This window comes from Elgaria multicarinata, chromosome 7 (genome assembly GCF_023053635.1).
Source record: "Elgaria multicarinata webbii isolate HBS135686 ecotype San Diego chromosome 7, rElgMul1.1.pri, whole genome shotgun sequence".
NCBI lineage: Eukaryota > Metazoa > Chordata > Lepidosauria > Squamata > Anguidae > Elgaria > Elgaria multicarinata.
In genome coordinates this window covers 115,142,124-115,264,325 of record NC_086177.1, presented here as the reverse complement: position 1 = coordinate 115,264,325, position 122,202 = coordinate 115,142,124, and the positions used below count along the sequence as shown (strand labels likewise).

General features: G+C 50.1%; 1 protein-coding gene across 2 annotated transcripts; it reads right to left on the bottom strand.

The window, feature by feature from the left end:
• Positions 1-17,804: 17,804 nt before the first annotated feature.
• PPP1R16A (protein phosphatase 1 regulatory subunit 16A) lies at positions 17,805-71,138 on the bottom strand. Of its 2 annotated transcripts, none has more exons than XM_063129951.1 (10): positions 69,651-71,138; positions 41,211-41,281; positions 37,881-38,026; positions 30,768-30,871; positions 26,544-26,668; positions 24,631-24,756; positions 23,507-23,582; positions 21,780-21,909; positions 20,842-21,004; positions 17,805-18,231 (listed from the first exon to the last, which is right to left on the bottom strand). In XM_063129951.1, exons 1-10 carry the CDS (start codon positions 69,898-69,900, stop codon positions 17,821-17,823), a joined length of 1,602 nt encoding a protein of 533 aa, XP_062986021.1. In that variant the 5' UTR covers positions 69,901-71,138; the 3' UTR covers positions 17,805-17,820. The 2 variants fall into 2 exon arrangements, with proteins under 2 accessions (XP_062986021.1, XP_062986022.1); XM_063129952.1 differs by having other exon boundaries at positions 17,805-18,228.
• Between the last annotated feature and the right edge of the window lie 51,064 nt (positions 71,139-122,202).

Sequence of the window (122,202 nt, the reverse complement as noted above, 5' to 3'; positions counted from 1 at the left end):
GGGACGTGCGCACGGTTATGGAACAATGTGCCCCTGGAGATTCGACAGGCTCCCACTTCCAATTGCTTCAAGCGCCTTTGTAAGGCTTTTTTATTTTCATGAGAGCCTGGGGAGGGGGTGGTTTAAATTGGGGTTGAGGGCTTTTAATGGTTTGAGGGTGAGGGTTTTAATGGAATTGTCTTAATGTAGGTTGAGGGTTTTAATGGAATTGTTTTATATGCTATTGTAAAGCGCCTCGATGCCAGAAATGGTGAGGCGGCGCTATAAAAATGCTTTAAATAAAATATTTTTTTTTGAAAAGTTATTATTATTTATTTATATAACACCGTCCAGGTACATGATGCTGTGCAGAGGAAAACAATAAAATAGCAAGACCCTGCATTGAGCGGGGGTTGGACTTGATGGCCTTGTAGGCCCCTTCCAACGCTGCTATTCTCTGATTCTCTGATTCTATGACCCTGCCGCATAGGCTTACATTCCAATAAAGTCGTAATAAAACAATAAGAAAGGGAAGGGAACGCACCAAACAGGCACAGGGGAGAGTAAAACTAACAGTGTAGAAGTAAGAACAAAGTCAAGTTCTAAAAGCTTTAGAAAAAAGAAAAGTTCAGGCAGGTCTCAGCCTCATTTATCACGTGCGTTATTTACATGCTGCATCAACAAAAAAAAATCTCTCCGAGTGGCTCACAGGATAAAAATAACACGTTAAAGATATAACAGTGGAATACAATAAGAACACCAAAAAAATAATAAAACACAGGGTTAAAACAGCACTCGATAAGATAAAAGAAAAATTAAAGAACACAAAGTGAAGAGCATGGTAGCCCTCGGAGTGGGCACCCAGGGGAGGACCTCAAAGGCCTGGCTCAGAGGGGGTCTTTCCTTAGAGCCAGGCGTTGTGGGAGGGGGTCCCCCTGGAGTCACCCTCAGGAGCCCTCAGAGGAACCTCACGGACAAAAGAGCCACCAGCCTCCATTGGCCCGTACTGCTGTGATGCTTCCTTTCCATCCATTGGACCTGCAGGAACCACAGCTGGTGCAACGGGGAATTGATGCTTCCTAAAAGCAATCCCAGAAATGAGCAGAAATGCTCATTTCCAGATTGGAACAGGTCAATGAAGGTCCCTTCTGTGATTTGTACTGACCTGCAATGTTCTTTCCCATCTGCCCCAAGGGTTTGGGGTGTGTTTTTCTGTCAGTTTGTATATCATAGAATCATAGAATAGCAGAGTTGGAAGGGGCCTATAAGGCCATCAAGTCCAACCCCCTGCTCAATGCAGGAATCCACCCTAAAGCATCCCTGACAGAGGGTTGTCCAGCTGCCTCTTGAAGGCCTCGAGTGTGGGAGAGCCCACAACCTCCCTAGGTCACTGATTCCATTGTCGTACTGCTCTAACAGTCAGGACGTTTTTCCTGATGTCCAGCTGGAATCTGGCTTCCTTTAACTTGAGCCCGTTATTCTGTATCCTGCACTCTGGGAGGATCGAGAAGAGATCCTGGCCCTCCTCTGTGTGACAACCTTTGAAGTATTTGAAGAATGCTATCCTGTCTCCCCTCAATCTTCTCTTCTCCAGGCTAAACATGGCCAGTTCTTTCAGTCTCTCTGAAACACACAGTAGAACTCTCTGTGTGATCAGAAGCCAGGCATTTGGGACCTGCAGAGCAGCATGGACGCTTTTTACAGCAGACAGCTCTTCAGAGAGCAACAGAAAAGACCAGGGGATAGGAGATGGGTGGGGTGAAGACACAGTGCAGGGGGGGGAGTGTGCATGTGTGTTCCCCATGTCAAGCGGCAGGAGAGCCAGCACCAGCCCTCTACTGCCCTGACAACAATCACTTTCCAATGCACCATTTATTGAATGGGCACTGATGTGGTGAAGTTTCCCCCAAATATCTCTCTCTCTCTCTCTCTCTCTCTCTCTCTCTCTCTCTCTCACACACACACACACACACACACACACACACACACACACACACCAATGGACAGTGACACTGGCCACACAGGTCAGTGTTGTGTTGCCTGTTTTACAAGATGAACTGTTTTTGTTCCAGCTGTTAAGAGGAATTTTGCATCGACAGTCCATGACTCACCTCCACCCCCAAGCAGTTGCCTGGGTCACCTGCCCCAAAGTCAAGCCCCAACTCCAGCCTCTGTCACTCCAGCTACACAGAGACCAGGGCCAGATCTACGGTCCCACTATGTCCCTCTTATACATTTACACCTTGTGGGACACAGAAGGGACTGAAAGAACTGGGCATGTTTAGCCTGGAGAAGAGAAGATGGAGGGGAGACATGAGAGCACTCTTCAAATACTTGAAAGGTTGTCACACAGAGGAGGGCCAGGATCTCTTCTCGATCCTCCCAGAGTGCAGGACACGGAATAATGGGCTCAAGTTACAGGAAGCCAGATTCCAGCTGGACATCAGGAAAAACTTCCTGACTGTTAGAGCAGTACGACAATGGAATCAGTTGCCTAGGGAGGTTGTGGGCTCTCCCACACTAGAGGCCTTCAAGAGGCAGCTGGACACCCATCTGTCAGGGATGCTTTAGGGTGGATTCCTGCATTGAGCAGGGGGTTGGACTCGATGGCCTTGTAGGCCCCTTCCAACTCTTTACTATGATTCTATGATACAATGACATTAGTTGCGGTCTTTTGGATAATGTGAAATAAAAATGAGGAAGTAACGCTACGAAGCCATATATGGCATGTATAATGTGCTCCAACTGTTATCAGTGTACTTCAATACGACTATAAAGCAGGAGTGTAGATCTAGCTCTGGTTGTCTGCAAGAATGTGTCACATTTATAGAGCGTTTTATTTGAGTGTGCATTATTTTGGCACTCTTCACAACACCCCTGCAAGGCATGCCAGAATTATTATCCTCCTATTGCGGATGGCAGTGGCAGGGAGGGACAGAGACGTGAGGGGTCTGCCTGTTCCTTCATTCTTGACCTTCTAGAAGCAGGAAAAGACCTTACTGTTTGGGTAGGCTTGGGTGGTCTGTGATTTTAATTTGCGGATTTTAATTTGTGTCTGCTCTTTGGATATTTTGAATATTTGCTGATGTACTGTAAATTTCTGCTGGCGTTTTTGTGTTTTAATGTTTGTAAAAGTGAGAGGTTTTCAGTTTGTAAACTGAGAGGTGTAAATAAAATATTGGGCTGGGGGATGATTCTCTGAACCCTCCCACCCCTCTGATCATGATTCATAACTTCCCATAAACTAGGGTGACCCTATGGAAAGGAGGACCGGGCTCTTGTATCTTTAACAGTTGCATAGAAAAGGGGATTTCAGCAGGTGTCATTTGTATATATGGAGAACCTGGTGAAATTCCCTCTTCATCCCACCAGTTAAAGCTGCAGGTGCCCTGTCCTCTTTTAAATCTGGTCACTCTAGTATAGCTACTGCAGCTTTAACTGTGGTAATGAAGAGGGAATTTCACCAGGTTCTCCATATATACAAATGACACCTGCTGAAATTCCCTTTTCTATGCAACTGTTAAAGATACAGGAGCCCTGTCCTCCTTTTCATATGGTCACCCTGCGTAAACATCTGCACTCTTTCAGATGACAAGGCCATCAATGGCTACTAGCCGTGGTGGCTATAGATTGCCTTCGGCATCAGAGGATGTGTGCTTCCAAATACCAGTTCCCAGAGAATTTGAGTCTAAGGTTGCTGTTCCCATGGGGGCATCTGGTTGGCTACTGTGGGAACAGAGTTCAGGACAAGGAGATAAACAACAGGATGAAATTTAATAGGGATAAATGCCAAGTTCTACATTTAGGAAATAGAAACCAAAGGCACAGTTACAAGAGGGGGGATATTTGGCTCAGCAATACTACAAACGAAAAGGATCTTGGAATTGTTGTAGATCACAAGCTGAATAGGAGCCAACAGTGCGATATGGTTGCAAGAAAGGCAAATGCTATTTTGGGCTGCATTAATAGAAGTATAGCTTCCAAATCACGTGAGGTACTGGTTCCTCTCTATTCGGCCCTGGTTAGGCCTCATCTAGAGTATTGTGTCCAGTTCTGGGCTCCACAATTCAAGAAGGACGCAGACAAGCTGGAGCGTGTTCAGAGGAGGGCAACCAGGATGATCAGAGGTCTAGAAACAAAGCCCTATGAAGAGAGACTGAAAGAACTGGGCATGTTTAGCTTGGAGAAGAGAAGATTGAGGGGAGACATGAGAGCACTCTTCAAATACTTAAAAGGTTGTCCCATGTAGGAGGGCCAGGATCTCTTCTCGATCCTCCCAGAGTGCAGGACACGGAATAACGGGCTCACGTTAAAGGAAGCCAGATTCCAGCTGGACATCAGGAAAAACTTCCTGACTGTTAGAGCAGTACGTCAATGGAACCCCTTACCTTGGGAGGTGGTGGGCTCTCCCACACTAGAGGCCTTCAAGAGCCAGCTGGACAGCCATCTGTCAGGGATGCTTTAGGGTGGATTCCTGCCTTGAGCAGGGGGTTGGACTCGATGGCCTTGGAGGCCCCTTCCAACTCTGCTATTCTATGATTCTATGAAATCTTTGGCCCCATCCAGCAGGGCTCTTTGATGTTGTTAATGGTGGGTGACAACTTGGCCAGTGAGGGCCTTCCAGTTGTCTCCTGACACACTGTCTCTGGCAATGTGGGCCGCCATTGTAGGGCTTGCCAGGCAGACGGGATCCTTGCTATTCTCCCCTCCCAGGATCATCTGCAGGTCACAAGCAGGAGGGGGGGGAGATCTGGATGAGACACACACGGGACCGTCAGCCGCTGGTGTGAAGGAGAAAATGTCCTTCAAGACAGCTCAGATGTCAGCAGCTGGTCAAGACATTCCTCCCGTATGGCAAAAGCTTCTTTTCAGTCTTCCAAGAAGAACCGGAGAGAGGAGCAGTTGCTCCCCTCCCTCAAAATGTAAGTTCCTTCGTGAACAAAGGTCTGGCCAGTCAGACCCATCACCTTGGGGTCTGACCTTCTCACATTTAAATCATAAGCATACTGGATAGGTTTGGAAGGAAGGAAGGAAGGAAGGAAGGAAGGAAGGAAGGAAGGAAGGAAGGAAGGAAGGAAGGCAGGCAGGCAGGCAGGCAGGCAGGCAGGCAGGCAGGCAGGCAGGCAGGCAGGCAGGCGGGCAGGCAGCTGTTTTCATCTGCACTTGTGTTCTTAAATGCAGGACCAGGGTGCAGAAGGTATTTGGAATGAACTAAGGCAGGATTCAATGGTGTGTGAACATGTGTTGGTGATGCTACTGCTGATGGCACAGGGGAGGTTTCCACTGAAAGCCAATGGGGGGAAGTGGGTGGGCTAAACCAGAGCAGATGACCTCTCTGCTTTGATCACAGCGGGACTCCTGGTCAAGGGGCCGCACCAGTCCAGATGACCTCTGAGGACTTTCAATTCTGAGCTGCCGTCGCAGTTGATCTTGAACTCCCGTGCAGAGAGCTTTTCCAGCACTGTTCATACTGAAGTCATCACGCTAGAGAGAACAGCAGTTGTGTGTGTCAGTGTGTTTGTTTAGAAATGTATACACTGCTCTTTTATAAAATAAATTCAAGGCAGCTTATTAAAAAAGGACATAAAATATATAAACCACAGTAAAAACAATCCAAAGAATGATGTTCTTATGACTATACACTGCGATTCTGGTTGATATACACTGGGATTTTAGTAATTTGAGGGGGGGTGTTTCTTCTTATGTTCTTATGGTGGGTGCCTGTTTGGGCAGACTGAGCATTGTGTGGGAATGCGGCTGTGCGAATGTCAGCAGGGCTGTGCCACCCATAACATCATCTAAGCGATAATGATGCCATGACCCCACACTCCACCCCTGTTTCTTTTCCAGCTAAGAGAGTTCAGTTCAGTGAAGGCTAGTGGCTAAAGCTGCAGGAGCTATACTAGAGTGACCAGATACAAAAGAGGGCAGGGCTCCTGCAGCTTTTACTGTGGTGATGAAGAGGGGATTTCACCAGGTGCTGCATGCATAACAATGACACCTGCTGAAATTCCCTTTTCTATGCAACTGTTAAAGATACAGGAGCCCGGTCCTCCTTTCCATAGGGTCACCCTAGTTCTTGTTAGTGGAGGAACTGGGGGGACATGGGGGAGGGGAGGAAAAATTACTTGTGCACGGTGATATCAAATCATCAACCTGGATGGATATTTGACTGCAGTTCGAGGAGCCATTTCTAGGCTCTGCGTCCTCCATGCAGCAACGACCCAACGGCTGAACCTGGGGAGCCAAGAGGTGTGATGCAGGATCACAGAGGAAGACGCTGCTGCTGCCGCCCATCTTCTCCAGTCACCTTTTCCCAATAGTAGCCAATTCGAATTCCACAGGAAGACCACAAGCAGGGCCTGAACCTGAAAGCTCCATAGAGCCATAAGAGCCCTTGACAGACTCGTTCACCCACCCACCTGCCCCGGAATGGGTCTACAGGCCTTGGAAGGAGGATTGGTTGACCCACATGCTGCTTGGTTGACCACCCACCTGGGTTGTGAATGCAACTGGGCCGGTCCCGTCTCCCTGGGCTCATTCCACACCCTGTCAATGATGTCTGGCCCTCCTCGGCACCCAGGTCTTTACACCAATCAGACCCCCCACTTCCCAGCCGATGAGAATGAGCTGATCCGCATGAGTCCTTTCTGGAATCCAAAAGCCTGCAAGCCCTCCGCTTCCTCCTCCTCCCAGTGTGAACTCACTTATCACCGGACCAGGATGTCGCAAACTCGCACAACTGGCCCCTTGTCCAGCAGGCAGGTTGAACAGCCTGGGGAACCAAGTGCAGCAATCCGCCTGTTTGTTTGGCCAGGTCAGCAGGGATTGCCCAAGCAAAGGTCTCCGGGGCCAAGGCCGGCCGTGTTTTGCTCCAGCATGGCTTGTCCTGATTTCCTCTCTGATCTCCACCATCAAGAGAGATCGCTGGAGATGGGGAAAGGAGCAGCGTGAAGGGTGGGCCCGCCTTCCTCAAAGCCCCCCCCCATGTCCTTCCTCAAAGCATGGGTGCCATCCACAGCCCCCCTCTGAGAGACCAGACTGCTCTTTCCTGACACCCATTTGCATGTGGGTGTCAGGAAAGAGAGAGACTGAAAAAACTGGGCATGTTTAGCCTGGAGAAGAGAAGATTGAGGGGAGACATGAGAGCACTCTTCAAACACTTGAAAGGTTGTCCCACAGAGGAGGGCCAGGATCTCTTCTCGATCCTCCCAGAGTGCAGGACACGGAATAACGGGCTCAAGTTAAAGGAAGCCAGATTCCAGCTGGACATCAGGAAAAACTTCCTGACTGTTAGAGCAGTACGACAGAACCAGTTCCCTAGGGAGGTTGTGGGCTCTCCCACACTAGAGGCCTTCAGGAGGCAGCTGGACAGCCATCTTGTCAGGTATGCTTTAAGGTAGATTCCTGCAATGAGCAGGAGGTTGGGCTCGATAGCCTTATGGGCCCCTTCCAACTCTGCTATTCTATGATTCTATGATTCTATGTTACTATTTATCCAATTGCTTTTCTGTTGGCATCCAACCCCTCTCCTGGAGTGCTGGCGATGCCCACCCAACAGAAACAAAAACAAGGGTGATCCTCCTTCATCTGCAAGCATCCAGTGCTGGCATGGCTCCAGCAGTTCCTGAATGAAATTGATTATCTGGATCATTTTCAGTCTGGTTCTTGGGACTGAGACTGCCTTGGTCACCCTCATGCAGGGATGAAGAACATCAGAGGTTCCACATCCGGCCCACGTAGCCTCCTTGGATTCCTCCAGGGGGCGGGGCGTTGCCTCCAAGCCCCACTCCTAGAAGAATCCACCGTGGAGGAATCCGTAATCTCTGGTGAGCAATGTCCCTTTCTCCTTGTCTCTCTCAGCACAGAGGGAGAGACGAAATGGGCAGGTGCGGGGTGGTGCCAATGGGTGTGGCCACACCCCAGATATCATCTGGCCCATGGAGAACAATTGGGCCTCTCGCCATGCAACTGTTTCACACTCCTGCCCTAGTGGACGACTTTCACTGGGAGATGGACAAGGGATCCAGTGGGTTCTCCTGAACCTCTCAGCACCATTCAGCACCATCAACCACAGTGTCCTCCACTGGGATGGGTGTAGGCTGGTCTGTGTTGAGCTGGTGGTGCTCTTCCTTGGGAGGCCAGACCCAGAAGATGATGGTGGGGACGACTGCTCTCCCCCTCGGCTGGTGGTCTATGGGGTTCCATGGGGCTTGCTCTTGTCCTCCATGCTATTCAGTGTCTGCGTCAAACCACTAGGTGAATTCATCTGGAGTTCAGGGTTGTGGAGTCATCCATAGGCAGGTGACACCCAGCACTATTTCTTATTTACACCTGAACCTAGAGAAGTGGTCGAAATCTTCAGTCAGCAGGAAAGGGTTAGATGGGGCAGAAGAAGCTGAAGTTTACTGCAGGCAAGACGGAGGTACTGCTGGTGGGTGGACTATCTGACCAGGGCTAGGCCCACAGCCGGTCTCGGATGGAGTGGCACTTCCCCGCAAAGATCAGGCTTGTGGCTTGAGGGCCCTCCCGTTACGTGTGCAGGTGGCATCAATGCCAGGGCACCTTTTTCCAGCCTTGGATGATACGGCTGCTACAACCTCTCCTGATGGAATTGGATCTTGCTATGCTCATTCCTGCCTGGCAACCTCCAGATTAGACTACTGTAGCATGCTTTATGTGGGGCTGCCCTTAAAAAGCGTGTGGAAACTTCTGCTGGCGCAAAATGCCACCAGGTTCATGAAGGGGCCGGGCATCAAGAAGACGTCACACCTCTTTTCTTTTAGTTACACAGGTTACCGGTTTGTTTCCAGGCTCAAGTCAAGTGCTGGTTTTGACCGTTCAAGCTCTGAATGGCTTAAAGGCCAGCTTCTTCCATATATTCCTCCCCAGACACTTGTCACAGCACCTGAGACTTTGCTCTGCATTCCTTGGTCATATGAGGTGCCACCCTTGGGAGCAGGGCAGCAGGGCTTTTTCTGTGGTGGCTTCCACTTCGTGGAATCTTCTCCCCGGTGAGATCAATCAGGCGTCAACACTGTGCCCCTTTAAGCATTTGGTTTAAACTTGGCTGTTCAAGAAAGCATTTGGCTTCCTTTATGGCTGCATTTCATGGGCTGTTTATATTTGATGATTTTTATATAAGGCTTTTTTGTAGTTCTGCAGACTGTTTGTTATCAGTTTTGTAGGCTGCCTTAAGTTCACCTTGTGCAAACAACAGTGTGTGTGTGTGTGTGTGTGTGTGTGTGTGTGTGTGTATTTATAGAGAGAGACCATCACAAGCCTTGAGGCCACCCAGACTGGTCCCAGAATCTCACACAGGGAAGGGAAGGTCCTTTATTGGGACTTCACTAGACAAACTGCATCCACTACTTTGGAGTCACCCAGCTGGCATTTCCAAACTCTGGCCATGATCCAATCAAAGCGAAGACCTTTGACTTCCCATTGATTTCTGTGGCAGGGTTACACACATGTCCAAGCTCTCCTTGAAACGGTCAGGACTTCAGCGTGCTTCTCCTCGGCTGGATCAGGCCCCTGCATCCCCAGGCTCAAGGTCACTGCACACAGACTGGTTTCCAGGTCAACCTTTGCCTGCTCTCTCTGTTGAAAAGCAAGTGGACCCTTCCTACCACTCCTGGGCAGCTTCAAACATTTCTTGGAGAAACTCTACCAGCTGCAGCTTGAAACGCCCCCGCATGCCCTCCTCCAGCTGGTAGAGAAAGCTTCTTACACTTGAAGAGAAATGTGGACCCTCTCACGGACAGCCTGCACATGAAGTCCTTCAACTCTTATAAGAAGCGTCTGGATGCAGACAGGACCACGGGGGTGGGGGTGGGGGTGGCAACATCTCAGTGTCTGCTTCATGCAATTTGAATCCCAATTCGTAAAGGAGATTCTAGGGCCTGGTGCTGGTGGCGAACAAGCTCATTTAATTCATCCACAGCCAAAGGGCACCGCTTTGCATGCCCAGACTTTCCTTGGAGATCTGCACATTTCACAGACACGATCTTAGCCATTTTTATCACACACACCCCTTGTAGGTTTCACCCAGGTCATTATGTCCACATTGCAAATGCGGATTCAGGCATCTGCTTCCAGGCGAAGTGCAAAGAGAAGGTGACAATGAAAGGTGATTCTTCCCAGCTAGGGGTACTGAAGAAATCCGCAAGGGAATCAAAGGAGTTCAGATTTTTATGAATTCAACCTGCAGATTCTGCAGGGATGCAGAGGCCTGAACCCAGAGGCCCGCCCTTGCTCTCTGCAGGCTCCTCTGGAGACATTGAATCATAGAATCATAGAATCGCAGAATTGGAAGGGGCCTAAAAGGCCATTGAGTCCAACCCCCTGCTCAATGCAGGAATCCACCCTAAAGTAGGGTGACCAACTGTCAGGATTTCCCTGGATTTGTCCTGTTTTTTGTTCTTTCCATGGTGTCAGGGGGGATTTTCTATAATTTTCAATAATGTCCTGGAATGATACACCTTCCCCTTTAAGGCTGCCATTAGCATGGCAGGAGGGAGTGACATGCTTTCTTGAGGCACATCATTCCCCCACCCCGAGCTCCAATTGAGGTCTTAAAGGGGAAAGTGGGTCATTCGTGGACATTATTGAAAAGGCCCCAATTGGAGTGGATGGTGGTGGTGCAGAATGAAATCCTTTCCCCTCCTCCACTCCAATCGGGTTCTTTAAGGTGGCAGGGAAATAACGTACTTTCTGCAGGACTCAGAAAGCTGCTTGCCCACACACACACTAGGTGTCCTCTTTTTTGGTTTCCCAAATATGGTCACCCTACCCTAAAGCATCCCTGACAGATGGCTGTCCAGCTGCCTCTTGAATGCCTCTAGTGTGGGAGAGCCCACAACCTCCCTAGGTAACTGGTTCCATTGGCCTTTGGCTGCTGGAGAACAGGGGCCCTGAAGGGCAGGGAGGAGATATGGCAGGAGAAATTGAGGCAGGGGGCTGTAAAGGCTTTCCCGGATCATGGTGTTCCAAAGGACCATTAAGGGAATCAGGAAGTCACCCCTTTAGCAATGACTGTAGGTGAATGACAGTGAAAGACACCACTGAGGAGAGTTGGGTGGAGGCTCGCAGTCTGGGAAAAGCAAAAGAAATGTGTGGTGTGAGAACCCTTGGGGCAAATAACTTTGTAAAGAAATATATTTATTTACCAAGTTCCCTAGGGAGGTTGTGGGCTCTCCCACACTAGAGGCTTTCAAGAGGCAGCTGGACAACCCTCTGTCAGGGATGCTTTAGGGTGGATTACTGCACTGAGCAGGGGTGTGTGTGTGGACTCGATGGCCTTGTAGGCCCCTTCCAACTCTGCTATTCTATGATTCTATGATATATAAATGACAACAAAAAATGCCAAACCCTTGGAGGATGGAAGACTTGTAGCGCTTGGTCCTCGGTGACGTTCTGGTGGCCCACCCACGCAGACATTCGCACAACCACATTCCCACACAACGCTCAGCCTTCCCCCGAACCGGTGCCCTCCAGATGTGTTGGACTGCAATTCCCATCATTCCTAGGAAGCCCTTGGGTGGAGAGAGGAGATCACAGCCACCAAAGCTTCATACCTTCTGTGTCCTACAATAATAACTGAGAGGCCCCATAGGAGTACATTGCTTCAGCCAGCAGAGCCTGTAACTTGCAGCCCATCTCTAGAAAGCACAGCGTGGCCAACTGGCACCCAGGGAGAGCTCGCCACAGGCCCTCATCACCCTCCATGGCCACCTCCTGCCTCCTTAGCACGCCAAGAACGAGCTAGGGTGGAGCGGGTTCTTCTGTTGGGTATTAAACTCACGGCCTTGTGTCTCCTCTACAGTTGGATATACCCTTTAGAAAGAGAAAAACCCATCCAAGTATTTCTGTACCCAACCACCACAGGTATTGCTCAGTGTGTCATTTGGGGAGAATGCCCAGGGGAGAAAACCAAACCTGGAGATAGAGGACTTAGAATCATAGAATCATAGAATAACAGAGTTGGAAGGGGCCCACAAGGCCATCGAGTCCAACCCCCTCATTTCCTTACCTAGGCCAGGTAAGGAAATGAGCCTCCCCCAGGGCCGTTCCCCCCCCCCCTCGCTGGTCTCCTCCTTCAGCAACAGGAGTGACCCAAGCAACATGGCCAATGGCCCCCCTTCCCAGGTGCTGCTAAAGATCAGAGCCCAGTATTTCACAGGCTGAGGATCTGGGCAGCTGGGTCTTCCTCAGTAAGTCAAGGAAAGGGTCACCAACTACTGAGATCAAACTTTCCAACAGGTGGGCAGGGCCTCAGGGTTCAGCTAGAACTAGGATCATAGAATCACAGAATAGCAGAGTTGGAAGGGGTCTACAAGGCCATCGAGTCCAACCCCCTGCTCAATGCAGGAATCCACCCTAAAGCATCCCTAACAGATGGTTATCCAGCTGCCTCTTGAAGGCCTCTAGTGCGGGAGAGCCCACAACCTCCCTAGGGAACTAATTCCATTGTCGTACTGCTCTAACAGACAAGAAGTTTTTCCTGATGTCCAGCTGGAATCTGGCTTCCTTTAACTTGAGCCCGTTATTCCGTGTCCTGCACTCTGGGAAGATCGAGAAGAGATCCTGGCCCTCCTCTGGGTGACAACCAGAGGAGACAGAGCCCAGCAGATTCCAGTGGATCTAGGGCAGGGATGTAGAGTCTGCATGTGCTCTCATGTATCCCCCCGCCCCCAGCCACCACCAAATCCCCTCTCCTGGCCAATTTCCCTGCTGGCTGTACTCTCCACTCCTTCCCCCAGAGATCCTGAGACAGAATGCTCTTTCCGCAACACTGCTAGCAGCAAGGAAAGAATGTATTGGGCTCACTGGATGTGTGTGTGTGTGTGTGTTCTGTGCATGCAGGCACGGCTTCCAGTCCCTTGGGGCTCAAAAGATTGTGCACCTCTGGTCTACTGGCAGAAACCAGAGTAAAACTGATCTATTCACCTAAGACTGTATCACTTTCAAAAAGGACGGCATGCAAGGGAAAACTGGGTGGGTGTTTGGCAAACATGCTTCAGTTCCCCCTTTAAGGAGCAGCTCCTCTCCTTGACTTAGAATCATAGAATCGCAGAGTTGGAAGGGACCTACAAGGCCATCAAGTCCAACCCCCTGCTCAATGCAGGAATCCACCCTAAAGCATCCCTGACAGATGCTTGTCCAGCTGCCTCTTGAAGGCCTCCGGTGTGGGAGAGCCCACCACCTCCCTGGGTAACTGGTTCCAAGCAGACTTATACTGTCTGCTACTTAAAGACCCTCCATCCGGACCCTTACCCATATATATCATACTCAATGGCTGGACCCTTAATCATATGTGCAATACTTGAGTGCACGTTTAATGGCTGGACCCTTACCCCCTGCACAATACTTGCATTTTTCTACAACTCCTACTACAGTATAAAGGTACTCTAGGCTTTGTGACCGTGGAAAAATAGGTGGCAAAACTCAAATTGTGTTGGGTTTTTCTTGCTGGCACACCACGCCTGTCAAGACCCACAAGGCCACAGCACAGTGGCACAAAGAGCTTCTTTAAATGAGCCATTTATTGCACGCTTATCATCGGCCACTCAGGGAAGTTTGCAAGTTCGTTACATGGCATCATACGGCATCCAGGCTCCCTCCTGCGCTATCCCCTGGAAAGCGGGGGTTCAGAAACCCCAGAGATAATGTGGGAATGTCCAGGAAATGGCTACGATTACACCATTAGGTGGCGCTGTCTCATTGAAGTGAATTGGGCACATGGAGCAAGCAGACAGGAAGTATTCATTTTCAAACACGTGGCTGTCCACATAAAGGCACCGATCACATCCCAGAAGCAAAGCGGATGCAGAAAGCCATGGTAAGGCAGCCCGGGGTTTTCTTCAAATGTAGAGAAGCTCAAAAACTCATCTCCCCCACCCAGATCTCACTGAGCAGAACAAGTAGCACAGGGTGAGAAGGATGAAGAAAGAAGACTGGGGATGAATCATAGAGTTGGAAGGGGCCCACAAGGCCATCGAGTCCACCCCCGCTGCTCAATGCTCAATTCAGCACCAGAGAAGACTTCCATAAACACAACCACACATCTTTTTTCCTTTTTTACAAGAAACACTTTTAATGGTAGAAAAGAGTCAATCAAAAGCTACCCTAACACCCCCTAGTAGCCACCCTGGAAGGAGAAAGCCCCCATACTGGGGAAGGCGGGGTGGAGGGTTCTGTAGTCAGCCAATCACAGGACCGGCCCAAGGCAGACAAGATCCAAAAGATCCCCCTCTCGCCAAGGATTACGCGCTGCAACCCAGCAGGATGTTCCGCCGTGCAAAACCTCCGCCCAAGGAACAGGAGAGACGCAAAAGCGTAACTGGTGCGATTCCCATTCATTTCGCGGAAGCCTGAAATTCCTGGGGAATTGTGTCCCATCGTGTAGTCAGTCTTCCCACCAGCCAAAACCTACTGCTGAAGGTGGGCTGACTCAGCTGGAGGCCTCTGCTTAAGAAAACCGTAAAAAAAAAAAAAGGGGGGGGGGGAGGGTCTGTCAACCCTGTTTGCTACCGGAGAGCAAAGCTCCTCCACAGCCACTGGGTTCCTGTCACCAGCTGGGCACGTGCTCACTGCTCCACCCTAAGGAAGAAGCAGCCCCTTGTGTGCACAAGACCCTGCAAGGGAAAATTTGCGGGAGAGGGGAAGTGAGTGCAAGAATTTGTAGGGTTTACCTGATTCTGGAGGCAAAAACGGGCACACACTTTGCTCCAGAAAAAGAGCAAGAGAAGAACGCTGCAATACGAAATCGAGGGAGGCGGGCAGGGAGGGAGAGGGCGGGTGGGCGGACATGCAAACAATGCAGGCCGGTGGCCCTTCTGCCAAATGTTTCCCCTCTCTGCCAAATGTTCAGAATTTATTCTAGAGCAGCCTTCCTCAACCTGGGGCGCTCCAGATGTGTTGGACTGCATCTCCCAGAATGCCCCAGCTGGGGCATTCTGGGAGTTGCAGTCCAACACATCTGGAGCGCCCCAGGTTGAGGAAGGCTGTTCTAGAGAGTCTTCTTCAGCAGACTCTCCACAGCGTGGGTCACTACACTTCCCCTCAAAGCAGCATTAGACCCAGCCATGCAAAGTGTCACAGTCACAGAAAAGCCACGCTTCCGGCCAAGTAGCAAACTCTGGAATGGTTGCACGGCATGTAGTGGGACCTTAAAAGACCGGCAGGCGTCTTGCGGCCATGTGCCTGAAAAACCAGCCACTGCCCAGCAATGACATTGGGGGGGGGGAGGGAGAAGGGGTGTGTGCACATGTGGCGGAAGGGGTGGGGGTGGCGCACCACAGCCCTCTACTAGAGGGAGGGAAAGGGCGAGTGGCCACAGCTCACTTGCTGCGCATGCAGGAGGACCCCCGGTTTGATGCATCTCCAGTGGAAAGGGCCTCTCTCTGACCAGGGCTCTGGCGAGCCACTACCAGTCACAGCGGACAGCGCTGGGCGAGGCCCACCCCTGGCCTGACCCTGGAAGGAGGGCGTTCCATCTGCTGGAACTTGGGGATGGAGGTTGTGTGAGTGGGGCACGTGTCAAGCAGCAGGTCTTCAGGACACAGAGCCTGCCCAGGCCTCGGAAGGCTCAGCTGCCTCCTGAACCAAAGGGGCCAAGTTTAAACCTTCCCCCATTAGCAGAAAGGGCAGCCAGCGAGGGAGCAGCTCCAGGTTGGGGCGGGGTGCACAGGTGTCTCCGTGGGCTCCCGCCCGGGCCAGTCGCACCAAGGGCACCAAGGGCCCTCCTACTTGAAAAGGGTTAGGGTACGACAGGCAGGTGGAGGGAGGGAGGGAGGCCTGCAGGGGCGCCGAGATGTCCTCCACCCTTTGGCTTGGAGTGATCAACCCGAGAGATGCTTCCCCCAACTCCAAGGACTCGCGGCAACAGCACAGGCTGCCCAGCCCCACTTCCAGTGCAAAGGGGAGGCTAGAAAAAGAGCGGCAGTGGCAGGACCTCCGCTTGTGGGGAGGAGGGAGGGAGGGAAGGAGGGAGGGAAGGTCTTGCCTTTGGCCCGGCTTTCTCAGCCCATGTGCAGTGCCCTTCTTTGCCTCCTCCGGGGGCCGTGGGGAGCTGGACACCAGGGGCTGAGGAAGCAGGGCCGGCCTTCGCCCCACAGACCCTGGGCTGGAGAGAGGGAGATGGTGCAAAGGACCCTCTTGCGTTCGGAGGAATGTGCAAAGAGAAAAAGATGGGGGAGGCGCACGAAAGCAGACCCCAGAGGGATTCTTTTGCCTTCTTGGAAGGTGCATTGGGGAGGGGGGGGGAGAGAGGCAGAGGACACTTAATGTGGTCCTTGGTGGGTGGGGTGTATTCCTGGCACCCACCCCTGCTGGGGGCCTCCCTGACGGGTTCGACGAGGATGCTCAGAGGGCCACGGATTTATTGCTTTATCAATGAGAAGAAAAACATCAGGATTAAAAATAAAAAGTAGTAGTTGGGGGGCGGGGGAAACACTGTCAAATTTTTAAGAAAAGGAATTATGCAAAAGAGAATAGAAAACTCAGGGCCTGCAAAGCCACTGGAGAAAACAAGGGGGGGGGGGGGGAATCATTGATTGTGTTAGGAAAGCCACGGCGACACGGCTGCCTTTCAAAGACAGCCGGACATGATCAAAACCGGAGTGCTTTATATATAAAAAAGTGTCCGCTCCCACGGTGGCCACTTCCACGGAGGCAGTCCTGCCAATTCACCCGTAAGGGAACCAACGAGCAGCTCCAGAGCCAAATCCTCCCAGGAGCCCCGAAGGACGCCACGCTCTGTTTTCAACATCCACAGATGAGCCACGTCCGTGGAAGTCAGGATCGATGGCAGCTCAGCCAGGAATGGCTCCTCTCCCTGTCGCTGGGGCCTCTGGCACTGCAGGCAGCCTGGAACGTTTCTCACACTGTCCTTTTGCCCGGGGGGCGGTGGTGGTGGTGGGGAGTTCCGACTGCTGCATCACGGCCAGTGGCAGGAACAGATGCCCATCGCTCCCACTCCCTGAAAGCCACCCCAGAAACCGCCGGGTTGTTCCATCGCTGAGCCCCGTGGAAGCTCCCCTCTCCCTGGCTCAGCTTTCCAGCAGGCCCTTCTCTGATCAGCCTGTCGGCTCGGGGAAGACGCGCCCTATTTTGCAAGAACTCCAAGCAGTCGGCCATTTCAGGCTTGGAGAGGAGCCACCTCTGCGCCACGTCCGCGGCCTCCAGCTCTGCCCCGAACCATTCCGATGGCAGGCTGTGCTCCCCTACCTGGTTCTGCAGACCCAGAACGCCCCATGGAAAGCACTCAGGGTGAATGATCCCCCGCAGCGCACTGGGAGGCACACATGCCCCTCCCCCGTGTCCCTGTCCCCACGTCTGGACAGCATCAATGACCGGCGACTCCCCTTTGCAAAGGCACAGCGGCCACCGTCAACACCTTGTGGACTAGGACCTTGGCTGCACCAGCGCCCTCCAGAGCCCCTGGTGCTGCCTTGTCCTTCCCTGAGATCTTTGGAGCTCGCAAGGGGAGCAGAACGGCGACAGGGAACCCCCACCCCCTCGGGACCAACAGCCTGGTCTCCTAACACATGGGAATGACCTCTCAAGACTACAGTTCCCAGAATGCACTGCAGAGTTACAGGAAACGGCACGCAGGGAATTGTAATTTGGCAGGCCACGTACTCGGAAGGAGCACGGCGGTGGTGAGCTCATGGTGTGCATCGTCCACTTGCTGCCTCCCCGCCGGACGAGGCCCTGAAGAGGAGGAGGAGGAGGAGGAGGCCGGGGGGCCCAACCTCAGGAGGCGCGTGGCCCGGGCTCTCGCGGGACGTGGCCCCGCTTCAGTGGGCCCCAAGGGGGGCGGGCGAGGTCTCCCTGCGCTCACATCATCTTGCAGCAGCGCTGCTTCTCCGCCGGCGTCTCTTCCGCCGGAGCAGTCAACTTGAGGAGGGGGGGCTCCCCGCTGGCTGCCGTGAAATACACAGAGTTGTGTTCCGCGTCCGGGAGCGGGGCCTCGCCGGGGCCGAGGGGGAAGTCCTCCGGGTGGGGCCTCTGCAGCTTGGCTGCTGCTCGCTGGCGCTTCAGGTCCGCGAGCGTGTGGCGGGCCTTCTCCTTGCTGAGGTGGGTGGAGAGTTCGTCCTGTGTGGCCAGCTGGTAGGAGACGCTGCGGTCCAGCCGCTTGGAGTACAAGTGCTTGGCGTGGGCCATGCCGTTGCGCTCGGACAGCTGCTCCCCTGGCCCCGGCCCCGGCCCCGGCCCTGCCGTCACCGCCTCTGCCGCCTCGGGATCCTGCTGGAAGACAGAGAGGAGGGATGAAGGCAGGCGCAGAAGCGCAGAACTGCCGCCTCCGCCTCCCAGCCAAGCCCCGTGCCCCAGCCACCCACTCACCCCTGCCTGCCTCACGTCAGCCCTGGCCAGGCCAACCGGGGGGTGGGGGAGGGGGCTGTGGCGTTACACCCCACAAGTCAGTTCCCAAATGTATGTCTGCAGTTTGTAAGTCTGTGGTGAGTTTAGAATGTTGGCCTGAGTGGGGGGAGATTGAATATCTTAGGAGTGGGGAGGAGGGATATATAAGGGGAGGACGGAGGGGATTGTGGGGGACTTTTGGGGTACTCTTAGAGTCTTTAGTGCTCTCCGTGTTTAGAGTGCTTAAGTTCTGGGAAATTGGAGGTTCAGGGTAGAGAGTGGTGTCTTTGGAGTGTGGTGTGCACGTAGTGGACGTATATTAATCAATACAGATAATAAAGAAAGCTCAAGAGTGATTGTGTGGGAGGAAGGAAAGCGTGTATGTGAATGAGTGAAAGGATTAGATGAAAGGTTTCTGAAAGGTTTCAAAAAGGTTTTATTTGAAACAAAGCCTGTGAACTTTTAAAAATAAATTTAAATTATTTTGTTTTTAACTACCACAAAAATCCCACGTGTCTGGCATTTATCATCTGAGGTTTACACATTTAGCACCCGCTCTGACAATAATTCACCTCAGCACATATAATTCACAGCGCTTTATTATTGAAATCCTTCTCCAATTTTAACCCCTTTCTCCACATAGTTTGGAGGAAGGTGGTTTTTATCCCTTGCCTCAGGCGTTTCGAGCGGTGGTGCTGGGCTTGAGCAGGGAGCAGCCGTGGCCGGGCCTGGTGTTCAGAGCCGGTGTCGTGGCAGGGCCCTCCCCATGAATCCGGCTCTGCATAAGCTCAGACAGCCACGGGCAAAGAGAAAGAGCGTGGGAGCAGGCAAGCGGCCAGGGGGCTGATGACAGGACCGGGAAGAGCCCTCCTGCCCATCTTTACTTATTTATATAAAGGAAACATCCCCCCACAGTGCTCAAGGCGGCTTTCAGAGTGGATCCATTTGGGCTGCTTTCTCACTTCTCCAGAATGAGATTCTGAGCATTCTGCCCTTTTTACTTTGATCTTAAAGATAAAAAAAATGGAGGCTCAAACCTACCTGCCTCTCCTCAGCTGCAGGTGAACCCCAACGTTTTTGGCCCCGAGGTCTGCACACACACATCCATGCGCACCTACGGGCTCTCTTGCTGGTGCTAGCAAGGGAATGCCTTCCTTACCTCCCCCTCTCTGTTGAGGAACGGATTCCCTTGCTAGCACTAGCAAGTAAAACTCCAGCCGAGGCTGCTGCTGTGGCAGATGGAAGTGTGTGTGTGTGGGGGGGTGTCTGGCAGGCCACCAGAAAAGGCTTGGTGAGCCGCACTTTTGCACACCTGTGCTAGAGCCGTATTTGAATGTCTGCAGGACTTTCCTCTCCCATTCTGCCTCAATATGCAGACTCCATGACTTCAACATTGTTGGGTTATTTCTCTCCCTGCTCCACGCACAAACACACATGCACACACCAGCTTTTTGTAATATCTCGCCTGATGAAGAGATCTGGAGGTCTCAAAGGCTTACATGTCTTTTGGTGGTCTTTTGGCTCTAATAAACGCATTTCACTAATATGGATTTCGTGAACTGGCTTATGGCCAACATGGCTACCTTTGCCTTTTTTGTGAAGCCTTTAATCGGCAGATTTAATTGGTAGATTACCGTATTTCCTCGATTCTAAGACGCATTTTTCCCCCATATAAACATCTCTAAAAACACAGGTGCGTCTTAGAATTGCGGGTGCGATTATTCTTAGAATCAGTTTTTTTTTCTGTTGGTGGTACTGAAATTAGTGTGCATCTTACAATCGATGGCGTCTTACAATCGAAGAAATACGGTAACTCAAGAAGGACGCAGACAAGCTGGAGCGAGTTCAGAGGAGGGCAACCAGGATGATCAGGGGTCTGGAAACAAAGCCCTATGAAGAGAGACTGAAAGAACTGGGCCTGTTTAGCCTGGAGAAGAGAAGGCTGAGGGGAGACATGATAGCACTCTTCAAATACTTAAAAGGTTGTCCCACCGAGGAGGGCCAGGATCTCTTTTCGATCCTCCCAGAGTGCAGGACACGGAATAATGGGCTCAAGTTAAAGGAAGCCAGATTCCAGCTGGACATCAGGAAAAACTTCCTGACTGTTAGAGCAGTGCGACGGTGAAATCAGTGACCTAGGGAGGTTGTGGGCTCTCCCACCCTAGAGGCCTTCAAGAGGCAGCTGGGCAACCACCTGTCAGGGATGCTTCAGGGTGGATTCCTGCATTGAGCAGGGGGTTGGACTCGATGGCCTTGTAGGCCCCTTCCAACTCTGCTATTCTATGATTCTATGATTCTTGAGCCCCACCAATTAACTGGAAAAGGGAGCTCTAGTGAACAAAAGGCAGCCGTGCTTTGATTACTGAGGTTATTTGGGTGCCGGTGTGGTGCAAAAGGAAAAGGAGCAAATTTATTAAGGAGGTGTCCCGCCAGGGCTCGGCTCGCTCTCACACCTTCCGGTCAAACTGCAGAGCCTCCAGGTGGGCCACAACTCACCGGTACGCGGGGCCGGAGCTCTGCGTCCGTCTGCTTGTCCTCGTCCTCCACCTCTCCCTCGCTCTCCCGCTGCTCTGCCTGCTGCCAGACAATGGCCTCCTTCTCGTGCTCCTTGCGATACAGGTTGGTGCGCTCCGTCACGCTGACCCGCCTCACCACTTTCCTGAAAGGGTGGGGAGGGAGGGGGGGAGGGAGGGAGAACGTCAGAAGAGCAGACCGCCTTCCTTTATATACACCCAGGCGACGTTTACGATCTTCAGAGGAGGCCCTGCTGCTGGTCATCCCAACACGAAGAGAATGTCGCCGTGAAGAACCTCGACGGCGGGGCCTTCTCTGCAGCGGCCCCCACCCCTTGGAAAACCCTCCCTCCTGCGGTTCGGGAGGCGGAAAATGTAATAACTTTTAAACGCCTCCTAAAAAACGTATATTTTTAAACACGCCTTCCCCGGACTGTCATTTATTCTCGTTTTATGTGATTTTAAAGTTTTAACCTGGATTGTATGGTTTTAGAGATCTTAGGTTGTTGGGAAGTATAAATACGTAATAAATAAAATAAATAAAACAAAATAAGAGCCCCGAGGCTGGATGAGGCCAAGGGTCCATCTAATCCGGCACTCTGCTCACACACGGGGGCCGACCACACGCCCCAAGCCCACGAGCAAGGCGCGGGTGCAACAGCTCACATCTCCTGCTCACACCTACACAGGCAGAGTTCCTCTGATACTGCAGATAGCGTAGAGCCGTCAGTAGCCAACCTCCCGTGCTGCATCTCCGGGCCAAAATCCCCCAGGAGCGTCTGTGGCGCAAGCCCCTTGGAGCAAACGCCCAAAGAGGCTTCGACCTAAAACCCATCCCACCCCCCCACTCCCACTCCAGTTATCCTGGCTCGAGCCAACAGGCAATCCATCGCCCACCCCCACCCCCGCCCCCAGTCTTACCCTCGGCTGCCAGCACTGGAGGTGCGGCGCTGTAGCCTCGACTTGTGCTTGTCGTGTGACTTCATGATGGCGTCGTGCTTGTGCTTCAGCTCCAGGAGCTTGGCGCGCACCTCCTCATCCACACACACATCTGGCGGGAAGAGGGGAGGGGAGAGAAGGGAGCATCAGTGGTCACCCAGCGCCTCCCGTCCGCCACTGGGCGTGTGGGGGTCTTTCCCTTGCACGCCTTCCCTTCCTTTGTTACCTATCCCCCTGCCTCTGTTGCCTCCCCAACTATTCACACTTAAAGAGTGTAAGAGCCTTGGGGCAGAGTGTTTTGCATGGTTGCAAATCCATTTATCATAGAATCATAGAATAGCAGAGTTGGAACGGGCCTACAAGGCCATCGAGTCCAACCCCCTGCTCAAGGCAGGAATCCACCTTAAAACATCTCTGACAAATGCTTGTCCAGCTGCCTCTTGAAGGCCTCTAGTGTGGGAGAGCCCACAACCTCCCTAGGTCACTGGTTCCATTGTTGTACTGCTCTAACAGCCAGGAAGTTTTTCCTGATGTCCAGCTGAAATCTGGCTTCCTTTAACTTGAGCCCGTTATTCCGTGTCCTGCACTCTGGGAGGATCGAGAAGAGATCCTGGCCCTCCTCTGTGGGACAACCTTTTAAGTATTTGACGAGTGCTCTCATGTCTCCCCTCCATCTTCTCTTCTCCAGGCTAAACCTGCCCATTTCTTGCAGTCTCTCTTCATAGGGCTTTGTTTCCAGACCCCTGATCATCCTGGTTGCCCTCCTCTGAACACGCTCCAGTTGGCAATCTCTTCTGCTTTGGGGTTAATGGGTATTCTCGGACTTATATCCCTCCCATCCACCCCAAAAATATATCTTCCCCAGGCTTTTCTTCTCAAACATAGTGTGCAAATTATGCTCATTTCCGTGGACTTCCTGAGTTGCACTACTCATTTTACTTCTGATGTGAACACTCTCAAGCAATCTGGACTTTTCTAGCAACGAATGAGGAGACGGAAGGTGGAAAGATGAGGGGGTTTGGGATGGGTGGGCAGAAGGGACGCCGGAGGCACAGCCCAGCAGAGGAGGCCACGGGGACACAGCAGCGGGGGGCCCGCAAACAGTGGAAGGCCCCTGTTCCATCCTCTGAGATTTAGCCAGCGACCGTCACACTGCCTCATATCTCTCTCCACCATCAAAAGGCCTGGGTATTCGCTTCGAATGTTGAGTTTTTCATCGATCCCAGATCTGTTTTTAGGTTTGGCTCACAGCTCAAAGTTGTTTTTAGATGTATGTTGTCTGTGTGCATAGTCTGCCTGTTTTATGTCTTTTAAATTCTGCATATCGCTTTTAATATTTTAATCTTTTGTAAACCGTCCAGAGAGCTTTGGCTATGGGGGTGGTATAGAAATAACAATAATAAAGCAGAGATCTTGAGTGCCAAATTGTGCCCTTGGATATGTGGGCATCTGGGCAGCCCCGGCCTCGTTGCAGGATTCTTCTGAGAAAGATCTCCCCACAGAGCTGCAGAGAAGGTCGTGGCAGCTGGAAAGAGCCACGGCCACCCCAGAACAAGCCCCGCGTGGCTCCCTGTGCCCTCGGAAGCCAAGCGCCATGAACACCCCAGGTGCGGCCTGCTTTGGTGGCACCGGAGCACTGACACGCAACTGGCCAGGAGCCAGGAAGCCCAAGCAGCTGGCCAGGTTCTACCCGGGTCCCTTCTGCTCACCAAGTGGGGTCTCATCCAGCACCGACTTCCCGTTGAGATCTGCTCCGTGAGCCACCAGCAGTTCCACCAGATGAATCTGCCAGCAACAAGGAAGAAGTTTTGGCAAAGGAAGGAGGGCAGCCCGTTCTTCTTGCCAGGGCCATGGAGCTCCGACATCCGGGGAGGAGGAACGGTAAAGGGGGGACTTCCCAAGGAAGAACTGTGGCCCCACAAGGATCCCCGCCGAGCCCCAGGACGCCCCGTCCTGTGCCCGAGACAGACTTAATAGATGTCTGCCCATCCTCTCTGCTCCATCAGCTCCACTGAAGGAAGGTCCACCACCAGCGCTCTCTCTAATCACACGCACACTTATCAACGAAGACCGGAGTGAGTGGGAACCGTGCAGAAGCACACTTTCTGAGCTGCGCCCACCCCCACTCCTCACCCCCCAGCCGCAGGCCAAGCTGGCCTTTAAGAGCACTCAGAACCGGCCATCTCCAAGGGGGTTCCTTTCCTCCCCACCCCCCACCCACGGCCTAGGATGTCAGCACTGCCTCTGCTTGTATCCATGCTCAAATATCCTCAGAACTAAGAAGCCTTGCCTAACCTGGAACCCAGATTTCCTCCTCGCAGTTCCAACCCTCCTCTTTCAGAAGCAGCACCTGTGAACCACGGGGCCTTGGGGCAGGCCGGCCGCTTCCCAACGTGCTCACTCCCTTCCCATTTCCTTTCTACTCCAAGAACTGGCCTTCCAGAACCCAAAGCCGTCGCCCCCCACAACACCCACGCACATACACACACACCCTGGCCCAGAGTTGGGGCGGCTCCCGCCGGAACGAGGCCCCAGAACCGTCTCCCGGCCTTCCCACCGGCAGCCCTGCGCCTGGAGCAGCTGGCTCATAATTGCCTGCATCGCTGTCAGCTGCCTTTGGAATCCCGGGCTTATCACAAGGGCCATCTGGACTCCCAGACGCAGGTTAATGAGATGACGGCTGCCCTGCGTCCCACGAAGCAGGTGCTGGAGTTGGCTCGGCCACCAGGGGGCAGCACCCCACCCCGGCCGAGACGCTGCCAGCCTGCCCTCCCTCCGCCAAGGCTCCCGCGGCCCCATGGCCCCTCTCCGCCCCGGCACCCGCAGCGCTCACCTGGCCCCAGCAAGCGGCGGCGTGGAGGGGCTGCCAGCCATCCTTGTCCTTGGCGCTCATGCTGGCCTTGTGCTCCAGCAGCAACTCGGCAGCCTCCAGGTAGCCGTTGGCCGAGGCGATGTGCAGCTACGGGGAAGAGCAGTGGGGCAGTGAGTGTTAAGTATATGAAAAGAAATACTTGCTTAGTCATTAAAATTGTGTGTGTATGGCTATCTCAGGGTTAAACAGAGAAAGACTATCTGTGGGCAATTACCTTGAGATAGAGGCTGTCCTGGGAACCTTGCCAAGATTCTAAGTTAGCCTCATCACAGCTGTATGTAATGTAGATAAGAATTGTGTAGATGTGCATATAGTTTCTCACTTGTGTAAAATGGAACTGATCACTGCTCTATGATCACTGCTCTCTGTGTATGCCTCAGTGTGCTGATCTGAACTGATCTGAATTGGACTGCACAGAAGCCTGAAGGAAATAAACCAGCTCTGCTGTGTAAGACCTGCGTGATGTGTGTTTGTTTCTGAGCACAAACAGAGTTCCAGAAGGAGAAAAGTTCTGGCAATAACCCAACAGTGAGGGAGGGGCAGCCAGGGAGGGAGGAAGGGAGGGAGGGGAGAGAGAGCCATGGGGGCAGGCGCGCCGGTCTGACGGCCCAACAGTTCATCTGGGCCGGGCCAGACTCGAGATGGATGGATGGATTGCATCGATACCCTGCCTTTTGCCCTCCAAGGAACTCAAGGTGGCATACATAACCCCCTTCCTCTCCATTTCTATCCTCACAACAACAAGCCTGTGAGGCGGGTTGGGCAGAGGGTCTGTGACTGGCCACTACGCCACACTGACTGGGGAGAGCCCGGCTCCATGGGCCAGGGCAAGGAGGCCCCCTCCCCCCTCCCCAGCTGGATCCAAATCGTGTAAGAGCACGAATCCGTTTGAACTGGATGCTTCAGTGCGTGAAACGCCCCTCCTGACTCTCGGAGGACGGGGCAGTCGACTCGGAGAGGAGGTTTACGCCCCAGCTCTGGACGAGCTGTTCCCCTCTCCTTGGAAATGGGAGGCCAGCCCCCCGCCCCCCATGCTGAGAAGGAATCAGGGAGCCTCGGTTGACTGGATAACGAGGATGAGGCTGGACTAGGTGGCCTTCAGGTCACAGGAGCGTCCGACACAGCCGGACTCTGAGCCAGACCGGCCTCGGTCCCTCTAGCCCAGGACGGCCAACACAGGCGGGCAGCAGCCATGGCACTCAGGGGTTCCAAGCATGAGCTTTTCCATCCCTATCTGCAGGAGGTGCCGGGAACTGAAACGGGGACCTTAGAATCATAGAATCATAGAACAGCAGAGTCGGAAGGGGCCCACAAGGCCATCCAGTCCAACCCCCTGCTCAAGGCAGGAATCCACCCTAAAGCATCCCTGACAGGTGGTTCTCCAGCTGCCTCTTGGAGACCTCTAGGGTGGGAGAGCCCACCACCTCCCTAGGTAACTAATTCCATTGTCGTACTGCTCTAACAGTCAGGAAGCTTTTCCTGCTGTCCAGCTGGAATCTGGCTTCCTGTAACTTGAGCCCGTTCTTCTGTGTCCTGCACTCTGGGAGGATCGAGAAGAGATCCTGGCCCTCCTCTGGGTGACAACCTTTGAAGTCTTTGAAGAGTGCTCTCCTGTCTCCCCTCAATCTTCTCTTCTCCAGGCTAAACCTGCCCAGTTCTTCCAGTTCTTTCCTTCTGCATGCAAAGCCGGGGCTGCAGCCCTGAGCCCTGGTCTCTCCCTCGGAGCCCTTCCCAGTCTCTCGGCCCACGTTGGACGGAGCCCAGGCGCCATTCCGGAGCCTCAGCTGAAGAGAGGGAGAGGCCCAGCGCCAGAGGCGCGTCCCCCATCCCACCCCACCCCGCCCCGCCACCGGAGCTCCAGGCGCCCATCTCACCAGGGTGGCCCTGTGGTCCAGCGGCGTGTTCAGGTCGACGCCTTCCTTCACCAGCCGGCGGATGTCGTCCACCATGGCCCGCTCCACAGCGGAACGCGCCTCCTCAATGGACTCCTGAGTTATACCTGGGGGGAGGAAGGAGGGAAGACGCTAACAGGGAAACGCCTTGGCACAACGGAGGGGCTCGGGAAATCCCGCAGAGACACTTCAGACCTACACTCTCTCAAGCACGGCTGGCCGAGGGCAGCAATTCCACCAGGGCTTCGGCTGCTCCCTCTCTGCCTTTCCCTTCCACACCACTGCTGCTCCCCGGGCTTCTGCCTCCGATGCTGCCGTCACAATGACGGGCCCTTGGGGCAACAGTCAGCCCGGACGCCAGGGCCCAAGGCCAGCAGCAACGCCTCCCCAGCTGCAAAGAAGAAATGGGCCTTTTGGGGGCTGCTACAAGCTAACCGGGTTCCTCATGCATCCGTTAACTACTTCTAAACGACAGAACCAACCACTGCAGCAGGCCCTGCTCCTGTTCAGAGGTCCAGCCAGCCAGCTGTGACCCCTTCTGGGACGCGCAGTATACTTTTCCCCAGGTTTCAGTCATTTCCACCCCCTGCCCCATCCTCAAAAGAAACAGACTGATCCTCCTAGGAGGTGGATGGGGCCCTTTTCGCCACATAAGGACCAGCACTCAACAAACTGAGTCCACTACTAGCATGTATCAAGGCACGGCAAACCTCCGGTCTGCGGACCAGACATGGCTCACCGAGTTCCCCCATCTGATCCACCTCCTCTGGCCAGGCAAGGGAAGTCTCGGCCAACGGAGCTTTTTAAAATCCCGACTGCCATGTCGGGAGGCATTTCTGGGGGGCATCACTCTCCTCTCCCCTAATGCTGCAGGGCCTACACACACACACACCTCGCAATTAAGCATTTAAAAGCCTAATCGCCCTGCCAGCCTGGGGTGCACGTGGGGGAAGGAGGAGAACGTGCCCTATGTGCATTCTATATGAAAGTGCATTCTGTGTGTGAGAGAGAATCATAGTTCGCATGTACGGAGAGGGAGAGAGGGGTGAGTGAACAGTGAATAGCGATGGCCACCAATCTGGATGGCTTTAGAGGGGGTTGGATAAATTCCTGGAGGCGAAGGCTATCAAGGGCTACTAGCCCTGATGGTTGTGTGCTACCTTCAGTATCCGAGGCAGTAAGCCTGTGCGCACCAGCTGCTGGGGAACATGGGTAAGAGAGTGCTGTTGCACCATGTCCTGCTTTGTTGGTCCCTGGTTGGCCACTGTGTGAACAGAGTACTGGACTAGATGGACCCTGGGTCTGATCCAGCCTCAGGGCTATTCTTGTGTTCTTCGGTCTGGGCAACCACGTTAGGCAGGCCACAAGCCAGCAACAGGGTGGCCTGCTCTCTTTGAGATGTGGCCCTGCCCACTGCAGGCTTAAGGCCCCTAGAGGTGGCTGCCTGGAGCTGAAAGTGATGCCCCCCTCCCCTGCCCTCATAGAATCATAGAATAGCAGAGTTGGAAGGGGCCTACAAGGCCATCGAGCCCAACCCCCTGCTCAATGCAGGAATCCACCCTAAAGCATCCCCGACAGATGGTATCTATGGCAAGGACGGGGGCGGCACTCTCAGCCTCCACAGCACGAGTATAGCAGGAAGGGGGAGCAGGATCTGCAGTTTGCTTCTAAAACCAGGTATGGCAGGGATGAACGGGCACCATCCTTGATCCAATGCCCCTGGCACCCGACGTGTGCATCACCTGTGCTCTGTTGCTGCAGCGCTCTGTAGATAGCAGAAGACGCATGAGTGCTATTTTAACACATACGCAGGAATGAAAGGCAGTCCCACTTCAGGTCCATGCCTCTTTGCAGCCAAATTTGATACAGAATCAATCATAGAATAGCAGAGTTGGAAGGGGCCTACAAGGCCATCGAGTCCAACCCCCTGCTCATTGCAGGGATCCACCTTACAGCATCCCTGACAGGTGGTTATCCAGCTGCCTCTTGAAAGCCTCTAGTGCGGGAGAGCCCACAACCTCCCTAGGTCATGGGTTCCACTGTCGTGGTTGCCCCGCGACTCCATAATTTAGCACATGTTTCTTCACTCAACCAACCAGGTATTAATACAGCAGGGCGGGCGAGCGGAAGTTATAACATCAGAAGTGCCCTGATGCTGGATCAGACCAAGGGTCCACCTAGTCCAGCACTCTGTTCACACAGGGGCCAACCAGCCCTCGGCCAGGGACCCACAAGCAGGACATGGTGCAACAGCACCCTCCCACCCATGTTCCCCAGCAACTGGTGCACACAGGCTTATTGCCTAGAATACTGGAGGTAGCACATAACCATCAGGGCTAGTAGCCAATGATAGCCTTCGCCTCCAGGAATTGATCCAACCCCCTTTTAAAGCCATCCAAATGGGTGGCCATCACTACATCTTGTGATAGTGAGTTCCATAATTTAACTTTGCGCTTTGTGAAGAAGTCCTTCCTCTTATTTGTCCTGGATCTCCCACCAATCAGTTTCATGGGATGACACCGGGTTCTAGTATTTTGAGAGAGGAAGAAAAATGTCTCCCTGCCCACATTCTCCACACCAGGCATAATTTTGTACACCTCTCTCAGGTCTCCCGGCGGCCTCCTTTTCTCTAAGCTAAACAATCCCAGTTGATGTAACCTTCCTTTGTAGGGGAGATGTTCCAGCCCCTTCATCATTTGAGTTGCCCTTTTCCCAGCTCCATAATATCCCTTTTTTAGGTGTGGCGACCAGAACTGTACACAGTATTCTAAGAGTGGTCGCACCATAGATCTGTATAAAGGCAGTACGATACTGGCAGTTTTATTCTCAGTTCCTTTTCTTATAATGCCTAACATGGAGTTTGCCTTCTTTACAGCAGTTCTGACTTCTCCCTGAGAGCAGCACAGCCAGGCTGAGGCGGTAGGATGCGCTACCGTTGCTGTTATTTGTACATTACCTTCTAAAACAGCCTTCCTCAACCTGGGGCGCTCCAGATGTGTTGGACTGCAACTCCCAGAATGCCCCAGCCAGCTATGCTGGCTGGGGTATTCTGGGAGATGCAGTCCAACACATCTGGAGCGCCCCAGGTTGAGGAACGCTGTTCTAAAACTTTCTATGATCTTTATGTAAAGCACCCTGAGAGGGCTTTCTTTGCCTGGAAAGGTGGCATAACATACATATGCACAGATGTGGAAAGGCTAGGCAGACAGGGGCTGGGGGGACGGGGAGGGGGGAGGAGAGATAAAGCTGAAGACCCTACAGATCCAAGGAGGGGTCAGGGCGGGTGAGCCCCTGGCTCCTGTGCAACTGACAGATTCTAAACCGCCCAGAGAGCTTCAACTATGGAGCAGTATATAAATGTAATAAATAAATAAATAAATAAAATTCTACAAAATCATGAGGAGAACAGGAGGATAAGGAACTATCTGTGAATAGCAGCAAACTGAAAACTTTCTGAGAAAACTCTTGGGCAGAAACCTCATTAGACGCTGAAGCAGAGGTGGATTCAAAGCATAAAGACGCCTCCGCCTGCTTTAGCTGATACTTCAGAGTAAGCAAAACATTTCCCTGACTCCAGAAGACACAGGGAAAACGCACTCAGCATTTTAACTCAACCCCTCCTTATTGTTTTACTATGATTTTATTAGATTGTAAGCCTATGCGGCAGGGTCTTGCTATTTACTGTTTTACTCTGTACAGCACCATGTACATTGATGGTGCTATATAAATAAATAATAATAATAATAATAATAAGAGTTTTCCTCTTTTCTAGTCACTGATTCCCGCCCAGAGGCAGGGAGGGAGGCAGGGACGGAGGGTGCCACCGAACAGCCATTGCTGGGGAGAACAGCTGCCTCCTAGCCCACTCGTGGGCTCCTCAGACACACCCAGGAGGCCACTGCTGAACTAGATGGGCCCTTGGACTCCTCTTACGTTCTGTTACCCCTCGACACAAGGCGCAGTTGTCACTGCAGCTGGGATGAGATTAGGCAGAATTGCAGTAGGGAGAGGAGAGAGGCATCATGACTTTGGGTGCCTCCCTGAAGCCTGCCAGTCCTCTCATTCTGACTGCTGAAAGAGCCCAGGCAGAAGGCTGTGGTGCCTGGTGATGACTGCGGCTTGTAGCGCCAGATCCATCACGGCAAGACAGGAGGGGCAGCCAATGCGGACGAGGAGGACCCGCGTCCGAGAAAGCGGGAGACTCACCCTGGTCGGCCATGGCGGTTTCGATGTAGTCCAGAGTCGCCTCGTCCTCACAGAGGTCGTACGGCATGTTCCCATCCGAGTTGACGGCCAGCAGGTGGGCGCCTCTGGAGAGGGAAGGCGGAGAGGAGCCGTGAGCGGGTGGGCGACCCGTCCCGCCGCCGCGCCCAACCAACCCAACGGCTGCACACGGCATCCAACTCTCGCTGCTGGGTGCCGAGTGAAACAGATACAAGGAGTTATTTTTGTTCCAGAGCGGCCAACGGCGCTTGGAAAACATGCTTCATGGGCACTCTCCTGAGAGAGCCCAGCAGATTGGGTTTCATCCTCCCCCATCCTCTCACTCAGCAGGGGACGGTGGCTGAAACAGGACCCGGCTCCCCCACAGCACCGCACCCACGGGCCCAGCAGCTTTGGCAACGGGTGCCACGCTCAGCACCAGGCCACCGTGGAGTCAGGAGGAAGTGGCAGGGGGAGAGATGGACAGGCCCCGTGGCCCTGCTTCATCCAACCCAGCAGTAGAACGCCATCGAGATGCTCCTCCCGAGGAGACCCATGAGAGGCCTTGCGCCAGAGTGGTTGCGTGCAGCAGCCATGAGCTGCAAGCGCCTGGTGCAAATCTCAGCCCAGCCATGGACTCACCGGGTGGAACTTCAGGCCAGGATCTCCTGGGCTCCCTCGGCCCCCATCCCCCAAGTGCAAGGTGAAGGAACAACAAGGCCGGACAATCGTAAGGGTTTGCCAAGGCCTTTTTAAAAATCCTTTAACAGTATTTCTAGGCTGCCCTACAACGAAGCTCTCAGGCCGTCTCCCGATAAGAAATAAGACCATTCATAGAATCACAGAATAACAGAGCTGGAAGGGGCCTACAAGGCCATTGAGTCCAACCCCCTGCTCAATGCAGGAATCCACCTTAAAGCATCCCTGACAGGTGGTTGTTCAGCTGCATCTTCAATGTCTCTAGTGTGGGAGAGCCCACAACCTCCCTAGGTCACTGGTTCCATTGTCGTACTGCTCTAACAGTCAGGAAGTTTTTCCTGATGTCCAGCTGGAATCTGGCTTCCTGTAACTTGAGCCCGTTATTCCGTGTCCTGCATTCTGGGAGGATCGAGAAGAGATCCTGGCCCTCCTCTGTGGGACAACCTTTTAAGTATTTGAAGAGTGCTCTCATGTCTCCCCTCCATCTTCTCTTCTCCAGGCTAAACATGCCCAGTTCTTTCAGTCTCTCTTCATAGGGCTTTGTTTCCAGACCCCTGATCACCCTGGTTGCCCTCCTCTGAACACGCTCCAGCTTGTCTGCGTCCTTCTTGAATTGTGGAGCCCAGAACTGGATGCAATACTCTAGATGAGGCCTAACCAGGGCCGAATAGAGAGGAACCAGGACCTCACGTGATTTGGAAGCTATACTTCTATTCATGCAGCTCAAAATTCAATTAACAATAAAAACAAGACCACAGAAAAACACACATTGCAGAGAGCGGAACAGCGCAAAGCAAACCTCACCTTAAGGCGAGGAGTGGGAACCCTCTTGGCTCCTGGGCCCGAATTCACCCCCTCAGGGGATCACCAGGCCCCTGGCTGAAGCGCCCGCTGGCCAAGGCCTCTCTATCCCCACACAGGGCAGTCGGGGGACGAGCAGAGGGCCCTCGGATGGAACCCCGTTATCTTGGATGACCCTACGGGTAGGGGGAGCTGGGCACAGGGGAATCTGCTTGTTGTCTTCCGTCACAGGCCGGAGATACCAAGGGGGCTCCTCGCCACGCCTCTCCCCCAAGCCCCTGCCGGGCTCCAGGCCAGGGGGCTGGGGGTTGGGGAGGGGAGGGGTGGGGTGTGCAGACGGAGACCAAGCATCTTCCCTGGCTGAGGTTTCCCATCCCTGCCCTAAGATCACGTATGAAACATGCCTGATCACTGCCCATCTTCTCCATGTTCACTCTTGGAGAAGAGGAGCATAACCCAGGGCCAAATAGCCCACCCAGCCCCCAGCGAGACCAGTGCCCCGTCCGTAAGACCGCAGTTCCTTCTCAGCAATTGCCCAGAACATGCCACGAACCTAGTCTTCAAGCAGGAACTGACCCATAAAGTACTGCTCTCCCTGCCAGGTCCAGACAATGGCCTTCTGCCTCCCAATACACCCACAGCCCAATGCCCCCGGGGCAGCAGACGAGCACAGCCTGGGGACAAGATCCACCTGGCCCTCATAGGTTGACCATCCCTGGGAATGGAGGCTGCTCTTCGGGGAGAGAGCTCTTTCGCTGGCCGCCGAGATCACATTACGCCAGTCCTTTTACAACGTCACTGGCTGCCAGTCCAGGTCCGGGCCTGATTCAAAGTGCTGATATTGACATTCAAAGCCCTAAACGATTTGGGGCCAGGTTATTTGAAGGAACGCATCCTCCCATATGTACCTGCCTGGACCTTAAGATCATCCACAGGGGTCCTTCTCCGTGAGCCCCTGCCAAAGGAAGTGAGGCAGGTGGCTACTAGGAGGAGGGCTTTCTCCGCTGTGGCACCCCGGTTGTGGAATGAGCTCCCCAGAGAGGTCCGCCTGGCGCCTACACTGCACTCTTTTCGTCGCCAGCTGAAGACCTTTTTATTCTCTCAGTATTTTAACACTTAATTTTAACTTAAATTTAAATTTTACTGTTCTAACTCTGTATTTTAATCTTATATCAGTTTTGCTGTGTGGTTTTATCCTGGTTGTGCTTTTGATACTGTATTTTGTATTTGTGTTTTTAACCTGTTGGGTTGTTTTATTATGGTTTTAATTTTTGTGAACCGCCCAGAGAGCTTCGGCTATTGGGCAGTATAGAAGTGTCACAAATAAATCAGCGGCCGCCCAGAGCACCGTCAGCGTCCACACGTTTAGCGCCGTTCCGTCTACAAGCCACTTATGCTCGCAGCCATCGCGAGATCCTGCGGCCGCCGTGACGCCCGGAGGTTACAGGCCGGTTGTGCAGAGCAGAACTTCCATCGGTTTCAGTGAACAGCTCCAAAGCCCTTTCCCCCGATTTGAAACTTAATATGGCAAAGACTGAATTGCTTGTTTTTCCTCCTAAACCTTCTCCTCATCTCTCATTCTCTCTTATTGTCAATGATGTTACACTTACTCCAATCAAGGAAGCTCATAGCCTTGGCTTTATCTTCGACTCCTCGCTCTCCTTTATTCCTCAGATTGAGGCAGTAGCTAAATCCTGTCGTTTTTTCCTGTATAATATTGCCAGGATTCGATCATTTTTGTCTGTCTCTTCTGGCAAGACTCTTGTTCATGCACTGGTTATTTCTCGGTTGGACTACTGCAACCTTCTTCTCACTGGCCTTCCTTCTTCTCACATCAGTCCGTTGGTTTCTGTTCACCACTCTGCTGCTAAGATCATCTTCTTGGCTCGCCGCTCTGACCATGTTACTCCACTTCTGAAATCTCTTCATTGGCTTCCAATTCACTTCAGAATCCAATATAAACTTCTCCTGTTGACCTACAAAGCTTTTCACTGTCTAGCTCCTTCCTATCTCTCCTCTCTCATCTCACACTATTGCCCCACTCGTGCTCTTCGGTCCTCTGATGTCATGTTTCTCGCCTGCCCAAGGGTCTCTACTTCCCTTGCTTGGCTTCGTCCATTTTCTTCTGCTGCCCCTTACGCCTGGAACGCTCTTCCAGAACATTTGAGAACTACAAGTTCAACCACAGCTTTTAAAGCTCAGCTAAAAACTTTTCTTTTTCCTAAAGCTTTTAAAACTTGATGTTGTTCGGACTTTATACTGTTAGTTTTACCCTACCCTGTGCCTGCTTACCCTACCCTGTGCCTGTTTGCATTCTCTTCCCCTCCTTATTGTTCTACTATGATTTTATTAGAATGTAAGCCTATGCGGCAGGGTCTTGCTATTTACTGTTTTACTCTGTACAGCACCATGTACATTGATGGTGCTATATAAATAAATAAATAAATAAATAAATAAATAAATAATAATAATAATAATAATAATTCACCAAACTTCATCATGTCCCCACCCCCGCCCTCTACCGTTTCAACCAGGGGGTGGGCAACTTGTGCCCCCCGCAGATGTTTTGTCTGACAAGTCACATCATCGCTCACCATTGGCTATGCTGGCCAGGTCCAACGGGAGTTGTAGGCCAAAACATCCGGAGGGCCATAAGCCGCCCTCCCCTGATTTAAACCTCCCTCCCTCCCACAGCCATGGTGAGTGACGCACGGCTAGACTAGGGCCACAGAGAACAGGGAGCCACAGCCCAGGCAAAATCCCTCGGGAGCTCAGTGCCACCGGGCAAAGCCTTTTCCCAGCAGGATCAGGCCCCTGCAGAGCAATCCTGAGCCCCTTCCCAAAAGCAATCCTGAGCCCTGTCCCCCTGGCAGGGCTGAAGTCTTACTTACAGGGGATCCCTGCGGGCAGCTAAGAGCGACAACGATAGAGTTACTCCGTCAACAATACAACCCCGTTAAATATTTACAAGCCTTCAAGCTGGATCCCAGGCAATTACACTGGAACCTACGAGCGCGACCTCAATTCCAGGTGAGGCGAGGAGACTGCTAATGATGCCACCGAGGAGGAGGAGGAGGAGGAGGAGGAGGAGGAGGGCGGGGGCACCCCATCTCCCGTGGAGCAAAAAAGGGACCATTCAAGCAGCTTGTAAATAAGGGTGCCCTCTTCCTGGAACAGTGCAGAGACAGGGAGGCATCCCAGGGATGCCGCTGGAGGAAAGAGTCATAGGCTGAACTTCTGCCTGACACGTGGAAGGTTAAAGGTGCAAGAACCATTGACCAGGACACAACCTGGAGTTGATGAAATCCGCGAGGCAGAGGGCGAGTCTTGCAGGGTCCCCGTCAAGGCACCTGGCTACTGGTTGGCAGTCATACGAACACATGAGCTGCCTTATCCCAAGTCAGAACATCACCTAACTCAGGCCGTTGAGCGCAGGCGCTTGAACCAGGGACCTTGCCATGAAAAGGCACAGGCTCTGTCATTAAGCCAGGAGCCCTCCAAAGACGGCTCATAAGCCATTGCTTCAGCCTGAGCCGGATCTTTCATCCATCTTCCTCCCAAGGGCTGCCTACTCCAGCCCGGCCCCCTGAGAGCCTTCTAAGTGGAAGCGCCAGACACTGAACCTTCTGCACAAAGGGCAAGATGTTCTACCACGAGACCAGGGGCCCTCCAGGCTCAGGGCCTGCCTTGATGACCAAGAACCACTGGCAACCCTTTCTGCCTTCACTGACCGTACCGGCTCTTCCAGAGGAATCAGTTGGTGGAATTACGCCTGGCATGTGCTGCGAAGACTACCTCCCAGGGAACAGCAGAGGCACAGACTCTCTAATGACGGCAGTGCTGTAGGGGCAATTGCAGCTCTCCTGACAGCAGTTACCGCCATCAGGGCTTAAAGAGGAGTTCTGCATCAGAAGCCCTCGTCAAGAGCAGCCAGGGGTCGTGGCGCCCTGGTTCCTCTCTGCAGAGGCGCTCCAGATGGTCTAAGGCTCCCAGGCAGGTGCTGCAGCTCAAGCAAGGCCTACTGCACTCCCCTATGGGTGTGCACATGCGCGCACCGGCCCCATCCCTCTATGCTCCGAGGGGCCCCTACTTCTATCCCTGCCCTCACTCAAGGACTGCACTCCGGTCAGGGCTGCGTCTGCTCCCTGCATGAGCGAGACACACCGCAAATGCTGAATGCTAGATCTCAGGGATTTGAAGGATCTCAGGGATGGGGTGGGGGGACACATCTCCCTCCCACCCCCACCCACCCCGGTGCAGTAGATGTGGTGGTACAGGACCTCCGCTAGTCAGGGCTGGGTGGGGAGGGAAGGATTCAGCCTTAGAGTCTCGTCTCTCCCTATGGCAGGCACAAGCGGAATTATGCACAATAAGCAAACTTGATGCCTGCCTAAATTGATCTGCATAATGTGTTCACAGGCTCAGTCCTGGGCCCAGTGCTCTTCAACATTTTTATTAATGATTTGGACGAGGAGGTGCAGGGAACGCTGATCAAATTGGCAGATGACACAAAATTGGGTGGGATAGCTAATACCCTGGAAGACAGAAACAAACTTCAAAGGGATCTTGATAGGCTGGAGTGCTGGGCTGAAAACAACAGGATGAAATTTAAGAGGAATAAATGCCAAGTTCTACATTTAGGAAATAGAAACCAAAGGCACAGTTACAAGATGGGGGATAGTTGGCTCAGCAACACTACAAATGAGAAGGATCTTGGAATTGTTGTAGATCACAAGCTGAATAGGAGCCAACAGTGCGATGTGGCTGCAAGAAAGGCAAATGCTATTTTGGGCTGCATTAATAGAAGTATAGCTTCCAAATCACGTGAGGTCCTGGTTCCTCTTTATTCGGCCCCGGTTAGGCCTCATCTAGAGTATTGCGTCCAGTTCTGGGCTCCACAATTCAAGAAGGACGCAGACAAGCTGGAGTGTGTCCAGAGGAGGGCAGCCAGGATGATCAGGGGTCTGGAAACAAAGCCCTATGAAGGGAGACTGAAAGAACTGGGTATGTTTAGCCAGGAGAAGAGAAGATTGAGGGGAGACATGAGAGCACTCTTCAAATACTTAAAAGCTTGTCACACAGAGGAGGGCCAGGGTCTCTTCTCGGTCCTCCCAGAGTGCAGGACACGGAATTATGGGCTCAAGTTAAAGGAAGCCAGATTCCAGCTGGACATCAGGAAAAACTTCCTGACTGTTAGAGCAGTATGACAATGGAATCAGTTACCTAGGGAGGTTGTGGGCTCTCCCACACTAGTGGCCTTCAAGAGGCAGCTGAAGAACCACCTGTCCGGGATGCTTTAGGGTGGATTCCTGCATTGAGCAGGGGGTTGGACTCGATGGCCTTGTAGGCCCCTTCCAACTCTGCTATTCTATGATTCCATGAGTTATCTTCTTCTGGCCACAGAATGCTATTGCAGCCAACCCGTTACGCACGGCCCTGAGACTACGGCCAGCCCTCCCCTCGCAGCTGTTGCCCCCCAAGGGCACGCCGAGTGTGGCAGTCTGGATTCCAGCAGCGGGCAGCTGGGGCCCCTGTGCAAACTCAGAAGCTGGGGCTCATCCCCAGCCTCTGGCAGGGAGGCGGCAGAGCCGGCTGCCCACGCAGCTGCCCCCTTACTTGTCAATGAGCAGCTCCACCAAGTGCAGGTGGCCGCAGGTGGCGGCGGCATGCAGGGGGGTCCACAGCTCGCTGTCGCAGGCGTTGACGTCGGCCCCGGCTTCCAGCAGCAGCTCAACAATGTCCGCGTAGTCATCGATGCAGCACTGGGAGGAAGACGGAACGGTAGAAACATGAATGCAAGGGTTGCCGATGGAGCCCTGAAGAAGGAAGGGAGAAGGGCGATGGAGCTCCCCCACCTGAGTTCCAGGGACCAGAATGCAACCTGAGCGAGGAACACAAGCCATTTTCTTGCACAGGCAGCTTTTGAACTGCAAACCCCTCCAGTGGCCAGGAGATCACCGTCTGCTCTCCACCCCAAAGAGAAGAAGACTTCAGACACCCTCTCGCTTCCCACCCAACCTGTACATCGATTTTCGATAGCGAGGACCTGCTGGCTTCCCCATGAATGCCAGACTGTCCCAGGAGACTCACAACAGGCTGAGCCTGGATGGCCTATCAGAAGTGGAATTGTTGTAGATCACAAGCTGAATGTGAGCCAACAGTGCAATATGGCTGCAAGAGGGGCAAATGCTATTTGGGGCTGCATTAATAGAAGTGTAGCTTCCAAATCGCGTGAGGTCCTGGTTCCTCTCTATTTGGCCCTGGCACAAATGACTCCAGTTGTCTCTCTAAAGGGCTCACAGAGCGATGGCTGTGATCCACCAGGGCTCGGACGCTCTACGGCTGCAGTGCAGGTGGTGGAGAAAGGACAGTGGCAGCTTGCTAAGGGAGCTTCGGCTATTGGGTGTGATAAAAATGCAATAAATAAATAAATAAATTTACGGAAGACCCTGTTTCCAGCCTCGGATGCAGAGGACTGCAGACGCCCAACTGGTAGAAATGAAGAGACCTTCTTCCCTACTCTCTCTTGGCTTATCAGAAAGGAGTTACGACGCCTCTCTTCAATTTGGCCTTTTAAATTGCGGGTTGTTGTTTTAATGTTTTGTAGTGCAATCCTTAAAGGTGGCCTGTGGCCTGGAAAACATTTTAAAATAAATAAAATGAAATAAATCCGATGCATGGCTACTCAGGAGAAAGTCCCACTGAATTCAATGGGGCTTGGAACCGCAGCCTTCATGTTTTAATGTGGTTGTGTTGCCTCTTAGGTCTTTCTGTCTTACTGTTTTTGTATTGCTGTGCACTGCCATGGTGACATTTGTGGAAAGGCAGTACGATAATAATACCGCCACCGCCACAGCAACCCAGCAAGGTTGTCAGGTAGAGAACCCTAACAGCCCAAGGATAAAGTCAGCCCCCTTCTTTCTCCTTCAACATTGACAAGAAGGAGGTACTTCCTAAATGCAGATGGATTACAATGTGAATCCCTGGTAGAAATGTCTTTGCCCAGGGAAAAGAGAGTCCATTTTAGGGTGGGAGGGGGTGTCAGGGGCTGTCAGCCGGCCAGGCTGGCCTGAACAAGGCAAACCACCACCCTGCCTGGTTGGTTTCTGCAAAAGGGGAAGCAGCCAGGATTAGAGGCTCAGCAGGGCACATGTCCAACAAGTATTCACAGCAGGCTGTGGATCAGCAGAAAGAAATATTTCAGCCCTTTGGCATGGAGGCTGATGCATTCCCCAAACTGCAAGGGGAGGGCCAGAAAGAAGTGGGGTAAACAGAGCAGGAAGGGCAGAGAAGAACAGGGCATGTTTAGCCTGCAGAAGAGAAGATGGAGGGGAGACATGAGAGCACTCTTCAAATACTTCAAAGGCTGTCACACAAAGGAGGGCAAGGATCTCTTCTCCATCCTCCCAGAGCGCAGGACATGGAATAACGGGCTCAAGTTAAAGGAAGCCAGATTCCAGCTGGACATCAGGAAAAACTTCCCGACTGTTAGAGCAGTACGACAGTGGAACCAGTTACCTAGGGAGGTGGTGGGCTCTCCCACACTAGAGTCATTCAAGAGGCAGCTGGACAACCATCTGTCAGGGATACTTTAGGGTGGATTCCTGCCTTGAGCAGGGGGTTGGACTCGATGGCCTTGTAGGCCCTTTGCAACTCTACTATTCTATGATTCTATGAACGACTAAGCACTCGGACACTCTTTGCTCTGTCACTGAACCATTCTCGTTCTGTTGCCAAGAGGGCCTCATCTCCATAGAGGGCAGCACTCGCCATTCCCGCTCTGGCCTGCTGCGAGCACTGCCAAGCACCGGGCTGTCCCCCCACCCAAGACCACAGTTTAACAACTGGTTATTCAGCTTTTCTCTGGCTTAAGCCTTTGCAAAGATTGCGGCAAGCTCCACAGAATGACCCAACGGGCCAGGCCAGCAGCTGCTTCACAGGAAAACACAGCAGGCCCAGCCCTCAGAGCGATTCCAATCCCCCGCCCCTTCCTACGTGCTGCTCTGGCTGCTTGAGAAGCTGGCAGGAGCAGAACTAAGCGCAGGAGGGCAGGAGAAGAGGCCAGGGCAGGACTGGTTGGGCAGGGACCCTGGAGATGCTGAAGGAGGAGCTGGCTACACTCAGCCTGGGAAAGAGACGGTGTGTCAGGCACGGTCACCTTTTTGAAGGGCTGTTACACAGGAGATGCTCCAGGCTGGAGTACAGATCCCAAACCCAGGGGTTCAGGTTATATACAAGGGGACGTTGACAGAACAGGCTGTTTTAACTGTGAAACAGACCGGCTCAGGGGGACTCTTCGGCACTAAGGGGTTTTAAGCAGAGGCTGAAGGGCCGCTTATCAGGGATGTGGTAGCAGTGGATTTCCTGCATGGCTGGGGGAGTTGGACTAGATGACCTTTGAGGTCCCTTTCTAGCTCTCCGATTCTACTTCTCTGGTTGCTATAAGAAGCAGCGGTGCTGTCAAGATGGAAAATGGGAGGGAGGCGGACTGGAGACAGACAAGGACTGGGCATGTTTAGCCTGGAGAAGAGAAGATGGAGGGGAGACATGAGAGCACTCTTCAAATACTTAAAAGGTTGTCACACAGAGGAGGGCCAGGATCTCTTCTCCATCCTCCCAGAGTGCAGGACACGGAATAACGGGCTCAAGTTACAAGAAGCCAGATTCCAGCTGGACATCAGGAAAAACTTCCTAACTGTTAGAGCGGTACGACAATGGAACCAGTTCCCTAGGGAGGTTGTGGGCTCTCCCACACTAGAGGCCTTCAAGAGGCAGCTGGACAACCCTCTGTCAGGGATGCTTTCGGGTGGATTCCTGCACTGAGCAGGGGGTTGGACTCGATGGCCTTGTAGGCCCCTTCCAACTCTGCTATTCTATGATTCTAAGGCAGGGCCTGAGTCTGGCACAGGTGACAGAAGACTCAGAAAGCAGAGGCATCGGACTCACCTGGTGCAATGCAGTGAGTCCGTCTTCATTGTACAAATTGGGGCTGAGGCCATTCTGGAGGAACTGGCGAACTGTAAGAAGAAGCAGAAGAGCTTTTAGACAAAGGGCTTGTGAATCTCAGCACGGGCAACCGGGTCAGGGAATCAAGAGACCGGGGTGGGGGGAGGGTGCAATGATGAGAGAGGGGCAAGTTCAGGGCCGCAGAGGTTCAACATACCCACCCACCCTCCCACCTGCCTTCTGCTCAAACTGTCCCACCGCGGCCACTGCAGAAATAAGTCCCAATCATGAGCTTTCTCAGACTTATGGATTCTGCTCATTATAGGGAAAGGTTTCAAGTTCCATATCAATCTTTTCTAGAAGCCTTTTTTTCGGGGCGGGGCGGGGCTTGTTGAGTGACATGACAGGCTCAAGTTAAAGGAAGCCAGATTCTAGCTGGATATCAGGAAAAACTTCCCATTATTATTATTTATTTATTTATTTATTTATTTATATAGCACCATCAATGTACATGGTGCTGTACAGAGTAAAACAGTAAATAGCGAGACCCTGCCGCATAGGCTTACATTCTAATAAAACCATAATAAAACAATAAGGAGGGAAAGAGAAAGCAAACAGGCACAGGGTGGGGTAAACAGGCACAGGGTAGGGTAAAACTAACAGTATAAAGTCAGAGCAGTATGACAATGGAGTCAGTTACCCAGGGAGGTTGTGGGCTCTCCCACACTGGACAAATACTTCAAAGGTTGTCACACAGAGGAGGGCGAGGATCTCTTCTCAATCCTCCCAGAGTGCAGGACACAGAATAACGGGCTCAAGTTAAAGGAAGCCAGATTCCGGCTGGACATCAGGAAAAACTTCCTGACTGTTAGAGCAGTACGACAATGGAACCAGTGACCTAGGGAGGTTGTGGGCTCTCCCACACTCGAGGCCTTCAAGAGGCAGCTGGACAACCATCTGTCAGGGATGCTTTAGGGTGGATTCCTGCATTGAGCAGGGGGTTTGTCTTGATGGTCTTGTAGGCCCCTTCCAACTCTGCTACTCTATGATTCTATGACCCTGACACGGATTCCACTCCGCTCCTGGTCTTTCGCGACACACTCGCTGCGGAGCACACTTTGGTGTCTCAGAGTCCAGGCCACTTTATATATGACGATTCCCTGTGTGGCTCCGTGGCGCACTCTGGAAGAAAGGTCTCCCTAACCACCATCACGCCACTGAGAGGCAGCACAGCCCCCACACCACCGATGCGCAGGATCTGACCCTCTCCCAACCTAGTGCCCACCAGATCTATCGGACTGCAACTCCCAACAGATATGCTGGCTGAGGAAGATGGGAACTGTAGTCTAATACATCTGGAGGGCACCAGATTAGGGACGGCTGCCTCATGCAGAAGTCAACGTCTGCGTAGGAAGCTGCAGGGCGCAGTTTTATGGGCTGCATCCAATGGAAGTCCTACTCTGAGTAGGGTAAATAAATAATAATTAGTGATGATGATGTTCCAAGTGCTGGGAGCTGGGTGCTCTGACGCGGCCAGTAGCCCTTTCTCCAAGTTGGCCACTGAGCACCTGCCCCCTTGCTGCCCCCAAATCAGCGCTGGGCAAGGGCACTGGGGATTCCTGGAATTAACTCGGCCTCGATCCCACCCTGAGCAACATAATGAAATGCCCTGAAGTGAACACATCGAAAGGTGTGACACTCTCTCTCTCTCTCTCTGTACATGACAATAGGACATGAGCAGCGCACATCAATGTGACAATCCAGATGATTTCCAGCTAGAGAAAGTGAACGCCACACATTCCTGGGTCATCAGCTCACTGTGGTTTCGAGCAACACCAAACTGCAAACTCCTTGAGGCTGTTTTTGGGTGTGGAGGAAGGAATCTCTTTCCCACACTGTTCCCACATGACTTAACAAAGAGTGTGGTAGTGACAGGAAACACCTCTGGTGCGAGAGCCCATCCACACTCATGGTGCAGTCAAGGGTAAACAGCTCGGTGGAGTTAAGGAAGTAGGTTAAACCCCTGGCATGGCCTGCCCCATGCTCGAACCCAGGTGCGGGGAAACCGTTCCGGCCCCTCCTGACCCAACAGACGTCACCTACTTAGAGTTGCCAGATCTTCTGACCCGGCAGGGACTGGAGCCCCAGGATAGGGTGGAGCAAGGGCCTGGAGAGGCTTTCCATGCAAACGCCAGCAATGACCAGAGAAAGAAGCCAACAACTTAATGCGCATTTAACTAAGACACTGGATAAACACACATCATAACCAACCAACACCCTCTCCCTGCACAACCGTCAGTTGTAGTTCAAACAAAACCAGGGCAGTTTGCCAGGACTTAGGGAGCTATGGGGACAGACAGCGCACTGGAGGAGGAGGAGGAGGGAACATGTTCTTCCTTGGAGTGTGCAAGCACGTGCGCCTATGCGCAGGGCACCATGAGTGCTAGGGCTGTTGACTTAAGGATTACATTCCAGCACTAGCAAGGCACTTCAGCAGCCCAGACATCCTGGAAGAGGCTTAGGGCGTTGCTAGACGTACCGGGTGTTCCGTCGTTGAGGAGCGGTGAAAGCAGCTTTTCCCGTTCAGCCGTGACGCCTCATCATCCACACCTGCCTTCGATTTGTGGCGGAAGTTTGCGCCGGTTGTGCTGCTGCCGCCGCGAGAACGGTTGCGCAGCCACACCGGCCTGATTGCCGCGGCTTTTTTTTTCGCTCGCTGCACGGTTTGCGCACGTCCGAAAGACCGCAAACTTGCGCAGCCGTCAGCGATGCCGCCGCCGGCCCTGGCGGCGGCAGCGGCGGCAGTGCCAGTGCCAGCCGAAGTGCTGCTGGTGCTGTTGAGGGTCAACATTGATGCGCTCACTTCCTGATGGGGGTCGTGGCGGGTGTCATATGACCCGAGGTCAATCGTCTGCATGGGCACTCTGTGCCTACATCTCCCATCATGCCTCTGAGGTGTCGGCGGCGATGACCGCCTCTGTGCCCTGTGCCCCATCCCAAGGAGCCAACCCACATCTGGCCGTAGCCATGGCAGCAGCCCACAAACAGCTCTGCCCTCTGCCAGCCTGGTACCCACACTAACAGGCAGCGTACAGCACCGCCATTATGCGGCCACGGTAGCTGCCCACCGCAAGGAGTCACCAGCCACTTTTCCGGTCCTCCGTTCCTGCGCAAACTGTCACTGGGGAAATAAAAAAAAAAAGCCGCTCCGCCGCGCTGCCCCAGCTGCCGGACTGCGCGCAAATGGCGGAGGCGGCTTGACCGAAGCCGCTGACCACTCCCCCTTAGCACGCCTTTTCCTGCCCAGTGCGAACCGCAGTGACCTCACATCCTCCCACACGTACTCCGAATTACCGCGGGACAGCAGGAAAAGGCGTCCTAAAACTCACTTTTTTAAAGTCGGGAGAAAGAGGCTTCACCGCGGGATAACGGCGGATCCTCGTGAACGTCATCTGGAAGCCTCGACGTGACTGCGGAAGGTAACGCGCGCTAGAGCCTCGTCTAGTAACGCCCTTAGAGAGGTGCAAGGAGCCCGGAGAATCATCCAGCCAGAACTGGATCTATTCTGCCTGTCCACCGTTGACGGTGCCATTGAGAGATCTGATGAGAGGTGCAGGATCCGGCACCCTGGAAATGACAGCTATTCTTTCCCCACTTTTCAAAGCAAGTTTCTGTCCTTGTGGCTGACAAGCAGAGCTCAGTAACATGCAGGCAGCATTTGGTGAAAAATGCTCAGGGTCCGGAAAGATCCACCCACTCCAACATCTGCGGCCTTTTGCGCCTCAGCCCCGTCAGCTGGCACAGCCCTTGACAGAAGAAATCCACATTCCTTGGGAAACTGATTCTCACAGTCGGAAATTGTACTAAGGCGAGAAGCTTGCAGAATTTATTCCGAGCAGAGAATCATAGAATAGCAGAGTTGGAAGGGGCCTACAAGGCCATCGAGTCCAACCCCCTGCTCAAGGCAGGAATCCACCCTAAAGCATACCTGACAGATGGTTGTCCAGCTGCCTCTTGAAGGCCTCTAGTGTGGGAGAGCCCACAACCTCCCTAGGTAACTGATTCCATTGCCGTACTGCTCTAACAGTCAGGAAGTTTTTCCTGATGTCCAGCTGGAATCTGGCTTCCTTTAACTTGAGCCCGTTATTCCATGTCCTGCACTCTGGGAGGATTGAGAAGAGATCATGGCTCTCCTCTGTGGGACAACCTTTTAAGTATTTCATAGAATCATAGAATCATAGAATAGCAGAGTTGGAAGGGGCCTCTAAGGCCATCGAGTCCAACCCCCTGCTCAATGCAGGAATCCACCCTAAAGCATCCCTGACAGATGGTTGTCCAGCTGCCTCTTGAAGGCCTCTAGAGTGGGAGAGCCCACAACCTCCCCAGTTGTACAACCCTGCCTCCTCTCCCTGCCAATTCAACTGGCCCTGTCCTGATGCTGGTGCAAGGTGAGATACCCACACTGGGCAGGGATGTTTGCCGGGCATCACTGACTGCATCACTACTACTCCTGGTCCAGGTAAACGCTCCCAGATGCTTTCCTGCCATTCTGCACATGAAAGCAAAGGACAACAGAAATAGGTCTATTATGAAGTCTGCTTCCCTGTGCCCAGATTTTACAGCTGAAACGGACAATGCAATCTCGCAGCCAGGATCAGGGCTAGAAAAAGAATTCCCAAGGCCCTCACACCTGAGAGTGCCAGCACTCCACATGACTGAAGCAAGACTCAGATTCCCAGACAACCCAACAATTCAAGAAGGACGCAGACAAGCTGGATCGTGTGTTCAGAGGAGGGCAACCAGGATGATCAGGGGTCTGGAAACAAACCCCTATGAAGAGAGACTGAAAGAACTGGGCAGGTTTAGCCTGGAGAAGAGAAGATGGAGGGGAGACATGAGAGCACTCTTCAAATACTTCAAAGGTTGTCACACAGAGGAGGGCCAGGATCTCTTCTCCATCCTCCCAGAGTGCAGGACACGGAATAACGGGCTCAAGTTAAAGGAAGCCAGATTCCAGCTGGACATCAGGAAAAACTTCCTGACTGTTAGAGCAGTACGACAATGGAATCAGTTACCTAGGGAGGTGGTGGGCTCTCCCACACTAGAGGCCTTCAAGAGGCAGCTGGACAACCCTCTGTCAGGGATGCTTTAGGGTGGATTCCTGCCTTGAGCAGGGGGTTGGACTCGATGGCCTTGGAGGCCCCTTCCAATTCTGCTATTCTGTGATTCTATGATTCATGCAACCCAAGCGCCTTGGATTTTTCCAACTGTGCGCCTGTGGGCTCTTACGTGGGATGCCCATCTCCCTCCCTCCCGCTTTCTTGCAGGAGGTAGAAGAGAAGGAAACAGAATGAACAAGACAGCTATTCAAGCAAGGTTGTTGTTAACTTTGGGGAGCCCGTGACACCCAAAAGGGAGGCTCGGCACACGCGGGCAGGATGCAGAGTGCAGCAGCAGGGTGCCCTGACGACTTGCCACTGGGAGTGAGACACAGTGCCAGCGTGACGCCAGGCAGGCCCTCCCCACCAGGAGGGCAAAGGCACAGCCAAGAATCACACCCACACCCCAGCACTGGCTGTTATTGAAAGATTAACGATTTCATCTTTGTTGCCCTGCAGGATGGAACATAATCTGCGCTCTGTGACCTCAGCGCAGGACCTGTAGGGTGGACACTTAAATTTAGCAGCCAGACAGAACAGAAATGAGACCCATGTTCAAAGAGGACCTTCTAAAAACACACACACACAGCAATGTCTAACGTCCTCTCCAACTGCTCATCCCACTCCCTGCTGCACGTTCTGGCAAACTTCACCCTGGAGCACACAGGCTAAACACATCACACTTCTACACACCTTTAGGAGAGGGCACTTCCAAGGGCTCTTAAGCACAGCCTGTCCCAAACAGGTTGTAGCCCAACACACTGTGCCTGAGCTGAGGGCCTTGCGCTGGCTGCCCAGCTCCAACTGAGCTGACCGGTGGGAGATCCAGGACAAATAGAAGGAAGGACTTCTTCACACAGCGCATCGTTAAATGATGGAACTCACTACCACAGGATGTAGTGATGGCCACCCATTTGGATGGCTCCAAAAGGGGGTTGGATCAATTCCTGGAGGCGAAGGCTGTCAGTGGCTACTAGCCCTAAAGGTTGTGTGCTACCTCCAGTATTGGAGGCAGTAAGCCTGTGTGCACCAGTTGCTGGGGAACATGGGTGGGAGGGTGCTGTTGGACCACGTCCTGCTTTGTTGGTCCCTGGCTGACAGCTGGTTGGCCACTGTGTGAACACAGTGCTGGACTAGATGGACCCGTGGTCTGATCCAGTCTCAGGGCTCTTCTCATGTTCTTATGTTCATCTGTTCTTTCTTTCTGATAGGAAACTTTATAGAATCATAGAATCATAGAATAGCAGAGTTGGAAGGGGCCTATAAGGCCATCGAGTCCAACCCCGTGCTCAATGCAGGAATCCACCCTAAAGCATCCCCGACAGATGCTTGTCCAGCTGCCTCTTGAAGGCCTCTAGTGTGGGAGAGCCTACAACCTCCCTAGGAAACTGGTCCCGTTGTTGTACTGCTCTAACAATCAGGAAGTTTTTCCTGATGTAGGGAGGTTGAAGAGAAGGAACTGGCATGAACAAGACATATATATATTCAAGTAAGGTTGTCATGAATGTTGGGGAGTCTGTGACACCCAAAGTGGGGGAATTTTCTCCAGGTTGGGGAAGGCTGGTGAAGAGCCGAAGGAAATCCACCCAAGCTGTCTTCCCCAAGACACCTCCGTTAATTCCAGGCCTAGAAGCACAGGACCAGCACAGGACCCTGGGAAACTGGGTGTGCAGTGAAATACCTAGCAAAAGCCACAACGCAACCTCCTATACTTCCACATCACTGCTCTATGGAAAAAGGGAAAAGGGGGGGGGGTACTCTTCACAAACCAGGAACTGCTCCCTGCCAACAGAAACTCACCTGAAACCAGAGGGATTGCTGCCACCATAGAATCATAAAATAGCAGAGTTGGAAGGGGCCTACAAGGCCATCGAGTCCAACCCCCTGCTCAATGCAGGAATTTATCTTAAAGCATCCCTGACAGATGGCTGTCCAGCTGCCTCTTGAAGGCCTCAAGTGTGAGAGAGCCCACAACCTCCGTAGGTCACTGGTTCCAGTGTCGTACTGCTCTAACAGTCAGGAAGTTTTTCCTGATGTCCAGCTGGAATCTGGCTTCCTTTATCTTGAGCCCGTTATTCCGTGTCCTGCACTCTGGGAGGATGGAGAAGAGATCCTGGCCCTCCTCTGTGGGACAACCTTTTAAGTATTTGAAGAGTGCTATCATGTCTCCCCTCAATCACCCAGGGAAAACACCAGCAGCAATTGGCAGTGCCAATGCACCCGAGTGATCCAGTCAATATTGAAACAGCCTCTTTCCCAGGCTGAAAAATGCTCGAGGGCATTCAATGGGCGGCCAGGATTGGCCACAATGGGTCAAAGCAGCATGGTGTAGTGGCTAAAGTATCCGACTGGGAGTCGGGAGATCCAGGTTCTAGTCCCCACTCAGCCATGGAAACCCACTGGGTGACTTTGGGCCAGGCACAAAGTCTCAGCCAAGCCTACCTCACAGGGTTGTTGTGAGGACAGAAATGGAGAGGAGGCGGCTTATGTTTGATGGCTTGGGTTCCTTGGCGGGGGAAATGCAGGATATAACTGCATTAAATAAAACACTGGACTGCAGAGGCCTTCAAGCAGTAATGAGAAGGTGAGAGAGGGCGTTAGGGAGGGAATGAACGCAGCAGTAAGGCAGCATGAAACCTCTGCTGGTTCACTTCCTTTATTGGTCTCATTTCGTTCCTCCGGGGAGCTCAAATGGCAGACTCCCCTCCATGCACTGATAAAAACCAGATCTGCTTCTTCAGCAAGGCTGCTGTCTCAGCTGCCCTCAGGCTACACCCTCTGGTTGCCTGGCTTCTAGGGAGGTTGTAGGCTCTCTCACACTAGAGGCCTTCAAGAGGCAGCTGGACACAGCCAACTCTCAGGTATGCTTGAAGGTGGATTCCTGCACTGAGAAGGGGTTGGACTCGATGGCCTTATAGGCCCCTTCCAACTCTGCTATTCTATGATTCTGGAACCCAGCAATGCCACAGTTGCGTGCGAGACCAGACTGTGGCCAGGGTGGGCGGGGGGCAACATTTGAACATGAGACCCTCATGGGCAAGGCACAAGGTCCCACAGCCAGCTGCCGCGGAATTTTAATCCAAGGAAATGATGCCCAGAGGATGGCAGCCCTACCAAGAGGCAAAAGGGGGCAGCCCATTCTGAGCGCTATAGAGCGGGGGCAGATGAGAGTCCAACCGCCAGGCACAATCCAGCGGGAAGATCTCTTGCGCAAACCTCATTCAAACAAACAGGAGCTGTGCAAGAACACTGCACAGCACCTGCTCTTTTGGATGAGGCTTGCGCAGGACAAGGTCCTGCAGAACTACAGCCCGGATGAATTACTGGGTGGGTGGCGGAGAGACAGATCCAACTCACAGGGCATAATCCAACAGGACATTCTCCTGCACAAGCCCCATTGAACTGAACAACAACCCTTCAGTTAAGTTGACCTTGTAATGGAAACATTCCAGCTCCGTCAGGAAGGAATTTTACAAATTTAAACTGAATACTGCAAGCTTGGGATATCAAGGGGACAAAGCATCCCAGCATTTCAGTGAGCCTGCCAGAATATCGAATCATAGAATAGCAGAGTTGGAAGGATCCTACAAGGCCATCGAGTCCAACCCCCTGCTCAATGCAGGAATCCACCCTAAAGCATCCCTGACAGATGGTTGTCCAGCTGCCTCTTGAAGGCCTCTAGTGTGGGAGAGCCCACAACCTCCCTAGGTCACTGGTTCCATTGTCGTACTGCTCTAACAGTCAGGAAGTTTTTCCTGATATCCAGCTAGAATCTGGCTTCCTTTAACTTGAGCCCGTTATTCCATGTCCTGCACTCTGGGAGGATTGAGAAGAGATCCTGGCCCTCCTCTGTGTGACAACCTTTTATGTATTTGAAAAGTGCTACCATTTCTCCCCTCCATCTTCTCTTCTCCAGGCTAAACCTGCCCAGTTCTTTCAGTCTCTCTTCATAGGGCTTTGTTTCCAGACCCCTGATCATCCTGGCTGCCCTCCTCTGAACACGCACCAGCTTGTCTGCATCCTTCTTGAATTGTGGAGCCCAGAACTGGATGCAATACTCTAGATGAGGCCTAACCAGGGCCAAATAGAGAAGAACCAGGACCTCACGTCATTTGGAAGCTATACTTCTATTAATGCAGCCCAAAATAGCATTTGCCTTTCTTGCAGCCATATCGTACTGTTGCCTCATATTCAGCTTGTGATCTACAACCATTCCAAGATCCTTCTCGTTTGTAGTATTGCTGAACCATGTATCCCCCACCTTGTAACTGTGCATTTGGTTTCTATTTCCTAGATGTAGAACTTGGCATTTATCCCTCTTAAATTTCATTCTGTTGTTTTCAGCCCAGCACTGAAGTTTGAAGTTTGTTTCTGTCTTCCAGGGTATAGCTATCCCACCCAATTTTGTGTCATCTGCAAATTTGATAAGCGCTTCCCGCACCTCCTTGTCCAAATCATTAATAAAAAAGTTGAAGAGTACTGGGCCCAGGACACCACCACCACTAGAACTCCCGGCACAACTAGGCGACCAGGAAGCCTGCACTCTTTGTGGACACAACATTGCGCACAGGAAATATTCCATCACGTGTCTCCAGGTTTATTTTTAAATCACTTTTAAAGGCACTGTTTTATTGACTGTGGTTTGCATATTGACTGCTGCTGTCATTTAATTATTCGTACTGTAAACAGCAGTAAGGCAAGAGAGAAAATTAGGAAACAGTAAAGGCCACCCGGAGAGTCAGGGTGTTCATGAAAAGGCTTTGCGTAAGCAACTGGTGAGGTCACCACCCTCCAGCTGCTTTCTGACAGTTCTGCAGTACAATGGCAAGGTAAGATCTCAGTTGTGCGCGCGCCTGCCGTTCATGTTCGCTGCCGTACCAGCCTATGCTACGCTGGCTGGGGGATTATGGGAGTTGTAGTCCAACACAGCTGGAAAGCACCAGGGTGGGAAAGGCTGCCCCATACTGTCTGTCTGTGATTCAAGGCTGTGACCTGGTGAAGGTGCTCCCCTGTCAAGACACCCTCAGTTGAGGTTGTAGGAGTTCTCGTTCTGTGGTCATTTAACAACGACAAGCTTGATCAAAAGACACGCCAGAGCTGAAAAGACCCCCGCATCCAGCAGGCAGAGGCAAACCTCCAGGTGACTCCAGGGACCAGGGACCTCTCTGGGAGACCCAAGGACCACCCCACTTGCTCCAGGACTACAAGGGCATGTCCCCAGCTCCACAGAAGGTCACGTCTGCAGGATCTCCTGTGTGCCGCAGCCTTCCAAGGGCAGCTAATACAGCTCAGCCGGAACAGCTTGTTCCTGCCACGGCTGTGTGTCCACTGTAAACTAACACAACACACCCACATGACACACCCTGGCCCCCTGCTCAGACAGCCCTGTTTTGCTTTGTGTTAAGCGGCCCGCCATTAACCTTGCAATGCCCAGTTTTCATCCTACGCTTCTCTTTTCTTGGATTTGATAGCACCTCTGAGGACTGCTAGAGGCCAGCACCGTACCTGGCAAGCGAAGACAAGACACACGGCAACCTCTCCTCACCTTTCCTAGAAGAGGCGCCAGCCCAGCTGTGACAGGAAGCCAGTGCCTGGAAGGGAGAGTTCCCAGCTGCCCCAATTGCCTTGGCCGGTAGAAGGAATCAATGGCTAAAGGCCGCCTGCTGTAGCCCTGGGCTCTGCTCCCCCTCATCTCCCTCCCTGCAGGGAGGAGGAAGCACGGGCGGGGGGGGGGGAGCTCCTTCAGTCCGCTGTGTCATCCCCCGCTACCCAATGGGTTAAGACTGCAGCATTTGCCTCAACATTGAGCAGGGGGTTGGACTTGATGGCCTTAGAGGCTCCTTCCAACTCTACTCTTCTATGATTTCATCACCCTGATAGCACCCATCATCCCAATGGCCGTGCCAATTGGGGATGACAGGAGGTGTAGTCCAAAACACCTGGAGAGCATTGGGTAGGAGAAGGCTGGCAGTAGAAGGCTCCCCCTCTCTTGGCAGGCCACCAGAAGCAGGGAGCCATGGCCCACAGCGCCAGCGGCCCGCATGGGTGGGCACTCAGCATGACCGGCTTTTCATTGTGCAGGACGACCAGCCAATGTATCCCAAGGTTGGCACTCGCCTATGCAGCCCATCCTCACACGCAGGGCTCACAGAGGGCAGCAGGTAATTGGCTCCACCCCCTGACCCACCCTTCTGCTTTGGGCTGTGTTCCCGCCACCCCTTCCTGCCCCTCTTGCAAGCTGCTCTTTTGCAGCTTGTTCTGGTTGGTGGATCTTGCAAGAAGTAAAAAGTACGAGCCAGTAAACCTGCCCACAAGGCAGCTTAGTTAAGACCCGCTGTGCCCACCGTGGGAGTTAGAGTGCTCTTGCCCAGCCTGGTGCCCTCCAGTTGTGTTGAGACTACAACTCCCACCATCTCCAGATAGCACTGCCAATCCTTCCCCAACCCTGGCATGATGGGAGCTGATTTAGAGGCAAATGAGGGGTTCAGACCTGCGGTTGTGCTTGCAATACAGAACCAAAGGATGGTAGCTGCACTGGAAGGATCCACTGAGGTCATTTTGGCATAATGTGATGTCTGCAGCATCAGTGACTCTCTGCTAGCTAAATTCATCTACAACAGGCATCCCTTATGCTCTCCAGAACGTCCCTCTTGTCACAGAGACTTCCAGCTTGTTCTGAATAGCACTTTTGTTTCCTGATACAAAAGACTTGCCCATCACAGCCTCCCCAATTCTCCCCACCCCATCCCCATAGAGCTGGATTCTTCTCCTAACCCGGACATCCAGGGATTGAGGTGAGAAGCACCACACACCACCTCCTGCATCTTGGGACGGTTTTTTTGCAGGTATGCTGTCGGCAGCCTGGGAATACAATCTACAGCGGTAGATAGCAGAAGACGCATGGGTGCTATTTTAACACAGACGCAGGAATGAAAGGCAGTCCCACTTCAGTCCATGCCTCTTTGCAGCCAAATTTGATATAGAATCAATCATAGAATAGCAGAGTTGGAAGGGGGCCTACAAGGCCATCGAGTCCAACCCCCTGCTCATTACAGGGATCCACCTTAAAGCATCCCTGACAGATGGTTGTCCAGCTGCCTCTTGAAAGCCTATAGTGTGGGAGAGCCTACAACCTCCCTAGGTAACTGATTCCATTGTCGTACTGCTCTAACAGTCAGGAAGTTTTTCCTGATGTCCAGCCGGAATCTGGCTTCCTTTAACTTGAGCCCGTTATTCCGTGTCCTGCACTCTGGGAGGATCGAGAAGAGATCCTGGCCCTCCTCTTTGTGACAACCTTTTAAGTATTTGAAGAGTGCTATCATGTCTCCCCTCAGTCTTCTCTTCTCCAGGCTGAACATGCCCAGTTCTTTCAGTCTCTCCTCATAGGGCTTTCTTTCCAGACCCCTGATCATCCTCGTTGCCCTCCTCTGAACCCCCTCCAGCTTGTCTGCATCCTTCTTGAAGTCTGGTGCCCAGAACTGGACACAATACTCTAGATGAGGCCTAACCAGGGCCGAATAGAGAGGAACCAGTACCTCACGTCATTTGGAAGCTCAACTTCTATTAATGCAGCCCAAAATAGCATTTGCCTTTCTTGCAGCCATATCGCACTGTTGGCTCATATTCAGCTTGTGATCTACAACAATTCCAAGGTCCTTCTCGTTTGTAGTATTGCTGAGCCAAGTATCCCCCTTCTTGTAACTGTGCATTTAGTTTCTATTTCCTAAGTGTAGAACTTGGCTTTTATCCCTATTAAATTTCATTCTGTTGTTTTCAGCCCAGCACTCCAGCTTATTAACATCACTTTGAAGTTTGCTTCTGTCTTCCGGGGTATTAGCTATCCCACCCAATTTGTCTCAGCCAAACTAAGTGTGGGCCCAAAGTAGCCACCACCCAGAGCAGATGTAACACAAGCTTGCAAATAACATCTGCATTTTAGGCAGATGATCTAGACTGGTTGGAGCAGCAGAGCTGGCTCTGCCATTAGTCAGAGATGAACTGCCTCAGGTTTTAAGGCACCAATGGGTAGCAAACTGACAGTTGTTTAAATGTATTGTTCAACTGAAGAAAAGCCTTTTGTTGAATGAATGGACTATTTTGACTGTCACTTGTCAGTTTATAACACAAGAGGTGCTTCCAGAAGACGCTTTTATCGTGCAATCACCCCGCTTCATTGACAGAATTTCACAGAAGATCCAAATATGGCTGACTTTGATTTCCAACACCCCCATGTTTTCATAGAATCATAGAATAGCAGAGTTGGAAGGGGCCTACAAGGCCATCGAGTCCAACCCCCTGCACAATGCAGGAATCCACCCTAAAGCATCCCTGACAGATGGTTGTCCAGCTGCCTCTTGAAGGCCTCTAGTGTGGGAGAGGCCACAACCTCCCTAGGTCACTGGTTCCATTGTCGTACTGCTCTAACAGTCAGGAAGGTTTTCCTGATGTCCAGCCGGAATCTGGCTTCCTTTAACTTGAGCCCGTTATTCCGTGTCCTGCACTCTGGGAGGATCGAGAAGAGATCCTGGCCCTCCTCTGTGGGACAACCTCCTGCTTCCTCCTGCTTCTCCTATTTGTCTTAACACAAAAACTCGTAACATACTACACAAGTTGTAGTGATGGCCACCTGTTTGGATGGCTTTAAAAGGGGGTTGCATAAATTCCTGGAGGCAACGGCTATCCGTGGCTACTAGCCCTGATGGTTGTGTGCTATCTCCAGTATTCGAGGCAGTAAGCCTGTGTGAACCAGTTGCTGGGGAACATGGGTGGGAGGGTGCTGTTCCACTATGTCCTCCTGCTCATTCATCCCTGGCCGATGGCTGGTTGGCCACTGTGTGAACAGAGCTCTGGACTAGATAGACCCTTGGTCTGATCCAGCAGGGAATGTCTTATGTTCTTATGTTCTTAGAAGTCCAGTAAAGAGTGAAAGATGGAATAGCTGTGCAAAGCCTTTTGATTGGCACTGCAAGGAGCCCTCCGTCTGGAAGCACCCCAGAACTCAGCTGAATGTCGAGACAACAGAATGGAAGGGGTACACATGTTCAGAGCATAAGTCGATGCTACAAGGTTGAACAGCCCCACTCAACGCCATCAACCCCTGCTTATAAATGGGGAGTAACGCAAAATCCAAGGAACTGTGACGTTCCCCTGGAAGAGCACAATCCAAAGTGGCCGGGTCCCTTGAAAGACCAAGACACTGGGGTGACCTGCAGGACAGCACACTACGCATCATGTACAACCCCTAGCTTGACCCACAAACCTGCTTTGGGAGGGAGGATTCAGAATAGAACATAATGGAACATCTGTCAGGGATGCTTTAGGGTAGATCCCTGAATTGAGCAGGGGGTTGGACTTGATGGCCTTAGAGGCCCCTTCCGACTCTACTATTCTATGATTCTATGAGACCTCCCTAACACCAATTGTTTCAGTTGTATTTTTATGGCCAGAAGAAGGGCTTGTTATTTGCATTTTCTGCCTCATGTATCCTTGGGAACCTGGCTTACCTCAATGGAGAGAAAAGGCTTGCAATGAGAGTAGTGAGCAACCAAGCCTGTGAGAAGGACCTGGGAAAAGCACCCGGTCCAAATTTCAGTGCAGCTCTTAACTGTGCACTACGGCGGGGGCCTTAGACAAGTCGTGCTTCTCACATCCTCCCCCACTGCCCCATCAGAAGGATGGGGATAATAATCTTGACCTGTTGCTGTAAAGATTCCTGAGATCACGCCTGTGAAGCACATACTTCAGATATACACCGACGATTAATTATGAAATTATTCACAAGACACGGTTTGCTTCCTGACTGTTAAGAGCAGTAGGACAATGGAACCGATGACCCAGGGAGGCGGTGGGCTCTCCCACACTAGAGTCATTCAAGAGGCAGCTGGACAACCCTCTGTCAGGGATGCTTTAGGGTGGATTCCTGCCTTGAGCAGGGGGTTGGACTTGATGGCCTTGTAGGCCCCTTCCAACTCTGCTATTCTATGATTCTATGATTCTGTGCTTTCTAGAGCCACCTGCCTTTGCGCCTGAACATCGGTCTGGGGCCAAACAGCAACCCAAGTATTATTTATTTATTTATTTAGAATATTTATATACTGCTCCCCATTGAAAAATTTCGGAGCGGCGTACAAGATAAAATGAAAATAAAAATAGAATAAAACAGTTAAAACAAAATTTAAAAGAAGCAAAAAAAAAGAAAAGAAATCCAAGGCTGCATGTTAAAGAAAGGCTTCTTGGAATAAAGATGTTTTCAGGAGGCACCGAAAGGAGTACAAGGTTGGCGCCTGCCTGACCTGCAGAGGCAGGGAATTCCACAGGAGGGGGGCCACCACGCTGAAGGCTCTTCCCCTGGTGGATTCCAATCGGAGGATGGATCTATGTGGAACCACCAGGAGCAGGCCCTCGGATGACCTCAGTGACTGGGCAGATTTTTGGCGCTCTCTCAGGTATCCAACTAGGAGCAAGTTGGACAATGTGTTGCTCAGCAAATGACACTTTGCTATGGGAAGGGCCTACGAATTCAAAACGGGACTATTAAGCACTGAATGGGGGGAACCAACCCTCCAGCGTCCATGATGAGATCCAGCCCAGCCCAGTGGGTGCATTTCTCTTCTCCTACATCTCCTGCACAAGGAAACACACGTTTTCAGAGCCAGGAGGTCTTCATGCGCCGCTGACGCTTCGAAGACAGAGAGAAACAGCCTTTGGGGTCCGGAGACGCAGCACGCCTCACAAAGCAAAGGCGTTTAATGGCCATGTTGCATTCTAAACAAGAGGCGCTTGCCCCGGGGACAGCAGCAGCAAGCTGGGCCCAGTGGCCACTCTGGCATTCCCCACAATCCCCCAGCCGTAAGCTCAGCCACTTGACCGGAGCTCCTGCTGGCAAGAGACAACGCCACAGCCTCTTCTGCAAGAGTGCCAGGGTGGGTGGGTTGCCAAGAACAGGGGGAGGGGGCTGTTTGAAATACGCTGTGAAAAAAAGAACCGGGTTTGCTACTGTGCCTTTGACGGCCATCCCCGATCCTAGGTTAATGCCTCCTCCTCAGCATTTCAAACCAGGGCAGTACCACAGTTGCGCACATCAAAACTTTTTAAAAAAGGGCAGACTATTACGCAAAGATGCAGCCAGCCCAGTGACGGCCGGTGCCGGAGGGAGAGGGGCCCAAAGCACGTGGAGGCGGGAGGCACAATCTAGCGGCACATTCTCCTGCGGAAGCCCCGTTGCGCAGCCCCCACGGACGTTTTGAAACGAAGAGGAGCGCTGAAAGAGCACAACAGCACACCTTGTGCAGCTCCCATTCAGTTCTGTTAGGTTTGGGCAAGGCGGGAGAAAGCCCCGCTCGATCGGGCCCACACATTTATTTTGCATGTTTTATTCTACCCTTCCTCCGAGGAGATTAGGATGGCATGCGTGAGTTCGCACCCTCACCCTTTTTATTCTCGCAACCACCCCTGCGAGGTAGGCCAGACGGACAGGAGTCACTGGGCCCAGGTCTGCTTCCCATTGCCCACAGCAGCTCTCAGCTCCCAGCGTGCGATCCAAAAGGGCAGCGCTGCCATGCGGAAGACTCGGGGGGGGGGGCTTTCTTAGGCTAGGGCCGCCCAAAGAGGGGGCGGCTCCCGATCCCTCCCCCTGCAAAGCTATTTGCTCCGGTGCACGGAGAAGCAGCACATCAGCACTACCTACCCACCCCCAGGAATGTGGAGTGCCGGAGAGGAAGCTTCCCTCCACTCCATAGGGGCGACCCACATGGCAAGCAGCTCTTGCACAGCAGCACGGGTAAAGTCAGGACTGGCTCTGGAAGTCAAGCCTGAAGGGGGGAGACCCAGACTCATAGAATCATAGAATAGCAGAATTGGAAGGGGCCTACAAGGCCATTGAGTCCAACCCCCTGCTCAAGGCAGGAATCCACCCTAAAGCATCCCTGACAGATGGTTGTCCAGCTGCCTCTTGAAGGCCTCTCGTGTGGGAGAGCCCACAACCTCCCTAGGTAACTGATTCCATTGTCGTACTGCTCTAACAGTCAGGAAGTTTTTCCTGATGTCCAGCTGGAATCTGGCTTCCCGTAACTTGAGCCCGTTACTCCCAGCCATGACTGCAGCAGCACCCAACCGCTCTTTCCTTTTCTAAAAAGCAGCTCTCTGTGTGTGTGGTGGGGGTGGATTTGCATCAGGGCCATGCTGCCGGAAAGGGTTCACCTCTCAACACACCCCAGTGCCGATCACATGATGCAAATCCCGCCTCCACCCCCTTCAGCTGTTGTCAACTGTGTGACAGGAAAATATATCACAACCCCTTAACTGCATTGGGGAATTGGAGGGGGGGGCTGTGTTAAGCCTCCCCCTCCCCTGCATAAGCCCCTGTCCAGCCACATGCAGTTTGGCCTATAGACGCCCTCTGGTCTGTTAAAACAGGGGCTGCAGGGAGAGTCGTCCAGCGTTCCAGCTGCAGCTCCAACCGCTGAGGGTCAGGGCCAGCAAAGGCCTCAGCTCCAGAGACCTCCTGCCCTCCCGGACTGCAAAGCTGTCAGCTTCCCCCAAAGCCACGCACCATCATCTTCACCATCATCACCATCCTCCTCCTCCTCTCCATCCTTCCACTAGAAGCCACAGCTGGCTCTGACCAGATCCAGCTGTTTAAAATTATTTCCATTTTTAGCTCATCGCCTTTTCATTCAAGGGTCACGTCTTGCCTGGACAGAGGCAGCGAAGCTCCTCAGCCTGCCCTCCGCTGTGGCAGGAATTCAACGGAGAGCCACTAAACACAGATGGGGGAGTGAGCAGCTGAGATGGAATCTCAGCGCCACAAGTCGAAGCAGGACACAAAGCCAAAAGCCACCGACGGCCTGACGCTTGGCCTGCATTTTCTGGCTTCTGCAAACCTGATTGTGGGTGGAGAGAAGTGATCTGTAGAGCAAGTTTAACTCCTATGAAAACAAAGCTGTCAGCAACGTTAATATCGTACCATCAGTAAACACGACGCCTTACACATTCAACACAAGAAAAAGCCCCAAGGACCTTACAATATAAATTTGGGCCGGGGGGCGAGGAAAGTCACTCACCCCTCCACAAACTGGCCAAAACTAGAATATGCAACACTACTATTTTTACGAGCGAGGACCCAAGATCCATCCAGTCAAGTGTTCTGTTTCCAACAGCACCCAGAAAGTAAAGCTTCCTGTGCCATATTTAACATGCAAACTGTTTTATTCCATCACCCTTGCAACCAGCCTGCATACAAGGGCTCCGTCCTTTGCATTTTAGAAATATGGATCCCGAGAGAAAGGCATGCCCAAAGCCAACATTTCATGGTGAGCAGGGTTTTGGACCCGGTGTCCAGGCAGACCCAAGCCTATGACACTCTTTTGCGACTACGTCCAGACATGTACCTGAGCCCAACAGTGCGCTAGCAGCAGTCCACATCAGAAGAGTGTCACCTTCTTTGCCCTGGGAGCCTACAGTTCACATGAGCTGGACTGGGCAAGACTGGGATTAAGGGCGGAGCCCTGTTGGGTGCTGCCGCAGTCATGGCTGGGAGTCAGGGTCTCCCCCCTTCAGGGGTCCAGGTATATCTGACTCATAGAATCATAGAATAGCAGAGTTGGAAGGGGCCTACAAGGCCATCAAGTCCAACCCCCTGCTCAAGGCAGGAATCCACCCTAAAGCATCCCTGACAGATGGTTGTCCAGCTGCCTCTTGAAGGCCTCTAGTGTGGGAGAGCCCACAACCTCACCAGGCAACTGGTTCCATTGTCGTACTGCTCTAACAGTCAGGAAGGTTTTCCTGATGTCCAGCTGGAATCTGGCTTCCTGTAACTTGAGCCCATTATTCCATGTCCTGCACTCTGGGAGGATCGAGAAGAGATCCTGGCCCTCCTCGGTGGGACAACCTTTCAAGTATTTGAAGAGTGCTCTCATGTCTCCCCTCAATCTTCTCTTTTCCAGGCTAAACATGCCCAGTTCTTTCAGTCTCTCTTCATAGGGCTTTGTTTCCAGACCCCTGATCATCCTGGTTGCCCTCCTCTGAACACGCTCCAGCTTGTCTGCATCCTTCTTGAATTGTGGAGCCCAGAACTGGCTCAGAATTGTGGGCTCAGAGCCCAAAATTGGGGAGCCCAGAACTCGAGGTTGTTTGTCTGTTTGTTTGGGAAGCTCTACTTGCTGGAGAACTGAGTCAACGACAATGCATCCTACAAGGGCCAAAGGGGCCTATTACACAGCAGCAAACACATTCGCCTTAGCCAGTTTCATCTTGCTGGTGTGCGCACCTGTCTTGTATACAGGGTTTCAAGCCTGTGTCCACTGCATGCACACATCATACGTTTACATGTACACATAAAACATTTCTTGTAGAAATGCAAAAACAAAAGGTGTGTAAAGCAGCCCCAGGCGATAGTCGGGGTGCAGCTCAGTGGCAGAGCTCCAGGTTTGCATGCAGAAGGTCGCAGGTTTCAGTCCCCAGCAGCTAAAGCTAGAAAGTTAAAGCTAGAAAGACTCCTGCCTGAAACCCTGGGGAGCCAGGGTCAACAATACTGGGCTGGAGGGACCCATCGTTTGGCTCAGCCAGTATAAGGCCGCTTCCTTTCTTCCATTCCAAAGAGGGCATCTATCAGTCTGAGATCGCCCTTTCGATTTGAGGTGAGGGAGAAGGCCCTGGGCCCCAGTGCAAAGGAGGACAAGACAGGAGAATGGAAGAGGCTGGGAGGAGGAGGAGGAGGAGGAGCAAACTGCCAAAGGCGTAAGCCAGTCAAAGGGCCTGAGACTTAAGGGGAAATCACCCTTCCTACGTTTCAGGCCCACCAAACTCTGCGCTACCTGGGCTGCATTAATAGAAGTATAGCTTCCAAATCACGTGAGGTCCTGGTTCCTCTCTATTCGGCCTGGTTAGGCCTCATCTAGAGTATTGTGTCCAGTTCTGGGCTCCACACTTCAAGAAGGACGCAGACAAGGTGGAGCGTGTTCAGAGGAGGGCAGCCAGGATGATCAGGGGTCTGGAAACAAAGCCCTATGAAGAGAGACTGTAGGAACTGGGCATGTTTAGCCTGGAGAAGAGGAGATTGAGGGGAGACAGGATAGCACTCTTCAAATACCTGAAAGATTGTCACACACAGGAGGGCCAGGATCTCTTCTCGATCCTCCCAGAGTGCAGGACACGGAATAACGGGCTCAAGTGACAGGAAGCCAGATTCCAGCTGGACATCAGGAAAAACTTCCTGACTGTTAGAGCAGTACGACAATGGAATCAGTTACCTAGGGAGGTTGTGGGCTCTCCCACACTAGAGGCCTTCAAGAGGTAGCTGGACAAACACCTGTCAGGGATACTTTAGGGTGGATTCCTGCATTGAGCAGGGGGTTGGACTCGATGGCACTGTTGGCTCCTATTCAGCTTGTGATCTACAACAATTCCAAGATCCTTCTCGTTTGTAGTATTGCTGAGCCAAGTGTCCCCCATCTTGTAATTGTGCATTTGGTTTCTATTCCCTAAATGTAGAACTTGGCATTTATCCCTATTAAATTTCATTCTGTTTTCAGCCCAGCACTCCAGCCTATCAAGATCACTTTGAGGTTTGTTTCTGTCTTCCAGGGTATTAGCTATCCCATCCAATTTTGTGTCATCTGCAAATTTGATCAGCGTTCCCTGCACCTCCTCGTCCAAATCAGTAATAAAAATGTTGATGAGCTCTGAATAAGGAAAACCCACACGTTCTTTGGACAATTGAAAGGCCACCACAATCCCTGCTGCCTAGAGACTCACTGAGCGTTTTCAAGAACCGAGGAGAGGTTTTCTGTGGGCTGGGTTTTGATAGACAGGCCAAGAGGAAGGGCAGAGTTCTAATGCTTTCTAAACACTCCTTGCTTACATGCCTCAAAGATTTATACCTGTCTTGATCCCCTGGAATGGGGAAGGTGACAAATAGTTGTTTTTTTAATGCCTCTTGTTTGTGACTGCAAAGGAACTGCTCTCTTGCTTCCTGGTGAAAGCCTTTCAAATATGCGAAAACTGTAATTATGTCTCTGCTTGATTCTCTTTTTGCTTGGCTCGATTTGTCCCACTTCTCTAAACCTCCCTCAAATGTTAAGAACATAAGAACATGAGAAGAGCCCTGAGGCTGGATCAGACCCAGGGTCCATCTAGTCCAGCACTCTGTTCATACAGTGGCCAACCAGCCATCGGCCAGGGACCAACAAAGCCGGACATGGTGCAACAGCACCCTCCCACCCATGTTCCCCAGCAACTGGTGCACACAGGCTTACTGCCTCGAATACTGGAGATAGCACACAACCATCAGGGCTAGTAGCCATGGAGAGCCTTCGCCTCCAGGAATTTATCCAACCCCCTTTTAAAGCCATCCAGATTGGTGGCCATCACTACATCTTGTGGTAGTGAGTTCCATAATTTAACAATGCGCTGTGTGAAAAGGGGTGAATGTTAGCAGTGGCAACCCTGACAGTTTGGCTACCAGTTTTAGTGCCTCACCAACAGAGAAGTCTTGTGATGGCTCTGAAGGCGTGTTGGCAAATGCATGGGGTGTATGGGAGGGCGGGGGGGGGGGGAGGGGGAGTCCCAAGTAATTTGGTTGGCTAGAGAAGCCAATGAGGAAATCTTCTCACCAACTGCAAGAAGATGGATCATCCAGGAGGACTGAGCAGCGAGGGAGCTACACTCCCAACCATAAGGCTACCACAGTCGTCTTCCCCATTTCAGCCAAACGTTATGCTTTTCAATACAAAGCCAACTTTAACCGGGGGGGGGGGGGGGGAACCACTTCAAAATCCACAGTTGTGCAATACGTACCTTTATTAGGACCGAACAATATGTCACAACATTGAACGCTTGCCTGCTACTTTGTGACATTTCATTTGGTGTTAATAAAGGTATTTGGGCATCTTTTGCACTCTGGATATGTGGTCTGCTTTTCTTGAAACCTATGCATAACTTTGTCTCCCCCTTTTTTTTTATGACAAGAACCTACCCGTACACTGCACTCAACATCTAAGGTCCTCTTCCGAGTGCCGACTCCGAAGGAAGCTCGGAGGATGGCAACAAGGGAGAGGGCCTTTTCGGTGGTGGCTCCCCGACTGTGGCATGATCTCCCCAATGAGGCTCGTCTGGCATCAACACTGTTATCTTTCAGGCGCCAGGTCAAGACTTTTCTTTTCTCCCAGGCATTTAACAGCATTTAACAACACTAAGTTTGTTTTCTAACAGCACCCAGAACTGTTGTTTTTAAATGGATACTGTCGTTTTTATGTTTCTGATGGTTTTTAAATTTTGTATACTTTTTTAATGTTTACTGTTTTTAACTTTTGTAAACTGCACAGAGAGCTTCGGCTATGGGGCGGTATATAAATGTAATAAATAAATGAATGGTATATCTGATGGGGGAAAATGATATTCCTACGTACGTAATGTTTCTTCGTTCTTCTTTATTCACGATTTAGTTTTATTCTGTTTTGTTAAATTCACAATAAAAAAGAGAAAAGGGGTGGGGGAATCTTTCACACTCTCCTCCAAGGTCACACCAGTGTCACAATTCTCTTAAGATGGGATGACAAGAACCGGCCCAGAGAGAGATGAAAAGCTGTCAGCTTACTGACAAAGCAGGAGACTTCCACCAGCAAAAGCTGATCCAGTACAAAAAAACACAGGCATTCTGAGTGACACGAAACGTTTCCATCAGAAGGACAGAAAAGTAGCCGATTCACCCCGAGTGCACCTTGAGAAGCTCCAAACGATCCATTTTAGTTTATTTCATGGTGCTTCTGACCAGGTGTGCTCTGTGTGAGACGAGAAGTCCGTGCTAAGCACCATCAAATACCTGTAAATACATGGAAGGTTCAAGCACAAACTGCTTCAAGGCTGAAGCAGCCTCCCCACGAAGGCCTCTGGGACAAACGCGGAGAACAAAGCGTAGGACGGTGTGGGAGTTTCCGAGGCTTTTCACTTCCTTGTGGAATGATCTTGGCGGCTGGGATCTTTACAGCTCCTAGGGACGCTGGCTACAGCTTGCACTCCCACGGCACCAGGTGTTGGGGGTAGCCCACCGCGGCACTTTAAAGCCAAGAGGCAGGCAGCCTTAGGCTGTAGCACAGACGTCCCCAACCAGGCGCCCTCCGTATGTGCTGGGCGACAACTCCCATGATCCCCAGCCAGCACACCCAATGGTTGAGATGGCTGAGGATGATAGGAGTTGCAGCCCAGCACTTTTGGAGGGCGTCGGGTCGGGGAAAGCTGCGGTAGCAAGACCCCCTGGGTTTACGGTGCTCCTGTTTGTTCGTTTGTTTTTAAAACACCTGAAGCCTCGAAGGTTTCATCTTGCAGGTGCTTTTCCCACTGTTGTTTCCCTTCAAAGCCAGCCTGAGAGCACAAGCAGGAATGTTTTCAGAAGAGCCTGCAAAGCAAACGATTTAGGACACAGAGAACATTCCCACCATATGCAGGGGGCCTACATCCCAGTCAGCACGTTTGGGACCACAGACAGCGTTTTTCCTTCACCTTTTTAATTACTGGGATTTAAAATGGATTTCATAGAATCATAGAATAGCAGAGTTGGAAGGGGTCTCCAAGGCCATCGAGTCCAACCGCCTGCTCAATGCAGGAATCCACCCTACAGCATCCCTGACAGATGGCTGTCCAGCTGCCTCTTGAAGGCCTCTAGTGTGGGAGAGCCCACAACCTCCCTAGGTAACTGGTTCCATTATCATACTGCTCTAACAGTCAGGAAGATTTTCCTGATGTCCAGCTGGAATCTGGCTTCCTGTAACTTGAGCCCGTTATTCCGTGTCCTGCACTCTGGGAGGATCAAGAAGAGATCCTGGCCCTCCTCTGTGTGACAACCTTGTAAGTTATTGAAGAGGGCTCTCATGTCTCCCCTCCATCTTCTCTTCTCCAGGCTCAACATGCCCAGTTCTTTCAGTCTCTCTTCATAGGGCTTTGTTTCCAGACCCCTGATCATCCTGGTTGCCCTCCTCTGAACACGCTCCAGCTTGTCTGCGTCCTTCTTGAATTGTGGAGCCCAGAACTGGACGCAATACTCTAGATGAGGCCTAACCAGGGCCGAATAGAGAGGAACCAGGACCTCACGTGAGGTACTGGTTCCTCACGTGGTTTTAGCGTGGTTCATTTGTTTTTCTTACATTTCTATCCTGCTTCAGGACGACACTGTGGGCCCGCAACCGTCCCATGTGGGGTACCAGGCTGAAAGAGGAGAATCTGCCACGCCCATCCATCACTCAGAGAGCTTCAGCGCCAAGCACAGGTTCCAATGCAGGCATTAGTAACCTTTCAGTTTTAACAGATGAACAGCGCAAACCTAAGACTGTTTACTTGAAAGTAAGTTCCACTCGATCTCAGCGAGGCTTACTCCCAAGCAAGCATATTTAGGATACTGAAAGCTATGCACACTTACCTAGATGTAAGCCCCACTGAATTCAGTAAACAGGCAGAGAACTGTGCTCTGAGGGCCCTGTGCAGTTGAAAAGGGCAACGATCCTTCTCCCAACATCCAACACCAGCCCCACCCTTCGCGCATTCTCCATTAGCCCTTGGCCAGAGAACCTTGATTCAAACATTGGCTTCTTCTCACCTCCTGGGTGGGCGGGTGGAAACAGAAGGCCAAGGACTGCAGGCTGCTGTAGGTGAACTGAAGAAGTAAAGACCCAAGGATTGCAGTAAAGGATGAGGTGGGGGGTGGGGGGGTGGAAACACCAGGGTGGGGCTTTAGGGGCTGCCCCAAAGGCGTTGGCATCATCAACGTCAACCAATATAGCATTTTCAAAGTGTTCCACATGCATTACCTAGTTGTAACCCTGTAAAGCAGTTACCCTGTAAGGCAGCCTTCCTCAACCTGGGGTGCTCCAGATGTGTTGGACTGCATCTCCCAGAATGGGGCATTCTGGGAGTTGTAGTCCAACACATCTGGAGCGCCCCAGGTTGAGGAAGGCTGCAAGGCAATTATCCCGCATTATTATTATTATTATTATTATTATTATTTATTTATATAGCACCATCAATGTACATGGTGCTGTACAGATAACACAGTACATAGCAAGACCCTGCCGCATAGGCTTACAATCTAATAGGTTGTAGTTAACAATAAAGAGGGAAGGAGAATGCAAACAGGCACAGGGAAGTGTAAACAGGCACCGGGTAGGGTAAAGCTAACAGTATAGAGTCAGAACAAACTCAATATTTGAAGGCTATAGGGAAAAGAAAAGTTTTTAGCTGAGTTTTAAAAGCAGTGATTGAGTTTGTAGTTCTCAAGTGTTCTGGAAGAGCGTTCCAGGCGTAAGGGGCAGCAGAAGAAAAAGGACGAAGCCGAGTAAGGGAAGTGGAGGTCCTTGGGCAGGCGAGAAGCATGGCATCAGAGGAGCGGAGAGCCCGAGCGGGGCGGTAGTGTGAGATGAGAGAGGAGAGATAGGGAGGAGCTAGACCGTGAAGAGCATTGAAGGTCAGCAGGAGAAGTTTATATTGGATTCTGGAGTGAATTGGAAGCCAATGAAGAGATTTCAGAAGTGGAGTGACATGGTCAGAGCGGCGGGCCAGGAAGATGATCTTAGCGGCAGAGTGGTGGACAGAGACCACTAACGATGTTGGGATGGAGGCTGAGGGCGAGTGGCTTCCCTAAAGCCACCAAGTGAGTTCATGGCAGAGGTGGGATTCCAACCAGGGACTTCCTAATTCATAGCTTTGTTTCTAAGCCGCTACCCAACACCAGCTCCTAAAGACCTGACTGGTATGCCCAAGGGCACATGGACAATGGCTACTAGCCCTGATGGCTTATATGCTATCTCGTACGTACACCAGTTGCTGGGGCACATGGGCGGGAGGGTGCTGCTGCATTCATGTCCACCTTGTGAGTTTCTCACAGCCACCTGGTTGACCACTGTATGAACAGGATGCTAGACTAGATGGACCTTTGGTCTGATCCAGCAGGGCTCTTCTGATGTTCTTTTGACAGGTGGCCCAAAAAGTTTCAGAACCATCACAGAAAGGAAAGGAAAGTTAACCCTCCAAATTAGATTACTGCAACACGCTCTACGTGGAGCTGCCTTTGAAGACGGTTCGGAAGCTTCAGCTTGTGCAAAACGCAGCGGCCAGATTGATAACTGGAACCAGAAGGTTCAAACATATAAGACCCACTTTGGCCCGCTTGCGTTGGCTGCCTATACATTTCCGAGCCCAATTCAAGGTGCTGGTTTTGACCTAGAAAACCTTACACGGCTTGGACCACAATACCTGATGGAACGCCTCTCCCAACATGAACCTCCCCATACACTACTCTCAACATCTAAGGTCCTTCTCCGAGTGGCAACAAGGGAGAGGGCCTTCTCAGTGGTGGCCCCCCAATTATGGAATGATCTCCCCAACGACGCTCGCCTGGCACCAACACTGTTATCTTTTTGGCGCCAGGTTAAGACTTTTCTCTTCTCTCAGGCAGTTCACAACATATGCTGAATTTTTAATTGACCCCAAAATAGTTGTTTTAAATCTATATTGTTTTTATGCTTTTGATGGTTTTACATTTTTGTATATCTGTTTTTAATGTTCATTGTTTTAAACTTTTGTAAACCGCCCAGAGAGCTTCGGCTATGGGGCGGTATATAAATGTAATAAAATAAATAAATAAATAATCCATTTTGTAGCCCTGTGACTATATCCAGCCACAAAGTGGTCCTAACCAGTGCTGAAGAAGGAAGTGCTTTCAGCAGGCTCAGAGTTCGATCCTGTGTTTGCACATCACTCTAGCACAGTTCATCTCTATAGACTCCCTAGGGCACATCTGCATGGTGTACAGGCCCATGTTCGAACCACAAGGATCTTGCCAGTGGTTTTTAAGTTTCTAGAGCTCATGATTTGAGAGCTGAGGGCATGGCATGCTACCCAATTCATTATGATGTATGGGTGTGTTTCAATCTCCATGATTTCCAGGCTAAAATTATCAAGACTTTCCCAGGCCAGACACCTTGCTCGCATAAGGGCCTCAAAGCATGGCTTCACGGCCAAGGCACGGGACGGAGAAATGGCAAAGGCCAAAAGGGGCGGAGCGGCCGTGGTAGAGCTGGGAGGAGCACAAATACCCACTCCCTAGTCCTCGGCCAGGGCTCTATGCTCTGGACAAGATTTCCACCATTCTGGTTTGATCCTATGTACAGCACCATCCATGTACACTGATGGTGCTATATAAATAAATAAATAAATCCATCCATTCTAAATAAGGCGATTTCCTGCCATGCAATTCAAGGATGAACCAACGAAGCTGGCAGATACAGAGTTGGGCCGTTGGTCCACCTATCCCAGCTGCTTTCCGTTTGCCTGGGAAAGCAGGACAGAGACAAATCAAAGACTTGTCTACTCTGACAGGCAGCAACTAGAGCAGGGCAGCAGCACAACCGCTTTCCGCCCTGAGGGCTGGACGCCATTTCAGAGAGGCTCTCGGAGGGCCACATTCCAGCGGTGGGGGACGACAACCAAGAACAGCAGCCTATTCTAACATAAAGCTCTTCCTGGCAGTCATAGAATCATAGAATCAAAGAATAGCAGAGTTGGAAGGGGCCAACAAGGCCATTGAGTCCAACCCCCTGCTCAAGGCAGGAACCCACCCTAAAGCATCCCTGACAGAGGGTTGTCCAGCTGCCTCTTGAGGGCCTCTAGTGTGGGAGAGCCCACAACCTCCCTAGGTAACTGATTCCATTGTCGTACTGCTCTAACAGTCAGGAAGTTTTTCCTGATGTCCAGCTGGAATCTGGCTTCCTTTAACTTGAGCCCGTTATTCCGTGTCCTGCACTCTGGGAGGATCGAGAAGAGATCCTGGCCCTGCTCTGAGTTGCAACCTTTTAAGTATTGGAAGAGTGCTATCATGTCTCCCCTCCATCTTCTCTTCTCCAGGCTAAACGTGCCCAGTTCTTTCAGTCTCTCTTCATAGGGCTTTGTTTCCAGACCCCAGTCATTCAGCCTTAGAAGAGGCATTTCAATCTTTCAGAATTGGGGCGGGGGGGGGGGGGAGAGCTGGCACAAAAGCCGAGAAAACACCAAAGGATTAGCATTCAGGGGGAAGCGGAGGGGGTCATCTGGGGAATCCAGGAGGGCCCGTTTGGGCCTCCAGATTTGGCCCGCGGGCCTGAGATTCCCCACTGCTGAGCACGGGCCTGACAAGGCTCTCCTGCTATCTGACATCCTTTGATCTGGAAATGCCCGGCATTGACCTTGGACCCTCGGCCATGCACGCAAGCAAGCCGCGGCCCCTCCCTGCCCTGGCTGGCAAAATCCCCCCCTGCCCTACCTTCTTCCACGTCGTTGCGGCAGGCAGCCTCCAGCAGCCGGATATTCCCAGGAAACACCACGTGCCGCTCCTTGCTGCTCCCCTTCCTCCTCTTCTCCGCTTTGGCCTTCTTGCCTTGCGCATCCTTCTCAAACTGCGCCCACTTCTTCAGCTGCTGCGTGCGGCGCTTCTGGGCATGCTTCAGCCGCTCCTGCGTGCCCATCCTGCCCACGGCAGACATCTCGGCCAGCAGCTCCAGGTGCTCCGCCATGGCTGGGCTATATCGGACAGTCACCTACACTTCACAGCCAGGGGGATCCCAGAAGCATTTGGAAAAGACGGAGGGGGGGGAGGCGTTAAAGATCCTGGGTCCCCATTCTGGGCCCCCAGAGTTTGGCGGAAAGGCAATGACTTATTGCTGCCCTATGACTGCTTGCTGAAACGGCAACTTCCCCTCTGCCGAAGGAGAGGCATCCTCCATGGCCACCCCTGAGTGGACGACGAAACTGGCTCTTCAACATCTGAAAGTCTCAAGAGCCGTGAGCCTCTCCCCACTTAGCAACCATGCCAGCTAGCCAACAACAAACCCTGGGTTCCCTCCAACTTTTGCCTCCCTTGTCAAACCAGGAAGAAACTGGGAGAAGAAGCAACGGTATAAGTGACAGAAGACCTTGGCAAATGCCCTCCAAAGGGGTCTTAGTCACACTCAGGAGACATTTCCATCACTAAGAAGAGAGCAGAGGCCAAGCCTGGAGCCGGGGGATGGGGTGGGGGCTTTGCCACCCCGTTTTCCTCCATAGCACAGCCTGTCCAGAACACCCTAAAGCGACGTCCTATTAAGAATAAGACTGAAGCATAAATCCAAGCCCTTCGGTCCTTGCTAGCTGCTTTAATCTTCGTCCTCGCTTCCCAAGCAGCAAGTTGAGCCCATGTGTCTCAGCCTCTGCATGGTCTCCCCCATGCAGGGTGCAGCAGGTGGGTCTCCAGGTGCCCTCTGGAGGGGAATTACTGCCGTTCAAGCTGTGCAATAAATCCTGTTGCCCAGATAACACCCGGCCCCTTGCCTCCTGGGCTCATGAAGCAAGATCTCAGGATCTGACAGCTACTGAGGGCAGGGCTCCTCCTCAGGCTGCCGACCCATCCCAAGCTGCGACTGCTGAACAGAGGCACCCTTGCCAGGACAAGGAGCCTGCAGAGAAGCTGAGAGAGCTGCTCATGGCTGCACCTCCTTCCGGGGCACAGCTCAGAACTGCCCCCGAGTCTTTGCCACGATCCCTCCACGAAGCAAACGGCCCTCCGTCGTCTCGAGGCTGTTCAGATCCGGCGGCTGCTTTGGAACAAAATCCTAGGAGGGGATGTTTCCCTGGGGCTGTGGTCTTGGCAGCTCCCACGCCTTCGTGTGTTGTTGCACAAACCTCCTCAAAACGGCAGCCGTGTGTGTGTGTGTGTGCGTCCCTTCTTCCTCTGCTCTTCACCACCGGAACAGTCCCGAAGCCTTCAACCAGTACAAGGTCCACCTGCCTGCCTGCCTGCCGGCTCCCCCCTCTCTCTCCCTCCCTCCCTCTCCTCCGGAGCACAGCCGGGCTGGCCGGTCTCGCTGTAGACTCCTCCCTCCAGCCGCTTTCGCTAGTCACGGTGCCACTTGGGCGCTGGGCTGAGCTTCCAGCCACCCACAGCCGAGCAGATCCCGGGACTCCTGCAACAGAAGAGGAAGGACGAAGCCAATCAGAGCAGGGCAGGCAGGGTACGAAGAAGTGCCAGCGGCAGCAGCAAGAAACTAAACCCTCTTTCCACCTCACACGTGGCTGGTTCTGCCCTGCCTTAATCTAGGATTAACCTACAATCGAAATTTAAGCAAATTACTTGGGAGCTTTGGCAGTGGCAACTCAAAGCCCCTTTCTCTTCCCTTCCCCCCCCCCCCCCCGAATGCCTCTCAGTCTCACCAACTTCACAGAGTCACCTTCCTTGCATGAATACCCAGAAAAAAGCCCAACCGAACCGTCCTGCAATACACACCAACCGCCCTGGCACCATGCAAACAAAGGAGCAGAAGATGCTCATGACCTCTGCCCCCGCCCCCACCCCATTCGGACAGGTCTGGAGTAGAAAACCTGCCCTCCCCCATCGCCAAGCCCTCAAGGAACAAAGGCCACTCGCTGTGAACCAGCAGACAGATTAGCTGCTTACCTGGGGAAATGCAACTGCACCCAGTGCCTGGGGGCGCTCACCATTTATATCAGGTTTGGGGAGAAATGGGGCAGGGGGAAGAGGGAAAAAGCACAGAGGGAGGGGAGTGGCTACCAGTCCTGCACTTTGCACCCTGGGGTTAAAGCAGCAGTGGTCCCCTCCTATAGATAACGAACAGGAAGAGCGTCATCACACAGGGGGAAATCGCGTTTGCTTGCCTTCGCTTTTCCACCCGCGCGTTTGTCCCTCATTACTTCCTCTTTTGAAAGAGGAAGTAAACAATGTGCACATGGCCCATTCAGTGGGCTGTTTTGATCCCACTGCTTCTCCGGCACACAGCAGCAGATAGTGGCAACTTCTGCCATTTTGAAAGACGGAAGTTGCCGCTGACTTACTGGGGTGGTTTTTTTGTCGCACGGAGAAGTCTAGAAGGGGCGGGAGGCGCACAGGAGGGAGAATCATAGAATAGCAGAGTTGGAAGGGGCCTACAAGGCCATCGAGTCCAACCCCCTGCTCAAGGCAGTAATCCACCCCAAAGCATCCCTGACAGATGGTGGTCCAGCTGCCTCTTGAGGGTCTCGAGTGTGGGAGAGCCCACCACCTCCCAAGGTAACTGGTTCCATTGTCGTACTGCTCTAACAGTCAGGAAGTTTTTCCTGATGTCCAGCTGGAATCTGGTTTCCTTTAACTTGAGCCCGTTATTCTGTGTCCTGCACTCTGGGAGGATTGAGAAGAGATCCTGGCCCTCCTCTGTGTGACAACCTTTCAAGTATTTGAAGAGTGCTCTCATGTCTCCCCTCTTCTCCAGGCTAAACATGCCCAGTTCTTTCAGTCTCTCTTCATAGGGCTTTGTTTCCAGACCCCCTGATCATCCTGGTTGCCCTCCTCTTAACACGCTCCAGCTTGTCTGCGCCCTTCTTGAATTGTGGAGCCCAGAACTGGACGCAATTGTGGATCCCAGAACTGGACCCCTCTACGCTCATGATGGCCACTGACCCAGCTTTCAAATAGGTAGCAAAGTCTTTCTAGGCATAAATGGCTGGATGCACAGTGCTGCATCTAGGGAATTAATTTTAGTTCCTGGAGTTAATGGAATTACACCCCCATCTGCCACTTTCAGATGGCCCTTCAGAGGTGGATCACACAATTAACATTCCTCTTCTCCCCACAACCTCTCTGCCAGTCCATCTCCTGCTTTCTGGGTGGTCACTGGGGAGCCCTGGACTTCAGCCCCGCGGTCTAACCCTAGTTGAACCACTGGGTTTAGCAATGCCCAGGCACCCTTTGGGCTACATAACAAGACTGCCACCAGTAAGTAAGAAACACTAGCTCATTTCTGCCCCACCTCTCCGGTCAGGCAAGTCAGGCAATGCTTCTCCTTCCCATCTGGCATCGTTCCAGCCCCATTCCATACCGGGGCGCCCACGAAACCTGCCTGGGGTGAAATATGCAGGAACTCCCTGAGTCTCCTTGGAATAAAGAATGCAAACAAGCGTGCCAAGAATGGGAGAAACTAATCAAGCAACTCCCATGCAACTCATACTCAAAAGGCAGACAAACAAAATTTGAAAGTCCCAAGAATCTATATTAAATGTCCACCAAAAACATGGCGGAAAAATGTGCACGCGTTTGAGATCACCAGATCTCTTCATCAGGCAAGATGTTCCAAAAAGCAGGCTTGGCAGGGGTGGTGGGGGGAGGAGTGGGAGAATAGGGGGGGGGAACCTGACTTGATAATGAAGTCACTGTCCAAATGTTCAGAATCCCAAGATGCATTGGGACTCTGAACATGATAGCACTCTTCAAATACTCAAAAGGTTGTCACACAGAGGAGGGCCAGGATCTCTTCTCGATCCTCCCAGAGTGCAGGACACAGAATAACGGGCTCAAGTTACAGGAAGCCAGATTCCAGCTGGACATCAGGAAAAACTTCCTGACTGTTAGAGCGTACGACAATGGAATCAGTTACCTAGGGAGGTTGTGGGCTCTCCCACACTCGAGACCTTCAAGAGGCAGCTGGACAACCATCTGTCAGGGATGCTTTAGGGTGGATTCCTGCATTGAGCAGGGGGTTGGACTTGATGGCCTTGTAGGCTCTTTCCAACTCTGCTATTCTGTGATTCTATGTCACGTGGCACAAGGGGTCTGCAGTCCTTCCAATTAGGATCTGCGGGTCATGTTAGGGTTACAAGGCTGCCCTTGGGGTTACAAAAAAAGGGGGAATATTGGATTCCCCCCCCTTTTGGTACCATAAAATCCAGCTGTTACTCAGACATGTTTCCTTCCTGGGCAAAGCACGCAGGCCCATCTTACGAGTGGACCTCAGAGAGGAACTAGGCAGACATTGTGATTTCACCATCGTCATTTCTGATCCCCCCTTCTGATCCTCCCCTCTCCCACCAAACCAGCTGTTTGTAACATCTTGCCCAATGAGGAGATCTAGAAATCTCAAACGCTTGCACATCTTTGTGATCTTCTGGGGTTGATCTAATAAAGGTATTACAATAATATGGATTTGGGATCTTTTTTCTTTTGGTCAACATGTCTACCTTTGTTTGTTTTTTAAACTTAATGTATGATTCAACTAACATGAGTCCAATTATTATTATTCCACGTGGGTGGGTGGGGAACATGCCCATAGTGAATGATTGAAAGTACTTCAAAGGTTGTCACACAGAGGAGGGCCAGCATCTTTTTTTGATCTGGTAACCTGATCCTCCCACAGCTCAAGTTACAGGTAGCCAGATTCCGGCTGGACATTAGGAAAAACGTCCAGACTTTTAGAGCAGTACCACAATTCCCTAGGGAGGTCAGGGGCTCCCCCACATGACAGGCCTTCAAGAGGCAGCTGGACAGCCATCTGTTAGGGATGCTTTAAGGCGGATTCCTGCACTGAGCAGGGGGTTGGACTTGATGGCCTTAGAGGACCCTTCCAACTCTACTATTCCAGGATTCTATGAATGCACTGGGGCGGGGGACTGCTACAAGTTCTGAATCTTCCAGGTCAAAGTGCCTATGGCAAAGCTGAGAGGTGCCCACCACTGCACCCCCTTCCAGGGCACAGATCAAAAGTGCCCCACAGTTTTTGCTATGATTCCCCACTCCCCCATCAAGCAAACAGCCACCAGTAGTTTCCAGACCTTTTTAATCTTGCTGCTTCTTTGGAACAAAATCCGAAGAGGAGCCGTTTATCCCTCCAAGGATCAGCTCCCATCACACACTGGTTCCCAGCCCTCATTTTGTTCAGCGGGACTAATTTGCAGCTCAGGCACCTATGGGCTCCTTTGCACCGAGAAGTACTGACCGGATTTGTCCCCGCCAACCTGGTCTCCTTCCAAAGCTACCCAACAGCCCTCAGGCACCCTCCACAGATAGCACACGGCTCGCCACCACTTCTTCCTCCACGCAGTAATTTACACATCAGCGCTAACTGCCTGAAGCGGAGAACACTCTCAGTGCCAGAACTACTCAAACTAGTTACCTTGTAAAAACCTGATTGGTTTAAACAGCAAATACTTGACTTGACTGAATGAAACCGGCAGCCCCGCACACGGCTCGCATGTGCCTCGCGCAAAGAGCCACATGGCAGAGCCACCTTTGGGGCCGCCAGCTGTCAAACGGGCAAGCCCTTGTGGATGTTCACTTACCTGAACAGACGTATTCCCACCGGGCCGGCCGGTTCGAGACAAGGGCACCCGGAGGTGAGAAGCAACCATGAAATGCAGCACGAGAGCGAAATTTGCCCAGGAGCAGCCGCTGCTAAGCTCCTCCGGGCTGAATTCTGGGCCGAGACAGTTAGTACAGCCTTCCCCAACCTGGTGCCCTCCGGATGTGTTGGAGTGCAACTTCCATCAACCCCAGCCAGGCTGGGGATGATGGAAGTTGCACTCCAACACATCCGGAGGGCGCCAGGTCAGGGAAGCCTTGTGAAGAGATTAGAGTGCCAAACTAGAACTGGGTCCAAATTCCCTCCCACCCCAAAATAAAGCCCTTTGGCTGGCCTCCCTTTCTTTCATCTTAACCACCCTTGCAGAGCAGTTGGGGGACATAATGAGAGGAGAACCGGGCACACTGTTCCGAACTCTTTAGAAGGCAACTTTAAAAAACACTACAAGACCAGTAATACATAAACGGTATCAATAGCGTGGACTCAAATCCAACCCCAGCCATGGAAAAATGCTCCGTCTCCTGCCTCACCACGCGCACAAACCAGGGGTAAAGTAAAAACTGTCTTAGATGAGGAGGGTCCGTTTTCACACTGGTTGCTTGTAGATTACTGGTGATCCTCCCGACCCCTTGAAGGATGCTGCTGCTGGGCTCTTAGTCGGCATGAGGTCGTGGCAGTCAAGGCTGTGGCAGCCAGAAAGGCCACGCTCCTTCCTCACCGACAGAGGACCAGTAGGTGTTTTACTATAATGTCATAAAGAAATCAGGCATGAAGCAAACTCAGAGGACCAGGCTAAGCCGGCAAGATTGAATTGAGAGGACAAGGTGGATCAGCAAGAGGGAGATTATGGGAGTTACTTGACACAGCAGCTGCGCTGACTGCAGTAAACGTACAATGAGCAAGGGAAGCACATATCTTGAGCATGGAGGGCCCAGGACTGGCACATGCTCCTTTGGAGATGCCTGTCTCCCTTTTGCACCTTTGAGCATTGACCGCAAGACGACACTGGTATAGGGACAGGGAATACACTTGCCACCAGGAGGCCGAGGAAGCAGGATGATGCTTGTTCTGTCCTGCAAGCATGGGACCTTCTCCCAATGCATCTGGCAATCTGAAACTTCATGACATACAAGACACATCCTGGCTATTCTTGGCACACACACGGCAATGCCAAAAAGCTCGAGGCCTCCAGACAGCATCACATTCCCACCCACCGACCCACCCCCAGAAGCATATTGTTCAGTTACTTCCTCCTCTGGCCTCCAAGGGCTCCATCTTATTGCTTCCATTACCACAGAGTCCCAGAATACCTCATAGAATCATAGAATAGCAGAGTTGGAAGGGACCTACAGGGCCATCGAGTCCATCCCCCTGCTCAATGATGGAATCCACCCTAAAGCATCCCTGACAGAGGGTTGTCCAGCTGCCTCTTGAAGACCTCTTGGGTGGGAGAGCCCACAACCTCCCTAGGTAACCGGTTCCATTGTCGTACTGCTCTAACAGTCAGGAAGTTTTTCCTGATGTCCAGCTGGAATCTGGCTTTCTTTAACTTGAGCCATTTATTCCGTGTCCTGCACCCTGGGAGGATCGAGAAGCAATTCCGCCCTCTTATCTTTCCTCTCTCATTTCACTCTACCATCCCCCTCGTACCCTCCGTTCTTCAAACGCTATGTTGCTCTCCCGCCCAAGAGCTTCTATCTCTCTTGCCCTGCTTGGCCCATTCTCTCTGGCTGCCCCGTTTGCTTGGAATGCTCTTCCAGAGCATCTACGTACCACGAGTTCCATCGTAGATTTTAAAACGCGCTTGAAAACTCATTTGTTTTCAATAGCTTTTGGTATTTTGGCTTGATTTACTGTTCTTATTACTATGATTATTCTCTTATTTCTGTTTTGTGAACCCCTTCCCCCCTTCATATGTTTTAATGTGATTTTAGATTGCAAGCCTTTAGGCAGGGTGTTGCTGTTTTATTTGTATATTTTGTACAGCACCAAGTACATTGTTGGTGCTATATAAATAAATAAATAAATAAATAAATAAATAAATAATCCTGGCCCTCCTCTGTGTGACAACCTTTTAAGTATTTGAAGAGTGCTCTCATGTCTCCCCTCCATCTTCTCTTCTCCAGGCTAAACATGCCCAGTTCTTTCAGTCTCTCTTCATAGGGCTCCTCTGCCCCTGAGAAGCAACCATCTCCAAACTTCTATTATGCCACTCCAAGGACTATCTCTGCTTGAAGTCCAATAAGACCCAAGCAGGTAAGGCAGTTTCAATACACCTGCCCAGAGAAAACCGGACACATCACAAGATGCTTTTCTAGATAGCGAGGAGTGCCTATTATTTATTACTATTATTTATTAATGACACAAGTATGCTGCCCGTATCATAAAGTTATAGGGCACCATACAAATGTTGTTAATAAATAACAAATAGTAATAATGTGCACTATGTTCTGCTCTATCAGGCATTTTGTTCTGTAAGGAAGCCAGATTCCAGCTGAACATCAGGAAAAACTTCCTGACTGTTAGAGCAATACGACAATGGAACCAGTGACCTAGGGAGGTGGTGGGCTCTCCCACACTAGAGGCCTTCAAGAGGCAGCTGGACAACCATCTGTCAGGGATGCCTTAGGTTGGATTTCTGCATCAAGCAGGGGGTTTATTTATTTATTTATTTATTACACTTATATACCGCTCCCATAGCCAGGGCTCTCTGGGCGGTTTACAGAAATTTTAAAATTAAGATAAAAACGAGTATACAAAATTTAAAATTCTAAAACACAGAACATACACACATAAAGCATTAAAAACTGTTTAAAAAACTAAACATGTGGGTGATTAAATGTGCCGCCATATGCCTGAGCAAAGAGGAAAATCTTAACCTGGCGTCGGAAAGATAGCAGTGTTGGACTCGATGGCCTTGTAGGTCCCTTCCAACTCTGCTATTCTATGATTCTATGATTTCACGGTTACATTTTGAGCACAGTGACCCAATCAAGCCCTTGAAAAGGGACACGGCAAGTGATTCCGAACTACCACAGGAGAGCGTCAAAGGTGTTCAAATGACTTCTTGTAACACAAGGGGGTTACAGGGAACACTTAGCTGCCTTATAGCAAAAAAAGATTGTGGGAGGAAAAGGGGCAGGAGGATGGTACACATTAACTAGAAAACTGCTGTTGCTTTTGTTTTTAAAGGAGTTGAACAGTTTCATAGAGTCCCTGAGGGAAGTCTCAACAGACTGGATGTACAAAAAAGCTTCTGAACACAAGACCCATTCAGGAAAAGACCACAATAGCCAGTCGTGCTGCCCCCTGGGACAAGCATCACTCTGAGCATGGGCTCAATAATCCATGGGATGAATTCCAGCCTTACAAAAATATACTTTCAACTCAGAAAATTAGGCGCAATTCAAATCTCTGAAGCCAACAACACTTGGAATTGCAACTGAAGGTCTGATGGTTCAGGAAATCTCTTGCAAGACACCTGTTGTTGAGTAGTACAGCTAATCTGGGGCTTGCAAGGCCTGGGAGTAGGAAACTGGATTTGAGGAGATGTTGGGAAGGCATCAGAGGAAACACGGAGCACACGTGTAGCCCAGGCAGAGCTACAAGGCTCGAAGCTGATTGTCCCCATCTCTCATTTCAGCATTTTACAAAACAGTGTGGCGAGAGAGAAAGAGGGACTCTGGGAGGATCGAGAAGAGATCCTGGCCCTCCTCACACAGAGGAGGGCCAGGATCTCTTCTCGATCCTCCCAGAGTACAGGACACGGAATAACGGGCTCAAGTTAAAGGAAGCCAGATTCCAGCTGGACATCAGGAAAAACTTCCTGAATGTTAGAGCAGTACGACAATGGAATCAGTTGCCTGGTGAGGTTGTGGCCTCTCCCACACTAGAGGTCTTCAAGAGGCAGCTGGACAACCATCTGTCAGGGATGCTTTAAGGTGGATTCCTGCATTGAGCAGGGGGTTGGACTCGATGGCCTTGTAGGCCCCTTCCAACTCTGCTATTCTATGATTCTATGATAGGGCTAAGGAAGCATCCATCTTCCTTAGAAGCCAACATGGATTTGTCAGGAACAAATCCTGTCAGACTAATTTGATCTCATTTTTTGATAGGATAACCTCCCTTGTGGACTGTGGAAATGCTGTGGACGTCATATATCGTGACTTCAGCAAAGCTTTTGACAAAGTACCACATGACATTCTGATTAACAAACTAGCTAAAAGTGGGCTAGATGGAACAACTATTAGGTGGATTCACAGTTGGCTACAGAATCGGACTCAAAGAGTACTTATCAATGGAACCTTCTCAAACTGGGGAGAGGCAACGAGTGGGGTGCCGCAGGGCTCAGTCCTGGGCCCAGTGCTCGTCAACATTTTTATTAATGATTTGGACGAGGAGGTGCAGGGAACGCTGATCAAATTTGCAGATGACACAAAATTGGGTGGGATAGGTAATACCCTGGAAGACAGAAACAAACTTCAAAGTGATCTTGATAGGCTGGAGTGCTGGGCTGAAAACAACAGAATGAAATTTAATAGGGATAAATGCCAAGTTCTACATTTAGGGAATAGAAACCAAATGCACAGTTACAAGATGGGGGACACTTGGCTCAGCAATACTACAAATGAGAAAGATCTTGGAATTGTTGTAGATCGCAAGCTGAATATGAGCCAACAGTGCAATATGGCTGCAAGAAAGGCAAATGCTATTTTGGGCTGCATTAATAGAAGTATAGCTTCCAAATCACGTGAGGTACTGGTTCCTCTCTATTTGGCCCTGGTTAGGCCTCATCTAGAGTATTGTGTCCAGTTCTGGGCTCCACAATTCAAGAAGGATGCAGACAAGCTGGAGCGTGTTCAGAGGAGGGCAACCAGGATGATCAGGGGTCCGGAAACAAAGCCCTTTGAAGAGAGACTGAAAGAACTGGGCATGTTTAGCCTGGAGAAGAGAAGATTGAGGGGAGACATAATAGCACTCTTCAAATACTTAAAAGGTTGTCACACAGAGGAGGGCCAGGATCTCTTCTCGATTCTCCCAGAGTGCAGGACACGGAATAACAGGCTCAAGTTAAAGGAAGCCAGATTCCAGCTGGACATCAAGAAAAACTTCCTGACTGTTAGAGCAGTGCGACGGTGGAATCAGTTACCTAGGGAGGTTGTGGGCTCTCCCACACTAGAGGCCTCCAAGAGGCAGCTGGACAACCATCTGCCAGGGATGCTTTAGGGTGGATTCCTGCATTGAGCAGGGGGTTGGACTCGATGGCCTTGTAGGCCCCTTCCAACTCTACTATTCTATGATTCTATGATCTTTAGACAGAGTCTAGAAGGCAGCAGGGCTCTCCCTCAAGACACAGCCGGACAGAGGGAAAACGTCGTGAGATTTCACTGCTATTGAACCACTTCTCAATACCTAAAAATTACGAGATCCAAAACGAGAGAGGCAATTCTGTTACTTTTATGGGTCCGGCCAGCTTCTCATGATAAAGGAAGTTACACAGAAGTCTTACAGAGAGGTAACAGTTCTTCAAAGAAATAATGTGTTTCCCTCGAAAGCACACGCAGTGCTATGCAGCAAAGAAGCCTCCTGACTTATTTTCTCTATCTGATTCTCCAGGACGAACACACCAAGAACTGCCTATAAATGCACCCCATCAATATTTTATCTGCCCTGAGGAGGTGGAGGAGGGGGCTACTCCAACAGATCAGCTTTCCATCATACCTTTACCCCCAGAAGATGCTGCTCAGGCGGAGGGGATTCTCTCAGACAAACAGTCACAGTTCCTGGGGCCTCACAGCACTGGCACAGCAGCGAGGGGCGGACGGCTCCCTCCCGGCTCAGGGCAGCAAACTGGGGGAAGAGGTCCCCCAGGCTAACAGCAGCCTCAGAACCGGGAATTCCAAGCGTACCTGGAAACAGGAGGCAGTCAACCAAAAACTAGGCCAGGGTAGAAGGGCCGCTGACAATATGAAATATTTACGGAGAGCAAGGAAGGCAGAGCAGGAAGCCACGGCACACAACACCCAGCAATTTCTGTTATGCTTACAAGGAGGCCGGGGGAGGCCGAGACACCCATTGAAGCCAAGGATTTCAAGGGACTCTCTAATCAGTCAGTTCAGAACTGCTTCAAGTAGGAGCAAAAGGCATTCCGCAGCAATAGTTTGTGGTATAATTTAAGGAAGCATCTAAAAGCCTGAATCCTCCCGAGTTTAAATTAGGGGCCTAAAGTCTTCGTGGGGTTTGCCCTGACTTAAGAATTGCCAACGGCTCAAGGTCCAATTCTGCATGGTGCTGTGCTGAGGCAGCGGCTGACAGGATCAAGCCTACGGGTCTTCCGATCAATCGGATGAGCCCTCAGTTCAGGAATGGGGTGGGGAGCACAGCTCTGCCTCATTCTTCAGGTGGAAGGGAGGGAGCAACTCTGTAATCAGAACAAGACACGTCAGCTGCCCCACAAGCAGGACCTCTCTTTTGTGCCAGAGCAAGTACTGGGATTGAGGCCAGCTTGCAAATTCCTAGCTTGGCTTCCATCACAGGCTGTTTGTATGAGTTAGGAAGGGGCAACAGTCTACTGGGAGATGAATGAAAATAGCAGTTTAAAGCACCATGGACCCTGGATCAGCATCCTGCTTCCACTCAGATGCTTCCAAGAACAATTCAAGAAGGATGCAGACAAGCTGGAGCGAGTTCAGAGGAGGGCAACCAGGATGATCAGGGGGTCTGGAAACAAAGCCCTATGAAGAGAGACTGAAAGAACTGGGCAGGTTTAGCCTGGAGAAGAGAAGATGGAGGGGAGACATGAGAGTACTCTTCAAATACTTCAAAGGTTGTCACACAGAGGAGGGCCAGGATCTCCTCTCGATCCTCCCAGAGTGCAGGATACGGAATAACAAGCTCAAGATAAAGGAAGCCAGATTCCAGCTGGAGATCAGCAAAAACTTCCTGACTGTTAGAGCAGTATGACAATGGAATCAGTTGCCTAGGGAGGTTGTGGGCTCTCCCACACTAGATGCCTTCAAGAGGCAGCTGGACAAGCATCTGTCAGGGATGCTTTAGGGTGGATTCCTGCATTGAGCAGGGGGTTGGACTCGATGGCCTTGTAGGCCCCTTCCAACTCTGCTATTCTATGATTCTATGTACCAGGAGATTAAAGCACCCCGGCAATTGTGGCCCCTGCAACCGGTAGAGGTACACTATCATTTCACCAGGCCTGCTGACTTTTTTTTTTCACCTCTTCCCTGCCCATTCCTTTTTCCTTGAGCGTTGTGTCTTTTTAGACTGTAAGCCTGCAGGCAGGGACTGTCTTCTTTTAGTGATTTTATGTAAGTGGCTCCGGGACACTTTTTTGACTAAGGATCAGGATAACAATAACTTCAAAATAAATAAATGCAGAGGTTCCTTTGGCTATCATGGCTAATAACAGGGGCCCTTCTCCGTGAGCCGCTGCCAAAGGAAGTGAGGCAGGTGGCTACTAGGAGGAGGGCCTTCTCCGCTGTGGCACCCCGGCTGTGGAATGAGCTCCCCAGAGAGGTCCGCCTGGTGCCTACACTGTACTCCTTTCATCGCCAGCTGAAGACCTTTTTATTCTCTCAGTATTTTAACACTTAATTTTAACTTAAATTTAAATTTTACTCTTCTAATTCTGTATTTTAATCTTATATGAATTTCTGCTGCGTGGTTTTATCCTGGTTGTGCTTTTTATACTGTATTTTGCATTTGTGGTTTTAGACTGTGGTTTGTTTTATTATGGTTTTTAATTTTTTGTGAACCGCCCAGAGAGCTTCGGCTGTTGGGCGGTATAAAAATGTAATAAATAAAACAAATAAATAAAATAAATAAATAGCTGTTGATAGCCCTATCCTTCATCAGTGCACTTAATAATCTTTTCAAGACATATAGATTAGTAGTCACCACCACATCCTGTGGCAGGGAATTCCATCAATGAATTATGCATTGTGTTAAGAAGTACATTTTTTTGTCTTGAATCTACTGCCAATTTCACTGTGTGACCCTGAGTTCCAGTGTTCAGAGAGAGAGAGAGAGAGAGAGAGAGAGAGAGAGAGAGAGAGAGAGAGAGAGAGGAAAGAATTTGTTTTACTAACTTCCTCCTCACCATCCATGCCATTGCCAAAAGATCTTCCACAGAGGGGAAGTTCTCCAAGGCAGGAGGAAAGTCAAGCTATACATTCCTCCTGAAAATCACTGCGACATTTAACACAGAGGTAACCAATTTACTTAAATTAATACAGCCCGCCCCAGACCGAAAGCATGAAGGGGATACCAGCAAACACGCTCCAGTGGAAAAGCTAGAAGGAAGCATTCATCAGAAAACTGAGCACAAAGCTGAAACCAGAAAATTTACCAGCTATGGAGATGCATGTGCCATGGAGAGTTGGGATTATAAACTGCATATATAACCCTGTCAGCGGTCTGAATCAGAAACAAAAGAGTGAACTCCGTCCTTCCTTTCCCCGTTCCTTTCATGCACATAGGGAGAAGATTTAAAACTTTAGGTTCAGCCGTATTTCATTCCACAATTTTTTTTGTTTTGTCCAAGGACAGGAAACTGTTTTGCACAAACCAAAGTTACTTAACCACCCAGGATACCAAATCACAGTTGATAATATCAAATAATACAGGAAATTGTGGTTTATTACAAATCACTATCAGACACTTTAATTTTTTTCCCTTTGCATGCGAAGGAGCGACGGAAAGGAAACGGAGCACATGAGCTCAAGGTTCACTGTAGCACATTCTCACCACAACCAGCTATGATATCTGAATGAGGTCTAGATCTGAATGGTCAAACTGCCTCCGTTTCTGAGGGGTAAGGTTGCATGTAGCTGGTTAATCTTTGTTTCAACCCGGACTGTCTTGCCACATGCCCTGTACCATGGAACCATTATTAGAAATATAATTAATAATAATAATAATGAAGGTGGTAAAAATATTTATAAGAGGCGTCCTTGGGAAGGCTTTATAATGTGAATATATAAGCAGCCATGCTGTTAACATTGGATCAGAGCATCCATTTCAGAAAACTGGCCTTTTCAGCACTCTCTCTTAACAGTCACTCCGCAAACTACAATTTCATGAATTCAGACTATTAAGTACTCAGCGTTCCTAGCCTGGAATGAGACACAGATACTGCCATTTCTCCTGGTGCCATGAGCAAAACAGAGACTGCTGTACATGGTCCTATGTTTCCTTAACTCATTGTACCTTTATCATGCATTTTAATTGTTGTAATCGATAATGAGAGCAGATCTCGGCTGAAAAGCATATCATATCATCATCATCATCATCATCATCATCATCATCATCATAATGAAAAACTATAAATAGAAGACACCTTCTTTCTTTAAGGGTACAAAATAGCCATGGCGGTACCCTCAAACTTCTGTTTGCTGAAAGAGTATGCATCCTTTGGAGCTTCAGAGCTTCTCTTTAAGCCAGGGATAGGTAACCTGGGCCGCTCCAGATGTTTGGACTAAAACACCCATATTCCGTGGCTGGAGCTAATGGAAATTGTAGTCCAAAATTTCTAGAGGGCCCCAGGTCGCCTGCCCTTTCTTTAAGTCCAGAGTTCTGTGTAAAACAGCCTTCCTCAACCTGGGGCGCCCCAGATGTGTTGGACTGCATCTCCCAGAATGCCCCTCCCAGCCATTCTGGGAGTTGTAGTCCAACTCATCTGGAGCGCCCCAGGTTGAGGAAGTCTGGTGTAAAACAAGAAACCTAGGCACTGTGTCGCCAACAGAATACAAACAACAACAATCACCCACGCTATGTTTAAATCTCTCATTCTGTGAGAACAATACACCCAAGTTACCCACGTCTGACAAGGCAAGGGGCAATGAATATTTGCTTTTATTTCCTCCAACACCAACATGGCAACAAAGTGATGCCTCTTCTTTGCCCGACATTTGTGGCAACGTGTGCAATCGACCACCGCTCAGAGGGGCTCCACACATCCTTCCCCCGCACTGCTTTTGCAATCTTTCCCTCTCCCCTCGTGCAACATAACCGTGCCTTCTCCCATTAGCAGGAGAAAACTCCACCCCGTCACCAGATTATCATCCCAAGCAATTGCACAAGGTAATCCATGAGCTGCAGGCCCAGTATCCTCTGCAATGGATCCTCAGGCATTCTGCTTAGAGCGCAGGTGGCTGTTGCTTTGACACCTTTTACCTTTTTACAACTGGAGGAATCAGCCGTTATCTGCCTGTTGGTCTCAATAGGCCCACGTGCGACCTGCAGGACCCCTAGCACAGCCCAACCCATTTGAGCCTGCATCTCCTCCTCTTCCTCTTCCTCCCTCCATCTTAAGACTCAAACCCTGCAGCCTTCTCCGCTTCAACATCAAGTCAGCCTCTTTTCCCTTAGCGTTCCTCTGCCGCCCCCCCCCCCTTTTTTTTCTTTTAAACATCTTGTCGGGTGAAGCGATCTGGAGATCTCTAAATCTCACCCACAGTTTTGTACACATTTGGTGGCTCTTAATAAAGGAATTGCCTGAAGATGATTTCAGAATTTTAAAATTATTATTATTTATTACATTTATATCACGCCGCATAGCCGAAGCTCTCTGGGCAGTTTACAAAGATTAAAACATTGTTGCTGCTGTGTGGGGTCAGTGGTGCTGGCCTTGATGTCGAAGTGGAAGGCAACACGGGTGCCATTCATTATCACAAGGCCCCTAAAATAAACCCTGCTGGGGCCCATCTACTCCAGCACCCTGTTCCCCACTGTGACCAGCTGGAAGCCCACAAGCAGTGAATTTAATGTTCGCTGTTTTAAACTTTTGTAAACAGCACAGAGAGCTTCGGCTATGGGGCTGTATATTAGGGTGACCCTATGAAAAGGAGGACAGGGCTCCTGTATCTTTAACAGTTGTATTGAAAAGGGAATTTCAGCAGGTGTCATTTGTATAGATAGAGAACCTGGTGAAATTCCGTCTTCATCACAACAGTTAAAGCTGCAGGAGCTATACTAGAGTGACCAGGTTTAAAAGAGGGCAGGGCACCTGCAGCTTTAACTGGTGTGATGAAGAGGGAATTTCACCACGTTCCCCATATATACAAATGACACCTGCTGAAATTCCCTTTTCAATACAACTGTTAAAGATACAGGAGCCCGGTCCTCCTTTTCATAGGGTCACCCTATGCATGCAGCACCTGGTGAAATTCCCTCTTCGCCCTCTTTTTGTATCTGGTGACTCTAGTATAGCTCCTGCAGCTTTAACTGTTGTGATGGAGATGGCATTTCACCAAGTGCTGCATGCATACAAATGACACTTACTGAAATTCCCTTTTCTATACAACTGTTAAAGGTGCAGGAGCCCTGTCCTGCTTTTCCATATGGTCACTCTATGTATATAAATTAATTAATTAAATAAATAAATAATAAGCAGGGCAGGAGGCAGCTCCAGCCCCCCACCCACCTCTGCCACAACTGATACGCCAGCCTTCCCCAACCCAGATCCCTCCAGATGTGTTGGACTACACCTCCCATCATTCCCCAGTCAGGTCAGGGAAGGATGAAGCTACTCAGAGACAGACTGCAGGTGTCATGAGGGAAGGAGAAGACCTTGTTTTCCCTGCTGTCTTCCCACCACCACATGCCTGACCGACCAGCTAGCTCCCCACTTACTCGCCCCACAAGGGCTTCCCAGCCTTCTCCAACCTGGTGCCCGCCAGAGAGGCTGGGCTACAGCTCCCATCATTGGCCACGTTGGGGTTGTGGTCCAACACAGCTGGAGGGCGCCAGGTTGGGGAAGGGTCCCTTTAGCCTCTCCTGATAGGGACTGTCCCCTGCCCCTAAATGGATAATTCTAAGCCTCCCCCTCCTCATCAGGAAGGACACACACAGGACCCCCCACCCATCTCTTGGCCGGGTCACATGACCCACTTCACACAGCCCCCCCCTCTCTATGGGGGGGGAAGGAGCCCGAGTCACGTGAACACCCCTCCACCCAGGTGACCCCTGACCCCCACCCCACCCGGTCACGACCCCCGGACGGAGCTCGCTCGCTCGCTCGGCCCCTCACTCACTCTCATTCCCCCCACCGCGTTTCCAAGCTGGGCCTTCCCGCGGGGCTCGCGTTTCCCACTCGGCCCAGCGTCGCTGCCATGGCAACGAACCACACTTCCGCCCCAGGCAGGAAGTGAGGGGCTCCCCGCAGCCGCCATCTTGAGAAGGGCCAAGGCGCGGAGACGGCTGCTGCGGCCCTCAAAGGGAACCGCAGCGCGCCTGGCTGGGCCCCGAAATCTATTTTAATGCCCAGCTTCAACTCGGGGCATTGTATTTCTTTAACTTTTTTATTTTTAGGAATGCCTCTGGGCATATGCAGAGTGCCGTTAAAAGTTACATTCAGCCTGCTGACCAGGGTGAAAAGCTGTGGCTTCCCAGGAGAGGAAAAGGCACATGCTGACTTTTCTTTGGAGGCTTCCTTCTCCTCGAGGATGGGAGGGGGGTGTTGGAGTCAGGCGGGCATTTGCCTTTGCCCCCCACCCCTTAGGGAAGGCAGCTGGACTCTGCCCCCGCACAGAAAGCCTGGGCTGGTTGGGAATGCCTCTGGGCATATGCAGAGTGCCGTTAAAAGTTACATTCAGCCTGCTGACCTGGTCATTCAACCTGGTCCACATTCAACCTGGTCCACCAAGCATTCACTTCTACGAGCTGCGGGGGCTGCTTGTCTGCCTGGGGGGCTGGGCTGGGCTGGGCTTCCCCCAACTCCATCCCTGGGGCTATGCATGCAGAGTGGGTAGGGTGACCATATGAAAAGGAGGACAGGGCTCCTGTATCTTTAACAGTTGTATTGAAAAGGAAATTTCAGCAGGTGTCATTTGTATAGATAGAGAACCTGGTGAAATTTCCTCTTCATCACACCAGTTAAAGCTGCAGGTGCCCTGCCCTCTTTTAAATCTGGTCACTCTAGTATAGCTCCTGCAGCTTTAACTGCTGTGATGAAGAGGGAATTTCACCAGGTTCTCCATATATACAAATGACACCTGCTGAAATTCCCTTTTCTATGCAACTGTTAAAGATACAGGAGCCCTGTCCTCCTTTTCATAGGGTCACCTGAAGAGTGGGGCTAGCCTGGTCATGCTCCAGGGTCTCTCCTTTCCCAACCTGGCCCTGTAGCCTGCTTTCCACTCCTGGGTTTCGTTGTCTCGTCTGAACGGAGTTCTAAGCAGCTTCTTCCTAAGAGTTCCGACTTTGCATATAAAGCTCACAAATAAATACCAAATACAAGAAGCCCACCCCCACCCCCATTTAAAGTGTCAAAGGCCACAACTTGGATTTGGAGGTATGTCAACCGGTTCTGGAAGGGGTTACACTCCCCCTGAAAGGCTGTGTTGGCAGCTTGGGGGTGCTTCTGGATCCGTCACTTCAAATTATTAATTCAGGAAGCTCGCAGACAAGCTGGAGCGTGTTCAGAGGAGGCCAGCCAGGATGGTTAGGGGTCTGGAAACAAAGCCCTAGGAAGAGAGGCTTCCCACCCTCGATGACCTTGTAGGCCCCTTCCAACTCTGCTATTCTATGATTCTATGAAATGACAGCCCAGATAGATGCGACGGCCAGGAGTGCCTACTATCAGCTTCGGCTGATATGCCAGTTGCGCCCCTTCCTAGAGTCGGAAGACCTAAAGATGGTCGTGCACGCGCTGGTAACTTTGAGGCTCGACTTCTGCAATGCGCTCTACATAGGGCTACCTTTGTGCCTAGTCCGGAAACTTCAACTAGTTCAAAATATGGCAGCCAGGCTGGTCACCGGTACATGTAGGGGTGATCACACTACACCAATTTTAAAATCTCTTCACTGGCTGCCAATTAGTTTCCGGGCGAAGTATAAAGTGTTGGTTATTTTTTATTTATTTATTTTTTATTGCACATATCACGCCTTTTTTCCTCCAAGGAACCCAAGGCAGCGTACATAATCCTCCTCTTCCTCTCCATTTTATCTTCACAACAATGACCTTGTGAGGTGGGTTGGGCTGAGAGTCTGTGACTGGCCCAAAGTCACCCAGTGGGTTTCCATGGCTGAGTGGGGACTAGAACCTGGATCTCCCAACTCCCAGTCCAAAATTTTAGCCCAGTGGTTCCCAAAGTGGGCGGTACCACCCCCTTGGGGCGGTAGGATTACATAGGGGGGCGTTAAGAGGCAAGGGGGCAGCAGGGGGCGCTCGAGGTGGTCTTTTCCGAGAAGCGCCTCTCCAGAAGGTCTTAAAACCCAGGGACATTTTTATGGGAGAAGTTAGTTTGATCCCAAGCCATATAGGGGAAGAATCCACACATGTATTAATACCGTTTAAGAAGAGTCCTTTTAATAGTGAATTGAAATGTTTCAAAAGCACCAAAACGCTAATGAAGAGACATACCCTACTTGGTGTGCCCTGCCACGCTGGCTGCAAAACAGTTCACTCTCTTTTCCCTCCCTCCCTCCCTTGGCAAGCCTGTTGCGGGTGCTTCGGATTTTGAATAAATATTCAATTAATTGTTACTGTTTTGAATGTTATTATTATCTTCCTTAGTGGCTCGTTGAAAACCGCTATTCTGAATAATGATTTTTATAGTGTAGGGTAGGGGGCACTGAGCATAGAATAATAGAATATCAAGTTGGAAGGGGCCCACAAGGCCATCGAGTCCACCCCCTGCTCAATGCAGGAATCCACCCTAAAGTATGAGTTTGAAGAACCAAGGGGGCGGTTACCTGAAAAAGTTTGGGAACCACTGCTTTAGCCACTACACCACACTGGCTCTGTCACCTTTAAAGCCCTACATGGTTTGGGTCCAGGCTACCTGCGGGATCGCCTTCTCCATTACAATCTGCCCCACACACTCAGGTCCTCTGGGAAGAATCTACTTCAGTATGTCAAAGTTAGGCTGACAACTATTACCTAGAGGACCTTCTCTTCTGCTGCTCCCAGGCTGTGGAATGGCCTGCTGGAGGAGATTCGTCAATTTGACAGTCTTTTAGAATTTAAAAAAGCTATAAAGACTGATCTCTTCCAGCAAGCCTATCCAGTGGAATTTTAAGATTTTTTTGGGATGTTTTAATAACGTATACTATGTTTTTAATTCAGTTTTATGTATTTTGTACTTCTTGTTGTTCTCCACCTCGATCCAAACGGAGAGGCGGGTAAGAAATAAAATTATTATTATTATTATTATTATTATTATTATTATTATTATTATTATTATTATTTAAACTTGTCTAAAACCACCTTCATCAACCACTGCAGAAACGCTTTGCAGTACTTCATAAGATGTTCAATCAGTGTGAGGAGGCACAAATCCCCCTATATTTAAATGCATGGCACTTTGCAGAGGACAGGAGGATCAATCCCTGCCCCAAGGAACTTACAATTAAAAATAAACGAGATCCAGAGCATGAGGAATGCCACGCTAGGGGCCTGTCTACACTACGAGCTATTATGGGTTTGATGCCTGCAAAGGGAATTTCTTACCTGTAACTTGCAGAAGTGCTCTCTCTCTCCCCCCCCCCCCCTCTGTCTTCGCTTGCTACGTGCGAGGAAGAAACGTTTTCAGACAGGTCGTTCAACAAACAGCTTGTGCAAGCATTACTTGCTTAAGTCACATTGATGCCTGCAAAAGGAAATCCCTTACCTGTAACCTGCAGAAATGCCCCCTCCCCACCTTCCTCTCTCCCCTTGCTATGTTCCCTCTCCTTATTTATTTATTTATTTATTTATTTATTTATTTATTTATTTATTACATTTCTATACCGCCCAATAGCCGGAGCTCTCTGGGAGGTTCACAAAAATTAAAAACATTCAAAGTATAAAACAACAGTAAAAAACCATAATATAAAATAAAATATAAAAGCTCAACCAGATAAAAACAGCACCAATGCAAAATTACAAATTGAAAACACCAAGTTAAAATTTATTTATAGACTGTTAAAATGCTGGGAGAATAAAAAGGTCTTCACCTGGCATCTAAAAGCATATAATGTAGGTGCCAAGCGAACCTCCTTAGGGAGCTCATTCCACAGCCGGGGTGCCACAGCAGAGAAGGCCCTCCTCCTGGTAGCCACCTGCCACACTTCCTGTTTCCACTGCCTATGCCTTCTACGTGCAAAATGCAGATTCCTCGATAGAGAAAGAGTAAAGGTTTGAATAGGCCACATCTGCGAGTCATGACCAATGAAATGTGACTCCGTAGGTCTTCAGTGACTCTGACCAATGGAAATAGTAGGCAGACAAGGAGAAAAATTATTTTAGAAATACTTGAAATAAGAGGTCTGTGGATCTTTAAAGTCAAATTATTTTTTAATCAGCTTATTTATTACTTTGTTAATCTGTTTCCATCTTCAAAATTGTGACAACATAATGTGTATATTCCATTGCTGAAGCTAGTGGAGCACTCTTTCTCTGGCCATAGGATTCTGCCAGCCTATGTTGCTTTATTAGACCCAACTGGCCCATAAAGAAGCAATCAGAATGCAGTGTGGCTCAGTGGATAGAAATATGGACTTGGGTTTCCAGAATTTAGGCTTAAGTCCTTCCCTTGTTTTTAAATTGTTGGTTGTTTTTATGATCTTCATGGTTTTAATTTTTGTAAACCGCCCAGTGAGCTTCGGCTATTGGGCGGTATAAAAATGTAATTAATAAATAAATAATAGCTCACATTTTGAAACCAAGGGGTATATACATGTGTGTAACAGATAGGAAGTATTATTATTATTATTATTATTATTATTATTATTATTTATTTATTTATATAGCACCATCAATGTACATGGTGCTGTACAGACAACACAGTAAATAGCAAGACCCTGCCGCATAGGCTTACAATCTAATAAGTTGTAGTAAACAATAAAGAGGGAAGGAGAATGCAAACAGGCACAGGGAAGTGTAAACAGGCACCGGGTAGGGAGAAGCTAACAGTATAAAGCTTTTAAATCTTGATGTTGTGCAGACTTCTACTGTTACTTTCTACTGTTAGTTTTTCCCTACCCTGTGCCTGCTTACCCTACCCTGTACCTGTTTGCATTCTCTTCCCCTCCTTATTGTTTTACTATGATTTTATTAGATTGTAAGCCTATGCGGCAGGGTCTTGCTATTTACTGTTTTACTCTGTACAGCACCATGTACACTGATGGTGCTATATAAATAAATAATAATAATAATAATAATAATAATAATAATAACAACAACAAACTCAATATTTGAAGGCTATAGGGAAAAGAAAAGTTTTTAGCTGAGTTTTAAAAGCAGTGATTGAGTTTGTAGTTCTCAAGTGTTCTGGAAGAGCGTTCCAGGCGTAAGGGGCAGCAGAAGAAAAAGGACGAAGCCGAGTAAGGGAAGTGGAGGTCCTAGGGCAGGCGAGAAGCATGGCATCAGAGGAGCGGAGAGCACGAGTGGGGCGATAGTGTGAGATGAGAGAGGAGAGATAGGCAGGAGCTAGACCGTGAAGAGCTTTGAAGGTCAGCAGGAGAAGTTTATATTGGATTCTGGAGTGAATTGGAAGCCAATGAAGAGATTGACATGGTCAGAGCGGCGGGCCAAGAAGATGATCTTAGCGGCAGAGTGGTGGACAGAGACCAGCGGACTGATGTGAGACGAAGGAAGGCCAGAGAGAAGAAGGTTACAGTAGTCCAACCGAGAGATAACCAGTGCGTGAACGAGAGTCTTGGCAGAAGAGACAGACAGAAATGGTCGAATCCTGGCAATATTATACAGGAAGAAACGACAGGATTTAGCTACTGCCTCGATGTGAGGAGTAAAGGAGAGCGAGGAGTCAAATATAAAGCCAAGACTACGAGCTTCCTTGACCGGAGTAAGCGTGACATCGTTGACAGTAAGAGAGAATGAGAGGTGAGGAGAGGGTTTAGGAGGAAAAACAAGCAATTCAGTCTTTGCCATGTTAAGTTTCAAACGACGATGAAGCAGCCAGGCTGAGATATCTGAAAGACATGCCGAGATACGATCGTGAACATCAGGAGAAAGTTCCGGAGATGAGATAATTGTGTATCGTCGGCATACAGGTGATATTGGAGGCCGTGAGATTGAATAAGCTTACCCAAGGGCAGCATGTATAGAGAGAACAACAACGGGCCAAGCACCGAGCCTTGCGGAACCCCAACTGAAAGGGGAAAAGAGGAGGACGAGCTGTCGTTAGCCGACACGCTGAAAGAGCGACCCTCTAGATAGGAGGCGAACCAGTTATAGACAGAGCCACAGGGTCCAAGGTCATGGAGGGAATCTAAGAGAAGATCGTGATCAACCGTGTCAAAGGCTGTGGTTAGATCGAGGAGAATAAGAATGGAATAATGGCCTTTAGACTTGGCAGTAAGAAGATCATTGGTGATCTTGGTAAAGGCTGTTTCAGTGGAATGCGACTTGTCACCACACCAGCACCCCCTTTGCTGCAGCTCAGTCCTGGGCCCAGTGCTCTTCAACATTTTGATTAATGATTTGGACGAGGAGGTGCAGGGAACGCTTATCACATTTGCAGATGACACAGAATTGCTTGGGATAGCTAATGCCCTGGAAGACAGAAACAAACTTCAAAGTGATGTTGATAGGCTGGAGTGCTGGGCTAAAAACAACAGAATGAAATTTAATAGGGATAAATGCCAAGTTCTACATTTAGGAATAGAAACCAAATGCACAGTTACAAGATGGGGGATACTTGGCTCAGCAATACTACAAACGAGAAGGATCTTGGAATTGTTGTAGGTCGCAAGCTGAATATGAGCCAACAGTGCGATATGGCGGCAAGAAAGGCAAATGCTATTTTGGGCTGCATTCATAGAAGTAGAGCTTCCAAATCACGTGAGGTCCTGGTTCCTCTCTATTCGGCCCTGGTTAGGCCTTATCTAGAGTATTGCATCCAGTTCTGAGCTCCACTATTCAAGAAGGACGCAGACAAGCTGGAGCGTGTTTAGAGGAGGGCAATCAGGATGATCAGGGGTCTGGAAACAAAGCCCTATGAAGAGAGACTGAAAGAACTGGGCATGTTTAGCCTGGAGAAGAGAAGATGGAGGGGAGACATGAGAGCACTCTTCAAATACTTAAAAGGTTGTCACACAGAGGAGGGCCAGAATCTCTTCTCGATCCTCCCAGAGTGCAGGACACGGAATAACGGGCTCAAGTTAAAGGAAGCCAGATTCCAGCTGGACATCAGGAAAAACTTCCTGACTGTTAGAGCAGTGCGACAATGGAATCAGTTCCCTAGGGAGGTTGTGGACTCTCCCACATTAGAGGCCTTCAAGAGGCAGCTGGACAACCGCCTGTCAGGGATGCTTTAGGGTGGATTCCTGCATTGAGCAGGGGGTTGGACTCGATGTAGGCCCCTTCCAACTCTGCTATTCTATGTTCCTATGAGATAAAATTGTTTCCTCCATCCTTGTGTGCTCAATTGGATATGCAGCGTGCCGGGCACGGATCTTCTAGTCCTTTTGGGGTTCACTTAGCACAGTAATGGGGCAGGGACTTCTGTCAGAGATTGCCAGGGTCCTCCCCTCAGAAAATCTTCAGAAGTGGAGAGGGATCTTCCCATCACTCACTCCCTGGTCAACCACGGACCTTCTGCAAGCAAAGCAGATCACAACACCTGCACTTGGGCCTTTCCCTTAGTCTGTTGCGTTATCCGCAACACAATGGTGGATATCACAATGGACATTCGCTGAGTTATTCTGAGATCACAGGTTGTTCCAAAAGTGCTTCAGGACTACTCTGTCTATTCCTGTGCTACATAATTCATAATCAGAGTCACCCACGAATCCAAAACAGAAAAGAAAAAAAAACCTCATTAGCATATCAAAACAGGAGAGCAGAAAAGCATCATCTTTTTTTTTATTAAATTTTTATTCATTTTCAACACTATATAAACATAGATAAACATTACCAAAATATAACTGAAACAAAACACAATAAGAAAAAAAAAACATCAAATATCCGCTGCATACATATTGAATGATTGTTGAGTACAAATATCAAAAACTATTACATATACCTTATCATACTACAACATCTTCGTTCTTAACATAAAAGTGCACCCCCCACCTCGGGATCATTCTTGAGTCCAAAATCTAATCGTTTCTTCTGCTGGTGGTTTCCCACTTCCCTTAGTAAACACAAACACTAGGAACTGTTTCCAAATTCCTTCGAACTCATTTATTTTAGTTACGCCTTTTCTCCACTTAATATTACATGTCAGTTTATCATTAATGGCTATGTCCCAGACTTCTTTATACCATTCCTCAATAGAGTATTCCCCTTGGATCTTCCAGTTCCTAGCTACCATCAGTCGTGCTGCAACCAACAAATTCGATATCAGCTCTATAGTTCCTTTTCCACACTTTATATCTTCAAATAGTGACAGCAATGCTATTTTTGGTGTTTGTTCTATTTTCATTCCCACTATTTCTTCAATTTCTGAGAACACCATCTTCCATAATCTTTGTACATATTTGCATTGCCACCACATATGTAAATACGTTCCTTTTTCCCCACAACCTCTCCAACAATTTGCTGAATGTTGATCACTTATCTTATTCAATCTAACCGGGGTTAGGTACCACCTCCATAGAATTTTAAAATAATTCTCCTTTATTCTTACTGATAAACTTCTCAACACTCTTTGTTTCCATAGTCCCTCCCAGCTCTGTCGCCCTATTTGTATCTTCAAATCTGATTCCCAAACCATTTTCTCTGTATTCTCTCTAAACTCCTTCTCTAACAATATTTTATATATTTCACTCATTAATCCTTTTGAAACTATACTACCTCCTTTCCCTTCCTCCTTACTTACTACTAATTCTTCAAACCTCGTCATCTTTCTGCACATTCTATTATCTTTAATCCACTTTTTATTCCATTGCTCTAATTGACCATATTCTAGCCAAGATAGCTTCTTCTCCTTTAACAATTTTTCCATATCCTCTCTTGTTTTAATATCTCTTACCCAATCCTTTAATCTTATTTTATTTTTCTCTTTTAATATTTTACATAATCTACCCTTTAGATCCTCTGGGAAATTCTTTAACATTATTATCGGTGCTAAGGGAGAGTTGCTCGGAAGCAACTTCCCTTTAAATTTACTCCAAATTTCCCATTGAGTCCTCAGGAGTGGATTATCTATACTTCCAACCCACTTTCTTCCTCCGTCTTTAAAAAAAACATTCTCCAAATTCATCTCTACCTTATTTATGGTTTTTTCTTCCATCCAATATAAATCTCCTACTCCCATAATTGCTTCTACAACATGTCTTAATCTATTTGCTACGTAGTATAATTTTATGTTTGGGAGACCCATTCCCCCCTTTTTTTGGCTTAGGTACCAGTTATTTTTATTCACTCTTGTAAGAAATGAAGGGGTTAATTGAACTCTAAGCTGCCCTTTGTGCTTTCTGTGGACCCTGCAAGAGGAAGTGGCTGACTCACACATTCCAGAAAGATGTGGAATGGCAGGGAAGGGAGATGGGATTAGGTAAAGGTATCCTGTTTAGCCCATTCCTCTCACACAGGTTTTATAATTGTATCCCACTTCTCTCACACAGGTTGTGTAAATGTATTCCACTCCCCTTTTTCTTTGTGCATCCCACCCCCTTCATTCCACTCCCCTTTTTCCATTGTCAGCTGACCCTATGTGAATAAAAGTGGTGTGCAAGCTCCGATCAGGGTCCGACCCTATTCGAGTCGCACCTCAGTATACTGATACGTGGTGTCCTCTGCAGTGTTTTTCTACGCTCGTCTTTCGTACCTAAGGTCAGGGACAAGAACCTGCCATATTTCTAACAATTTCTGGTGCCGTGAACCGGATCTGTCCCTGAGTGGGCTGCGGTAATCCAAGGCTGCGAAGGCACGGTGGAAGAGAAGTTGCGACCGGCTGAGTTCAGCTGTCTCTCCAACGTGGGACCGCGCTTTGGAGCTCCGTAGAACCCACTGGTCGGAAACGGGCTAGGCTCGAGCCACTGCAGACGCGCCTAAAGGGTCGGCCGAGGGAACGGAAGGAGTGCACCGAGACCCGGTGAGTGTGATCTGTGAAACGCCAGACACATAGAGGGAGGGCAGGGTCTGCTTGTGTGGAGTTGATTGAAGGACACTAAGGAGACCTTCCGAGCAGGGTCCGACGGTCCGAGCGAGTGTGGAGCTCTTAGCCGCGGTTCTCTGATTGCAAGCTGAAAGGCGGATCAGGGCCGGCGAGGAGCAAAGCGATTGGCAAGAGTGTTTGGGAGCAGACCCTAGGACCCCGTCACGATGGGTGGTGCACAGTCCCGTTCAGGAGGGGCAACACCCCTAGGATGTTGTTTAAAGAATTTTAAGGCTTCTTGTGGTGATTATGGTGTTAAGATGAAGAGGGATAGGTTGCAGCACTTATGTGAAAAAGAATGGCCTGTTCTGTGTCCTTCTTGGCCAAAAGGGGGTTCTTTCTCCCCGGCACTTGTTAGCGCTGTTCATGTTATAGAGACAGACGCAGGGAGACTAGATCAATTTCCCTATATCGATTCCTTGGCAGACTGTGGTCACCTCTAAGCCACCACCCAAATGGATGTTTGCCTGCAACCCTGTCATGGTGATCCGTAGAATAAAACCTCAGGAAGAATCATTGAAACATTCTGTGAAAAAGGAAGTGTTTCAGCAAGGAGAAGATGATGATCTTGTGCCTACTCCATATACTATGCCCACGGCCCCCATGGCATCCGCGTCAGGAGAGTGAATCTCTCGCTAGTACCCACTGCCCCACATGGCATGACTCCCAAATGCTCCTTAATTCTTGCCTGCCGGAGATTAAGTCCACGATATTGGCAAGAGCAAGAGTGCAGTTTCTGTCTGGGAAGCCTGGGGCCACTAAAAATGAAATTACAGCTGCCCTCCCTACACAGGACCCTGGTTGGGACGTGAATAGTGATGCAAGAAGAGAAAGGCACCAGAGATATTTTTCTCTGCTACTAGAAGGAATGCGAAAGTCAGCCAGGAAAGCCCCGAATCTCAGTAAGGCCCTTGATATCAGGCAGGAGAAGAATGAGACTCCAGCTGCCTTTTTGGAAAGGCTGAAGACAGGGTTCGAGGAATATACGGACCTTGATATGAGCCTACCAGAGAATTTGCATTTAATGACTATGCAATTTATCGGGCAGGCTGCCCCAGATATTCAGAGAAAGCTCCAAAAGACTCCGGGAGCTCTGAGATTGCCCCTGCTGGCCTTACTAGAGATAGCAAGGGGGGTGTTTGAGAGAAGAGACGAAGAAGAAGAAAGGGCGAAAGAAAAGAGAACTGTGAAGATGATAGCAGCATTTTAGAAGGAAGGAGAGGGGCAGAAGAAGGGACCAGGTGAATTGTGAAGCCAGACCTTGAGATGTTTGTGGATGGATCCAGCTTTGTTAAAGATGGACAGAGATATACCGGATGTGCTGTAATCATGATTAAACCCGCTCAAAAGTACCTGGAGAAATTGCCCAGTAAATATTCAGCTCAAGCAGCTGAGTTAGTGGCATTAATGAGAGCCCTTGAACTTGGAGAGGGGCAAGAAGTGAACATTTATACAGACAGTTTGTATGCATTTGGGGTTTGCCACGCCCATGCTAGACTTTGGTCCACTCGGGGGTTTGTGTCTTCAAATGGACAGCCTGTACAACACCAGAGTTTGCTAGAACAACTGCTTTTGGCTGTCAAGCTTCCAGAAAAAGTCTCCATAGTGCATGTGCGGGCACACGAGAAGAGCACTGATCCATACCTTCAAAAAGGAAACCAGCTAGCAGATGAGGCAGCGCAAGAGGCTGCTAGAAAAAGAGCTGACCGTGACGGACCTCCCAGAAAGATGGAAGGGGCTCCCAGATAGAAGAATTTATATCCCAGAGGCCTTAGTACACCCCTTGCTGTAATGATTCATGCCCAGTTGGGGCACCCAGGAATGACAGCCCTGACTGAATATGTTAAAGGGCAAATGTTTTGCCCAGGGATCACCATGGCAGCGAAGCGGGTCACCCAGAGTTGTCAAGTATGTCAGAAGGCTGGACCTTCTGCAAAAGAAGTGCCACCAAGTGGTCGGCCGCTTACATATTACCCTTTCCAACGAGTGCAAATTGATTTTGCTGAGCTCCCGCCCTCCAAGGGATATAAATATCTTTTAGTTATTGTTTGCCAGCTTACGGGGTGGGTAGAAGCGTTTCCTTGTAGAAACTGTACAGCTCGCATTGTGGTTGTTAAACTGTTACAAGAGATTGTCCCCAGGTATAGAGTATCTGAATGTTTAGAGAGTGACTTAAAGTCTCATTTTACTTCAAAAGTAACACAGGCTTTTGCACAAGCTTTGCAAATTGAGTGGAAGCTGCATGCACCCTGGAGGCCTCAGGCCAGGTTGAGAGAATGAATAGGACTCTGAAGAGCACGTTGCAAAAATTACAAATAGGACTTCAGATGTCTTAGGTAGAAGCGTTACCAATAGCCCTGACAAAAGCTCGAATCATGCCCAGAAAGAGGGTGGGGGTGTCTCCCTTTGAGATGCTTTTTGGATTTCCACCCCCCCCCCCCCATTCCCCGGCCACATTCATTTGGAGTTACATGGGAGATAGGAGACAGCCAATTACGAGAACATTTAACTGGCCTTCAGTTATGTCTCTTACAGCTTCGAGAATATGCAGTGACGACCCAGACACTTCCCTTGGACGCCCCCTTGCATCAATACAAGCCAGGAGACCGAGTGTGGCTGAAGAAGTAGAATAAAGTGACTTTAGGGGAGTCTTGGGAAGGGCCATATGTGGTTGGACTGGTGACGCATGCCTGTGTAAAATTGCTAGGATCGGCTAAATAGACACATTGTTGTAGATTAAAGCCATACATCCCTGAGGACACCAACGTAGGTCCCTCTGCCACAGTACCGGAAGCTGACAGAGGTCCCACACAAGAAGCCAGCAAGGAAAAGACATACACGTCAAAGCACCTTGGGAAGGCTAAGCTTAAAATCTGTACCTATGAACAGTAGCACACAAGAAAATCTATTGAGGTTTGCAATTGCGAAATCATGAGAATGTGGGCAAAAATTGTGTTGTTCCTTACCATTCCTTCCCAGGTATATGCTCTTGAGTATAAAGAAAAACATCTATGAGAGAAAAATGCATATTTTCAGGATATTAAGCAATTGTCAAAAACCCTAAATGTATCTGATTGTTAGATGTGTCTGCATGTTCCACCGGGAAGGGGGGGGGAGTAAAAGATTGGTAGTGCATGCTATCCCCTTTAATTATTCATCATAGGTCACAGTCAAAAAAAGGCTTCGTAATCGAAGGGAAGTTAACTCTCCCTTAAGATTTAATTGAGGGACGGAGGTTGCTAGAAGAATAATTCCAAGAGTGGGAGTTGCCTTTAACTATAGAGACTTACACCTATTATCCAATTGGACGGAGAGTTTGTTCAATGATACAATTTCTAGTGTTAAAATGTTGGCCAAGGAACAAAGTGAAATTAGGAATGTGGCCTTACAAAATCGCCAAGCCCTCGATTTTATTTTAGCCGCGAAAGGAGGTGTGTGTGTTTTGATCAAGTCCCATTGTTGTATGTATATTTCTGATTATGCACCAAGTATTGACCGCACTATCCATCATATGGAAACGCTGATTCAAGAAGGCCCTTAGAAGAATGAGGGAAGTGATTCTATCTTTTCTTGGCTATGGTCATGGTTGCCTGATATTAGATGGCTTCGCAGTCTGGTTCCCATAGTGCTTATGGTGTCATTACTGTTTCTTTTATTGCCATGCTGTATTCCCTGCCTTACTGTTTTGATTCATAATGTGTCTGAGTCAGTCACTCAAAAGCAAATAAGAGTTACCTACATAGCCCTAAGCCAGCAAGATCGAGACTCGAGAAGAAAATACACCGTGATACCTCGTGAAAGTAAAACAGATAAGTGAGACTTCACATCATTTTAAAGAGGAAGTGAGTCTCAAAGGGGGGATTGTAAGAAATGAAGGGGTTAATTGAACTCTAAGCTGCCCTTTGTGTTTTCTGTGGACCCTGCAAGAGGAAGTGGCTGACTCACACATTCCAGAAAGATGTGGAATGGCAGGGAAGGGAGATGGGATTAGGTAAAGGTATCCTGTTTAGCCCATTCCTCTCACACAGGTTTTATAATTGTATCCCACTTCTCTCACACAGGTTGTGTAAATGTATTCCACTCCCCTTTTTCTTTGTGCATCCCACCCCCTTCATTCCACTCCCCTTTTTCCATTGTCAGCTGACCCTATGTGAATAAAAGTGGTGTGCAAGCTCCGATCAGGGTCCGACCCTATTCGAGTCGCACCTCAGTATACTGATACGTGGTGTCCTCTGCAGTGTTTTTCTACGCTCGTCTTTCGTACCTAAGGTCAGGGACAAGAACCTGCCATATTTATAACAACTCTTGCTCTCTTTTCTCCATTACAATATTTATTAATAATATTTTGCCAACTTTTTATCTCGGTTTCTGATATTTTTATAGGTAACATTCTAAATACAAAATTAATTTTAGCTAATATCTTCATTTTTATTAAGGCTATTCTTCCGAACCAAGATAAATTTAATCTTTTATATTTCTCCAATTTCTCTAATACCTCTTTCTTTAACCTCGTTAAATTTTCCTTTTCAAGATTCTCTAAATTTTTTGTAATTTTAATTCCCAAATATTTAATCTCATTCTTATCTTTCAATTCCATTCCCTTAAATTCCCAATCCTTTTCTTCCTTCTTGGTATAGTTAAACAACATCATCTCTGATTTAGACCAATTTATTTTTAACCCTGTAATTTCCTCAAATTCCCTCAACTGATATTTAATTCTTTCTAATTTTCTTAATGGATTCTTAATGGTCAATAAAGTGTCATCCGCAAACATGTTTAACTTTATTTCCCTTACCTCTCCAATTCCTTCTAACTCTTCATCCTCCCTTAGTGCCTTCGCCAAAACTTCCATAACCATTACAAACAGGTCCGGCGAGAGCGGACATCCTTGTCTTGTTCCTCTGGCTAGTCGTATCTTTTCAGTAAGTCCGTCATTTACCACCACTACCGCCGTATTTTGGGAATATAGCTGTTCTATTACATTTTTAAATTTATTTCCAAATCCCAATTTATCTATAATACTCTTTAGTGCCTGCCAGCTCACACAATCAAAAGCTTTAAAAATATCTAATGCCATAATACCTGCCTTAATATTTGCTTTTTTTATTACATTTATTACATTTAAAACTCTACCCACTAAATTATGCATATGCCTTCCTACCACAAACCCACATTGATCTGCTCCTATATATTCTGCCAAAAATTTATTTAGCCGTTTGGCCATAATAGATGTAAAAATTTTAGCATCCTGATTTATTAAAGAAATAGGTCTATAAGAATCGGGATTAGTCAAATCTTTATCTGGTTTTGGGATCAGAATTATCACTGAATGTTCCCATGATTCAGGTATCTTCTCTCCTGATAATATCCTATTATAAAGTTCCATTAATTTTGGAACTAAACAGTCTTTGAAGACCTTATAATATTCTGGACCCAAACCATCTGCTCCCGGTGATTTACCAACTTTTAACTTATCAATAACCTCTTCAACTTCTCTTTGAGTTATTACTGACTCCATTAACTCCTTATATTCTAATTTTATTCCCTTCTTTATAAACCTTCCAATATACTCCTCCACCTTTTCTTGTTGAATTTCTTTACCCTTATACAATTCCTGATAAAATTCCTGAAAAATTTTTATTTTAGCTTTCATTGCATGACAATAATTCCCTCGGCTATCTTTCAACGTTTCTATCCCATTCCTCCCTTTTTCTTTTTGTGTGAGCTTGGCAAGCAACCTCGAGTTCTTATCACTGTTTTCAAAATATTCCCTTTTCATATACATTAAATTCTTTTGAATCTCTTCTATATTTAAATTTTCTAATTGTTTCTTCTTAGCTTGTATTTCCACTAATTTATATTTATCTTTAACTCGCCAATATCTTTCCTCCAAGTTTTTAATTTCTATCTCTAACTTTTCCTGTTCTGCACGTTGTTGTCTTTTTAAACTACATGTTTCTCTAATACAGATTCCTCTTGCTACAGCCTTCATGGTGTCCCAAATGACTGACCCAGCTGTTCCTCCTTTTTCATTAATTTCCCATGACTCCGACAGTTCCTTCCGAATTTTATCTACTATTTTATTATATTTCAATATCTTTGTATTCAGCTTCCATCTATATGCCTCTTTATAATCTTTCTTAACTGTAAATTCTAGACTTAACAAGGCATGATCAGTTACTTTTATTACCCCCATTTCCATTTTACAAATCCTCGTTGCAAAATCTTTTGAAACAAATATATAATCTATCCTGGAGTATGTATGATGAACTGGGGAAAAGTATGAAAATCCAGGCCTATTCCCGTTAAGTAAACGCCACGAATCTAAATAATCATTTTCTTTTACTAATTTATTCAATATAGTCATATTGTTCCTCTTTTCAGCATTAGTGGGATTTGACCTGTCCCGTTTATTATCCATAACCATATTAAAATCCCCAGCTAATATAGCATACCCCTCCTTAAATTCTTCTATTTCTTTAAACAACTTTATAAAAAACTCTCTATGCCTCTCATTTGGGGCATAAACATTAATCAAAGTATAAACCTTTCCCTCAATTTTACCTTTTCAGAAAAGCATCATCATCATCATACACAATAATAATAATAATAATAATAATAATATCATGCATTGTGTATTCCTCTTCTTCCTTGTTTTCACTTCCTTCTGCAGTCTTGCCATTGATCCAACAGATGAATAGAACCAAGGGGACTAGAAACCAATGGCAGCTGTGAATCCAGTTTCTCAGGAGGCATTTAAGAGGTCATTGTCACTTAGAAACATAAATAGGAGGCATGTTAGAGCAGCACGACAATGGAACCAGTGACCTAGGGAGGTTGTGGGCTCTCCCACACTCGAGGCCTTCAAGAGGCAGCTGGACAACCGTCTGTCAGGGATGCTTTAGGGTGGATTCCTGCATTGAGCAGGGGGCTGGACTCGATGGCCTTGTAGGCCCCTTCCAACTCTGCTATTCTATGATTCTATGTGAAAATAAAGAGGGTCCATGAGAAAATGTAATTTAAAGGGCGCTGTTGGACAACACCTTTATTAGGAGCAGCAAAATGCCACAAAAGATTGTGCAAGCTTTTGAGCTATCCAGAACGTTTCGTCAGGCTAGGTGTCTAAAAAAACCCCACAATGGCAGATTGTTGCGTGGAAGATGAAAAAGAACTGAGAACCGATACTGTGGTGACATCACAGTGGCCAGAATCCAGACCCTGCTGGGACCAAGGTGATGCTCTCTAGCTCTGTCTCTGCGCAACCAACCTTGACCTCTTTGCTGAGCATCAAGACTTCTTGGTCCTCACGCATGGCCCATTCTGGGTGCCCTTTGGCCAGTAGGTCTCCAAAGGTTTGCAGGGACAGGTGGAGCCATCAAAGACCAGATCAGGCCCGGCAGTTTCCTCATGAAGCTGACGAAGAGGACGACTGGGAGACTGACCCTGACTATGTCAACGATGCCAGCAGGCACTGGGGAGAGCGTGAGATTTCAACGCTTTCCATCATTTCTGGTAAGCCTGAAGAAGAACGGAGCCATAAATATGGACTGGACGCATGTGGGGAAGGGGGGGAAACTCTTGCCCCAATTGCTAGGTTTTCTTGTATTTATCTGGAATGATAGTTCCTCTACTTTAAACAGCATACTGAGACAACACATGAATTCATGCACCGCTTGCAATGGTTCAGTTACACATTATAGAGCTCCATCAGACGGGCGTTTCATTGCACGCTCGTTACTGGGCACTCACGGATTTTTTATTTTTTAAAAAATATTTTTTATTGCTTTTCCACATTACTTAAACATACATCATTACAATAAAACAACAACAACAACAACATACTACATTTATTTATTTATTTATTTATTTATTACATTTTTATACCGCCCAATAGCCGAAGCTCTCTGGGCGGTTCACAAAAATTCATACATGTTGAATAAATGTTGATTACAGAGTATCGTATCATAACATAATCAATCTTAACATATAAGTGCACCCCCCACCTCGGGATCTCATTCCTGATTCCAAAATCTCATGCTTTCTTCTGTTGGCGGTTTCCCACTTCCCTTAAAAAACACAAATATTAGGAACTGTTTCCAAATTCCTTCAAAATCATTTGTTTTAGCTATACCTCTTCTCCACTTAATATTACAAGTCAATTTATCATTAATGGCTATATCCCATACTTCTTTATACCATTCTTCAATAGAATATTCCCCTTGAATCTTCCAGTTCCTAGCTACCATCAATCGTGCTGCAGTCAGCAAACTCGATATCAATTCTTTAATTTCTTTTCCACATTTTAAATCTTCAAATAGTGACAGTAATGCAACTTTTGGTGTTTGTTCTATCTTCATTCCCACTATTTCTTCAATCTCCAAAAACACCATCTTCCACAATCTTTGTACATATTTGCATTCCCACCACGGCACTCACGGATTTTCGCGGGTTCCTCTCGTGACGACGTCTGCTTCCCATGCTGCCCTCCCGCTTCTTCTAGCCTCCACACAACAACAAAAAAACATCCCAGTAAGTCCGACTTATTTTTAAAGACAGAAGTTGCCGCTATCTGCTGCTGTGTGCAGGAGAAGCAGCGCGATCAGAACGGCCCACTGAATGGGCCACGGGCACGTTGTTTACTTCCTCTTTCGAAAGAGGAAGTAATGAGGGACAAACGCGCGGGCAGAGAAGCGACGGTAAGCAACCGTGATTTTCCCCTGTTTGATTTTTCCATGTCATGGAAGAGGCAAGTACCATGCATGGGGCCCATATAAAGTTAACAATCCATCAAAAGGTCTCACCCATTCCAATCTCTTAAATTCTAGGTCTGCTTCCCCAACCTGGGGCCCTCCAGATATATTGCACTACAACTCCCATAACCCCCCAACCAGCATAGTCCAACACATCCAACTCTGCTATGCTATGATTCTATCCAACTCTGCTATTCTATCCAGAAGGCAGCAAGCTGGCAAGGCTGTTCTTGGTGGGGGAAGTCTTGAGTTGGAGATATTATTTCATGGAGTCACTCTGCTATTTATTTATTTATTTATTTATTTATTTTTAGATCTCTCTAGATCCATTCAGGGCTGCAGCCTTGGAAAGTCGGACGCACAGAGAAAGAAGGATTATGCCGGTCACCAAAGCCACCTGCAAGGTTACAAAGGTTCAGCACGGAACCATGTGAAGGGTTCTACAGGCCGTCCACCTCCGCTGTGTCTACAGGTGCGCTCTTCCCCCAGTCTCGGCATCGAGAGGTCCTCCCTGTTCAACCGCAACGCTGCAGAAAAGCTGGACACCTTCTTCTCCGAGAAACTCAAAGCTTGGTCTAGTGACACCACTGCCCGCCTGTCCGACACCTTTGAGAACACGGGGACACCACAAGAAGAGCCCACCAGCCACAGAAGACCGCGTAGAAGCACTGAAAAGGGACACGTGGGCACCGAGCGAACAGGCAAGAGGCAGAATCAGAGCCGGGCAATCCAAGCAAGAAGGGATGTGATAGCAGTGCACGCCTGTAGTTCTCCAGACAATTATGACCCAGGCACATGCCACGATCCATGCCTGAGGCACCTCTGGCACAAAGGGAGGCCTTCAGAAGGCCCCGTCTGGAGGCAGGAAGGTAGCAGGCCCTCCACAGCCGTGAGCAGCTCAGCCAGGATCTTGCCCCAGTGCCGGATTAGTCACGTCCAAACCTGCAGGGCCTGCCAAGCGTTTAACCAGGATCTGCCGGAAGGCAAGGAGGCCCTCTGCGAGAACCACTGGGCCCCACTGCAAGAAGAGGGCAGAGATGGCATGAGTGCCCCCTGCCCAAAGGCAAGGACCGCCCCTGCCTGCCCACGACAAGCCCCAGACCGATGTTCCAAAGTGCAGCGGTGGCTGGAGCAGACGCCGCTGGAAGAGCCTCCGGCCCGCCCAAGGCAACGCAAGCATGGGGCCGCCCGTTTAGCAAGCCCAGAGGCTCCAGCATGGGGTCCTGCTTACGGCCCCCGGGGTCAGAAGGAAGGGAGCCCCACGGGCCGAGCAGGCGATGCTGGAGACAGCCGGAGTCTGGAGCCCCCTGCGGAGGCCAGGCGCCGGAGGAAGAGCCGCGGAGAAGAGAATCCCGAGCGTCAGGTGAGGGGGAAGCAGTGGGATTATGCCCTGCCCCCGTCGCCTGGCGAGCCCCGCTTGTGGAAGAGCCGTTCAGCAATGGAGCCCACTATCTGGAGGGGCGCCACAGGGTCTCCCACACTGGAGGTCTTCAGGCAGAGGCCAGGCATCCATCCCTTGGAGATGCGCTAACTCTCGCTTGCCTGTCTCAAGCGGAGGGTTAGAGTGGGAACAAAGAAAGGGCCTTTACCCAGCCAGAGCCTTGGTCCATCCAGGCCAGGACTGTCGACAGGGATTCAGGCAGGATTCTTTCCCAGCCCTCCTTGGGAGATACTGGGATGGAACCTGGGCGTCTCTGCAGCGCTCTGCCACTGAGCTGCAGCCTCTCCGACAACCCCAGGCTGAATCAGCCTTCCCCAATGCCCTCCAGATGTTTTGAACGACAACTCTCATTATCTCTGGCCATTGACCGTGCTGGCTGGGGAGCTGGGAGTTGCAGAATAGAACATCTGGAGAGCACCAGGTTGGGGAAGGTGGGACCAGATCATCTGCAAAGTTCCCTCCAAGTCTCAGATTCCCAGAATGCATTTCCAAGAGCTGGTTGCCCTTGGGAGTGCCAGGTGGGTGTTTCTGAAACAAGGTTGCTGTGGTGTCTGAACCGACGTGAGGGACACACATAAATGCCAGCAAAAAGGGGGGTTCTAAGAAGCAGTTCCCAGGGCCGGCCTGAAACCTTTTACTCTCGCACTGCCTTCCAGAACACGGAGAGCCGTCCAAGGACGCACTTCTAGGACCTCCTGTGCTGCTTCACGCCTGCTGCCCAGACAATGACTTAGGCTTCTTCTGTAGTTGGGTCACAACTCCAGTAGTCTCCAAGGAGGACTGCAGGAGTGTTCCCCATGCCAGAGGGACCACAGCTGATGAGTGATGGAGGGTCAAAGGTCCCTGGTCCCAACCCCAGCAATCCCCAGTTAAAAGGAGGAGGTAGCAACCCTGTCTCTCTGCCTGAGACCCTGGGGAGCTGCTCCAGCCAGAGTCCAGCCGTCCCCAGCCAGGCACTCTCCAGATGTGTTGTGCCAGTGGCCCTGCTGGCCTGGAATGACGGGAGTTGTAGATGTCTGACATGTCTGGAGGGCGCCTGGTTGAGGAAGGAGAGAGCAGGTACTCCTGGGCTCAGTGTCAGGTTCCACGTCCGGCGGGGCAGAGCGTTGGCGTCTTGAGCCGTGCCTCCCCCTGAGCTTGGGCGCCAGCAGGGCCGGGGCCCAAAGGCAGGAGGCCTCCCTCTTCCTGGTCCCTAAAATCTGCTCTTCACAGGCCTACTGCCTGAAGCGCTTCATTTCCAGAAAGAGATGTTTGTTTGGAGCTCACTTCTGTCTCCATCTAGAAATAACATCTTCTGCTCTACAAAATCCGTCCCCTGTTGACATGTGGGGTTCCTTTCTGCTTCCTCAAGAGTAAACCGAGCACCTTTGCAGGGGAAGTTTCATCTATTCCTGGCGTGAAAAGCTGGTGCCGGGGCTGAACCCCTGCGAGCTTTGATGCAAGTTGAGGCCTGGCTAGCTTGGAATATTTATTCATTTTAAAAAGTATACCCCACTTTTCCTTGGGAAATTGTTCAAGGCAACTTACAGTGCACACACACACACATATCAATAGACTTCAATAGCTAAGAAAACAAAATAAAAAAGAGGCACAGAAGCAAATAGCAGTAATTCCACATTAAAGCCTGCCCAAGCCTAACCGCCTTCAATAGATCCACGAATTTGTTTAACCCTTTTAAAACAAGCAATCGAAGCAACACAGTTGTAGGACAAATCCAACGAGGGAGGAGAATTCACCCCGCCTACCCAAGGGAGTCTCCCCCCACCACCAAAGAAATAAAAATGCAGAGGTGAGGAACCCAGTGGTGTCCGTCCACTGTATGGCCCTATTTGGACGTAGTGCAAAACCACAGTTTAACATTACACAAACAACCCTGGGGGAGCCTCAGTTGATGCTCCAACCCCTTCCCTCCTCTGCCATGCCCATGGAATTGGAAGCATCCACGTCCTACTTTAAACTAACCACAGCCGGTTGTTATGTCTCAGCTGGAAACTGCAGTTAATTTAAACTAACCTTTCCCAACCGGCTGCCCTCCAGATATATTGGACTGCAGCTCCCATCACGCTCAGCCAGCGTGCTTCCGACCTCCTCCTTGCAAATCTGAGAGAGGAGAGGAGGAGGCACATGAGGTCATCCAGCCTTGCTTGTATAGCACGAAATGGTGGTAGTGTGACGTCCAAAGCAGGTCCACATCTCTTCCTAGAGAGCTCGAGATCCACACACATGGCAGGGACCCAGGAAGGCTGCTCACTGCTTATGCAACCGGAGACTGATCGTATGTGCTGTGCTACGGCTATGTGAACTAACACTTGACTCAAAACGCTTCTTTCTGTTATTGCTACTAACAGTGTAAATGTTTTTCTGTCACAGGATAGAATCAGGAATACGTTCAGCATTTAAGTCATGTTGATCATGTTAATTATAAATAATAAACATGGCTTAAATAATTAAATTGGATTTCCATTTTCCTATCAAAATTATATATATTTATTCTTTTTAAAAAAAAATCCAGGAATTATAGGAAAAATGAGGAGTGGGGGATAGGAGGAAATGAACAATTAAAGGGCCAGTTGCGGCTGGAAGCTACTGGCTCTTTGATGAGTTATTACTCATTGGCTGCATTCGGACAACACAATGGTCAATGGTGCTGATTATGGAGGTGTTGTGTTTCTCAGTAAACTCCTGCTTTCGGTGTGAGACGAACAGCGAGGCCTGCTAAATAATCCACAAAGCTTTTATTAAGCAGCAAACATCTCTTCCACTTGAAGAGAGTCTAATCTCTTGGAAACTTCCCCCTAGGCAAAACTATGCAAACTAAGCAAGACAATTGTCTGCTCAAGAAGAACAGGAAGGCTCTTCCCAAATGCCTGTAACTTCAGAGCGCCTGGTGCGGAGGCAGGTTCTGGCGCAATCCTAGTCAGACTGACTTTCTCACGCCTTCCTTCCACTCCATGCGTTTGAGCTTCTGGCGGACTCTAGCATCAGCTAGCTTGTCGGTGGTGCTCTCCTCCGGAAGAAAGCTCAGTTCCCACTGATTGTGTAGGATTTGGCCTTGAGGAGATAAGCTCTGGAGAGGGCTGACTCCCAGCTGGGGAATCGCCTGTGAGAGCTTCCTCCCCCACTGGTACAGACTGGCTGGTGTCTGGCGCCGCCTCCTCTAGTTCTGAATCTGATTCTGATTGATTACCTGAAACACCTTCTCCCAAAACAGGGGCAGTAGGGTTAGACACGACAGGAGGGGGGACTCCCCATACAACATGTTCCTACATGACTGTGGAGGTGTTGGGGCTGGCATTGAGTAGACTAATAGTCAACCCAGCATTTGACTGACATAGCCTCCTGCCCTCTCCCAGCCCTCCCTCCTCCCTTAGTCCTCCCAGTGCTATCCCAGCAGCCTCTGCAAGTTGTGCTGACTGTAGCAGAGCAGCCAGCACAGTTTGGGCCACTCTTTCCCAGGAACTCTGTAGCCAGCCGAGATAGTCAACCCGACCCTTCAAAATAGTCCACTGAGCCCGACGGACAACAAGGTAACCAACAGTTGTGCAGATAGTCAACTCTGCAGAGTGTTGGTTATCTCCATTGGTTATTTTGAGGAAATAGTCAACCATGGGGTGGTTTTTGCCTAACAGACAACACAATAACCAACCGTTGACTATTTAACCTATGGTTGACTAGTTAAACCACCATTGTCTATTGTGTTGTCCGAACTCAGCCACTGAAGCGCTAGTAGCAGGGATGGGAAAAGGTGAAACGACGAATTGAAGCACATCTAGCTAGGAGAAGCGGGACCGTTGCTAAGCAGGAATCATGTCTAAATGAACATATAATAGGTTCTCGCCCAGGGGGATGGGCCTGTCTAGGACTGTTATGAGGAATAGAAGCATTATAATTAAGTGCCTGCAGAACCACCATTTTAATTGCACTCCCAGCTGACTGTGGCAGAGAAATGCTTCAGCAGTGCTAACGGGATATTGTCAGACGTAGAAATTATAGGATTAGGAACAGACACTGGCATATCTGAAAATATAACTCAACAGAGCAACCGTCCCTGACTTTGCACCCTCCAGGCTGGGCATGATAGGAGTTACAATTCAGCACATCTGGACAGCACCAGGTGGGGGAAGGCTGCAGTAGAGCATGATGAATCCCAAGACATGCCCCACACACCCAAGTTGACCGGGGAGTCGTATTTGCTGGCTGGTTACACACACGTTTTTTAAAAACTGAGGCGAGAAATGTACCTTCACCACTGGCCCTTGGGATCACTTGATTGCAGGGAGGGCAGACGTTCAGGAAGCAACAAAGCCAGTTCCATGCCAGAGGTTGCTCCGCAAGGCTTTGAGCTTGTCTGTCATTTTCTCCTCCCCGGGTGCCCAAAGTATGAAGACGCCGCTGTGCGGTGCTGGTCTCTGTTTATCTGCTATTGCCAAACCTTAGGACTGGGCCTATCAGACACCACTGGAACATGCTGCAGTATTTTCAATACTCTTGGTGTGCCAGTATTATTTACAGCAATAACGTCATAGAATCATAGAATCATAGAATAGTACAGTTGGAAGGGGCCTACAAGGCCATCGAGTCCAACCCCCTGCTCAATGCAGGAATCCACCCTGAAGCATCCCTGACAGATGGTTGTCCAGCTGCCTCTTGAAGGACTCTAGTGTGGGAGAGCCCACAACCTCCCTAGGTCACTGGTTCCGTTGTCGTACTGCTCTAACAGTCAGGAAGTTTTTCCTGATGTCCAGCTGGAATCTGGCTTCCTTTAACTTGAGCCCCTTATTCCGTGTCCTGCACTCTGGGAGGATCGAGAAGAGATCCTGGCCCTCTTCTGTGTGACAACCTTTGAAGTATTTGAAGAGTGCTCTCATGTCTCCCCTCAATCTTCTCTTCTCCAGGCTAAACATGGAGAAGATAAGATTGAGGGGAGACATGATGAATTCCTGTTGAATTCCTCCTTGTTAAGAGCCTCTGTCAAGGAAGGGACAGCCATGATTCAAAAAAAAAAAAAAAAGAAAGAAAGGGACAGCCAGCCACTGGCTGGGGGATCATGTGACCAGCCGTATCGTCCTTAGGAGCAATTTCGGGGTGGGGCCCACAGAGGCCACGGTCCAAAAAAGTTGGGGACCCCTGGGATACACAAAGGCTTTCTTGAAAGCATGAAACACATAATGAACCGCAACAATATTTTCCTCTGCATGAATTGTCCCCACTGCGGGTACTTCCAGGAGTATGGCTCTTAGTGTGAACAATTAGGAAGCATTATGTAGCTGTTCTGTCTTTTCCTTCTGAACGCAGCCTTCCCCAATCTGGCGCCCTCCGGATGTGTTGGACTACAACTCCCATAATCCCCCAGCCAGTGGCTGGCTGGCTGTCCCTTTCTTGACAGAGGCTCTTAACAAGGAGGAATTCAACAGGTGCAGCTTTTCCCCCCACCTCCCTGCATTTTCTTCTGCTGAATTTCCTCCGGTTGTGCAGCTGTCACGAGGCGCAAGAACCTCTACCGGGCCAGGTGCTAGCAGGCAGCCTTCCGTAACTGGGCCACGGGAGCACATCAGCCACAAGCCGTGTCTAAGCTTTTCCCACCCTCCCTTTCCCCCCTAGCCAGCGGCACGGATCCTTGCCTGCGACGACACGAGCACGTCGCCCGCCACCTGCTCCTGCTTGTTCTGTGAGCAACAGAGGCCTCGCGCCAAGTTGGTCTCCAGCAAGAAAAGGGCCGACCCCTCTGCAGAGGAAGTGGCGGTCCAGCTGCAGGCGGAGAACCGCGTGCCCCGGATCGTGGAGGCCTTCGAGCGACGGTCCCTGCGGGAGGCCAAGATAGCCGAGCGGGAGAGGGCCTTCCAGCCCGCCCGGCAGGCAGACTCAGAGAAGAGAGGCCGGGCAGCAAAGAGTCATGGGGATGGCAGGAGAGATCACCACCACCGCTCGAGCAGCAACAAGGCGCAGAGGTCCCACTCCAAGGAGGAGCCGTCGAGGCCCAGGCTGGTGTCTGAGGGACACCAGAAACACGGCAAAGGGAAGGAGGGGGAACGGCTGGGCAAGCGGCCCGGTTTCATGGATAGACTGCGAGGGAGGCACTAGCGTCCCCAGCTCGAGGGCCAAGGGCCCGCGAAGGAGCAAAGCACAAGGCCGCTGCTAAGCGATGTGCAGCAGTGTCCGACGGAGTCGGCTCCAGAAGTCACAGCAGCTCAGGGGTCTGAGCTGAGCCCCACGGGGGTGGGGTGCTGCCCTACTGCAGGAGGGGGCAGAAGCCGAACCCAGAGCGTGGCAGGAACCCGTCCCCGGAGCCCGTCTGCCGTGGCCGGCGGGCAGGGCCCAAAGGCAGTAGAGGTGGGCTTGACGGAGGGAACCCATGGGTGGCCCCTACTGGCCCAGCTCTCCCTGCCTTCCTCAGATTTGGGGTTGGGATTGCCTCCAGGTAGGGTGATGATGCCGTGGGGTTTCCCCCCCTCCGTCCCCCCCCCCCCGAGAAGACAAAGGAGAGTGATGATGCAAGGACGGGCGCATGTGACCCTGTCCAGATCATGGATGAGGCAGAGCAAGGAATGGGTGCGTGTGTGAGAGAGTGAAGATGAGGTGGGCACTGGGATGCCAGCCAGTAGGTCCCATGGAGGTAAGTGTTCCTAGTCTGCACCCTTCCAGCAGCTCAGTGGCTCCCAAACTCGCTACAAAGGATGATATATATATATATATATTGCTGAATGGGAGGGGGATCAAAAGAGCCTGTTGTGCAAAGAGACACTGCCAGGCTGGGAGGAAGCCGCTGGGGGTGTGCTTGGCTGAGGCCACCCTGAGCCGTCCTTCTTAGAGGGGACAACGAGGTTCGCGTGTCGATAATGAATAAACCTTGGCTGTGATCCAGATGTGTACCACAAGATGGCACTTCATGATTCCTTGGTTAATTTCCCAGGGCTGGAAGAGACAAGAGGAAGACGGACCCTCCCTCTCCCCTCCCCCCCCCACCAACCCAGTACCTGCATGCGGTGGGGGCGCACATCCCCGCTGATTCCTCCTCCTCCAACCTGGTGCCCTGCAGATGTATTGGAGCAGCCTTCCTCAATCTGGGGCGCTCCAGATGTGCTGGACGGCATCTCCCAGAATGCCCCAGCCAGCTGGCTGGGGCATTCTGGGAGTTGTAGTCCAACACATCTGGAGCGCCCCAGGTTGAGGAAGGCTGTATTGGAGTGTGGTTCTTGTCATTCTCATCTAGCGTACCCGTTGGCCGTGCTGTCGGAGGATCATAGAATCATAGAATAGTAGAGTTGGAAGGGGCCTCTAAGGCCATCGAGTCCAACCCCCTGCTCAAGGCAGGACGATGGAGCACACCTGGAGGGCACCATTTTGAGGAAGGCTGCTCTGACTGGCACAGGAATTTTAGTTTCCGAAGCACTTCACAGTCATCGTCATTCTGCAAGGGCGGTCAGAATATCCCCGTGTCACAGAGCGGAATGGCCACGCAAGGAGTCCACAGAGGGCCAGACCTCCAAAGGCCGCACCTGCTGTTCACTGGACAGGCCCTGCCTGTGGCCAGCCGTGAGTTGGGTTCAGTGGGGAGAGATTGGGTCGTGTACTCTATAGGACATGGCTTCCCTCTATTTGGAATGATATATCCCACTCTATCTCCAAGGCAATATGCAGGCACACGGTGTGAGGGGTGCCCCTAGTGAAGCGAGCAATCCATGCCACAATGGCTGTGCCACTTGGCGAGATGCCACTAAAGAACCACCATCACCACCCCGCTCCTCCAGAAGCCCATCGGACGGCATGAGTTGGCTCTCTCTGATTTCATAGAATCATAGAATAGCAGAGTTGGAAGGGGCCAACAAGGCCATAGAGTCCAACCCCCTGCTCAATGCAGGAATCCACCCTAAAGCGTCCCTGACAGGTGGTTGTCCAGCTGCCTCTTGAAGGCCTCTGGTGTGGGAGAGCCCACAACCTCCCTAGGCAACTGGTTCCATTGTCGTACTGCTCTAACAGGAAGTTTTTCCTGATGTCCAGCTGGAATCTGGCTTCCTTTAACTTGAGCCCGTTATTCCGTGTCCTGCACTCTGGGAGGACCAAGAAGAGATCCTGGCCCTCCTCTGTGTGACAACCTTTTAAGTATTGGACGAGTGCTATCCTGTCTCCCCTCAATCTTCTCTTCTCCAGGCTAAACATGCCCAGTTCTTTCAGTCTCTCTTCCTAGGGCTTTGTTTCCAGACCCCTGATCACCCTGGTTGCCCTCCTCTGAACACGCTGCAGCTTGTCTGCGTCCTTCTTGAATTGTGGAGCCCAGAACTGGACGCAATACTCTAGATGAGGCCTAACCGGGGCCGAATAGAGATTAGCCAGATGGTAAGAGTCAGTCAGGCCAAACTACTTCTGCTTCCCCCGCCCCGCCCCGGTTACTGCAGACCACTGCTGTGTACTGAATACTGTGTACAGTTCTGGTCACCACACCTAAAAAAGGATATTATAGAGCTGGAGAAAGTGCAGAAAAGGGCAACTCAAATGATTCAGGGGCAGGAGCATCTCCCCTGTGAGGGAAGGTTATGTCAACTGGGATTGTTCGGCTTGGAAAAAAGGAGGCTGAGGGGAGACATGGTAGAGGTGTACAAAATTATGCCTGGTGTGGAGAATGTGGACAGGGAGACATTTTTCTCCCTCTCCCATAATACTAGAACCCAGTGGGGTCATCCCATGAAGCTGATTGGTGGGGTATTCAGGACGGATAAAAGGAAGGACTTCTTCACACAGCGAAGAGTTAAATTATGGAACTCACTACCACAAGATGTAGTGATGGCCAACAATCTGGATGGCTTTAAAAGGGGGTTGGAGGTGAAGGCTATCCGTGGCTACTAGCCCTGACGGTAGTGTGCTATCTCCAGTATCCGAGGCAGTAAGCCTGTGTGCACCAGTTGCTGGGGAGCATGGGTGGGAGGGTGCTGTTGCACCATGTCCTGCTTGTTCATCCCTGCCCAATGGCTGTTTGGCCCCTGTGTGAACAGAGTGCTGGACTAGACGGACCCCTGGTCTGATCCAGCCTCAGGGCTCTTCTCATGTTCTTATGCTGCGGCTATCGACTTTGCTCAACACAATCATGCCGCCGGTTGCACTGCATGGGTTAGGAAGGGGCTCCTAGTCATTTTTAAGCAGTTGTGTGTGCCCACACATGTACATTTAGAAAAATGGCTCCCTTCCTGGAGGGCCAGGCAGAGGCTGTTTTAAACAAGGAAGAAAGGACAGGGACTTTGTGCACAAAGCAGCCAATCGGATTCTACCCTGAACTGGATGGGGCTGGGAGGGCACAGCTGCTGCCCCTCCATTAGCTGGGCTGGCAAATCTAGTCTGGCTGGCAGACAGTGGCCAATCGGAACCTTTGTGGGCAGCGCTACGGCGAGACAGCATGCAAAGACTCCTGGCTACGCTAGAGAGAAGCGCAGCAGCCAATTTTCACAACTTTGAGCGTGTGGAGAGACAGACTATATCACAAACCTCTTTCTGGTATGAACTAATAGGTGTTTTTTTTTTTAATACTACTGGTGTTTGCTGATCTTGATACATTTTGGGGTGGGATGAATCTGGGACCATTTCCCCCTTTCATAGAATCATAGAGTAGCAGAGTTGGAAGGGGCCTAAAAGGCCATCAAGTCCCACCCTCTGCTCAATGCAGGAATCCACCCTACATCCACCCTTTGTGAGGAAGAGTCCCGTTTCCTCCAGAATAAATACTTTTTATAAAAAAAATTGCATGGATGAGAAGGGGTGTGTGAAAATCATTTCCCTCTTGTGGGTGGACATGTAAAGGGCCTTAGCCATTTACATTAACTTTTAAAATGCATGTCTCAGCAGAAGAAAATTATTGACACAAGCTCAAACTAATCTATTTCCACCTCTGTGGTCTCCCTCATGCCACCTCACTGTCCTTGGTAAGGTCTCTGGGGTCAATCACATAGTCAAATCTGTGCTCTGAGCAGCATCTATCATGCTAGAGGTAGGGATATAAATAGATTAGTTTTTGAGATTGATAAACAAATGGTCAAAGAACACCTAATTTCCTTGAATGAGTTCAAATCTCTAGGGCCCGATGAACTGCATCCTAGAGTAATGAAGGAGCTAGCGGAAGAACTCTCAGAACCTTTGTCTATTATCTTTGCAAAATCATGGAAGACGGGAGAGGTGCCGGACAACAGGAGGAGGGCTAAAGTTGTCCCTATCTTCAAAAAGGGCAAAAAGGAGGAACCTGGGAACTACAGACCAGTCAGTCTGACATCCATCCCTGGGGAAATTCTGGAGCAGATTATAAAGAAGTCAGTCTGTAAACACCTTGAAATCAATGCAGTGATTACTAGAAGCCAACATGGATTTGTCAGGAACAAATCCTGTTAGACTAATATGATCTCATTTTTTGAAAGGATAACCTCCCTTGTGGACTGTGGGAATGCTGTGGACGTCATATATCTTGACTTCAGCAAAGCTTTTGACAAAGTGCCCCATGATATTCTGATTAACAAACTAGCTAAAAGTGGGCTAGATGGAACAACAATTAGGTAGAGCCACAGTTGGCTACAGAATCGGACTCAAATAGGGCTTATCAGTAGTACATTCTCAACCTGGGGGGAGGCAACGAGTGGGATACCGCAGGGCTCAGTCCTGGGCCCAGTGCTCTTCAACATTTTTATTAATGATTTGGACAAGGAGGTGCAGGGAACGCTTATCACATTTGCAGATGACACAAAATTGGGTGGGATAGCTAATACCCTGGAAGACAGAAGCAAACTTCAAAGTGATCTTGATAGGCTGGAGTGCTGGGCTGAAAACAACAGAATGAAATTGAATAGGGATAAAAGCCAAGTTCTACATCTAGGAAATAGAAACCAAAGGCACAGTTACAAGATGGGGGATACTTGGCTCAGCAATACTACAAATGAGAAGGATCTTGGAATTGTTGATCGCAAGCTGAATATGAGCCAACAGTGTGATGTAGCTGCAAAAAAAGCAAAGGCTATTTTGGGCTGCATTAATAGAAGTATAGCTTCCAAATTGCATGAGGTACTGGTTCCCCTCTATTTGGCCCTGGTTAGGCCTCATCTTGAGTATTGCGTCCAGTTCTGAGCACCACACTACAAGAAGGATGAAGACAAGCTGGAGTGTGTTCAGAGGAGGGCAACCAGGATGATCAGGGGTCTGGAAACAAAGGCCTATGAGGAGAGACTGAAAGAACTGGGCATGTTTAGCCTGGAGAAGAGAAGACTGAGGGGAGACATGAGAGCCCTCTTCAAATACCAGGATCTCTTCTCGATGAACCAAGGGCCAGGATCTCTTCTCGATGAACCAAGAGTGCAGGATGCAGAATAATGGGCTCAAGTTACAAGAAACCAAATTCCGGCTGGACATCAGGAAAAACTTCCTGACTGTTAGAGCAGTATGACAATGGAACCAGTTACCTAAGGGAGTTTGTGGGCTCTCCCACACTGGAGGCCTTCAAGAGGCAGCTTGACAGCCATCTGTCAGGGATGCTTTTAGGTGGATTCCTGCATTGAGCAGGGGGTTGGACTAGATGGCCTTAGAGGCCCCTTCCAACTCTACTATTCTAGGATTTTATGACCACTGTTGAAATTTCTGATGCTGAAATATATGGGATAGGAGGAACACAACTGGAAGTCTTCCCTTCAGAAGTGAAACTGCTGAGGTCTGGGTTCCTTATCAAAGCAGATTCAAAATTGTCTTATTGTCTACCTGGACAACCATGGGCTCATGTGCTTAAGGGGAAGAATAGAAAAGGCTCGATTCAGTGAGAGCAGCAATATCCATCAATACTGTTACCAACGCACAAATTAACTGAACTACAGAACCTGGCTCAACATGAAAGACTAATGCATGCTGAGCTATGTGATACCCTAGCACAGCCAAGGAAGAGGTCCTGGGTTACACCTGGGAGTCCGTTTTTAAAAACAGTAATACAGAAATCAGGGCTGGTGCTACCATAGAGGCCACTCAGCCTAGAGCGCCAAGCTCAGAGGGGCGCCGGGCACAGCGCAGACCTCACATGTGTTGGCTGTGAGCTGGCCCGGCCCAAAGATTCAGCTGGACCTGGGCGGGCAAGATGGTGCCCAGCGCCCGCCCAGCCGAAGCAAAGCCAGGGACGCTGGGGTGGGGGTGGGGTGGCTCCATGTTTGGACTTCCGTAACGCGCCTGGAAGAGAGAGAGAGAGAGAGAGAGAGAGAGAATGTATGGGTGGATGGGGTCCATGGGGGCTTGGAGGGAATGCATGTGTTCATGCATGTGTGTGTTTGGAGTGAGTGATGCTGAGTGTGTGTGTGCGCGTGCGAATGTGAGTTGGGGGGGATGATTTGGAGGTGATATTCCTATTAAATAATGCATTTTAGACCCATAGACATTCCTTTCCAATTTGTTTGCTATAATTGGCATGACGTATTTCTTGACTTTAAAATAAATTTAGCAGTTTCAAGTTTTGTGCTTATTTTTTCAAGGAAACATATGTTCTTAAAAATCAAAGTTGGCATTTTGGGGGGTGGGGTGGGGTGAAAGTAGCGCACGTTGCCTAGGGTGCAAAATAGTCTGGCACCGGCCCAGACAGAAATGCAAACCATGAAAATAAGTAGTTGGTTGCTCCCTTACCCAAATACCGACAGTTAGAAGCTCCTCCTTTTGAAGTAAATGGAGTAGACTTTGCTGGACCTCTATATACAAGGGCAACGAATTTATCTAAGAAAAGCTATATTGCTCTCTTTACGTCTGCTGCTACCTGAGCAATTCCTTTAGACTGAGCAATTCCTTTAGACCAAAATAGAATCATAGAATCATAGAATAGCAGAGTTGGAAGGGGCCTACAAGGCCATCGAGTCCAACCCCCTGCTCAATGCAGGAATCCACCCTAAAGCATCCCTGACAGGTGGTTGTCCAGCTGCCTCTTGAAGGCCTCTAGTGTGGGAGAGCCCACAACCTCCCTAGGTAACTAAGTAGTTACCTAGTAGTAGTATCTAATACTTAAAAGGTTGTCACACAGAGGAGGACCAGGATCCCTTCTTGATCCTCCCAGAGTGCAGGACACGGAATAACGGGCTCAAGTTACAGGAAGCCAGATTCCAGCTGGACATCAGGAAAAACTTCCTGACTGTTAGAGCAGTACGACAATGGAACCAGTGACCTAGGGAGGTGGTGGGCTCTCCCACACTAGAGGCCTTCAAGAGGCAGCTGGACAACCATCTTTCAGGGGTGCTTTAGGGTGGATTCCTGCCTTGAGCAGGGGGTTGGACTCGATGGCCTTGTAGGCCCCTTCCAACTCTGCTATTCTATGATTCTATGATTCTATTTTGGTTAAGGTTGTTTCAAGTTCTTCATATGATAAAGCAGTTCTTCCTACTGCCCCACCCCCACCCCAAGCAGGGATTGACAGTTAAGGCTTTCCCCAAATCCTCTCCAACACATGCCTCTTTCAACAATGAATTTCCAGGCAAACCCTCCTTTGAGACAGAAGAACCACTACCACTGACCCTCGCTCGTTTTCTTGTTGGGCAGGGATTAACAACTCTGACTTCTCTGACTTTTCCAGGAGGTGGGAAAATCCACAAACGTTGATGAATTTTATTTTGGGACAGATGTTGTTGTTTATTCGTTCAGTCGCTTCCGACTCTTCGTGACTTCATGGACCAGCCCACGCCAGAGCTTTCTGTCGGCTGTCGCCACCCCTAGCTCCCCCAAGGTCAAGTCTGTCACCTCCAGAATGTCATCCCTCCATCTTGCCCTTGGTGGGCCCCTCTTCCTTTTGCCTTCCACTTTCCCTAGCATCAGCCTCTTCTCCAGGGTATCCTGTCTTCTCATTATGTGGCCAAAGTACTTCAGTTTTGCCTTTAATACCATTCCCTCAAGTGAGCACTCTGGCTTTATTTCCTGGAGTCTGGACTGGTTTGATCTTCTTGCAGTCCACGGCACTCTCAGAATTTTCCTCCAGCACCACAGTTCAAAAGCATCTATCTTCCTTCGCTCAGCTTTCCTTATGCTCCAGCTCTCGCAGCCATAGGTTACTACGGGGAATACCACTGCTTTAACTATGCAGACCTTTGTTGTCAGTGTGGTGCCTCTGCTCTTAACTATTTTACCAAGATTTGTCATTGCTCTCCTCCCAAGAAGTAAACGTCTTCTGATTTCCTGGCTGCAGTCAGCGTCTGCAGTAATCTTTGCGCCCAGAAATACAAAGTCTGTCACTGCCTCCACGTTTTCTCCCTCTATTTGCCAGTTATCAATCAAGCTGGTTGCCATAATCTTGGTTTTTTTTGAGGTTTAACTGCAACCCAGCTTTTGCACTTTCTTCTTTCACCTTTGTCATAAGGCTCCTCAGCTCCTCCTCGCTTTCAGCCATCAAAGTGGTGTCATTTGCATATCTGAGATTGTTAATGTTTCTTCCTGCGATTTTAACTCCAGCCTTGGATTCGTCAAGCCCAGCACGTCACATGATGTGTTCTGC

Excerpts from the sequence above, each read along its gene's own strand:
- PPP1R16A (XM_063129951.1), bottom strand. The coding sequence starts at position 69,900 with ATGGCGGAGCACCTGGAGCTGCTGGCCGAGATGTCTGCCGTGGGCAGG. Across the intron at positions 24,757-26,543 it reads TGGACCACAGGGCCACCCTG|CTGCACATCGCCTCGGCCAA; the intron begins GTGAGATGGGCG and ends TCTTCCCCGTAG. Across the intron at positions 18,232-20,841 it reads AGCTCCGGCCCCGCGTACCG|CAGGATCCCGAGGCGGCAGA; the intron begins GTGAGTTGTGGC and ends TCTGTCTTCCAG.